Source organism: Rhinoderma darwinii, chromosome 11, assembly GCF_050947455.1.
Source record: "Rhinoderma darwinii isolate aRhiDar2 chromosome 11, aRhiDar2.hap1, whole genome shotgun sequence".
Classification (NCBI taxonomy): domain Eukaryota; kingdom Metazoa; phylum Chordata; class Amphibia; order Anura; family Rhinodermatidae; genus Rhinoderma; species Rhinoderma darwinii.
Window position 1 is genome coordinate 82,294,952 of NC_134697.1, and position 136,219 is coordinate 82,431,170.

The following is a 136,219-nucleotide window of genomic DNA, read 5'->3' on the forward strand; positions in this document are numbered from 1 at the left end:
TAAGAAACGAATTAGCATAAATCTAAAATTGTTCATAACTAAAAATTATCGATCTTCAAAATAAAAACCACTGTTGTTATCTACATTACAGCGCCAATCAGATTATGTAGGAGATGGGGCACTTATAATGTGGTGACAGCCTCTTTAAGTGATTGTGTCAACACAATGACACAAGCTAAGAGGAACAGATGTAAGCTTTCGAGATGGCTTAGATCTGTAATCTACTCAGGTCCCTGCTATGTGCATGAGCCCTTAAGCAGAACAATCTAATTTTATTACAGCTGCAACGTACATGACCATGCAGAAGCTTGTAACCCACCCCTGTCCCACCTCTTGGCTGCCTTCCACGGGGTCTTTATTTAGAGATTTGAATATATGTGGGACCCACCGCATACAACAGCATTACAAGTGTGTCAAGTAGGCACACAAAACATCTGTTTGGTAGCAGTAAAAAAGATTTCTATCCTTTTATTTTTTGGTGGTGTAGCTGCTGAAGACATAAGCAGACTCTCTCATTGCTCGGGAATTCAAGAAAGTCCGGAAACATATTTCTGCTTGGACTGCTTTTGTCTAGGCTGAAGAACATGGGACACAAGTCTTTATGAGGTGCCGTGGACCCGTGCCTAGTGAGGTAAGGTATTAAATCTAAATCTCCGTACGTTTTCGGTTTCCTATATCACCTATTCTATCCAACAACCCTAATCCCCTATTCAGTCACTGTTGTTTTATATACATACTGCATTGTTACATTTGCTCTATCCTATTATATATATTAATTATAGCAGGGGTTTTTCTCCTCCGCTCCCAGAGGTATGGTCAGCGGCAGACCATGAGATTCAGAGAGACTAAGAACCCAGTATAGCAAAGATTCAAAAATACTAGAACGTATGAATGTATAATATAATATCTTAAGCTAAACAGAGAGACGGCAAATTACATTATTTTGCTGACAGTCAATATGATGCTGCGATAAGGAAGTTGTGGGTGTCATAAGGAAGGTCCTCGCAGAGTTTCACAAAAAAAAAGTGCTAAATAAAACGTCTTTACTTCTTCTTTTTTTTGCATTCTGGGTTTAAGAGCTCTGGGAAATATCATGGGCACAAAAAACTGCTGGAAACCACTGGCCATCATCCCGATGTTTCTGAGTAAGTAAATATTGTTAGAGAATCAATCTCTGTATACATGATTATTACTATTTCATCTCATGCTGATTTATATATTTTTACATACCCTAACCCCACCTATAGTGAAGCTTCACAAACGCTGCACTGCATATCACCAGCATATAAGCGCCTGTTCACATCAGCGTTGCCCTTCCGTTGAGAGGTTCTGTTGGACCTTTCCAACGGGTTAACGCCTAAACGGAAAAGCAAACTGAAACGTTGCTAAAGTCGATTGCGCTATCGGTTACGTCAAAAACAACGGAACCCTGTCACAACGGTGACAAATGGAAACCTTTAGCAACGTTTCCGCCACCATTGATATTAATGGTGATGCAAACAGAAGCTTAGGTTCCCGCTTGAATTTCCATTGAAGAGTTAATCCGACAGAAAGCTCCGAATTTTGTATTGCAGTATATTAGTGCCTGTCTGTGTAAAATGGACAGGTATCTGCTAGGCCATGCCACTGCCTAGCAGGCATAACTAGTGGCAGACCTGGGGGCCTTTATTAGGCCACCCGGTTGCCATAGAAATCACCGACATCCTGCGATCATATCACAGGATGCTGGTGGGATCAGAGGGAGCTCCCTCCCTCTCTCCAAAACCACTCAGATGCAGCGCTCGCTATTGAGCGCCGCACCTGAGGGGTTAAATTGCCGAGATCGATACTGATATTGATCTCGCCCGTTCGAGCAGGGAGATTTAACGGCTCCCTGCTCTATTCCGATGCAGCGCCGTGAAAAGTGTATGCATCGGAATAAAGCCCATTAGTGGCTGCCATGAAAAGGCGTATTGGCGGTCACTAACGGGTTAAACACCAAGCATTATAACAAGGGTTAATAATAAAAATATTAAAATAAAAAAATAAAAATAATATATCATTTTCTGATGATGCATGCCCTTTATTATCAGAGAAGCTTTGAAAAAAAAATGTTATCAATCTTAAAATCTTCCCAAAAATCTAGTCTATATTCTGGTTTTGTTGTCCCTTACTTATTCGCACATAGGTCTCTTTCACATGTCGGTATTCTGGTCAGTATTTTGCTTCAGTATTTGTAAACTAAAACCAGGAGTGGGTCCAAAACTTGGAAGAGGTACAAATCTTTCCATTATACTTTCTCTTTGTTTAGGTTTCACTTCTGTTTTTTTGGCTTATGAATACTGACCAAAATACTGATGAAAATAATGCCGTGTGAAAGTGGCCTTACAGCAATGTGTTACTTAGTTACATAGTTACATAGTTAGTACGGTCAAAAAAAGACACGTCCATCATGTTCAACCAAGGGATGGGAAAAAGGGAAGGGATGAAACGAAATTTCTACACATTGAAATAGGAGTTGATATTTTTTCTTTCTAGGAAATTATCTTTGCCTTTTTTAAAGCCATCTCCTGTCCCTGCTGTGACGGCTCCTGCGGTGACTATTCCATAGATTCACAGTTCTCACAGTAAGGGCAGATTCAGACGAACGTTGCGTTTTTGCGCGCGCAAACAACGCAGCGTTTTGCGCGCGCAAAAAACATTTGACAGCTGCGTGTGTCATCCGTGTATGATGCGCGGCTGCGTGATTTTCGCGCAGCCGCCATCATAGAGATGAGGCTAGTCGACGCCCGTCACTGTCCAAGGTGCTGAAAGAGCTAACTGATCGGCAGTAACTCTTTCAGCACCCTTGACAGTGAATGCCGAACACAATATACAGCAACCTGTTAAAAAAAAAGAAAAAGTTCGTACTTACCGAGAACTTCCCTCCCGGCCGTTGCCTTGGTGACGCGTCCTTGGTGACACGCCTCTCTTGACATCGGGCCCCACCTCCCTGGATGACGTGGCAGTCCATGTGACCGCTGCAGCCTGTGCTTGGCCTGTGATTGGCTGGAGCTGTCACTTGGACTGAATTGTCATCCCGGGAGGTCAGACTGGAGGAAGAAGCCGGGAGTTATCGGTAAGTCAGAACTTCGTTTTTTTTTTACAGGTTCATGTATATTGGGATCGGAAGTCACTGTCCATGGTGCTGAAACAGTTTTTACCCTGACGTCGCGTACCGGAATTTTTTTTGCCGGGTTCGGCCAAAACGAGTTCGGCCGAACCCGGTGAAGTTCGGTTCGGTTGTCCGGGTTCGCTCATCTAAAAAGACACTCCGTTTGGATGTTTGGAAACAGAAAAGCACGTGGTGCTTTTCTGTTTACATTCATCCTTTTGACAGCTGGTGCGCTGTTTCAGTCGGTTCGCACGGAAGTGCTTCCGTGCGACCTGACTTCAATGGGTGCGTGATGCGCAAAATACGCGGAGATATTGAACATGTCGCATTTTTTGCGCAGCTGACAAACGCTGCGCAAAAAGCACGGACTGTCTGTACTGCCCCATAGACTTGTATTGGTCTGTGCGTGGCGCGTGAAAACCACGCGGCCCGCACGGACCGAATACAAGTTCGTGTGAATCCCCCCTAAAGAAGGCTTGTCACCTCTGCAGGTTGAACCTTTTTTTTTCTCCAGACGGAGGGAGTGCCCCCTTGTTTTTTGAGGGGGTTTTACATGGAACAGGATTTCACCATATTTTTTGTATGTGCCATTAATATATTTATGTAAGTTAATCATGTCCCCCCTTAGTCATCTTTTTTCAAGGCTAAATAGGTTTAATTCTTTTAATCTTTCCTCATAACTTAGATTCTCCATGCCCCTTATTAGCTTCGTTGCTCTTCTTTGTATATTTTTCTAACTCCAGGGCATCCTTTCTATGAACTGGAGCCCAGAACTGAACTGCATATTCTAGATGAGGCCTCACTAATGCTTTGTAAAGTGGTAATATTACATCCCTGTCCCGCGAGTCCATGCCTCTTTTAATACAAGACAATATCTTGAAGGCCTTTGAAGCAGCTGATTGACATTGTGCTCTTATTTAGTTTATGATTTACAAGTACACCCAGATCCTTCTCAACAAGTTACTCCCCCAGTGTAGCTCCCCCTAGGACATATGATGCATGCAGATTGTTGGTACCCAGATGCATAACTTTACATTCATCTACATTAAACCTCATTTGCCAAGTGGACGCCCAAACACTTAGTGTGTTCAAATCGGCTTGTAATTTATGAAAATCTTCCATAGACTGAACTATATTACATAGCTTGGTGTCATCTGCAAAAATAGAAATAGTGCTATTAATCCCATCCTCTATATCATTAATAAATAATTTGAGACCCCCACTAATCGCTATAACGAAGCAGCAGAAGCGCTTGTGTGAGCGCTCAGCCGCTTCGTGTCTGTTCGACTTTTTCAGAAATCAATGTATCGGAGTACGGGCTCAATAGAAAGTCTATGAGCCTGTACTCCGATACATTGGCTTACCGGAAAAATATGAACAGATACGAAGCAGCTGAGTGCTCACACGAGCGCTTCTGCTGCTTCGTTATAGCGATTGGTGGGGGTCTCAGTGCTCGGACCCCCACCAATCAAAGCTTCTGACATGTCACTATGACATGTCAGAAGTTTGTCAAACGTTTAGTTACCCTTTAAGAATCCCACATCTGCGTTGCACTGATGCCCATTGATCCTTTCTGTAAAACACTATTTCCATGTGTACTGTATATTCCACTAAACTGACATCTGGTGAATGGGAAGGTCACTTAGTCGCTTCATTAAAGGGGTTGTCCCAAGTGGATAAATGGAGCTATAAAGCTCCCCCATGTAAAAATAAGAATTCTAATTACCTGTCCGTCGTCCAGCGATGTCGTTTTCTTGATATCGTTGATTGAAGTTGCGGTCGGTCCCTCTTTGTATCCTGCTCGTTGCCTAGGTTCCCGGCCACCGCTATTTACCTTTAGCGGTGGCCGCGCATGCGTAATGACATCCTCTGCGTCCGGAGCAGAGAATGTAATTTACTCATGAACGCGCATCTCAGCGCATGCGCAGGAGATGCAAGGAGATGAAGTGGAAGGCACCCGTCGCGAGAAGTCTGCGCTCCGCTAAAGGTAAGTGTGTGTGTGTGTCTGTGTTTGTGTATATATGGGTGTGTTTGTGTATATGTGTTTGTGTATATGTGTTTGTGTATATGTTTGTGTATATGTGTGTGTGTGTTTATGTGTGAGTGTATATATGGGTGTATTTGTGTGTATATGTTTGTGTATATTTTTGTGTTTGTGTATATGTGTGTGTGTGTGTGTTTGTGTGTGTTTGTGTATATGTTTGTGTGTATATGTTTGTGTGTGTGTGTGTTTTTGTATATGTGTGGGTTTGTGTATGTGTTTGTGTATATATGGGTGTGTTTGTGTACATATGTTTGTGTGTATATGTGTATATGTTTGTGTGTATATGTGTGTGTGCTTTTTTGGTGTGTTTATGTGTGTGTGTGTATATATGGGTGTGTTTGTGTATATGTGTGTGTGTATATATGGGTGTGTTTGTGTATATATGGGTGTGTTTGTGTATATGTTTGTGTATATATGGGTTTGTTTGTGTACATGTGTTTGTGTGTATATGTGTGTTTGTGTATATGTTTGTGTGTGTGTTTGTGTGTTTATGTGTGTGTGTTTGTGTATATGTGGGTGTGTTTGTGCATATGTTTGTGTGTATATGTTTGTGTGTTTTTGTATATGTATGTGTGTGTATACGTGTGTGTTTGTGTATATATGGGTGTGTTTGTGCATATGTGTATAGGTTTGTGTGTATATGTTTGTGTGTGTTTTTGTATACGTGTGTGTTTGTGTATATGTATGTGTGTTTGTGTATATATGTGTGTGTGTTTGTGTATATATGTGTGTGTTTGTGTATATATGAGTGTGTTTGTGTATGTTTGTTTGTGTATATATGGGTGTGTTTGTGTACATGTGTTTGTGTATATGTTTGTGTGTATATGTGTGTATGTGTGTGTTTGTGTAATATATGGGTGTGTTTATATGTGTTTGTGTATAAGTTTGTGTGTGGTTGTTTGTGAGTGTGTAGGTGAGTATAAGTATCGGTATTGTTCACATTGATAACTTTTTTTTATGTTGTTGCAGATTTTGATGTACCAATTGGACTACATCTTCGATTCGTTGGATTACTGCGTAGATCTAAGTTTTTTGAAAATTTTAATAAAATGGTTAACAAGGGTTTTGTTGGGGATTTCTTATTTCAATAAAAAAAAATTGTCTTTGTGGTTTTTTTTCAAACTTTATTAGTGCCTAGATAATGGTAGTTGGCTGATTGACAGCGTCCATTATTAAGGCGGTACTTAGTGTTAGCTGGTGCAGAGGCTAGCACTAACCACCCATTATTACCCCAGTACCCACCACCACCAGGGGTGCCGGGAAGAGCTTGATACGATCCAGTACCCGACCATCTGTTGTGATGGTCGGGTACTGGGGCGGCCGTAGGCTGGTATTATGAGGCTGGGAAGGGCCAAAAACAGTGGACCTTCCCACCCTTGTAATGCTAGGCTGCTGCTGCTGTGTTGTATCGGGCTGGTTATAAAAATTTGGGGGACCCCCCACATCGTTTTTTTTTTTAAATTTAACAATAGACGTTGGGTCCCCCACATTTTTAATAACCAGCCATATACAAGGCCGCAGCAGCCTGGCATTACACGGGTGGGAGGGGCCACTGGTTTAGTACATTCCCAGGCTAATAACACTGTGTTGTTTGTGGCTGGTTATGATAAATTGGGTGGAACCCCATGTCTTTTTAATAAAAAAAATAAATAAATAATAAAAAAAAATGACGTGGGGTCCCCCCCATTTTTATAACCAGCCAGATACAACACAGCAGCAGCAGCCTAGCATTACAAGGGTGGGAAGGTCCACTGTTTTTGGCCCTTCCCAGCCTCATAATACCAGCCTGCGGCCACCCCAGAGCCCTACCATCACAACAGATGGTCGGGTACTGGATCTTACCCAGCTCTTCCCGGCACCCCTGGTGGTGGTGGGTACCGGGGTAATAATGGTGTTTAGTGTTAGCCTCTGTACCGGCTAACACTAAGCCTCCCCTTAGTAATGGACCTTGTCACTCAGACAGCGGCCATTACTAAAGTGGTAGTAATAAAACTTGAAAAGAAAAGACAAAGATATAGATAAAATATTTTATTGAAATAAAGCACCCCCAACACAACCCTCATTAACCATTTTATTGATGAAAAAAAAAGCGTCATCTAAGTAGTCCTCGAAACCGACGTAGTCCAAACACCAAACCTGTAAAAGAATCAAAAATATATAAAAAAAAAAGAAAGAAAACATGTCGTAGGCTTAGTTTCACTTTCATGTGTGATACTGACTGTTATACCATGTATAGAAGCCTGCGGCAAAGTTGGCTTAGATACAGGGCACCAGCAGACAGTATCATACATGGCCATACAGACATTTATACAAACAAACATACATACATACATGCAAACATACATGCACATATACACATACAAACATGACAACATACATACATGCAAACATACATACATGCAAACATACCTACATGAAAACACATACATGAAAACATACATGCAAACATACATGCACATATACACATACATGCACATATACACATACAAACATGACAACATACATACAAGCAAACATACATACAAGCAAACATACATACAAGCAAACATACATACATACATACATACATACATACATACATACATACATACATACATACATGCAAACATACATACATGCAAACATACATAAATGCAAACATACATGCATACATACATGCAAACATACATACATGCAAACATACATACATGAAAACATACATGCACATATACACATATATACACACATACAAACATGACAACATACATACATGAAAACATACATACAAACATACATGCACATATACACATACAAACATGACAACATACATACATGAAAACACATACATGAAAACATACACACATACACACATGGCAACATACATACAAGAAAACATACATACATGCAAACATACATACATGAAAACATACATACATACATGAAAACATACATACATGCAAACATACATGCACATATACACATACAAACATGACAACATACATACATGAAAACATACATACAAGCAAACATACATACATGCAAGCAAACATACATACAAGCAAACATACATACATGCAAACATACATACATGCATGCAAACATACATGCACATATACACATACAAACATGACAACATACATACAAGAAAACATACATACATGCAAACATACACACATGCAAACATACATGCAAACATACATGCAAACATACATACATACATGAAAACATACATACATGCAAACATACATACATGCAAACATACATGCACATATACACATACATGCACATATACACATACAAACATGCAAACATACATACATACATACATACATACATACAAGCAAACATACATACATACAAGCAAACATACATACAAGCAAACATACATACAAGCAAACATACATACAAGCAAACATACATATATGCAAACATACATACATGCAAACATACATACATACATACAAGCAAACATACATACAAGCAAACATACATACAAGCAAACATACATACAAGCAAACATACATATATGCAAACATACATACATGCAAACATACATACATGCAAACATACATAAATGCAAACATACATGCAAACATACATACATGCAAACATACATACATGAAAACATACATACATGCAAACATACATGCGCATATACACATACAAACATGACAACATACATACATGAAAACATACATACAAACATACATACATGCAAACATACCTACATGAAAACACATACATGAAAACATACAAACATGACAACATACATACATGAAAACACATACATGAAAACATACACACATACAAACATGACAACATACATACAAGAAAACATACATACATGCAAACATACATACATGAAAACATACATACATACATGAAAACATACATACATGCAAACATACATGCACATATACACATATAAACATGACAACATACATACATACATACATACATGAAAACATACATACAAGCAAACACATACATACATACATACAAGCAAACATACATACATGGAAACATACATACATGCAAACATACATGAAAACATACATGCACATATACACATACAAACATGACAACATACATACAAAAAAACATACATACATACATACATACATACATACATACATGACAACATACATACAAAAATAAACTCACCTAAGACGTTCCCACGAAGAGCTGAAAGGTCCCGTCACTTTTCTTCTCCCATTCACAATAACAGGTCGGTGGGCGCAGATGACGTAATCACGTGTGTCTGATATGATTACGTCATCTGCGCCACAACGCATTGTTACTATGAATGCGTGCGGCGCCAAGAAGAAGGAAGATGGCAAGTGACGGGACCGTTCAGAGCGCCGTTAGAACGTCTTAGGTGATTATTATTTTATTTTATATATTTTTAGTTGTTCGCCGGGTGCTGATGCAGCACCGATGCGGCGGGTACAAAAATGTAGTGACAGGGTGGGGGAGGGAAAAGTGGCTTGCCGAAACGGGGTGAATGTAATGTAATGTAGTGTAGTGTAGTGTAGTGTAGTGTACAGTACATTCACGGTAAGTTCGTCTCAATCGGGCTTACCATGCCCGCTTGAGACGAACATTCTCCCGATGTTGCTAGAACTACAGTATCTAGCAACATCGGGAGCGCGCACACTGCAGAGCGGAGCGGCTTGATTGACATCGAGCCGCTCACGCCCCTTTTTAGAAAAGATAACCAGCACTTGCTGAGTTATCAAGTGTAAAAAAAAGGCACTTAGGAAATGAATTTACATTTTTTTTTAACACCAAATGTTTTAAAATTCATTTCCTGCTTAGAATGTATAAAAAAAAAAAATTTGCGTCAACTTGGGACAACCCCTTTAAGCTGAATTTATTATCAGGTTCATTGAACAGTTTCATTCCATTACAGCAATATGCAACATTTGCAGAGAGAATTATCTTGCTAGAAAAATATTAATGTCTGATTACAGTTCTGCCATTAAGGGATACGCGTGTTTGGCAAATGGCCCATTTACAGTAGTGATGCCAAACTTCTGCGTCTACTATTCTGCTATGTGGCCTAAATTCCAAAGAAAGGCTACCACCCATGGAGTTCTTTTATGGGAGCCACATCCCAACCAATTCCTGTCCACATCATTACCACCACAGCCTCACCTGCAACTTCTTGCCATTCAAAATAGGCAGAGAGTAGTAGGGTTACTACTGTGTGCTGACAGGATTGCACACGAGCCAGATAGACCTGGGGGGGGGGGGGGGGGAAGAGAGTCTGGCCTGTTAGATTTTACCATGCCCAATCTAATGTTCCTCTAAGACATAACCTGCTGCCAGAGGTATTTAAAGGTTACTTATTCCCTTCTCCCTTTTGAATAACATTCGCACCCTGCCAATCTGGTTTTGAAGGAATACAGTAACTACGATATGATGTAACTAGTAACCACGGGGCACCACAAAAAAGCAAAATGGATCTCGAGGTCCAAAAGACAAAGTCGAAAAAAAATGTCTGAGCGAAATCAAAAGCAAAAGAGGTCCTCTGTCACACTCCACTAATACACCACAAAACGATCAACCTTAGGGACTGTCCTCCCTTCAACTCCTACTTGTAGTAAAGGTATAAGTGTTCTTACTCTAGCAGTGCAGAAATATGTTTTTCAGGCCAAACCTACTACCAGTGTTTGCTCCGTTCCGATAAAAAAACAACTGTTTTGCAGTGTATTAGTGCAGTGTGACCGGAGGACCTCTTTTGCTTTTGATGGTTTTGAAGGCATCAGGAGATATAACTGTTGACCGTACGAATGCACTTATGTGTGAGTCCAGCTAGACTCGTACCCTCTACATGCCATAACCCCCATTATAGTTTATGGGAGCTATGAAAACACCTCGCCAATGTACCACCAACACTGTTCAAGCCATTCTTTTCCTTCTCCCTCTGGTATGAACATGAAATCAGGTAACCCAAATATCATGATTGGTGGGATTCTCAGCAGTCATACCCCCAGTAATCAAAACATTATGGCATACGCCATCAATTTTAAATGGTCCGAAAACCCATTTAACAAACCTGTAACCTTTCCAGCCACTGCCTTTCCCGACTTTCTCCTGCACACTCAAATCCTCTCCCCTTCATCCACAGGGAATACTAACTGCCTATCCTCACCGAGGCTACTATAGGAGTGGAGATGGTCCCTTTCAGTTCCTAGGCCACATAATGGTTTCCATTACTACTACCCTGGGGTAAAACCATTGTACAGGGAAGTAAAATTAAAAAAGTGGCTTTTAGGACGCCTTTAGTGGTTGACCCTCTAATGGTCTAAATTTAGGAATATTTCGTTTGGACTTTGGGCCAAAAATAGTGAGCATCATGACAGAGCTTGCCAGAACATGTCTTCATAATGTGGTGATTTTCTATTCTCCCAAATGTACTTTTATTCTTTATTTTTTTTAATAAGAAGCAGGGTGAAGTTGCCAAATTTTTTATTTCTCTACTAATTCCCTGTAGTCAGAAACATATAAAAAGTCTTAGTAAAGTATATCACAAAACGAAAAGATTCCACAGCACTGGACTGCAAGTGGGTGCACGCCTCAATGAGACCTGGTCCGCGGTCCTGGATATCAAGCAGACAAAGAATGGACAGAGGCAGCACTTCCAAAAAGAGCAAGAGCTATTTATTCACCCATGCGACGTTTCAGTCCAACTGGACTTTTTTCAAGCTTGAAAAAAGTCCAGTTGGACTGAAACGTCGCATGGGTGAATAAATAGCTCTTGCTCTTTTTGGAAGTGCTGCCTCTGTCCATTCTATGTCTGCTTAGTAAAGTATATAACTTTTTCTTTTCTGTGTTTACAGACTTTGCTCATTGTAACGGAAAACTTGAGGAAGGATATGGTAAGTTCCCACCAAAAAGATCACTCATTAGCTGTGAAATTTGAATTTAATATTTTGTATAGTACAGGACATTACACAACACCTTGCCATATTTTACCTGATGTTGATGTTGTCTGCCCTTCCCATTAAAAAAAAACCTATCACCTGCCCAAAAAACTCCAGCTGACATTTCAGTTAATTTGCTGGCACCTCACAGATTCTGGCACTTTTTCTGTTTTTTCTTCTAGCCCCCGCCATTCCTGAGATATCGGTGCCGTTAGTTTTGGTGACTGATATGCAAATGAGGCCCTTGACTGTCAAGTGGATGTTGCCCCTTGGTAAGTGAGTAGTGTTAATCTCCCCCTTGACAGTCGAAAGCACAGATGGCATATTGGGCACAAAAACGAATGGCACCCATATCTCAGGAAGGTGGGTACTAGAAGAAAAAATAAAGCGATAGAATCTGTGAGGCGCCGGCAATTTGACTGCCAGCTGCAGTTTTTTGGGAAGGTGAAAGCTACTCTTTTTAAGCAGGACATTGGCTTTATGGTCCCCTCTGAAGAAACATAGCATGCATCATTCCTTTGGTCAGTGCTGACTTCTTTAAAGAGTAACTGTACTTTCTGAACACTTTTGATATCTCAAAGAAACTTATCAGAAGTTTTGATCAGTGCGGGTCCAGGTGCTGAGGCTCCCACCGTCGCTGAACTAAGATGCAGAAGCGCTCGGCTGAGCGTTTTGCATCTTGGACTGAAATCGGCACTCTTCGTAATCCTGAAGACGGTCTCACATAGAACATCTAAGAATCCATCTTCATGCAGACCAAGTACACCCCTCCATGACAACCGTATTCCCTAATGGCAGCGGCCTCTTTCAGCAGGATAATGCGCCCTGCCACACTGCAAAAATTGTTCAAGAATGGCTTGAGGAACATGACCGAGTTCAAGATATTGGCTGGGCCTTCAAATTCCCCAGATCTTAATCCGATGGAGCATTTGTGGGATGTGATGGAAAAACTAGTTCAATTCTTGGGTGCCCTTCCTCAGAACTTACAAGACTTAAAGGATCTGCTGATAACGACTTGTTGCCAGATACCAAAGGACACCTTCAAAGGTCTTGTGAAGTCCATGCTTCAATGGGTCACAACTGTTTTGGTGACACGAACGGGAATTCCACAATATTAGGCAGGTAGTTCTAATGCTATGGCTGAACGTAGTATGGTAATATTGTTTAGTTACTGTAGGGCCACAGGATTATACGAATACCTCCCAACAATTGAGTAACAATTACTCACCTCTCCAAGCTCCAGATATGTCCTGACGAAGAGGTGGCAAATAAAGTTTAATGTATGCACTTTTCAAAGGAAGAGCGACTTTACCCACTATACATCAAATAGTAAAACCTAAGCAAATTAGACATGGAAAAAGACTTGAGGGTATTAGTTGATGGCATTAACAAACGGTGGCCAATAACATTATGGGATGCATAAAAAGGCACATTAGAACATAGTTTTACTAATGTTTACATATTATATTCTACTCCCTGCTATTGGACTTTAAATAAAACGATAATGGTTAACAAAAAAAAATTACATGGTGTTGCAAGGAACGCTGCCTCTGGATCGGAGTATAATTAAGTCAGTGACAAAATTTTATGATGTATGTTTCCATTACCTGGGTGTTAAGGTCCTTCTACACTGGCCCATTTTGGCCATGACTTGAGCGGCGATCAACGAGACAGCTCGTTGATCGGCGCTCATTTGCTGCTTCCACAAAGAGATATGTATGGGGACGAGCACTCGTTACAAAAATCACTCATCCCCATACAGTTCCATCATGTCGGCAGCGGGTCTCCCTGTTTACACGCGGAGATATGCTAGAGACAACTATAATATTTTAGGTTGCGTAAACGATGCAATCAGCCGATGAACGAGGGCAATTATCAGGAATGAGCATTCTGTGAATGCTGGTTTGCCTGATAATTGGCCCGTGTAAAAGGGCCTTAACTGTGCTTTCTGTATCAATGATTTCATCTCTAAATTAAACCGTTCCCCTGATGTTTCTCTCACAAACCCAACCAGATCTGAAGATATTAGAGAAAAGAAGATCTTCAGATGCATGTTTAAAGCTTCGTTCACATCTGCGTCAGAACGGAGCCCCGACTGAAACCACGTTTGTTTCAGTCAGGGTCCCGTTCTGACAGGAAGCTCTGACGGAACGTCAGAATGGGACCCTGACGCAGATGTGAATGAAGCCTAACAATTTCAGCCTGTAGTTACTAGAGATCTGATTCCCTGCCTTCCTTATGTATACGTATAAGACATGTTTTTCCAGTGATTGCTTTGGAAAGCAGGACCTCTTACAAGGGGGACTGTAGTATTGAGCAGTCGTTTTTGTAATATTATATCAGTAGACTTATCCCAGACGACTCAGATCTCTCTTTAATAGGATGGAATGAAGTTCATGCCAAGTAAAAGGGTAATACAACACAGTCTGCTGTGTAAGTGTTAGGCCGGGTTCACACGACTTAATTTCAGACGTAATGGAGGCGTTTTACGCCTCGAATTACGTCTGAAAAAACGGCTCCAATACGTCTGCAAACATCTGCTCATTGCTTTCAATGATCTGTACAATGTACTGTGCCGACGACCTGACATTTTACGCGTCGCTGTCAAAGGACGGTGCGTAAAATTACAGCCTCGCCAAAAGAAGTGCAGGACACTTCTTGGGACGTAATTGGAGCCGTTTTTCATTGACTCCGATGAAGAACAGCTCCAAATTACGTCCGTAAAAGACGCCCTGCAAAACGCGAGTATATGCAATTACGTCTGAAATTCAGGAGCTGTTTTCTCCTGAAAACAACTCCGTAATTTCAGACGTAATTGCAGTTATCGTGTGCACATACCCTTAGGCTGGCTTCACACGAGCATGTTCGGTCCGTAAAGGACGGAACGTATTTCGGCCGCAAGTCCTGGACCGAACACACTGCAGGGAGCCGGGCTCCTAGCATCATAATTATGTACAACGCTAGTAGTCCCTGCCTCGCTGCGTGACAACTGTCCCGTACTGTAATCATGTTTTCAGTACGGGACAGTAGTTCCACGGAGAGGCAGGGACTCCTAGCGTCGTACATAAGTATGATGCTAGGAGCCCGGCTCCCTGCAGTGTGTTCGGTCCGGGACTTGCGGCCGAAATACGTTCCGTCCTTTACGGACGTAACATGCTCGTGTGAACCCAGCCTTAGTTTTGGGAGCTGCAGGTGCAGCACTTAAAAGAGTTTTCAGGGACTATAATATTGATGACCTTTTCTTAGGATACTCCATCGATATTATATCAGTGGGGGTTCGACTTCCAACAACACTACCGATTAGCTGACTCAAGGAGCCTGCGCCACTTCATCAAGCATGGCATCCGCTTTATTGTTTACCAGGCATAGCACTATACATTAAGTGGTTCCTGTGCCTGGTACTGCATCTCGGTTCCATTCAAGCTTCTATACCAGGCACGGCCATTACCAAATGTGTGGCGCTGTGCCTGGCAAACCATAAAGGGGATGCGGCCCTCGCATGGAGTGCCGTAGCTCTTCCAGTCAGCAATAGTTAGTAAAAGAACTTAAAAGTTAGCGGGATGAGTTCGGGAGATGAGTCCATCGGGAACATGCACATTGCGCGCATAAAGCCTAAATCGGTACATCCCGCTTGACTGCGCATGTGTAGTGTACTGTCTACGGCTATATTTGCACAATGTGCATGCGCCCGATGCTGCTGGACTCCTCTAATTAGTTTGCAAATTCCTTTAAAAACGATTGCCAAAACAGACGGTTTTGACGTGGACATGTTTGGTACGCTTAACACCAGGTGCAGAACGACATGCTGATTATTTTAATGGCTCCAAACCTAGTGACCTGTTCCCTTTTTGACTTTTTTTTTCCATAGGGATTAATTGAAGTTGCAATATGCTGCTGTGATTTCATGTGATGCTTGTTTGAGTTCTAGCCGCTATGCAATCTGAGCCTTGTTAAAAGTGACTAAGACATATGACCGCCTGATTCTGTGGGAGTTCTATGTCTATTAGACACCAATGATCTGTTTTGCATTTATAAAAAGTTTGTTGTAATTTTGTTTTGACAAATTAGTTTAGATGATACTCTTTAGTAGGGCTGTATTTCTAAACGGGAACCTAAGGGCAGGTGCCTACAGTGCCAGGACTGGAGTAATGCCACTTAATTTAACTAGCAGCAGCTGCGGGTCACTTAGCTGGCACTCTGGCGGCCATGTGAAAGAGTCTGGACAGGTGCACGTACAGGTTTTACAGCAAAAGCTGCTGTATTAAACATCAGCCGGGTCAAATCCATCAGTGGTGGCCATGGTGTGGGTTTCTAACTGCTCATGTAACAGCTTCAGGGCAGTACTGTGTGTGGTTGAAAGCATGTGTGTATGTATGCATGAATTATAGGCATCTTTGGTGCCGGATTATCAAATATATTGTTGAAGAAAAGTGTATAAAACTCACTTGTAAGGGATTACAGCCTTTGTGAAGTCCAAGATAAGATAATGATACAAAATCTGCTACCTTAGGGGAAGTATCGAATTGTCTAATTATCTCACTGTGCTTTGTCTTCTGCTTCTGGTCTTGTGAAATTTGACGTTATGCCAGGTATGTGCCAGTAAACAAGTATTTCACTATATACACTATATCAGTGGTTCCCAACCGGGGTGCCGCGAGAGCCCTCCAGGTCTGCCGCGACACTCCTCTGATCCACTGTAATGGGGAAAAAAAATACAAATTATATATATATATATATATATATATATATATACATATCTTCTGCTTGTAGCAGACATGACACACGCACGTCTGCTACATGCTCTGACCCCCAACGCTTACTTCGGCCATGCCTGTAGCACACAAGACACACGCACGTCAGCTACAAGTACCGGCAGCCACTTGCCGCCAGAAGAGCCTGCTGACTGAAGGAGAGGACTCTGAGCCAATAAACCTGCTCTATTCCTTCCCCCGCAGTAAGCACACTTTTTTTGTGCTGTTACAATTACATCTCTATGACGTGATTGTAGCAGCGTTCTAGTGTGCTCACTGTGGGGGAAGGAATCAACTTCTGTCTGATTGTCATTTTACCTGGGGCCAGGGGCGTAACTAGGAAAGACTGGGCCCCATAGCAAACTTTTGACTGGGGCCCCCCCTCCCCTGGGTGTCACACAACCCCCCCCTTGTAGATAGTGCCTTTTTTACAGCCCCCCCCTGTAGATAACGCCATACAGCGCCCCCCTCTGTAGATAGCGCCATACATCCCCCTGTAGAGAACGCCATACAGCCCCCCTGTAGATAACGCCATACAGCCCCCTGTAGATAACGCCATACAGCCCCCTGCAGAGAACGCCATACAGCCCCCCCTGTAGAGAACGCCATACAGCCCCCCCTATAGGGAACGCCATACAGCCCCCCCCTGTAGAGAACGCCATACAGCCCCCCCCTGTAGGGAACGCCATACAGCTCCCCCCTGTAGGGAATGCCATACAGCTCCCCCCCTGTAGGGAACGCCATACAGCGTCCCCCCTCCCAAAAAAATGCGACCTACAGTGTGTCCTACAAAATACATGTATCCCCTCTCCACAGGATAGGGGATACATGAGTGATCGCTGGCAGCGATAGGGAGAACGGGGGACTGAAAGTCCCCTGAGCTTCTCCATGACAAACCTCTGACTTCCGGCGTCTGCGCAGCTCAATAAAAATGAAAGGAGCGCTGGTCACGCATGCGCACAAGCACGACCGGCGCTCCATTCATTTCTACGGAGCTGCCGACACAGACCCCGGAAGTCCGAGGTTTGTGATGGAGAACTTCAGGGGACTTTCAGTCCCCCGTTCTCCCTATCAATGCCAGCGATCACACATGTATCCCCTGTCCTGTGGATTACTGCAAATCCACAGAGAAAAGAGGACCAAACGGCGCTGCTCGTGAAGAATGTCAGATGGAGTATAATAAATAATACATTTATTGAGAAGGTCCTGTGGAGAGGGGATACATGTCCTGTGGAGAGGGGATACATGTCCTGTGGATATCCTGTGGAGAGGGGATACATGTCCTGTGGAGAGGGGATACATGTCCTGTGGATATCCTGTGGAGAGGGGATACATGTCCTGTGGAGAGGGGATACATGTCCTGTGGAGAGGGGATACATGTCCTGTGGAGAGGGGATACATGTCCTGTGGAGAGGGGATACATGTCCTGTGGAGAGGGGATACATGTCCTGTGGAGAGGGGATACATGTCCTGGGGAGAGGGGATACATGTCCTGTGGAGATCCTGTGGAGAGGGGATACATGTCTTTTGCTCTCTTTTGCGCCTTCAGGACCAGACACCGTTTAGCCATTTTTAGCATGTGTTAGTTAAATGGCTATAACTTTTTTATTTGTTGGGCTAACGACGTGATTTTTGCTAAGTTTTTTCCGTAGACAATGCCGGTTTCATTTTTTATCGTTTTTATCCTGTGGAGAGGGGATACATGTCCTGTGGAGATCCTGTGGAGAGGGGATACATGTCCTGTGGAGATCCTGTGGAGAGGGGATACATGTCCTGTGGAGAGGGGATACATGTCCTGTGGAGATCCTGTGGAGAGGGGATACATGTCCTGTGGAGATCCTGTGGAGAGGGGATACATGTCCTGTGGAGAGGTGATACATGTCTTTTGCTCTATTTTGCGCCTTCAGGACCAGACACCGTTTAGCCATTTTTAGCACGTGTTAGTTAAATGGCTATAACTTTTTTATTTGTTGGGCTAACGACGTGATTTTTGCTAAGTTTTTTCCGTAGACAATGCCGGTTTCATTTTTTATCGTTTTTATCCTGTGGAGAGGGGATACATGTCCTGTGGAGATCCTGTGGAGAGGGGATACATGTCCTGTGGAGATCCTGTGGAGAGGGGATACATGTCCTGTGGAGAGGGGATACATGTCCTGTGGAGATCCTGTGGAGAGGGGATACATGTCCTGTGGAGATCCTGTGGAGAGGGGATACATGTCCTGTGGAGAGGTGATACATGTCTTTTGCTCTATTTTGCGCCTTCAGGACCAGACACCGTTTAGCCATTTTTAGCACGTGTTAGTTAAATGGCTATAACTTTTTTATTTGTTGGGCTAACGACGTGATTTTTGCTAAGTTTTTTCCGTAGACAATGCAGGTTTCATTTTTTATCGTTTTTATACACACCTTTTTTTGCTATTTTAGAATTTTTATTCATAAAGTTTGAAAATAATAGTAAAAAAAATAAGCTTTTTTACATTTCAGCTATTTTTTTGGGTAATAACATAGTTTATTTGTGACCGTCATTGTCTACCGTAAATTTTAATATATTACATGTCTATATTAGGGTAATTGGGTCAGCGCTAGCGTTACAACAATGATTGGCGGGGGGGGGGAACATTTTTTTTTGGGGGTGGGTATTTTATGTGTATTTATTTATTTCAATTTTTTTTGCACTTTACGTTACTATTTTTTTTATTACTATGGTCTGTCCCCCAAAGGTCAAAGAAGACCTTTTGGGAACTTTATATATATTTTTTCTTTCTTTTACACCATGTTTTTCCACTGTAACTGGAGCTGCACAGCAGCCCCAGTTACAGGGGAAATCAGCCCTCTCATAGTGACGATTGTCACTAACTGGGCTGTGCTGGGTCTGGTAAGACCCAGCAGCAGCCTGCCACTAACGGCAACCGGTGATCATGTGACCTGTCACATGATCACCGGGAGGAATAGAGACAGCGCCGCTGCTGCTGTCTCTATTCCTGTACACAGCGCGCATTCAGCGCTGTGTACAAGTGATCAGAGAAGACAGAAGCAGCGAAAGCCGGAGACCCGACATTCAGCTGCCCGATCGCGCGGGCATCAAGTTAAAACCCGAGCCGTAGAAAGTCTATGGCTCGGGTTTTAAGGACCCTGAAGGTCGGGAACCAGTTAATGGCAGAGCAGGGAAATACCTCCCTGCTCTGCCATAGTGTTCAGTGGCATCCCGCTGTAGCAGCCATAGTGGCTGCTAGCGGAGCCTCCAGCCATGGTGGGGGCCCGTGCCGGCGGGCGACACGGGCCCCCTCATGCCGCGGGCCCCGTAGCAGCCGCTACTGCTGCTACGGCGGTAGTTACGCCACTGCCTGGGGCGGATGATCACTTTACTACTGGGGGGACTGATGGTCATTTTACTGGGGGACTGATGGTCACTTTACTGGAGGGGGCTGATGGTCACTTTACTGTGGGGACTGATGGTCACTTTACTGGAGGGGGCTGATGGTCACTTTACTGGAGGGGAATGAGGCTGATGGTCACTTTACTGGTTGGAGGCTGATGGTCTTTTTTTTATTGAGTGGGGGCTGATTGCCGAAGTGTTTTTTTTTCCTCTGACGTTAATAGGAGGTCGAAAAAATCTGCAGCGCTCAATTGGAGTGCTTTTTTGCCTGCGGGAAAAAAAGCGTCATAACGCTGTCAAATCAAAATCTTCTTGCAGGAATTTCGAGACAGGTTTTTTCTGCTTTATATAAAAAAGGCAGTGTGAACCTATCCTAAAAGTGTAGTGCTTATTTTTAGCTGTGTTTTGTCTTTTGTTTTTTCTAAACAATTTTTGCTAGGGGTGCCCTGAGGATTTTATTTTTTTCCAAGGGTTCCTCAGTGTCCAAAAAGGTAGGGAAACCCTGCAATATATAGGCAAAAGTATTGGGCATTAATATGGAGTTGGTTCCCCTCTGCAGCTAAAACAATTTCCACTCTTCTGGGCAGACTTTCTACAAGATTTTGGAGTGTCGGAGGAAATTTTGGACCGTTTATCCAGAATAACCTTTGTGAGGTCAGAGACTGATGGTGAACGAGAGGGTCTGACTCAGTGGCGTAACTACCGCCGTAGCAGCAGTAGCGGCTGCTACGGGGCCCGCGGCATGAGGGGGCCTGTGTCGCCCGCCGGCACGAGCCCCCATCATGGCCGGAGGCTCCGCTAGCAGCCGTTATGGCTGCTACAGCGCGACACCATTGAACAGTACGGCAGAGCAGGGAGGTATCTCCCCGCTCTGCCATTAAGCAAAAGACATGTATCCCCTATCCACAGGATAGGGGATACATGTGTGATCGCTGGCAGCGATTGGGAGAACGGGGGACTGAAAGTCCCCTGAAGTTCTCCATCACAAACCTCGGACTTCCGGGGTCTGTGTCGGCAGCTCCGTAGAAATGAATGGAGCGCCGGTCCCGCTTGTGCGAATGCGTGACCAGCGCTCCATTCATTTCTAAAGAGCTGCGCAGACGCCGGAAGTCAGAGGTTAGTCATGGAGAACTTGGGGGGACTTTCAGTCCCCCGTTCTCCCTATCGCTGCCAGTGATCACACATGTATCCCCTGTCCTGTGGATAGGGGATACATGTCTTTTATTAGCACAGTGTAGGTCGCATTTTTTTGGGAGGGGGGACGCTGTATGGCGTTACCTACAGGGGGGGGGCTGTATGGCGTTCCCTACAGGGGGGACGACGCTGTATGGCGTTCCCTACAGGGGGGACGCTGTAGGGAGTTCCCTACAGGGGGGCAACGCTGTATGGCGTTCCCTACAGGGGGGGACGCTGTATGGCGTTCCCTACAGGGGGTGGGACACGTTGTATGGCGTTCCCTACAGGGGGATGCTGTATGGGAACGCCATACAGACTCCCTGTAGGTAACGCCATACAGTCCCCCCTGTAGATAACGGCAGACAGCCCCCTCTGTAGGGAACGCCATACAGCCCCCCCGTAGATAACGCCATACAGTCCCCCCTCTAGATAACACCATACAGCCCCCTCTGTAGATAGCGCCATACAGTTCCCCCTGTAGATAGCACCATACAGCCCCCTGTAGATAGCGCCATACAGTTCCCCCTGTAGATAGCGCCATACAGCCCCCCTGTAGATAGCGCCATACAGCCCCCCAGTAGATAGCGCCATACAGCCCCCCTGTAGATAGCGCCATACAGCCCCCCTGTAGATAGCGCCATACAGCCCCCCCTGTAGATAGCGCCATACAGCCCCCCCTGTAGATAGCGCCATACAGCCCCCCCTGTAGCGTTATCTACAGGGGGGCTGTATGGCATTATGAAAAGGGGGGGTTTGTAAAAAAGGCACTATCTACAAGGGGGGGGGTTGTGTGACACCCAGGGGAGGGGGGCCCCAGTCAAAAGTTTGCTATGGGGCCCAGTCTTTCCTAGTTACGCCCCTGGTCTGACTCGCAATCTCTATTCTAGCTCATCTCAAAGTTGTTCAATGAGGTTGAGGTCGGCTTTCTGTACGGGCCAGTTATGTTCTTCCACACCAAACTTGCCCAACCTTGTCTTTATGGACCTTGCTTTGTGCACTGGGGCACATTCATGCTGGGACAAAAAAGCACCTTCCCAAAACTGTTCCCGCAAAGTTGGAAACTACAATAGTCCAGCATTAGAATTTCCCTTCATTGGAACGAAGGGGCCTAGGTTAACCCCTGAAAAACAACCCCTTAGCATTATCCCTTCTCCACCAAACTTTACAGTTGGCACAATGCTGTCAGGCATATCACATTCTCCTGGCATTCACCAAACTTACACTCGTTTATCAAACTGCTAGATGGAGGAGTGTGATTCATCCATCACTCCACAGAACATGTTTTTACTGCTCCAGAGTCCAGTGGCGGCGGCTTTACACCACTCCATCCGACGCTTGGCATTGTGCTACCTGATGTAAGGCTGGCATGCAGCTGCTCGACCATGGAAATCCAAGCCATGAAGCTCTTGCTGCACAGTTTTTGTGTAAATGTTAATGCCAAAGGAGGTTTGGAGCTCTGCAGTAAGCAGAGCGTTGGCGACTTTTCACCCATTAGGGTGAGTAAATACTTACCTAGTAATTTGTAGTAAAAAGTTTTGTATAAAAATTGTGACGTAATTTCTATTAAGCGATGCACCCTAAAGTTTTCTATAGCATTCAAAAGTTTTATGTTACCAGCATCTCTATTCTTAAGGACCCACCATGTCCATACATTACATAGACAACCTATTGATTTCAATAGGCACAATGTAATATATCATTTCCCCTGTGGTAGTGCTTGCCGTCAGGTTCCTCGGCAGATTACAGCGAATCACTGGGGATCCCGGCACCAGGACACCAGGAGATTCTTCAAAAGGCCATTGACAACCACTTTAATCCCTTTCCACCCCAGGCAGTTTTTAGCTTGAATTTTTTAATCCTTACCAAACAAAAGCCATAACTTGTTTTTTCTTTTTTTTTTTCCATCGACATGGAGGGATTGTTTTTTAAAGGACAAGTTGTAGTTTTTAAAATTGGTGCACTGTGTTTTGAGGGGTGGAATGCAAAAAAGCCGCAATTCCGCCATAGTTTTCTTTGTTTCAATTTTACGGTGTTGAACGTGCCATACAAATATGTTATCTTAATTCTGCGGGTCAGTACAATTACGGCGATACCAAATTTATCTCGTGTTTTTTATTTCGTTTTACTACTTTTAGTAAAAATAAAAATTATTTGTTCAAAAAAATTTCACCATATCCTTAAACCCATAATTTTTTTAGATTTAATTGAAAAAATAAAATATATTTTTGAAAATATTTATTAAAATGTATTTTCTTCTTTGTTCCACTAGGGGAATTGACCATGCGAGTGCTTGAATAATATACTGCTATGCTTCTGTATTGCAGTGCATTGTCCCTTTAGCCTTATCCTATTAAGCCCTGCCTCTGACAGGGCTTAATAGGAGTATTAAGATGGCAGACATGGAGGCACTTATTCGGTCCGCGGCTGCCATGACAAACTCATTGGCACTCGCAGTCCCGTTATGGGGGATGATGTGATGACCAGAGGTGGTCCCCCTTCTGGCTAACGGCTTGGATACATCTACGAGGTTAAACGGCCAGGATCTGAGTTATCGCTGATCCCAGCCGTTAGATTAGGGTGTCAGCTGTAACATAAAGCTGACTCCTGCTGCTTATGAAGCTCCTGAGACCACTCCAAAGTTTCCCTTCAGAAGGGGATAAATAAAAGATTTGGAGTTCTGTGTCAGAAAAAAGTACCTGCACTCGTTCGTGTGTAACTGCACTTAACAGATGAGGCGTACTCTTTATCAGTGTTTATTCCATTTCATCTATGCAGCATTTCCTCTTGATCATATCTACTGGTTTATTACGTGTTTTGTGTGTTTCTTTCTTTTAAATATAAACTATGTTAAAAATGTCAAAAACGTGCAGCCACACGCGGCTAAAACCACACCCTCTTGCGGTTGCAAGAGGGTGTGGTTTTAGCCACGTATGGCGGCCGCTCCATGCATCCTCACCCTTAGGGTATACAGGGCGGATACACTGCTTAAAAGGACACCGCATATTCGCCCTGCACGCCACAGGGAATTCCGGCCGAAAAACCGCCCTAATTTGTGGTGCCGTTTTAAGGCCGAAATGTCCGCTGCGGAAAATAGCAGCTAAAAAAATAAATAAATCGTACTTACAAGTAGCCATGGCAAAGTGTCCCTCTGATGTCATCCCATCAGGATGCCTGTGATGCCCGCTGCAGGATGCCTGTGATTGGCTGCAGCAGTCACATGGGATGAAACGTCATCCCTGGAGGCTGGACTAGATGCAGGAGCAGATATTTCCTGGTAAGTATAAGATTTCTTTTTCCCGAGTTGCGATTTTTGCATCGGGAATCACGGCTTTTCAGATGCAAAAATCACAACGCCTGCTATTTGTTATGAGTTTTACTGAATTCAGTAGGGAGAACCCACAACAAAAAAGCAGCAATTCCTCAACATAAATTGACGTGCTGCGGATTAAATAAAAACAGCACCTCTAGTTAATTTATGAACGTTTTTTCTGCTGTTTTTTTACGCAGCATGTGGATGAGATGTGTTCAAATCTTATCCACTTTGCTGCTACTGTATTATGCTGCGGGTTTTTCGCAATGAAATCTGTTGCGGAAAATCTGCAGTTTTTATGGTACGTGTGAACTCATGCTTATTGTATTTGCTGATTTGGATCAACATTGCGCCTGACACAGGGATCAGTAGGGACAAGTTGTCGTCAGAATCTCTTATCCCCCATGCACACGACTGTATTTTTCATCCGTAATTACGGACCGCAATTACGGACCCATTCATTTCTATGGGCTACGGACACCTTTCCGTATTTTTACGGATGGGTGTCAGTGCCATAGAAATAATTGAACATGACCTTCTTTTGTCCGTAATTACGCCATGGACTCCCCATAGAAATCTATGGGCACTTCTGTAATTATGGACTATGGATGTGTAGCCGTCCGTAACTACGGAAGCATTGCTAGGCAACGCCAGGTTTGCAGATGTTGCATATCATTTGTGGTTTTCTTCTTCTTTTTGCGGATCTGAAAATACGGATGCATTACAGACTGTATTTACGGACACCGTTCGGTATATGCGGATGATTTACGGGTGACTATAAATCCGTATGTAAAAGACAGTATGTACGGATGGATGAAAAATACGGTTGTGTGCATGGGGCCTTAGGGTATTTTCACATGGTTCAAAATGGCGTTCTATTCCAACGGGGCGCTTTTTACACGGCCGTTTTGAAAAACAGCCACGAAAAAGTAGTGCATATCACTTCTTGAGACGTTTTTGGAGCCGTTTTTCATTGACTCGTAAAAAACGCCACGAAAAACACGAGTTTGCTTAAAAACCGGCTAAAAATCAGGAGCTGTTTTCCCTTGAAAACAGCTCCGTATTTTCAGACGTTTTTGATTTTGTGTGTGAACATAGCCTTACAAGTGCAGCTTCAGGCAATAATATTTTAACATAGAATTAAGCTATTTAGTAACACTTTTTTTAATGCACGATTAAAGGCCTTTTTTTATTTTCTTCCGGTAGAACTCGCACAACCCGGAAATTTGCCACATCACTTCTACACCACGAAAAAAAGCAGAAGTCAAATCTTGCACTATTTTTTGTGGTTTTTGCCGTATTCAGCAAATGCACTTTGATTGAATGGAATATGACTAAAACTTCTCCGATGCGTGCGAAAATTACATTGCAGTTCCTTATGTATAAATCGAGATTGCAGATTTCAGTGCTGCAGTTTTCCCCTTTAGGGTATGTTGACACGCGTTATTTTTAGACGATTTGGGCCGTAAACGTAAAAAAAAATGGCTGAAAAATCGGAAGCAGAACGCCTACAAACATCTGCCCATTGATTTCAATAGTAAATACGGCGTTCTGTTCCGACGGAGCATTTTTTTACAACTCATTTTCCAAAAACAGCGCGTAAAAAGACGCCCCGTAAAAAGAACTGCATGTCACTTCTTGAGCCGTTTTTGGAGCTGTTTTTCATTGACTCAATAGAACAACAGCTAGAAAAAGGCTGTAAAAAAAAAAAAGACGCGAAAAACGCTAGTTTGATTAAAAAACTTCTGAAAATCAGGAGCTGTTTTCCCTTAAAAACAGCTCCGTATTTTCAGCTGTATTTTGTTAACCATGTGAACATACCCTTAGTCCGGGTTCCCACAAAGTGTAAACGCTGCGGAACTTCCACAATGAAATTCTGTGTGAAAATTCCGCAGCATTTACAGTAGCAGCAAAGTGGGAAAAAGCGGGAAAAAACGCAGTATAAACGTTAATAAATTGACTTGCGGTGCGGAATTTAATATCCATTTATGCTGTGTTTTCTTTTCTGTTGCGGTTTTTCCTCATTGTATTCAATGGGGATGCAAAACCCGCAATAGAAAGCCATATGTTGCGACTTCTGCGACGGAAATGCAGCGATTCCACCGCAAAAAACGCAATTCAGAAAAAATTTTATAAAACGTACCCGGAACTCTCTTCTTCTTCCTGCAGTCCGGCCTCCTGGGAGGATGTTTTATCTCATGTGACCGCTGCAGCGGTTAGATGGCCTGCAACGTCATCTTAGGATTTCTTCCCCCAGCGTTCCTTTCTGCGGCTGAAATTCCTCCTGAAAAATCGCACCACAATGTGACTGAATGTACTGCGGGTTACTGGTCGGATACGCTGCATTATTTTTACGCAGCGTATCCGACCCGTGGGAACCCGGCCTTACCGTCAAAACCAACGCAAATTACAGGACCACAATGGATGGTGTGCATTGTTGAAAATGGTAAAAAGTTGCAAATTATTGCTCAAATATGTAATGTGACATAATTTGCACATTTTTAACGCCCCAAAACTCTAAGGGCTTGTCCACACGGATGGAAAATAGGCAGCAGAATACAGTAGCAGCAAAGTGGGTGAGATTTAACAAATCTCATCCACACACTGTGTAAAATTTCCAATCTTGACTTGTGCATTTTTTTTTGTACAGCATCATGTCAATTCCTGCTGCGGAAAGTGGACTGAATTGCGTTTTTCAGAGGAGATGTCCTCATCTCCCAACATTGAGAAAAGCGCAGCAAAATACGCAACATTTTCTGCAGTAAAAAAAGCAGGAAATCGTGCGGTTTTTCAGAAGCAGAATTTTCTGCAGCAATTATGTTACATATGGACAAGCCCTTAACTTAAGGGTGCAGTCACATGCAGCAGATTTTGCTGCTGACATCTCTGAAAATCAGCTCCACTCATCTGAAGGCCTTTATTAAAGGTATAACAAACCAAATATTACTTTATTGTAACAAAACAAATAACCAAAATTAAGATACTCCGCTAAGCCATAAGCTCAAGCCAATAAGTCCCCATATGTCCACTCATTTTCATGAACGACAAACCCCCCCTTCTAATAAAGAGCCTTGACAATACAAATACATAAGCATCGAGGGGGAGGACGGGGAAATTCTTCAACACTGCGATGAGGTCTGACCAAGAACTCCGCGCGCTTACACGTATAAAGCTCAGCCATCCTGTCAGTGGTTTATTGGCCAAACAAGTAAACAGCGGTCACCGTGCCCAGGGGAAAACCTTCCCCTACAACAGAGATAACATTGGTTTACACCTGGCCCAATGACAGCTGTCACTAGGTAGTTGTAAATTTTAGGTCGTGTGAACCCAGCCTAAAGGGAATTACAAAGTGTTCTAGCCCAAGAGTGTTCCCCAATCCTTACCTTCAGATTTCCCATAAAACCCAGCCTGTACTTAAGGGGGTTTTACACTGGGCGATCATCGGGCGGACAAGCGTTCATAGAACGGATGTTGCCGGTAATTGCCCTGTGTAAACATGACAGCGATCAGCAGATGAACAAGAAAATGCTCGATCATCTGCTGATCGTATTGTTTTAAAAAAAGTAAAATATCGTTGTCGGCAGCACATCTCCCTGTGTAAATAATGTATGGGGACAAGTGATCGGAGTAACTAGCGCTCGTCCCCATCCATAGCTCCGTGTGACAGGAGCAAACTAGCGCTGATCAACTATGTCTTGTTGATCGGCACTCGCTGCACCCGCCAAAATGGGCCAGTGTAATAGGGGCTTAACCTCTTGCAATTGGCTGGGACTGGTTTTCTCTCTACATCAGAGAAAAAATCTAACGTGCCCGCCACGACCAATAAAAAAAACGTAAAAGCAGTACCAGAGCCAATGAAATTTGGTACTATACTACCAAAATCCGTACACTTGGACACTTGGAGGGTTTGTTATCCCAATCAAATCACAATGGAATAGCATGAGAAAACGTACAGATAATACATACATAGAACTTCCTACGTAAACAAGCATGATACAAACACATTATATATCTATATGTTAGATATAAATTTGGTTTGAAATATTTTATATACCGTATATATCGGCGTACAAGACGACTTTTTACACCCTTAAAAAAATGTCAAAAGTGTGGGGTCGTCTTATATGCCGGATATTGTCTACATTAGGGATGCACGTTGCAGCCGCACAGCTCAGTATAGTGACACATGTATGTATGGGAGCGCGGCTGCGGCTGTGTAATTCAGCCACAGCCCCGCTCCTGAGTCATGATAAGTTCGCGGGGTCAGGATGATGCAATGCGGCCAGCGCTGCACTAATGAGCGGCGGCACTGGAGACAGAACATGGCGGGCGCGCTACAAAACACCCCCCATGTTCTGTCTTCAGTGCCTGAACTGCCGCTCATTAGTGCAGCGCCGGCCGCATCACCTCATGCTGACCGCGCGCGCACTTCCTGTCAGGAGCGGGGCAATGGCTGTATTACACAGCCGCAGCCCCGCTCTATAACGGCGGAGATCAGAGAAACCGCTCATCTCCGCCGTTATTCCCCTGAATGCTGCGATCACAGCTGACTGCAGCATTCAGGGGAAAGTGAGAAGGGGGGATGCCCCTGGATCGCGTCACAGGGAATTCCTGTGACGCGATCGAGGGCCATACCATATATGGGCAGACAGCCCAGGGTCTATTGACGGACCCCAGGGCTGTCTTACCATATTTCATGTTGTTAGGACATACCCAAGTATGTCCTAACAACTGCCTGTGTATTATCCGTCCACAGGTTAATGTACTGGCACATATCTGATATATGTCAGTACATTAAAGTTTAAAAATAAAGTAAAAACAAAGTATTGTTAAATTTTAAAAAAAATACACCTTCACCTTTTTTACAATAAACATTAAAATAAAAAAATGAAATAAACACGGCTTTCATTCACTTATTAATGTGAGGCATGAGGTGCGATGAATTTACCCTCCATGTTCCTCACATTAATAGTAATTAACCCCATCATGTACCTCGCACATTAACCCAATATGACTGAGAAACATGATGGGATTAATTACTATTAATGTGAGGCGCGTTCAAAATTCATCACACGTCGCGCCTCACATCAGAAAACGGAAGAATTTTTTTTTTATTACTGTTGGCAAAAGTATCGAAATTGGTATCGAAATCGCAATACTAAACGAAGTATCGGTATCGAAGTCCAAATTCTGGTATCGTGACATCCCTAGTCTACATATTGTCTACACACAGGTTGTGTGTTACCTTGTGAGCCTGCAGTCCGGTACACAGGCTCCCGGGATGCACGGAATCCGCCACGGATCTGAGGGAAGCCGGTATTAGCCGCCAGGGAACATCTCTGTAAGATGCTCTGGCCCGCCCTTTCCTCTCATTCCCTGCCTCTCAGATCTCGCGCGATGAAGCAGCCTATCTGCGCATGCGCGAGTTCAAAGAGACAGAGGGTCCTGAGTCCTGCCGCCGATGGCCATAGTGAAGCGCTCCTGCACGAAATGGTGAGTATATCTTAAATTCTATATTTTAAGGGTAAAAGTTGGGGGTCGTCTTATACGCCCAGTCGTCTTATACGCCGACATATACGGTACTAAAATTGGTCTCACGTGTTTTTCAGATATAGAGTATGTTATTATTGGAGTCTGTTTAGGCACAGTATTTGCAGTCGCCTTTATCGCTATTAAACTTTACATGATAAAGAAGCACATGTTGGATAACAGCTATTCAGGTGAGATCATCTTCAGGTAAATGTGTTTATACCAAATTGAAATGTTCAGAAACTTATAACTAGATTGCTTCTTTTACCCCTTAACTTCACAGAATCGGAATCTTTTCATCTCAAGATAAGGTAAGAATATATTTCCGAGGTGTAAGCTTTCCAGGTGACCTTGGTCCTTTGAAAGCTTCTCGACTAAAACTGGCTGATAGAAACTTAAATGTGAATACAACCTTACATAAGTGTTAATGCATAATGGTAACATTCGGTTTGCAATGCATAATGTGTATGGATCATGTGAACGCACAAACTGGAAAAACAGGACAAACTGGACTTTAGAAATTGGATCACTAGAGACAGGACACTTGCCATACCAAGCGATCACACGCTGGGCACTCACACATATTATAATTGTATGAAGACAGAGTTGTTTTAAATATATGCCTTAGATGTATGCAGGAGTGGGATTTAAATTCTTAACAGGTTCTCTGTGTTGCACAATGAAAAATTATTCTATTAATCAATTAAAGCAATATTCCAAATACACCATGTATTAAAGTGGACTCAAAATAAATATTTTTTTTAATGTATCGGTATTATCCTAGAAACTATCCAATCTCCCTGTCCACAATGTTTAACTGGATTGCCACACTATGTTTATAATTACATAAACATACACACCTACCCACCTAATATATTAAACTCAGCCATTACGTATAGACCTATATGTGCAAATTCAATATCTGAGGCTTGCTCAGCCCAAATCTCCTGGCTGATGCACAGATACGGTGCCAGAACCAAGATCCGTACATAAATACAGTACAAGAACCAAGCCCTGTACATAAATACAGCACCAGAGAGAAGCTTAGTACAAAAATACAATGCCAGAGCAAGCTTGGTGCATAAATGCAGCACCGGAGCAAAGCTTGGTACATAAATGCAGAACCGGAGCAAAGCTTGGTACATAAATGCAGCACCGGAGCCAAGCTTGGTACATAAATGCAGCACCGGAGAAAAGCTTGGTACATAAATGCAGCACCGGAGCAAAGCTTGGTACATAAATGCAGCACCGGAGCAGAGCTTGGTACATAAATGCAGCACCGGAGCAGAGCTTGGTACATAAATGCAGCACCGGAGCAGAGCTTGGTACATAAATGCAGCACCGGAGCAGAGCTTGGTACATAAGTGCAGCACCGGAGCAGAGCTTGGTACATATATGCAGCACCGGAGCAAAGCTTGGTACATAAATGCAGCACCGGAGCAAAGCTCCTAAGGATGCTGATATAATTGAGTGCAGGAGGAGCGTTTCTGGATCCCGCTTCTCCGCAACTCCCCATACTGGTTGTAATTTTAACAACCGATATGGAAGAACCAGGGAGAACCGGCCGGATTCAACCCCTTAGCTGATCAATCTGGCCAGCCGGCTAGACTACTGAGATGCCAGATCAATCAGCTTTTAGGTCTGGAATCCGCACATATTAGGCAGTGGCCTATATAATGCGCCTCCTCCTGGCCTCATGTGGCAGTTATTGTTTATTCTACCTGGTCCTACTACTACTGCTGCAACTCTGCTAAGTATCTCAGTGTTTAAAGTTCGATGTTGGGTTTTATTCTGAATATCCCTATTGTTTTTCCTGTGTGCAGACTGTGCTGGTTTTGGATTTCTCTATGATGTTCTTTGTGTTTGGACCCAGCAATAACATTTCACTATGTTTATCTATGATATTCAGTAATGGAATTATCTCTGCTTGTCAGTTTAGTTTCTTTGATTGAACCCGCTCTTGCAGGATTTGCTCCGTGCTTTCTGATTTACCTTTTACTTGTGCTGTTGGATTTTTTTACATACTTTTTTGTTACCCTTTTGGTGTTGTGCTGCTGGAGTTATTACATGCTTTCTAGTTTTCCTTTTTACTCTTCAACTACTTTTCTACTCGTACTGCCATTCAGCGTCTGTCCAGTGGTTGTCCACTACAGATGGTCGGGTACTGGATCGTACCTGTCTTTTTCCGGTACCGGGTTAATAATGGGGGGGGTTAGTGTTAACCTTTCCACCGGCTAACACTAAGCCGCGCCTTAGTAATGGACACGGTCAATAAGACCGTGACCATTACTAAGGCAATAGTAATAAAGTTTAAAAGAAAACCACCGAGAATAGAAAAAATATTCGCTTGTAATTAACCTCCCCCACACAACCCTACAGGGTTATAGTGGGCTATAGTGAAGTGTACCATATTTCTTAATTTAATTTCACCTTAATGTCAGTTCACATCTATCTATTCAGGCACTCTGTAGGTATATGTCAGGACTATTTTCCGACGTATGCCTCTGACAAAGCCTCGTGATCCCACTCCACCACCACCAATGGGCATTACCGTGAGCAGCCAATTAATGGTTTGGGGGTATGCTAAACCACAATAAGATCAGACACATGAACAGACAAGCCAAGTTAGTACTATGGAACCCAGGAGGTAGAGTGAATGTTTGCATCCCTCCTCAATTTACAATTCCAAAATCAGTGACTCTTGGAAAGGCATTCTGGGCCTGCTAATGTTGGGAGTGGTAGGTTGTATCAGGGGCGTAGCTAGGGGGGGGCAACTAAGAGGGTAGGTAGGGGGCGCCGGGGCTCTCTCTAGCAGCGCAATCCCCAGCCAGAGCGTTGCCGATGCTCTGGTCGGGGATTCCGCTCCTAGAGGTAGCCCCTGATGTCACTGTCCATATATGGGACAGTGTCAAATGCCAAATGCCAAAAACACTATATCCACACAGCGGCCCCTCTGTCTAGGCTTCTGCTTACCTCTTCATAAAAAGAAATCAGGTTGGTTTGACAACTTCTGTCCTTCGTAAAACCGTGCTGGCTGTCACTTATAATACAATTTTTGTGCTTCGATTCTGGCAATTGCGGCAGGAGCCAGGCTGTGTATAACAGCCGGTCTCCTGCCGCTGATCGCATGGGTACACTGGCAGTGCCCGCGCGATCAGAGGACGGATATATCCGTCCTTTTGCAGGAACTAGCTCCTGCACAGGATGGATATATCCGTCCTTCGTCGTAAAGGGGTTAAGCTTCCTATTGACATCAATGGGAAAATGCATTCGTAGTGCATACGATGCTTTTTTTTGTTTAAAAAACGCGTCGTGCAAACAAACATCGGGTCAATTCCTGGCGCGTAAAACACACCAAAAACGTGCCTAATTCCCATAGTCAATGGGAATCCTAATTACGCGTCCAGAAAATGCGTCAAAAACGCAGCAAAAAAGTGTCAAAAGCACCTGTACTTTAAAAACCGCTTTGCAAAAACACTAGAATTTTTTACACGTCTACAAGTCATTTTTTTTCTTTGTGCTGCGTAAACCAGGCTCAAATTCTGGCTGCCTGGAGCCGCCTCTGGAGTAGGTTTATAAGCTTACTGCATACTGTGTTATTAATGAGTTCAATGTATACATAGTATGCAGTAAGCTCCAAAGCTCCCTCTGGTGGTAGCTGCAGGCAGCCTGAATGTTATATTTAAAATATAGGTCTATAGAGGTGATTTGGAGCTCTGTATCAGAAAAGCAGAGTACTGACTTCTTTAATGATATATTAAGAAATGAAACATCACAGAAATGTAAAACTATTTAAATGAAAAAAAAAATGGTGGTCAAGGGTGGACATTTCCTTTAACCCCTTCCCGTCGTAAACAACTTTCATATTAAAATTTTCGTTTTTTCCTCCCCACCTTCCAAAAGCCATAACTTCTTTATTTTTCTGTCGATATAGTCCAATGAGGGCTTGATTTTTGTGGGACGAGTTGTAGTTTTTCGTAGCACCATTTATTGTGCCATATAATGTACTAGGAGATGGGAAAAAAATTATTTGTGGAGTAGAAAATAAAAAAAACAACGATTCCTGCATTGTTTTTTTGCGTGTCGTTTTTAAGGAATTCACTGTGCAATTAAAACAACATGTTAACTTTATTCTGTGGGTCAATACGATTACGGCGATACCAAATATATATAGTTTTTTCTATATTTTACTACTTTTACAAGTAAAAACCTAAGTGTAAAAAATAAAATCTATTTTGTCGCCAAATTCCGAGAGCCACAACTTTTTTTTATTTTTCCGTCGATTTAAGTGGTGTAAGGGCTTATTTTTTGCGGGACGAGCTGTCGTTTTTAATGATACCATTTTGCGGTACATGCGATGTTTTGATCACTTTTTATTTCATTTTTTGTAGGAGATGAGGTGACCAAAAAATAGAGATTCATTATTTTACGGCGTTCACCGTTCAGGTTAAATAATGATATATTGTAATAGACTTTTACGGACGCGGCGATACCAATTATGTTTATTTATTTTTTTACTATGCTGTAGGGGGGAAATGGGAAAAGGGTTTTTTTTTTTACTTTTAATTTTTTATTTTTTTTTTACATAAAAAAAACAACTTTATTTGACTAATTTTTACTTTTTTTATTAGTCCTCCTAGGGGACTTCAACCGGCGATCGTTAGATCGTTTGCACTATATACTGCAATACTAATACTATCGTCTTTCTGACAGGCCGGAGGCAGCGCTTAATAGGAGCACAAAGTTGGCGGACCTGGGGGCCTTCATTAGGCCCACAGGCAGCCATAGCATCCATCGCCCCCCCCCCCCCGCGCGATCGCATTGCGGTGGCGCGATGATCTGTTAGAAAGAGGGGGTCGCTCACCTTTTTCTAACGATTTAAATGCTGCGGTTGGTATTAACAAGTTAAACGAGCGGGATCACGCTCGAGCGCGATGTCGCTCGTTACTCGTAACATACAACCCACACCCGCATCGTATGGAGCGAGTTCACTCCGTGAGCCCGTTACATACTTCCCCTACCCGACTTTGGCGTATGGATATGTCAAATGTCGGGAAGGGGTTAATATACTAGACATAATTTGCAACAGTATTTACATGTATCTATATTGTAGTCCGGATGCAAATGCAATTTAGCTGGACACAAATAAGTTTTCTTAATTACCTTTTAGGATCTGGTCTATCACATTTAGCAATATATAGGTTATTTTATTACACAGTTTAAGCAATCGATAATCATATAAACGGGTATGTAGGTAAATGTTATTTCTTTAGACATTACTCTATACAGTATATACTTTCTATCTAGATACTAATCCTGTTTTTATGTTTTTATTGTCTTTAAGATATGGAGATGGAAATTCATCATGAGAAGAAAACAGCTGAAAGCCGAGTCCTGCTCAAGATTTTACTTATGGACATTAACGGCTACTGAATGCGCATTTACCACATGAATATTGTGTGTATAATTTCAACTGCATTTACTGCACTAGACTACGGCTTCAAACATACTATTAACTGAGAACTTTGCAATGGATTTTATAAGCAAATTCTTAACGTCAACAATTTTCAACCAACCACCGCTTTATGTTGTATAAAAATGCCAATGGTTTTAAGGCCTAGTTCACACGGCAGATTTTACGTGGCAGGTCCCGCGTCCAAATCCTCCCTCCCATTGACATCAATGGGAGGTTACATAGTAACATGGTTAGTACGGTTGAAAATAGACACATGTCCATCAAGTTCAACCAAGGGATGGGAAAAGGGAAGGGAAGAGAGGTTCAGGAGGAATCCGCCGGAAAATCGAGCAGGACGCTTATTTTTCCTGCTAGCTGAAATAATCAGCTAGTGGGAAGAAGAACCGTCCGACTCCTATTGAAATTAATAAGAGGCGGAATTTTGCGTCGAAATCCACGGCGGAAATCGCCGCAAATTTCCTTTGTGTGAACATACCTTTAATGTGGGTGTGTAGGGCTATTTGTATGTTAATATGGCGACATCTTTATTGAATTATACTTGGAAGTTTGTTGAACGTTTAGTTACCCTTTGACATGTCATAGTAACATGTCAGAAGTTTTGATCGCTGGGGGTCTGAGCACTGAGACCACCACCGATCACTAAAACGAAGCAACAGAAGCGCTCGTGTGAGCCGCTTGCTTTCTGTTTGGTTTTTCTCGGAAAGCCGAGCAGCTGGTGTTCAGACTCAATGGAAAGTCTATTGTCCCTGTAAACCGCTTTCCGAGAAAAGCCGAACAGAAACTAAGCTGCTCAGCGCTCACAAGAGCGCTTCTGCAGCTTCATTTTAGTGATTGGTGGGGGTCTCAGTGCTCAGACCCCCACCGATCAAATCTTTTGACATGTCACTATGACATGTCAGAAATTTGAACGTTTAGTTACCCTTTAAAAAGTTCCTTCCATAGGAAATGTTGATTCAAAATATATTACGTTCCTTTTTACGATCTATACTTCGAGTCATTTCGCCGGAGTGCGTTGAGATTCTCATGGATTCCTTGATTGGCTCTCCTCCATCTAAAGCCTCTTTATCACTTCTCAACAAAACGTTTAGGGACCGACAGGCGAAGTCTACCTCTTCATTAATGTCCAAGGCCTGGAATAGAGAGTTTCCAGCCCCGGATCTGACACAACAAATTCTAGAGGGGTGGATAAAAGCTCTAAAAGCGGTTGTAAATGAGTAATGGCGGGAAACATGTTTTACATTTTTACATGGTTTCCGTATATTACAAACTTTTTATTATGAGTTTGTTTTGTAATTCAATGTTTATGATCGGATTCATCTGTCTTTTCCGTTTGTCCAATGATGGCACTGAGCTGATATCCAAAAAGCTATTCATTTTCTAGCCAGGAATAAAGCTATCATTATGCCCTTCACCCCTGACTCCATATACATTTATTTTGGGTCTTAGGCCTCATGCACACGACCGTAGCCATGTGCACGGCCGTGATTTTTGGGTCGGCCGGCAGCGGAGTGTCACCCTCGGGCCGCCCGCAAATCGCGGGTCGTGCACATGGCCATGGCCATTATTTGCAATGAGCCCGGACCGCAGAACACGACCGTAATAAGGCTTGCCCGTTCTTTCTGCGGTCCGGGCTCCTGGGCCATGCACGGACTGTGGAAACTATCGTCGTGTGCATGGCCCCATAGGAATGAATGGAGCCGCAATTCTCCTGTGGATTTTCGGGGGAATTGCGGCCGCAAAAGCACGTTCGTGTGCATGGGGCCTAAGGGTATATCTACTTTGAATGCTTTACCGGAATCACACCTAGCCAGTATTTATGAAGCTTTGTGCATCGCCAGAGCAGATACATTAGGTCAACAACCAATCCCAAACTTCTTTTTGGGCATTTATTTGAATTCCTTCCTCCCATTTTAAAAAACTGCGTATAGAAAAACTGTGCAATTGTTTGTGTCACTCTTAAAGCTCCTGTAAATGGCATCATGTTGTATGTATATTCCAGGCTACTGATGAACTGCTTATTCACCCATATTGCGATTCCATTTATGATTACTTAAAAAATTTACATTACTCAAAAAGTTTTCGATAATGATTCCCTATTTTCAGTGTACTATTAATTACAAACTATTGTATGTAACTTTTTTTATTACTTTTAACCCCATAACGACTAGAGTTTTGGTCTTAAATGAACAGACCTTTGCTTAGCAATTGTACGTGTTGAGGTTTAACAGCACTACGTTTTTTCTTTGTTTGGCTACCAATAATTTTTTGAAGAAATTTTTTTCATGGCACAGTGGGCTGTTTTTTCATATGGTTTGCCAAGATCTTTTTCTCTTTTTCGTTTTATTAAGGGAAATAAAATAAAAAAAGTTACAGAGGTAAACCGCCCCTGTGGTGAAATTAGTCACATGCAAAGTAGATCTGTTTCTGCTAAAGAACAAGGGCTTTATACCTGCACCGTTTATTCACAATCGTTGGGGTTTAAAGTCCCGGACTTCATATATTTACAGTGTGTCGTGCGTAACATAAATCTGTCACTAGGTTTATGCTGCCCTATGAGATGAATCCAATGGCATCCTGCGCAGGCCCAGTGCTCAGATGAAGCCGGAACCATCTCAGGACTCTTCTCTGGTAAGGGCCAGTTCAGGCAGAGTTTTTTTGAGCTGATTTTGACGCAGAAACCACGTCTGAATCAGCGCCAAAAAGCAGCCGAAACTGCCTCACATTGATTTCAATGGGAGACGGAGTTGTTTTTTTTCGCTCCTTTTAGCCGCTCACAGGAAAAGAGGTGGCACGTTCTTTCTTGCCACGGTTTCGCCTCTGACGTCCCATTGAAATAAATGGGAGGCAGAGAGGGTGTTTTTTCAAGGAATTTTTTGCGCACAGCCCACATTAGCCGCGGGCAAAAAGACGCCACAAAAGCAGGCAGGTCATTCCTTGAAGGAATTTTGAGGCAGATTTTTTCTTCCTGTAAATTCCTCCATGTGAGCTAGGCCTGATTTATATACAGTGCACGCTGTATTATAACTTCTTTTTACACAAAATGCTGAAATGGGCAGATTAGAAAGGGGCATATTTAGGACGCTAAACCTTAGAAGTATAACAACATGCTGGTGGAATCCAGTGTCCGGTACCCTTTAAGTAGAGGTCTGCCTTTCTCTCTGTTTTTCCTCCTTTGTCCCATTAGTGACTTTTTCCATCGTCCTGCCTAAAAAACTCTTCCCTGAAGTGGTCTGAGGTCTAGAACTGTGGTAAAGCCTGAATTCCGGATACAGCAACACAGATTGGGTCGAGCAAAATAACAACTCTGTATGAAAGACGTCAGACTTCCTCTCACTGTACTGCTGCATCAATATTGTAGTGGAAGAGGACAAACCCAGTCTGAATTCTAAAATAAAAAAAGCGGGGACCTATGCTGTGCAGTAAGTTCATTCTATATCTAAAGAGAAAAATATGTGAGCTCGCTGATGGAGTGTCATTCAAAACCTTTACACAAACTTGCGTCTGAGGCGGGAAGTATAGAAACTGACGTTGCCTCTGTGGCTGATTGTAGAAGGAAATTATAGACTAGGATTTGAAAATAGCAATTTGACCTCGATTAGTGAAAGTTTTTGATATGTGCACGCAGGAAAAACAGTCCAATGAATAGGGTAATCCGTTCCTGAACCGTCGCTGTACACCGTGGAAGGAAAACAAGTTTGAGTGGAGGATAACTGTCATGGTCTAGCTACTGATATAAAAGAGTTACAAAAAATGTATAAAAAATTATTCTCGAATATGACGGTTCCCAGAAGGGACAGAGAAAAAAGACTGTGCTACATTTATTAAAGTTGGACTGCTTAGACGATTTTTGTTAATGACTCCAACCAAACGTACTGTGTTGAAAGAGAATATAGAGCGCCAACAAAAAATATCCGGGCTTAAACCCGTGTTCGATACTCTTCAAGATGGTTTATTCTAGGGATAGAGGGATTACTATTAGAAGATTAGGAGATTCCGTCAGTTTCTCATTTAGGCTGGGTTCACACGACCTATTTTCAGGCGTAAACGAGGTGTACATGCCTCGATTTCCGCCTGAAAATAGGGCTACAATAAGTCGGCAAACATCTGCCCATTCATTTGAATGGGTTTGCCGACGTACTGTGCCGATGACCAGTAATTTACACGTCGTCGTTTGACAGCTGTCAAACGACGACGCGTAAAATTACTGCCTCGTCAAAGAAGTGCAGGACACTTATATACATTATATGCAGGGCACTTATATACATTATATGCAGGACACTTCTTTGCAACGTAATTTGAGCCGTTTTTCATTGAAGTCAATGAAGAACAGCTCAAGATTACGGGCGTCAAAGACGCCACGCATAATGCGAGGAGGAGCTTTTACGTCTGAAACGACGCAGCTTTTCAGACGTAAAAGCCACTTATCGTGTGCACATACCCTTACTTGAGGCTTATTATTGATTTTTAAGGAACCTATTGGCAGCTCTTTCTGGTCTGAGGGGTTATTTTGGTTAAGGGGAAACCGCTTCAGTGGATAAAGGTTTTTAAGTATTTTTTGGAACAGGTTGCCAAAATAAAGTTAAAAAGATGGTGAGTTTTAATCTTATAATTAATTACAATCCCACTTTTGTGTGTCGGGCTGAAGTACATCTCACTAATGACAAATATGATGTGTGAGTTAGGGCTTATTCAGGCGAACGTTCAGACGGCCGTCACACGGCTGAATCTATTTCTATGGGGCTATTCACACAGCCGTTGTCTATGAGCGATCCGTAAAAACAGGCATGCGTGCCAATCAGACGTGATAAACAATAGTTTTTCACGTCTGATTTGGCACACGTTCGTCTGAATAAGCCCTAAAGCGTGGGTTGAGAAGGCTTTACATTCAGTGTATTTTTGTGTTTTTAGACATAAATAAAACTATTATAAAATAGATCAATATTGGACTACATTACCCCCTTACCCCACCTTTAAGTAATAATATGTCAATAACCTGGGGTAGTTTAGATACCCTGAGCTAATATTACATCTAGGTTATTGTAGGGATATGGACACTGTGCCCATGTGAGTTGCAGAACAGGTGCATAGGGAGATTTTCATGCATGAATTGCTTGTGTAAAGTCCTGATAGCCTGTCTAGTGAGTTCAACTTGGGTCATTGACTTGCCCCATCCAAAACTATAATGTTTTTCAGCTTTACCCTTAGGGTATGTGCACACGATAACGACCACTACGTCTGAAATTACGGAGCTGTTTTCAGGCGAAAACAGCTCCGTAATTTCAGACGTAATTGCTCGTACTCGCATTTTGCGAGGCGTCTTTGACGGCCGTAATTTGGAGCTGTTCTTCATTGGATTCAATGAAAAACGGCTCAAATTACGTCCAAAGAAATGTCCTGCACTTCTTTGACGAGGCAGTAATTTTACACGCCGTCTTTTGACAGCGATGCGTAAAATTACAGGTCATCTGCACAGTACGTCGGCAAACCCATTCAAGTGAATGGGCAGATGTTTGCCGACGTATTGGAGCCGTATTTTCAGGCGTAAATCGAGGCATAATACGCCTCGTTTATGCCTGAAAATAGGTTGTGTGAACCCAGCCTAAAATTATAGTCTTGCTTTTGCATAACCCATTCTTCAGCTTACAGACAGATGGTTAAATCTACCATTCTTACCAACCCTTTAAGGACCGACATTTTTTATTTTTCATTTTTGTTTTTCACTCCCCGCTTTCCAAGGGCCATAACTTTTTATTTTCCGTCAATAGTGGTGTGAGGGCTTATTTTTTGTGGGAGGAGTTGTGGATTCTAAATGCACCATTTAAATGACCATATAATGCACTGGGAAACTGAAAAAAAAATGATTTGCGGGCTGAGATTGGAAAAAATTGTGATTCCTACATTGTTTGTTGGTTTTCATTTTTATGGCTTTCACAGTGGGATAAAAACGACAACTAAACTTTATTCTGCGGCTCAATACGATTGCGGTGATACCAAATTTATATTGTTTTTTTATAGTTTACTACTTTTAAAAAAAAAAAAAATAGTTTTATTTAAAGAGGCTCTGTCACCACATTATAAGTGGCCTATCTTGTACATGATGTGATCGGCGCTGTAATGTAGATTACAGCAGTGTTTCTTATTTAGAAAAATGATCATTTTTGACAGAGTTATGACCTATTTTAGATTTATGCTAATGAGTTTCTTAATGGACAACTGGGCGTGTTTTACTTTTTGGGCAAGTGGGCGTTGTGGAGAGAAGTGAATGATGCTGACCAATCAGTGACCAATCAGTGTCATACACTTCTCCCCATTCATTTACACTGCACATGGCGATATAGCTATATAACTATGTGCAGCCACATACACACACTATAACATTACTGCAGTGTCCGGACTATGAATATAAATTACCTCCAGCCAGGACGTGACGTGTATTCAGAATCCTGACACTTCTGTAGTGTCTCTGAGATATTTACAGCAAGGCAAGCGTAATCTCGCGAGATTACGATGTAACCTGTCATTTCAAACGAGATTACGCTTGCTGTGCTGTAGAGTTGGGATTGTGTTAGCGAAGTGTCAGGATTCTGAATACGCATCAGTTTTTTACGGCGTTCACCGTACAAGTAAAATAATGGTATATTGTAATAGTTCGGAATTTCAGAATGCAGTGATACCAATTTTGTCTATTTTTTAATACTACTAATAACGTTATTTAAAAAAATTACACCTCTTATTAGCCCCCCTAGGGTACTTGAACCAGCGATCGTTAGATCGTACATACACTGCAATACTAACAGAGACAGACAAAAGGCAGACCTGGGGGCATTCATTAGGTCCCTGGGCTGCTATGACAACCATTGGCACCCCCAGATCATGTTGTGGGGGTACCGATGTGATGTCGGAGGGGGCCGCTCCCCTCTTTCAACGCCTCAGATGCTGCGGTCACGATTTGAGGGTCTAAACGGCCAGGAATAGCACAGTCGCTGTTCCTGGCCGTTGGTTCCAGGTGTCAGCTGTTATACACAGCTGACACCCGCTGAGTATGGAGCGTGCACAGCCCGTGAGCGCGCTCCATACTTCCTTATGACGCTTATTCAGTACATGTAAGTGATAATGCGTCATGGGGTAAGTATAAAATGTTATAACAGGAGGAGCCACAAGAAAAGGAAATGGAAAGGGAGGAGGAGATCTGTATGTGACAGGATTACGGTGTATTTACACGTGGCAGAATTGCTGCAGAAATTTCTGTGACTGTTCCATATATCTGAGTGGTGCTTGCAAAAATTCATGCAAACGCTGCAAAAATCACCCTATTCATATGTATGGAATGGATATTCAGTCCCAGAAACTTCTGCAACAAATCTGCCGTGTGTGAACATAAACTTATAGCTCTATAGCAGGGGCAAACATACCACATGTGCAACTTGTACCATTGCACAGGTACCTTGAAGATAAGGGGCCCACTGTCACCTTAAAATCAGCTTCCTACTGTATATTAAATTGCAAAGAGTATACGGAGATATAATTGGAAGTTGTTATTTTTGCCACACCGTGCAAGACTTAAAAACGAAATCCAAAAAAACTATGGAGGAATTGCAGTTTTTTCCATTTCCACCCCATAAAGAATATTTTTTTCAGTTTCCCAGTACATTATATGGTACTTTAAATAGTGCCAATAGTAACTACAACTCCTCCCGCAAAAAATAAGCCCTCATACCACTTCACTGATGAAAAAATATAAAAGGTATGGCTCTTGGAATGCGAGGAATGAAAAATTTAAAAAACGAGAAATGGCTTTGGCGCAAACCCCTTTGTGCCACAGCCATTTTTTAAAATATTTTTTTTCGATCTTCACTCCAAAGGTAAAGCATTGTGTCACATTGTATCCAATCAACTCGGCTCCTTTGAGCATGAGCAGTTTGTTTGTTTACAAACCGAGCATATTGATCGTTGGTATGTCCCCATTTCTAAATGGAATGCGCGGTTTTCTTGGGTATATCATTAATCGACCTATGTATGAAGGTTGGTTTGTGATATTGTAATATTTTATATGATATATTGCACTATATATACTTGTATATTTTAAAAGAATACAGAAACATTTTTTATGCACTGTTATAACACTTGTGTCTGGTTGATTATTCACACGAACGTTGACGGCCTTTAAAACGGACCTATGCAATTCAATGGGGCCATTCAGACATGCAGTGTCTTTCACGCAGCGTGTTTCCGTTGCCTGAACCTCACTGCATTTCCTATTCTTGTGCGTTTTTTGCGGATCACGCACCCATTGAAGTAAATGTGTGCATGAAAATCACAGACCGCACACAGACGCACAACCATTTCCTTGTAATGAAGAGATAAAAAAATAAAGAAATCTACACCAACACTGACAACAACTGATGTCGCACGGAACAACTACTGATAGCACACGAAAATGCAACTCATGAAAAATTTGTTTTTTTGTGGACGCAAAACGGAAACGCTCGTGTGAATCTAGCCTAAGTGTAACCATTGGCGGTCACTCACATAAATATGTGGAATTTTGACACTGACATTTGAGCTTGAAAAAGACCCAACCGCTGTAACGGGTCGAAACGTTGCTTCTATTATTGAAAAGGGATGCTGTTTTCTCAGAAATTTGTTGGGAGCGAAGACCATCCTATGTGAGTATATGCACCCTAACACCATATCAAGTCTGTTGCTGTCTCAATTGGAAGTTTATTTGCGGAACCCGGCCTAATAAAGCCGGATTCACACTAGCGTGTTCGGTCGGTGATATATGGACTGTATGCCGGCAGTATTTCCCGGGCCGAACAGACTTCAGGGAGTCGGGCTCTTATCGTCATAGTTATCTATGACGCCAGGAGTCCCTGCCTTGCTGCGGAAAACTGTCCCGTACTGAAAACAAGATTACAGTACGGGGCAGTATTCCCGAAGCGAGGCAGGGAAGCATCTTAGATAACTTTGACGATAAGAGCCCGGCTCCCTGAAGTGTGTTCGGTCCATAAAATACTGCCGACATATGGTGCGACCGAACACGTTTGTGTGAATCTAGTCGAGGAAATTCCTGCAAAGAAATATGCTGCTTATGACTACTCCCTAAAATACATGTATGCTGCATGTCCAATACATCCATAATATCCTAGTAAATGTTGATAAAATTAATCACAACTGGGAGAATCCTGTTTAAACTGCACAGTGTGAACTAGACGTAACATAAGTCGACCCTAGATATCAGAATTTCACATCTGCCTCACTTCTAGGCAGAGCTGGTGGGCAGTTCAGCTGCCAACACACAAGGAACAGAGGCAGCTTGCTTGCAGTTTCCCTCCTCTTTTGCCAATAATACCACACTGAGAAATCCTCTGCAGATTCTTTATGTCAGGAGTTAACCCTTTCACGCTCCCTCGAGGATTTGAGGGAAAGCTACGTAGGCATTCCACAAAAACCTTCCCAAAAAATAAAGACGGGAACTGCCAATAACTACTCCAATTTTATTTTTCTGCTGGTATATTTTGTGACTGTATCGAAGAAAACTGTGTGGGGTTTATTTTATGAATAAAATCGTGCTGCCTCTTTCCCAACTAAGAGCCACCCCTATTCATTCCCTCCCATCCTGTCTCTTTGTGTCTACAAGAAGTTTTTAGGGAGCCGAAGACATCACAATGGCCTTCTGTTTACTAACGTCGGCTTTTTTAAGCCAAGTTCTCATAGCACGTAAGTTTTACACAAATTTTATTTGTCCTATAAAACTGGGCATGTGTAATTGCAAACATACTTGGAATGTGCGAGTGTTTGTCTAGGCTTTTTAAGGCAGTCTGATGGAGAGATTTGTGTTTCCGAACTCATGTCACCCAGTTTGTGACAGTGTGAAAATATGCGTTCGACTTTGTAGACAAGTTCCCACATCACACTAATCTGCAGCAACTGACGTCGCTCCCTGATTCTTACGTATCTAGAAGGCCACACATATAGTCATTTCAAAATAGTAACTAAATAGCATAACTCCAATTTTTGGTGTGTGTGTGTGACTTTAAGTTGTATTTATATGAGTCGGTGGTGTGATGCGTGCCCAAAAACCGTGTAGCAAAAACCACACGCGAATGACTGCGTTTTTAATGCAGTTTTCGGCAGCGTGACTTATACACATGGTTTTAATGTGTTTTACCAGTATAAGCCGTATGGCCAAAAGCTGTGGTAAAACGGCGTGAAGTTTAGCAGCTTCAGGCTGCGTTGCAGACTCTAAGGCTTCGTTCACATCTGCGTATGGGTTACGTCAGAGCTTTCCATCAGGGGAACCCATGAACGGAACCCTGGCGGAAACAAACGGAAACTATAGGTTTCCGTTTGCATCATCATTGATTTCAATGGTGACGGATCCGCTGCAAGTGGTTTCCGTTTGCCTCTGTTGTGCAAGGGTTCCATGATTTTGATGGAATCAATACTGTAGTCGACTGCGCTATTCATTCCGTTACAATTACGGAACCCTCATACAACGGTGACCAACCATTTACACCAGATTCGTCACCATTTAAATCAATGGCGATGCAAACGGAAACCTATTGTTTCCGTTTGTTTGTCAGGGTTTCGTTAAATGGGTTCCCCTGACGGGAAGCTCAGACAGAGCGCTTGGACGGACCCGTGACGCAGATGTGAACATAGCCTAATGGATATAAATACGTTTATCACAAATGCAGGTGAACGTATTTGTGGGAGAATAACTTTTTTACGAGGTAAGATACCATTCTAGGAACATTTCTTAGAATGGATTATATGATTAAAAAAAAAACATACAACTGCAAATTGCGTCAAGCACAAGTGATTGTTGACGTGGATTTTGAAATGCAGTAGCGGTACATCGTACATACACGGCTTGATTTATGAAAGCAATGCAAGTAAAAAGTGGTGGAGAAGCTAATAGCAACCAATCAGGTTACAGATATTATTTTCGAACTGTACTAAACAGAAACTCTGCAATCGGATTGGTTGTATAACACATCTCCATTTTTCTTCCCCGTAAAAAACCGCCCGGTGTGGAATTAACAGTCTGTTAAACAATGAATAATAGAAGGTGCAAATGACCAAATATTTAATGTGTAAATAATACAATTAGCCCCTAATGGTTAACAAATAGTGTACCGTGAACGTGGGGTAGGGCGGAGCTCCTCCTACAGGAACTTTGATGTGTGATCAATGTCCTTGTGGCTGAGGAGTGATGATGGAACTGCTGATAACAGAGATTTCAGGCATAGGCGTGATTGAGAATGGAAGAGAAATCAGCAGTTCGGTTAAGCCTCATTCACATGGCAGTATTTTCCATCGGTAGATGTAAGTCAAAACCAGGAATGGATCCAAAACACAGAAGAGGTGCAAATCTTTCCATTATACTTTTCATCTGTGTAGGTTCCACTCCTGGTTTTGGCTTCCAAAAACTGATAAAAATACTGCAGTTTGAATGAGGACTAAGGTTAGGGACCTCCATCGCAGATCCGGCAGAGATTACCAGAGAAAATAGCGCTGTGCTATTGTCTCCAGTAGAACGACGGACACCCCGACAGAAAGCCGTCAGAACCCATTAAAGTCAATGGGTTCCGTCGGCCGCCGGTGGTATCCGTAGTGCAACGGGACCGTTGCCTCCGTTATTCCCTTGTTCTGCTCCTCTAAGGCTGGGTTCACACGACCATGTTACGTCCGTAATGGACGGAACGTATTTCGGCCGGAAGACCCGGACCGAAGACACTGCAGGGAGCTGGCCTCCTAGCATCATAGTTATGTACGACGCTAGGAGTCCCTGCCTCGCTGCGGGACAACTGTCCTGTACTGTAATCTAGTTTTCAGTACGGGACAGTAGTTCCATGGAGAGGCAGGGACTCCTAGCATCGTACATAACTATGATGCTAGGAGCCCGGCTCCCTGCAGTGTGTTCGGTCCGGGACTTCCGGCCGAAATACGTTCCGTCCATTACGGACGTAACATGGTCGTGCGAATCCAGCCTAATGGAGCAAAACAATGGAACACACCGATGCAGGAGTGAACGAAGCCTTAGCCTTATCCAGTAGTCCCTTTATAGTAATGTTCTATGTCCTATACTAAATAAATGATTGTTGACAGGGGCATGCCAATATATAGTACTTACACCTCTTGGGCCGCCCCCTATTCCCTTTATAGATTTTGAGATCAAGGCCCTCTATCCTCTCATTAAAATTGCTATCCGGTAAAATGTGAGTCATATTTGCAGATAGAAAAACATGCTATAGATAAACTTTTTATATATATGCCGTAAAATGCAATCTTTTGCTACTTTTTGCTGTAGTTCATTCTACGGAGGTGTAAAGCTTTTTCCATTCTACTTTTGACTAGAACAACTTTTATTTTTATTTTAAAGGTTAGTTCCATCTATGAGTGCAGTCGCATCTCCTACCAGAAGTTTAAAAAAACGGTGGGGGATGCAACTCGGAGGGTCGGGAGTTTGGTTGCCTAAGCAACCATATGATGCCAGAAATCACTCCTGCAAATGAACTTTGTAGCAGAGGCCTCCATCGTCGTATTGTTGTCTAGGCAACTTTAAACATACGTTTTTTAAGTTTTTTCCCCCACAGTTTTTCTGTAAGCCTCAACACTAAACCAGAGTGTGAATGGAGCCTTATGTGTACAGTAAATATTACTGGTGATTAGTAAACTATACACCAGTTTTACCGGAGTATAGAAAATATAATGTTGCATTACCAAAGGCAGACGGAGAACAGAGACATATTTTCGTGACTGCCTGACGCTACATTAACTCCTCTAAGTAGACTGAATAATTAAGTCACTGTTGCAGCACTGGGCAGGGTAGCGCTGACAAAAGGTGGAAAAGTTTTCAAGATGAAAAGCAATGGTTTATACAATGGCTCCTTTGTGCACAGGAACCCAGCAGGAGTCGTCATGTAGCCCAATTCCTATGGTTACACATAGTCAGTGGGTATATAATCTGTCAACTGTTAGCTGTTTGGTATACAGTAATTACACAGCAATGTACACTACTTTGCACAAATCGATAAAACCGACTGTATTCCACTGTACACAGGATCACGATATACAAATCACACCATCTGACTACATAGATATAGTACCCCTCGATCTGGGGGAAAAGGGAACTCCAGGGAGCTCTGTCTTGGACAGAGAGATAAATATTTCTCCCCCTCTTCCACAGGCTCAAAAGTAGAGGCCTCAAGTCACCAACCTCTCTTAATTTCTTAATTCCAGTGGGGTAACTAGAGTCCTATGGGCCCCAGGGCAAATTTTAGATAGGCCACCCCCATATAGTAGTTAGGTGGCCCTATATAGTAGTTAGGCCCCCAAATATAAGATAGATGCCCCCATATATTAGAAAGGTGTACTCAGGTACTCACCTAACCCCGCTCCTACGACGAGCTGTTGCGTCTTTGTCCTGCTGCCTAGCACGGGCAGTGCGATGCAGTGACATCATCACTCAACCTGCACCGGGATGTCGGGACTGATGTTCTCAGCGTTTTTATTAACCTCTAGTAGGCCACAGGATCACTGCTCCACCATAGTAAACTAAATGGTGCTCCCACGGGACCTAGGGCAGACGGGCCCCATTCTCGGGTCGTGGTCGCACTCCCTGAGACTGCGATTGTTGACTGATCGGGTGCTTGTATGTCAAAGACTGCCAATCAGAAGGGAAATGTAAAAGCTGACTGTGCTTTATATATATATATATATATATATATATATATATATATATAATTCCCCCAATGGCATTTTCGGGCTTTTGGCAGACAGACTGTGAATAGGAAAGAAAAAACAAATGCAAAAAAAATAAAGAATAAAGAATTGTTAAACACTAATCATTGCAATACTGCCTACATGACCTGATTACCCCAAATCAAAGATGTAATATAGAAAAATTAAAAATACAATTCAAAAAAAGGCTACGTTCACAGCAAATTTTTATTTTGAATTGCTGCTAATTTTCAAATCGGATTTGCGGCTGAAAATTTCCATGCAAAAATTGACCTGCGGTGCAGATTTATTAATCTGCAGCATGTCAATTTATTTTGCAGAATGGGTGCGTGTGTGTTGCGAATTTTTGACATTGAGTTCAATAGGGAAATAACGCTCCCTTAGCGTTCCCATAATGACACCTTACTGTTTCCCTGTGTGGACTCCATGCTGCCGGCTCAACACAGACCAGACGGGGAAATCAAACACGATTTGGTGCGGACTTTCGGCAGGAATTCCCTGCGGTATCTGGGCTAGAATGAACTAAAATCTATAAATAAAATTAACTTATAATGAGAATAATAATAATTAATAATAATAATAAATAATATAATAGCGCATTGAATGAGCACTGATATTTGTTAGGTTCTGTGTGAATCCAGAAGATGGCCAAAAATGCACCTGGCATAAAAAAGGCATAAAAATTATAACAAAACGTATCAGTATTTCTCATAGCAACAAATCAGATTAGAACTGGAATCTATTTGGTTGCTATGGGCAATACTTACACTTTTTGTTAGAACAATTTTTATGATTGAGAGACAATGTGTCCTCCCTATTGGCTGTATACAAAAACACCTAGAGGAGTGGACATATTGGGCAGAAATGGCGCATGAACTTTAGCAGAAGTGTGATTTTTTTTTTTTTTAGTCTACAAGTTGTTGGCATCCAGATAAGATTTTGAAAAAAAATTAACTGATTATTTATTTTCTTGTTAGTTCGTTATTGTTATTTTTGTTTTTCTTTAGTGGTAACCTAATATGCATATCTATATTTTTATCTCACCAGGTCTTTCGTACACTCTTAATGTAACCGTTTCACCGTCCCCATGGGCATTGCACCATACAGGAGAGAATGCTTCTATATGGTGTTCAGTATCCCAAAGAAGAAAGCAGAACAGCTTGTTGACAGTGCGTTGGGTCTATTCTCCGAGGCTGAAAAATGAACAGACCATTGGAAGGATCACAAAATATGGCGACATACAGATCTCAGGAAACTGGAGTCAAAAGGGAGATATAGAAAATGAACACACAGGCAGAGGTTATCGACTTATGTTGATTGATTTGCATCCATATGATCAAGGTATCTATATCTGCCGTGTTCAGGAGGTGGCCTGGCACAGGGGCCGCTGGAGTGCGGTTTCTAATGGCACAGCTAGCACCCATTTGAAAGGTGAGCAAATCCATTAAGTTTTTTTGTACTAATCACAAAACAGTAGTAATATTTAAAGGGGAATTCCATCTTTATGCCACATGTTGTAAAAACATACGTAACTCTAATTTTTGTATACTAATTTTACTACCCTCCTCCTCTGTAAACAATGCCATGCTCTGTTCTCAGTAGTACATCGGTCGACTCCTCTTCATTATATTGGGAGACGTTACTTTTTTTTAGATTTACAATTTATCAACAATTCAGCATTAAAGAGCTTTATGCAGGATCGATTGACTCCTAAATTGATGCTGTATCATATACCCAATGAGTATCTGTAATGTCCGTGACTGCGGGCTGTCAGCTCCAATCCCCTCCTGACAGCCGCAGCCACGAGTCCTTTTCCTTTCATTCCATACCAGCCTGGTCGAGCACTGTGCTGTGCCAATATCGTGTCATGCTGTATTCCACGTCTGACCTTCTTCACCTCGCCTGACATCTACCTGCTGCCTAGTCCTAGCCGAGCCTGCCCTGCTGCTGTCCAAGCTGCCACAGGTATCTATACGAACTATAGACATTCACCTGCGCCCTGTTGGCCAGCTGCCTTACCGCCAAGGCGGTACGGCCCAGTGGGTCCACAAACCCTTCGTGACAGTATCACATGACTGCTGCTAAAAGGGGAACCAGATTCTCAGAGGCAGCTCAACTATCTGGCCAAAAGTATAGACACCAGGCCATCACATCTATATAGGCTTCATGGACATCCCATTAGAAAACCATGGGCATTTGTTTATAAAAAGTTGGGCCTTCTTTTGTGGATATAAAAGCCTCCGCTTTTCTGGTTAGACATTTCACAAGATTTTGGAGTGTGCCTGTGGGAATTTGAGCCCATTCAACCATTTGTGCGGTCAAGCACGGATGTTGAATCAGAAGGTCTGACTTCCAATTCCCATGGGTGTTCGATGGGGTTGATGTCAGGGCTCTGTACAGGCCACTCAAGTTCCTCCATGCCAAACTCATCAATCCATGGACCTCACTTTGTGCACTGGGGCACAGCCATGTTGAAAACACGAAAGGGTCTTCCCTAAACTGTTGCCACAAAACTGGAAATATCTACTTGTGTATAATACTTGATATGAAAAAACAAAGAAAGAGAGAGATGGAGCTCCTCTAAGGTGATCACGTACTTTGTACAAGTGTATCTGTGTTGACTCACCTTATAGTGTTGTGCAAGATCATCGGCACAACTCAATGATGCGTATCGGGTGTATTCACCCTGGTATCGGCACACTGAGCAAGCCTGCGGAGCAGACCCTCGGTGTGTAGCTCCGGGATTGGAGTTTCTGCCGTGGTCAGGTAATTCTCAAATGAAGAACGTGGAAAAAATACTCCTTGTCTCGGGCGCTCGTGTGGATGGTTTAGTGAGTCCACAATTGGATTAGTATTAAAAACTATTTTTTCAGTGAACATGCAAAATACAAGTAATGCAACGCATTTTAACCTCGCACCGAAGTCTTCGTCAAGCATAATAATTGAGACACAAGAATCGCACTAATTTCCCTATGTCTTATTGTTGACGCCCAGGTCAGATAGTAAAGGTGAGGGTTCATTGTGGGAGTACACAGAAGGTAAGTATGTGTTGTATCATTTTGCATGTATCTTTATTATTGTATAAAATTGTATCTATATATACTTCTTTTTGTGGGATATACCTATTTATTTTTTTAAAGGGGCGGGGTCAACGTTATGTCATTATTTATCGTATTTTCACTTTCGTTTGTTTATTTTTTCTTTTCCTACGCCCTCGTTAAACTGGTATAGAGAGCTGATTGGTTGTTCGATTTTCCCACGCCTACAGCAGAAGTTTGTTGATCTCGGATTGGATATCCGTTTTTCCCACGCCTATGTCACTATAGAGATAGTTTCTGATTGGTAGTTCTTTCTCTCACGTTACTGGTTGACTCTTGTTTGTGATTGCTTGGTTACCAGACATCTACATGCGCTGGTTACCAGACATCTACATGCGCTGGAATTGTCCGAGGAAAAAAAGGAGGACCATTGGAACTATTTATAATAATCTGTTGTTTCCTTTGGGATTTTCTTTTTATTCCCTATATGCGACCTATACTACAAAGAGCTCTCTATTGATTTCCAAAAGATGTGAAATGATTTTTATTGAGCGAATTCTACTCGTGAGTAGTATTTTTGTTTTGATATGTTTTCAAAACTTCATACTAGTATGCTATGTTTTTTATGTTTTTACTTATTGTTTGTTTAGACGGATTCGAAATTCTCATTGAGCCCATTTGGGCTTAAGGTCTCGAATTTGAAAATCCAATAGGATTCACGTTTATTTAATGCTGACGATCTATAATATGTTTTAGGATCAATTTGTTCAATAGGGGAAATGTTAAGGTTTTTAAAATTAGATTGATGACTTTGCAGTAGATGTCTCGATAAGCTGTGTTTGAGAAACCCTTTTTTGGAATTGGAACGGTGGCCATTGAGCCCACTTCGTAGTGTTTGTGTTGTTCTCCCTATATATTGCAACCCACATTCACATTCAATCATGTATATCACATAGTCCGTACTACAGTTCATGAACGATTTAATCGTGAAAATTTCCTTAGTTACATTCGATATAACCTCCTTTTTCCCGCATTGATATATTGACAACAGGGGTTTTTTTTTTTGCCGCATCTGTAAATGCCCATTGATCTTGGGAATGGGTTAAAAATGGTGATAGTAGGTTTATCTCTTAGTTTGCTGGGTGTTAGTATATTTTTAATAGTTTTCCCTCGTCAAAAATGTGATACTAGGTTTTGGTGGAATAATTTTATTCAAGATCGGGTCGCTCTGAAGATTCCCCCAGTGTTTAACCCCTTAGTGACCACTAATACGCCTTTTCACGTCGGTCACTAATGGGCTTTAGGCTAGGCTGACGCCTTTTCACGTCAGCCTAGTCTAAGTCCTGCACGGGTCTCCCGTGCAGGCAGGAGCCGGGGCTCTGCTGTCTGATGACAGCTGAGCTCCTGCTCCAACGCCCGCGATCAAAGTTTACTTCGATCGCGGCCGTTTAACCCGTTAAATGGCGCCGTCAATAGCGACCGCGGCATTTAACTTTGTTTACAGAGGGAGTGCGCTCCCTCTGTCACCCATCGGCGGCCCGCGAATGAAATCGCGGGTCTCCGATGGGGTGCCATGGCAGCCGGGGGCTTGATAAAAGCCCCCAGGTCTGCCCTGGACATATTCCTGTTAGGACGCGCCGGAGGCACGTCCTAACAGATTGCCTGTCAGATTTACACTGACAGGCAATAATGCTCTGGTATACGAAGTATACCAGAGCATTATAGCAGCGATCGGAATATCGCACAGTAAAGTCCCCTAGTGGGACTAATAAAATCAGTTATCAAAGTGAAATAAATATTATTAATAAAAAGTACAGTAAAAAAATAAATCAATTTTTTTCCATAAAAAGTGGTTTTATTTAGTAAAAGTGTAAAAAAATAAAAAAAGTACACATATGTGGTATCGCCGCGACCGTAATGACTCCATTAATAAAGTTAATATGTAATTTAAACCGCAAAGTGAACACCGTAAAAAAAAAACGCAAAAAACCATGGCGAAATTGCAATTTTTTTCCATTGCCCCCCAAAAAAGTCATAATAAAAATGAATCAATAAGTCCCATGCACCCCAAAACAGTACCATTCAAAATTACGTCTTGTCCCGTAGAAAACAAGCCCAAAAAATCACTACATTGATGGAAAAATAAAAAAATTACGGCTCTTGGAAAGCGACGATGCAAAAGCAAATAATTTTAGTTCAAAAGTGTTTTTATTGTGCAAAAGTCGTAAAACATAAAAAAACCTCAACATATGTGGTATCGCCGTAATCGTACCGACCCATAGAATAAAGGTAACATGTTATTTACGTCACATAGTGAACGGCGTCAATTTAAAAACGCATAGAACAATGGCGGAATTTCAGGTTTTTTTTATAATCCCCCCCCAAAAAGGTTAATAAAAGTTAATATAAAAATTATATGTACCCAAAAATGGTGCCATTAAAAAGCACAACTAATCCCGCAAAAAACAAGTCCTCATACAGCTATGTAGACGAAAAAATAAGAACGTTATAGCTCTTTGAATGCGACTATAGAAAAACGAATAAAATAGCTTGGTCATTAAGGCCTAAAATGGGCTGGTCACTAAGGGGTTAATTAGTGAACCTCTGATAGTATTGTGATCAGTTAATTGTTGTCAGAAAATTACTGGAATAAGGATTATTGACTGGTCGATATATGTTTTTTCTGAGGAGCAGTTTTTCCTGATTCTCCTATATTGACTATGCGGGATATTTGTGGTCCATATCTTATAATGTGCACTATTAAAATTTAAAAAAGTTTTTATCCACATCTTTAAAATGGGTTTTGGTGGTAAACTTATCATAAAGATGGCCTATCTCCAAATCTAAAAATACAATGATTTGTTTCGAGATGTTGGAGATGCAATGTATTCCCCATTCATTTTTATTGAGGATATTCACAAAACGGACAAAAAAGAAGTCATCGATATATCTACGATAATATATTATATTCTTTTTATATGAATGATCATTGTCTATGTTTTGGGACTCGAAATGCCACATAAATAAATTTGCATAGCTGGGTGCTACTCTCGTCCCCATTGCTGTACCTCGTATTTGTTTGTAAAGTTTAGGGTTATATTTAAAAATATTGTGGGTAATAATTAATTTTACTTGTGTATAATGTCTTTGCATTCTGATGCATTAACATTACCTTTCAATAGAACCTAGCCCAAACCTGAACAGCCTCAGACCATTATTCCTCCTCCACCAAATTTTACTGTAGGCGCTATGTATTCCGATAGATAGTGTTCTCCTGGCATCCGCCAAAGCCATATTTATTTATCAGACTGCCAGATAGTGAAACATGATTCCTCACTTAATAGATCACATTTCCACTCCAGAGTCCAGTAGCGGCGAGCTTTACACCACTGCACAGGCGCTTGGCATTGCACATGGTGATCTTAAGTATGTGTGCAGCTGCTCAACCATGAAAATAGTGTTTGTCTATGGAGATTACATGGCTGTGTGCTTGATTTAATGTACCTGTTTGCAATTGGTGTGACTGAAACAGCTGAATATAACAATTACAAGAAGTGTCCACATACCATATTGTGTATGAATCTTCTAGATAAAATGGTTCTCTGGTGTTGAAAACTCATTTTATAAAAAACATATTAGGAAATTCTAAATTAATGGATGGGGATCCCCTATTTCTACCCTAATCTATTAGCTAGAGAGGAGAGCAGCTACAAAGAGCCTCTCTCATTCCGTAGGATCCAGTATCATGCATAAAGCCATTGATTTCAATGGGAACTTAGTAATGCTTCATTTCACCTGTATCGTGGCACTTCAGGGAAAAGAACAGTGGGACAGCATGTCATCAGCTTATTTTCGGAAACTCTTCTAACAAAAACGGATTGTCCAGAGCATAAACATAAATAATTATATGGGTCACTGAAAGGGTATGAGTTTTATTTAAAACACCACAGGGCTGAATGTGCACACAGGGGGGGGGGGGGGGCATATCTCAGGAACAAGGGACCCCAGGAGAAAAAAAAAGTGGTGCTTTAATCAGCGGAACAGTGGGTTTCTGTCTGACATTTTAAACTTCATGTATTCGTTGTTTGTGGCATTGTTTGTGTTTTTTATATGTAGTGTCATTTTGTACAAGAGTTTTTCCTGGTATTTTTTAAGTCAGATAGAGTAGCCCATGGAGGAAAAAAAAACTAGGAAACATACCATTTATAGAGCAAATTGCATTTTGCAAAAAATTCCATTGACCAAAAAAATGCAACAAAAATGCCCAAAATCACAATACAAAATCAAAAACTAAAACCTGGCCACAGCGTTTATGCCTCCCAAAAACATGCAAAAAACAAGCTGTGAAAACCGGCCAAAAGTGATCTCTCCCAAACAGAAAGTGTCAGCCTATTATAAAGGGCTTAGTGGCCAGTGTAAAACCTGCAATTTTTCCGGATTTTTTTTTTTTAAACTAGATAATATAATCTATGTAACATGGAGAATTAATAAAATAGATTTATTTATTTTTGTTGAAAATCTGTTTAACATAAGTAATTGGTCATTTTCTGCGAATAAATGAAATTAAAAGTGTAGCTGTCTGAGAGCTACCATTATTAGTCGAATTAGTTCATGAAGCTAATGTCTATGTCACCTTGTCAGTTATGGACACCCTGCTTGACTAAGGTCGAACTTGTAGACAGTCACAGTGATAGACCAGCTGTGAGCTGCACACAAATCTTCAGGAAATCCATGTGATGCTCTTTAGGATAAGCCATCAGTGGTGGTCCGAACCGCACAGATCAGTAGAATGAAGGGACCATGTCCCCTTTATTGTGTACATGAGCACAGCTCTCTACATGTCAGTGTGACCCTACACACTGTACAAGGTGACAGATTTACAGCAGTATGACTGCAGGATCAGACTACACAAGGTTGTTTGTAGTCTGTTACCATGGAGACACAGGTATGCATAAGAGCTGTAGACACAACATGATAGGAGACTTTTATTTAGACTATTTGCAAAGTTGCTTTTTTTATTTTAGATACATTGGAACAACAGAAAATTATTGCAAAATGTGTAAGTACTTTTAAAACCTTTTGGTTATGTTTAGGAAAGTGAAAAGGACTGTTGTCCAGCTCTCTTTGATTCTGCAACACATTATTCTACACAGTTGAGTCACATTATTATGACCAGAAGCTAATATCCAGAGTAACCGCCGTGTGCAGCACGGACAGTAGCAAGATGGGCCAGGAATGACTCAATAAGGTGCTGGTTGGTTGTCTCCGGTATCTGGAGCCATGCTGACTGCAGTACATCCCAAATTAGCTGGAGGGTGCGTGGGGGAGGATCCATAGAGCGAACAAGACGGTTGAAGTCCCACAGATGCTCAATTGGGTTCAAGTCTGGCGAATTAGGGGGCCATGGAAGTACTTGGAAATCTCGGTCGAGCTCTTCCAACCACTGTCGGACATTTCTAGCCGTGTCACATGTCGCATTGTCTTGCTGGAAGATTCCATCTGCCCCAGGAAAGACAAACAGCATGTATGGGTGGACGTGATCTGCAACGATGGATTTATACCCAAATCGGTTCAGAGCCGTACACATGGATGAGTGGGCCCAGAGAATGCCATTAAAAAAATTAGCCAGCTGCCGCCACCAGCTTGTGTCCTTCCAGCAATGGTTGCAGGGTGTTTGTTCTCTGATGTTTCTCGCCTGACACGCCAACGTCCATCTGTTCGATGAAGCAGAAAACGTGACTCATCGGAGAAGGCAACCCTGCCGTACAAATTGAAGCCTTTTTTCCGATGCACCTTTGTTAGCATAGGAGCAGAGACCATCCGTTTGCTTCGTAGCCCCATATACAATACAGTTCGCTGAACTGCTGTTTTAGACATACGTCTGGTAGGCCCCTGGTTGTTCGGCCCTCGCGCACCTTCGTAGCCGTCGTTCACCTCTCACATCAATGGCACGTGGTGCTTCGCAATTTCCACGCCGGTTATTCCCAATTTGTCAACTCACGATACACTTTCACTACAGCAGCAAGTAAACAGTTCACAAACTGCGCTGTTTTAGAAATGCTGCCACCCGTGGCCCGAGAGCCAATACTCATCCTTTCTGCAACTCTAATAAATTGCCCCTTTTACCCATAGCAACAACGAGTGATATGTGTTCAGACAGCCTATCGCACACCTTATATACCCACCAAGCCAGCCCACGACACATCACTTCCTTCATGGGCTACGCGCTGACAACGTCGAAAGTAGGTGGTGGTCATAATAATGGGACTCCACTGTGTATGTAAAATACAAATGCATTGTGTTTTTAATAAACAAAACTTTCAACAGAGATGGGAAATGTTCCAAACATTTCCCTTCTCCTTTGTTCTAGGATTTGTGCCCATTTTTGAGTAAAAAATACATATGAGAGAGACTGTGCAGTGTCAAGGCACCTAAGATATTACTACACATCTATCTTGAAAATCCATATTTCATAATCTGAAAAATTAGTTTTAATATAATGTTGAATTTTAAACATTTTTACCAGTTTTCCTACAGAATAGAATCCTATATGTTTTTCCTTACCTTTCTATCCAGTAAAATGTATTGTGCTTGGCACCATGATATTTGGTTTGGAGTTTAATAATGGAACACTGATTGAAGAAAACCAAGAAATGGTGAATCTGTTACAATATGGAGTATTTTCTTAATTTTCAACATGTCAAACTATATTTATCTGAGAAATTCATATTTGATAAAAATATTGTACAAATTTTACCTGTATGATTATAATTTGTGAATACATTTGAATATTTTTATTTATCACAGTTACTGCTTTTGCTGTATTTGAAGAAAAACAGATCTTCACATGGGCTTTATTCCAAGGTAATACTAAATGAAATAAATGCATTCAGAAACCTGCAGTTTAATGTTCTACTATGTGAGTGTGACAGTCTAGGTTCACCCTTGATACAGTTTCTAAAAAGAATTCAAATTCACCTGCATAAAAAGACTATGGAAACCTTTGAATGTTTTTTTTCTATTTAATAATTATTTTGTGATTTTTTTGAATTGACTTTTATAAAAAATATTTTTACTTTTTGTGACACAGCTGCAATGTATCCTGTATACATAGAAGCTGTATCGTTCTCTCTCAGTCAATTCCGTCAGTTCAACTGAACTGACAGCTTGGCTGAGAGCGGGTCCTGTGTGAGTCTAACACACAGAATCCACCTAATATCGATCACATCTAAGTTGAGTCACTGGATTTCACCTGTACTGTATAAACTTATTATTGTACTGTATTAACTTCTGCTGAGTGCCTGTGTAGAACTGGTATCTACCACTATATGGTTACAATATGGTGGCATTATTGGTCTTTGTTTTACTACACACGTCTTACAACACAATTAAGAGTGGTCTTGCATTATTTCTATATAACTGAAGTGTGGGCCCCAAGAATTATTTCTTCTATAGGGCCCAAGGTACTCCAGTCCGACACTGAGCATGCACAATGTGATCCAGATTTTGGATGTGGAATTTCTATTCCTAATCCACAGCATATTTTTCTAAAGGTTTCATGGCATTTTTGCTGTAAAATCTGCGACGGTGTTTGGTTTAACCCATATGTACAATTTTTTGGGGGAATGGTGGTTATTGTAATTTTATTTTATTTATCCAGGCTGTCTCCCAAAGGCCGAAGACCTTTGGTTGTCCAATTGCCCAGGCAACTGGCTAAAAGAGGACCTGTCACTAGGTCATCAAATTGAAACTGCATGTCTGACCTGAATCCCACTGTTCCGCTGATTAAAGCACCACTTTTTTTTTCTTCTGAGGTCCCTTGTTCCTGAGATATGCCCCCCCCTGTTGTTTTGGCACCCAATTATGTAAATTCACTGTAATTAACCAATAGGGTGGGAACTACACTGATTCTCCAAAGGTGGAACCAATTTCACAGCCTCCGACGCTGTCCAATCAGCACGAGGCAGCCTCAGACCGGCCAGGCCCAATATTATCTCGTGAGAACATTCTTTCCACAGTGGGTCCCAAACTGCCTCGCGTTGATTGGACAGCGTCAGAGGCTGAGGAGCTGGATCCACCTTGGGAGAATCACTGTAGCTCACACCCTGTTGACTAACGACAGTGAATTTGCATATTGAGCATTAAAACAACGGAGGGCCATATCTAAATGAACTGGGGGGCAAAAAAAGGCGCTGAAAAAACAGGATGACAGCGAGATTCAGGTCAGATGTGCAGTTTTGATTTTATGCCTTAGTGAAAGGTCCACTTTAAATTTGCATGTGAATGTGCCATTGCTTCAGTTAAAAAACCATGTCCTTAAGCAGTTAACATTTGCTGAGCAGCAATAGATTAGTGTAATATTTAATGTCTTTCTCATCTTTTGAAATGTAGGCCAATAAAAATGTGGTACTGTACCAGTAAAATGAGTAAATTTGGAGGGTCTGGATCCTTGTAATGATGTATGCTGCCAATAAAAAATTGTCTTAATGGTTAACTTGATGCTTAGGGGCTAACTGATGCCATTTGCCATCAGAAAGATCAATAGAGTCTAAGAAACTGTCGGAGTTTCCGGTTGGTCCGGTGGTGTGCCTGGGTGACTTTAATGCAGTACCGGATGCATTGCTAGATCATACGGGTGGGGTGGACCAGGCATCAGTTTCTCTTCATTTATGGTCCTCGGCACTTCATCTCACTGATGTGTGGCATTGGACGTTTCCGTCTGATAGAGCATACACGTATTATTCATCCACTCATAAATCTTTCTCTAGAATTGACCTTGCAAAGGCCTTGAAAGATTTTTTACCTGCAATAAATTCCATTACTATTACTCCTAGGGGTATATCTGATCTTCTCTTAACATTTTCAGCAGGTCCTCCCATTGCCTCTAGGGTCTGGAGGTTGTACCCAGCGTTGCTGGATAATAAAGAGGTAGTGGCGGAGGTTTCGGCCTCTCATGTGGTGTATTGGGAAAACAATGATGCTGCTATTCAATCCTTGCCTTCGGGTAAAACACCGGGACTTGATGGTTTGGGAGGTGAATGGTATAGGGCCAGTAGAGAGGTTTTGGTGCCGAGGCTTTGTGACGTTTATTCTAGTGCACTTGAGTTGGGTGGGTTGCCGGCATCTATGCGGGAGGCGTTTATTGTGGTGGTGTTGAAGCCAGGGAAGGACCCTACTTTACCGGATTCCTACCGTCCTATTTCGCTTATTAATTCTGATGTTAAAATACTAGCCAAAATCCTTGCTACCAGATTAAAGAAGATTACATTGTCTTTAATCCACCCTGATCAAACGGGCTTTATGCCAGGGAAGTGTACGGACATTAACATACATATATTATTTCTGAATATTGATGCGGGGGGGGGTGAGTCTCCTGGGTTCGTTCTCTCTCTAGATACATATAAGGCATTTGACTTTGTTGAGTGGCGATATATCTGGATGCTTCTTTCCAGGTTAAATTTTGGTCCTAGTTTTCTGGCACTTGTTCGTCTCCTATATGAAGGGCCGTGTGCTAGGGTGAGAATGAATCTAGATATATCGGACTCCTTTTTACTGGGACGTGGTACCCGTCAGGGCTGCCCACTTTCCCCGCTGCTATTTGCCCTGGCCATCGAACCCTTGGCAGTGGCTATCCGCCATTCCTCTGAGATACATGGTATAACGCGAGGCCGCATAATGAATTTTTTTTATTTATATGCAGATGACACTTTGGTGTACTTGGCTGATGATGATCCTTCCTTGGCTTCTCTCTTTGAGTTGATTGATACATTTGGTAGTTTTTCTGGTCTATCAGTAAATTGGGCCAAATCCGTTATGTTTCCACTTTCTCCTAGTTATTGCTCCAGCCAGGACCTCCCTGTCCCATTGCAGATAGTCTCCCAATTTACATATTTGGGGTTTGACATCTCCCTTAATTTAACAAAATATAGGGAACGGAATCTTGACCCTTTGGTGGCGGCCACTGAGAGGCAGTTGCATTCCTGGAGGACCCTTCCTCTGTCACTGTATGGATGGATTAATATATTTAAGATGATATACTTACCTAAATTTTTATATCTATTTCGTGCCTGTCCTGTTGTGTTACACAATTTTTGTTTAATAAGCTGGATAGCATACTGAGATCATTCTATTGTCAGGGTGGAGTTCCTCAGTTTAGCATGAGTCTGTTGCAGGCCCCTAAACGTCGGGGGGGGGGGGGGGGCATGGCAGCGCCAAATCTTCATTCCTATTATTTAGCTTCTCAACTGGTGATTGCTCGTTGGTGGGTAGATATAGATCTGAGTAATGCAGTGATTGCACTGGCTGGTGCGCTTATGACATCTTATGAAAGTCGAACAAATTTGCTCTATAGATTTAAATCCCCGGGCTGTGTACCAATCCCACTTCGGACGGTGGCTGTAGCCTGGAGGAAAGCGCATGCTCTGCTAAAGGTTACTATGGTCCCCTCATACTCACCTAGGACTCCACTATGGAGTAATCCTTGGTTGCCTCAGCTGGAATCATTGCCGGGAGCGGTGATGTGGTCAGGGGCAGGGGTCAAATTTCTGGGACAGATATGTAATGCAGATTCTGGCTTGGTATCCTTTTCTGAACTGCAGGAGAGATATAACATTTCAGGGACATGATTTTTAATTATCTCCAGCTATGACATGCCTGTTGTGCCCGATTTGTCTCTTCGTCGCCTTAGATGGGTTTCTCTGGATTAGAGGACCTGATCGGTGCTCCAGATCTCTCAGGGGTCCTCACTAAATTGTACACCCTCCTTACATCCATGGGAACTAGACCATTTGATAGGGCGTTTCTGCAATGGAGGGATGATGTCCCTACCTTGACAGAGGAGGACTGGCAGGAGGTGGAATCTTCCTTTTTTTGATTCAGTGGTGAGTGCAATGGATTTTCTAATACAGTCTCGGTTTTTGCATAGCATCTATTACACACCAGTTAGGCTTCAGCGGATGGGAGCATTAACTTCGGATAGTTATTTTCGCTACCAGTCAGATGTTGGTACCTTCTTACATTGTGTGTGGATGTGTCCTAGAGTTGCCCCCTTTTGGTCAGAGGTGGTGGAATTTCTTCATACCCATTATGAGCTGCCGCGGCTTCTTACCCCTCAGATGTGCCTCTTGGGCATTATGGATGACGTTATACACAACAAATATGATAAAATATTATTTTGCTTTCTCATGTTTTGTGCCAGGAAGATTGTAATTATAGCCTGGAAGAGCACAGAATGCCTGAGTTTGACACACTGGCTGCAACTAGTAAATAAGTATGTACCTATGTATAAGAAGCTCTACCTTAGTAGGAAATGGCCAGATAAATTCGGGAAAATTTGGTCGAGGTGGTTGTAGACTCTGGAGACTGCGGTTTAATTATCACTTGAAAATTTTGGGGGGGGGGGGGGTTTGAGCACAAGGATGAATGTGTGTGTGTATGGTTGTTGGATTCAGTTAGGCTCTTGGGAATGATAATCTCATTTATTTTGTATATGTTATGTTATGTAATGCATTTATTCTGGATTGTCACTTCTCTTTGATACTTGCCTTTCTGGATGTCCTTTGTTTTGTCTTGACTGTATATTGGTACGTGTTTTGTACAACAAAAGTTTTTGAAAATAAAGCCTTTAAAAAAAAAAAAAAAAAAAAGAAAGATCAATAGAGGCTTTGACAACGCTATTGTGTACAGAACCTGACACCAGAATGGTAAATCTATTTGGGTATACCGTGACATAGGTGTGGGCAATGTACTGCTGCATAACTTGGCAGATTTGGTAAACTACAGTAGATTACAATCCCTATGTTACATGTAATAACAACCATGTGTGTTGTCACTAAGCTTTAATACAAACAGAAAAACTAGGAAAGGCCAACAACTTGGCAGAATCGGAATTGTAAAGAACATGGCCGGCCTTAGATAGGATGGCGCCCTGTGCGGGACACTCTATTTCTGCCCTCCACAAACCAAAAATTAACACCATATATATATATAGACACACACATATATACTGTACATACATAAAGACACATATTTTGACATACATGCAAATATAAATACACACATGCAGATATACAGACACAGACACACAGGAGGCGCATGCACACACACACACACACACACACACACACACACACGTAGGGCCAACCTTAGGATAAATGGCGCCCTGTGCAAAATTTTCTTTTGGCGACCCACCCCCATTATAAAAAATAATGCCCCATAACAAAGTATAATCCCCCCCAGTATAATGCCCTTTTTAGTGCCCCCACACAGTATAATGTTCTTCATAGTGCCCCTACACAGTATAATGCCCCCTTTAGAGCCGCTCACACAGTATAATGTCCCCTAAGTGCCACACACAGTATATTGCCCCCTGTAGTGCCCCCACAGTATAATGTCCCCCCTCCTTGTGCCCCCTGTAGATTGTGCCATAAGCCCCCCTGTAGATTGTGCCATACAGCCCCTTGTAGATTCTGCCATACAGACCCCCTGTAGATTCTGCCATACAGCCCTCCCACCTCCCCCTTGTGAACAGTGCCATACAGCCCCCACCTCCCCTTTGTGGGCAGTGCCCTTAAACATATAAAACAAAAAAATTGTACTCACCTAGGCCCCGTTCCCGTGATGGACGGAGCTGCTCCACAACGCCAATGGGATCCTTGCACAGGCCAGCGTGATCCAGTGAGGTCATCACACCGGCCTGCGCAGGGATCCTGTAAATGGCAGAGCAGGGAGATACCTTGGGAAGGCCCGTCCCGGTGGGTGGCACCGACGCCCTCATGCCCGGTGGCGCCACTAGCAGCCGCTATGGCTGCTACAGTGGTAGTTACACCACTGAGCATGGAATGAGCACCCAGGCGTAAAGGCAGCTGCAGAGTCCCCGGCCTGGGGGCTTCACAAATACAAGCAGGGGAAGGGAGCCAGCGCAGTGCCCCCTTCCACCTGCTGGAGTGATGCGCCATGTGCGATGACACATGTCGCACACCCCAAAGACCGGCCCTACTGGTACTTACACAAATACAGAAATACACATATATACACAGAGACACATATACACATACAAACACAGAGATAGATATATATACACATACAGACCCATATACAGTCACACCACAGATACACCGTGTTCAAAATTATTATTCACATTGGATTTAAGTGTCATAAACATTTAATTATTAGTTTTTCAATGACACTCATGGATGGTATTGTGTCTTAGGGCTCTTTGGATCATTGTAATCAATCTCAGACACCTGTGATAATTAGTTTGCCAGGTGTGCCCCCAATCAAAGGAAAATTACTTAAAGAGGCTCTGTCACCAGATTTTGCAACCCCTATCTCCTATTGCAGCAGATCGTCGCTGCAATGTAGATAAGAGTAACGTTTTTTGTTTTTTTAAACGAGCATTTTTGGCCAAGTTATGACCATTTTTATATTTATGCAAATGAGGCTTTCTAAAGTACAACTGGGCGTGTTTAAAGTTAAAGTACAACTGGGCGTGTATTGTGTGTGTATATCTGGGCGTTTTTACTTCTTTTACTAGCTGGGCGTTGTGAATAGAAGTGTATGATGCTGACGAATCAGCATCATCCACTTCTCTTCGTTACCACCCAGCTTCTGGCAGTGCACAGATAGGAGATAGGGGTTGCAAAATCTGGTGACAGAGCCTCTTTAAGAAGGACGTTCCACATTATTAAGCAGGCCACAGGTTTCAAGCAATATGGGAAAGAAAAAGGATCTCTCTGCTGCCGAAAAGCGTGAAATAGTGCATTACCTTGGACAAGGTATGGAAACATTGGATATTTCAAGAAAACTTAGGTGTGATCATCGTACTGTGAAAAGATTTGTGGCTGACTCAGAGCACAGACGGGTTCGTTCAGATAAAGGCATAATGAGGAAGGTTTCTGCCAGACAAATTAATAGGAGAGCAGCTGCTAAAATGCCATTGCAAAGCAGCAAACAGGTATTTGAAGCCGCAGGTGCCTCTGGAGTCCCACAAACCTCAAGGTGTAGGATCCTCCAGAGGTTTGCAAGTGTGCATAAAGCTATTATTCGGCCACCCCTAAACAATTCTCACAAGCAGAAACGGTTGACGTGGGCTCAGAAATACATGAAGACTAATTTTCAAACCGTGTTGTTTACTGATGAGTGCCGTGCAACCCTGGATGGTTCAGATGTATGGAGTAGAAGATGGTTGGTGAATGGCCACCATATCCCAACAAGGCTGCGACGTCAGCAAGGAGGTGGCGGGGTCATGTTTTGGGCTGTCATCATGGGGAGAGAGCTGGTAGGCCCCCTTAGGGTCCCTGACGGTGTGAAAATGACCTCTGCAAAGTACGTAGAGTTTATGACTGACCACTTTCTTCCGTGGAACAAAAAGAAGAACCGTGTCTTCCGTAGCAAAATTATCTTCATGCATGACAATGCACCATCTCATGCTGCAAAGAATACCTCTGTGTCATTGGCTGCTATGGGCATAAAAGGAGAGAAACTCATGGTGTGGCCCCAATGTTCCCCTGATCTCAACCCTATTGAGAACCTTTGGAGCATCCTCAAGCAAAATATCTATGGAAGTTCACATCAAAACAGAAGCTCTGGGAGGCTATTCTGACATCCTGCAAAGATATTCAAGCAGAAACTGTCCAAATACTCACAAATTCAATGGATGCAAGAATTGTGAAGGTGATATCAAAGAAGGGGTCCTATGTTAACATGTAACTCGGCCTGTTACGTTTTTTTTGATTGAAAGAGCTTTTGATTTCTGTAAATATGACCTCCTGATGCTGCAAATTCAACAAATTACCATTTTAGTTCTCTTTACAACCTTTAAAATGTTTTGATCTCTGTTGTGCATAATAATTTGAAACAGTGCATTTTGAGTTTTTTTACTTCTAATAAAAATCTGTTATCATTAGGAGATTTGTTCAATAAAATTTGCATTATACTCCAACGGTTGATGGCTTGAAGATTATACTGACTGTCATTTGCATCGACTATTTAGGAAAATCAGCGAAAAATAACATTTGCATAATAATTTGGAACGCGGTGTATACACACACAGAGGTACACATAGGCATATATACACAGTACTATGCAAATGTTTTAGGCAGTGGAGGAAAAATGTTGCAAAGTAAGAATGCTTCAAAAAATAGAAGTGTTAACAGTTTATTTTTATAAATTAACAAAATACAAAGTGAATGAACAGGAGCGAAAATCTAAATCAAATCAATATTTGGTGTGACCACCATTTGCCTTCAAAACAGCATCAATTCTTCTAGGTACACTTGCACAAAGTCATGGATTTTGCAGGATTATGGTCAGGTGTATGAATAACTAATTATACCAAACAGGTGATAATGATCATCATTTTAATATGTAGGTTGAAACACTGTCATTAACTGTAACAGAAACAGCTGTGTAGGAGACTTAAAACTGGGTGAAGAATAGCCAAACTCTGCTACAAAGGTGAGGTTATGGAAGGTAGTTTCATGTCCCAAGTCCACCATGGCAAGACTGTGCACAGCAACAAGACTCAAGGTAGTTATACTGCATCAGCAAGGTCTCTACCAGGTAAAGATTTCAAAGCGGACTGGGGTTTTAAGATGTGATGTTCAAGCTCTTTTGAAGAAGCACAAAGAAATGGGCAAAGTTGAAGACCGTAGACGCACTGGTCAGCCAAGGAAACTTAGTGCTGCAGATCAAAGACACATCATGCTTACTTCCCTACGAAATCGGAAGATCTCCAGCAATGTCATCAGCTCAGAACTGTCAGAAACCATTGGCACCCAGGTACACCAATCTACTGTTCGGAGAAGTCTGGCCAGAAGAGGTCTTCATGAAAGAATTGCGGCCAAAAAGCCATACCTTCGATGTGGGAACAAGGACAAGCGACTCAACTATGCACGAAAACATAGGAACTGGGGTGCAGAAAAATGGCAGCAGGTGCTCTGGACTGATGAGTCAAAATGTGAAATATTTGGCTGTAACAGATGGCAGTATTTTTGCCGAAGGGCTGGAGATCGGTACAATAATGAGTGTCTGCAGGCAACAGTGAAGCATGGTGGAGGCTCCTTACAAGTTTGGGGCTGCAATTCAACAAATGGCATTTGATATTTGGTCAGGATTAATGCTGTCCTCAATGCTGAGAAATACAGACAAATACTTATCCATCATGAAATAGCATCAGGGTGGCGTCTGATTGGCTCCAAATTTATTCTGCAGCAGGACATGACTCCAAACATCCAGCCAATGTGATTAAGAACTATCCTCAGCGTAAAGAGGAAGTGATGATATGACCCCCTCAGAGCCCTGATTTTAAAATCATCGAGTCTATCTGGGATTACATGAAGAGAAAAGGATTTGAGGAAGCCAACAGCCATAGAAAATCTGTGCTTAGTTCTCCAAGATGTTTGGAACAACCTCCCTGCCTATATCCTTCAAAAACTGTGTGCAAGTGTATCTAGAAGAATTGATGCTGTTTTGAAGGCAAAGGGTGGTCACACCAAATATTGATGTGATTTAGATTTCTCTTCTGTTCATATAGACACTTATAGGCAGAAAGATTCACCAGTAAGCACTTACATCCACCCTTGCTTCACAGGCTTCTTGCAGGAGTGGGCTTTTTTCTTTCCTCTTGCTGCCTCTACCCCAGTCTCCTACATGTTTAACCAGGAACAGAGGATATAGAGCTCATCAAACGGCCTGCCAAGTAGCGCCATCTACATGCAGGGAGGGTGCAGCATCCCGTGCACCCGCACAGGTCGCATACCTCTATGGCCAACCCTTGTAAAGAACACACATTTAGACTTTGTTCACACAGTGTAGATTTTATGCAGAATTTGCAAGTGTTTTTTAAGCCAAAACCAGGAACGGAAAAAATATATAAAGGAAGACCTTTGGATCCAATTCTGGTTTTGGCTTAAAAAAATGCACGAAAAATCTGCATCAAATATGCATTGTGTGAATAAGGCCTTACTGGACATAGTTTTTAAATTAATTTCTAAAATGCCATATGCTTATATTATATAAAATAATAAAGAATCTATGGTAAGAACAATATTAAAATCTTACTAGAGCCTAAATTTGAAGAGGTGGATAATTATCATTTTTAGGTTGTCATTCTCTTTTTTGTTTTTTTTTCTTTTAGATCTTTACTTGTACGCAGTTCTGATCTGTTGTGTGGGCATCTTTAGTTTGCTCACATTCCTCCTCATTCTTCTGTGTCAGACCATCTTTAAAGGAACACACTCAAAAGGTGAGAAGCCTAATTCGACAAAAAAATAAAAAAAAATTAGGTTAATGGAATAAAATGTATTTAGTCTTGAGAAGAGATGTCTGAGGGAGGACAAGATAAATTTGTGCAGGTTTATGAATGGCAAAAACTGTTCAATGTAAAGTACAGGGGGGCTGTATGGCGCTATCTACAGGGGGCTGTATGGCACCATCTATAAGGGGGCGATGGGGGCACTATCTACATGGGGGCTGTATGGCACTATCTACAGGGGGCCTGTATAGCATTATCTACAGGGGAGACTGTATGACACTATCTACAAGGGGGAGGTGGGGTCGCTATCTAAGGGGGGGGCTGTATGGCACTATCTACAAGGGGCTGTATGGCACTAGCTACCTGGGGGGCTTTATGGCACTATCTACAAGGGGGAGGTGGGGGTGCTATCTACAAGAGGTGCTGTATGGCAAAATCTGGAGGGGGGCAGTCAAAAGTTTGCTTTGGAGCCCAGTCTTTAATAATTACACCCCTGATGATGCCTATTGGTCACTGTATATTGTACAAAAAACTCCTATAAAAACATGATTGACATTAGAATTTGTTCTAATTCTATTTTTTCTCTTTTCTCTGCAGTGAAATGGGAATGCTCTTATGAACGGTAAAGAGAAAGTTTTTTTTCTAATATATTATGGCAATCCAGTTAGTTACTATGTTATTGTGCTGATTCACAGAAATTTAGTAGAGCATGGTACTCTCATATGCCAATGAGAGCTACAGTGGCACAGTTGACAGTGATACTAAAAACCATGTATACAACATCACTTTATTTCTCCAAATGTGGGACCTCTTTTAATGAAACTATTCTGGGAAATGTATATATGTATGTGATGTATTCAAATGTCAAAAATTCCTATGCCCCAACATTGCACATCTTTCTGCTGCAAATAAATACTGCAATGGCAAAAATCAGATCAGGATCCATATGCCTTTCGTAGAGAATAAGTCCTGTATGCGGAGCTAATGGTATTCTAGGTAGCTATTCACATATCCATATTGATATTTTTACACACAGGTTAGCCATTTTGTCTCCATAGAAATCAATGGAGTCTTAAAAAAAATACTTCAGTATGATAGAAAATACGAAGACATTACAGAAGAAAATGCATATGAAAACATGGACATAGGATTCACTGGTGTGATATATGAGTAAAATATAACATTTATTTATAACTCTCTAAAAACAGGGGTACAATCACCACTGTGAAAAAGCCCCACCGTGTGTATAAAAACGTATTAAATAATAAACTCTGAGTTCTAATTCAATTGTGAACCTACTATAGCTCAGTGTTCAACAAGAATATCAATACGGAATCAGCATTTGAAAAATGGGCATAACAATAGTCTCGACCCTAATTCACACTAGAGTCCGTGATAACCGCACCGGAAGCTCCTAGTGTTGAGGTATACAAACAATGCTAGTGTTCCCAATGCTAAAAAATTCCTATTCACAACCGACCCAACGCGTTTCAATACTCATCATCAGGGGTCTGTAGCTTGGTCACTCTGGCCAGGGATGCCAGCGATATTTAGTTCGGCAGCAGGTATTCTGCTGTACTCCACGGAAGCATGCTCGCATAGATGTCAGCGGCATGCTTCATTCTGGGACTCTGAGTTATTTAAAGCATCTGACTCCTCCCCCTGTCCTCGGCACCGCCAATCGAAACAGCCAAACACACTCACCAATTGTCTCCATAGAAATCAATGGAGTCTTAAAAAAAATACTTCAGTATGATAGAAAATACGAAGACATTACAGAAGAAAATGCATATGAAAACATGGACATAACATGGGATTTAAACCCCCTTCACGTCACATTTATTGCAGTACGTTTGACATATACGCAGAGAAAAGCTCCCTACGTTTATGTTAAATGTAGGCAGTAACAAGTGCCCTAACAGTGGCATCTGTCACAGGCATCTGTCACCCATAAACTAATATGGCATCCATTTAACGTATACGTCATGAAAGCTAATAAAAAGCTCATGACTAATATATTCTTAAACGTATGCCTGAGACGTATGCAATACAGACTTTCACCAAGTTTCTGAATAACAGCACACATCTCCAACATGGTCCAAATGGTATTTATTAGCCAAAAATCGATAGCAAAAAAGAGACGTTTTGATCCATTGTAGTCGCAGGGTCTTTCTCAAGCCATACAGTGGCATATGTCAACCATAGGCTCCCATGTTAAAAAAAAAAAGTATGACACGCGGTATACACATTTTTGTTGCAGGATCCCACAGGATAGAATCGCGTATTCTACTCTACTATTCCATATCTAAAGAAAAAGGGCATACTGGTGTAGACCAGCTAATGGAGCTCTATTTACACGTTTAGCATGTACGCCAGGAGCTTTCCCAACACGCTCAACGTAGGAAACGAACGTTTAACCACAGACAACCCCTTTCATATTAAAGTCTGCACAGCAATCAGCTCCCAAATGGCTGATTTTGCCAAGGGAAGCTGCAACCAACAAGATATTTACCCTGCAGGGGAAATGTAATATTACATGGTGGCCATTTAGATGAATGGCTGTCCATGTAATACAAGTCCACCAGAGCAAGAGCCTCTCTGGCTCATAGAGGGGGCTCTTGAGCAGATACTATGTCTGTTACCCATCTCTACTCTTTAACATTATGTGTATTCAGCTATAACCTTTCTTTCTACACTTTTGTTAATAGATAACTCCATTATCCCTATGATATATATATATATATATATATATATATATATATATGGCAGACAAAAAATGGCGACAGCACCCTGCAACACTAATGCCACCTAAACCACTAAATATAAATAAATATGCACTAAAGCTAAATCTACTTACAAATAGGGAGGTTCTTAGTGCACATTTTGATCAAAAAGTGTTAGCCCACCTGCCACGACAAGGCGACCTCTGTAAGGTGGGTACCTACGCTGCACATACACCCAGAACTGGGACTAAGCCTACATATATACCTGGGGATGGTAGGATCCAGCATTGAACTGATTAAAATCACCCAGGGCAGAATGGGAGGAGTGCAAGAACAACAAGTGGAGGCAGTCACTAACCCCACATATATGGATCACATAAACAGAACAAAAAGTTGAACAGCACATTCCAACTAAATGATACAAAATGTATGCAGGTGCAAGAACACCTGTGACTGCAGAAATACAGCAGACAAAAAATGGCGACAGCACCCTGCAACACTAATGCCACCTAAACCACTAAATATAAATAAATATGCACTAAAGCTAAATCTACTTACAAATAGGGAGGTTCTTAGTGCACATTTTGATCAAAAAGTGTTAGCCCACCTGCCACGACAAGGCGACCTCTGTAAGGTGGGTACCTACGCTGCACATACACCCAGAACTGGGACTAAGCCTACATATATACCTGGGGATGGTAGGATCCAGCATTGAACTGATTAAAATCACCCAGGGCAGAATGGGAGGAGTGCAAGAACAACAAGTGGAGGCAGTCACTAACCCCACATATATGGATCACATAAACAGAACAAAAAGTTGAACAGCACATTCCAACTAAATGATACAAAATGTATGCAGGTGCAAGAACACCTGTGACTGCAGAAATACAGCAGACAAAAAATGGCGACAGCACCCTGCAACACTAATGCCACCTAAACCACTAAATATAAATAAATATGCACTAAAGCTAAATCTACTTACAAATAGGGAGGTTCTTAGTGCACATTTTGATCAAAAAGTGTTAGCCCACCTGCCACGACAAGGCGACCTCTGTAAGGTGGGTACCTACGCTGCACATACACCCAGAACTGGGACTAAGCCTACATATATACCTGGGGATGGTAGGATCCAGCATTGAACTGATTAAAATCACCCAGGGCAGAATGGGAGGAGTGCAAGAACAACAAGTGGAGGCAGTCACTAACCCCACATATATGGATCACATAAACAGAACAAAAAGTTGAACAGCACATTCCAACTAAATGATACAAAATGTATGCAGGTGCAAGAACACCTGTGACTGCAGAAATACAGCAGACAAAAAATGGCGACAGCACCCTGCAACACTTTAACGAACGTTTAACCACAGACAACCCCTTTCATATTAAAGTCTGCACAGCAATCAGCTCCCAAATGGCTGATTTTGCCAAGGGAAGCTGCAACCAACAAGATATTTACCCTGCAGGGGAAATGTAATATTACATGGTGGCCATTTAGATGAATGGCTGTCCATGTAATACAAGTCCACCAGAGCAAGAGCCTCTCTGGCTCATAGAGGGGGCTCTTGAGCAGATACTATGTCTGTTACCCATCTCTACTCTTTAACATTATGTGTATTCAGCTATAACCTTTCTTTCTACACTTTTGTTAATAGATAACTCCATTATCCCTATGATATATATATATATATATATATATATATATATATATATATATATATATGTGTGCATTACACGTTTTTTTAATCTATTCCCCAGGCTGTTTTATAACTGTGAATAAAATTCTTTAAAACCTCCCCAACATGCACTGTATATATATATATATATATATATATATATATATATATATATATTGTCACAATCTGTGGGTATGTGGACCCACTGGGCCATACCACTGTAGCAGGATAGCAGCTGGCCAACAGAGTATCGAGTTAATATATGAATAGTCCAAGCACAAGAGTACCTGTAGTGGTTCAGACAGTAGCAACGGCTAGGCACAGATGGGTCCTTGACAGCAGAGACCAGGCGTGGTGTAACACAGCAGGCGGAACCGGTGGCACAACATGACTCCAACAGGTTTAAGGCACAGGAAAAAATAGCACAGGGGAAAAAGGTAACAGGGCACGAGAACAACGGGAACAGGATAACACTGGGGGACCATTTGCAACACTAACATAGGAAAACACAATGCTCAGGCAATGAGCAAAGGGGCAGGGCCCTTCTTATAGTCCAGGGTGATCATGGGCTAATTAGTGATAATTTCCATGTGCACGTGCTAGCCCTTTAAGGCGGGCACGAGTGTGCGCACGCACCCTACGGGACACAGCGGACCAGAGCGGAAGTGAGCTATGGCGTCTCCTGGGGAGGAGATGTGGGCCAGCACTCACATATTCATGACTGCGGCCGCCGTGTGAGTAATCACGACAGTCCGTGGCAATGGACGCTACATATAGATATATATGGGGTGCAGTTTTTAAATTGGGGGGTTTATAGGGGGTTTCTGAAATATAGACCCCCTCAAATCCACCAAAAAAATGAACTGGTCCCCAAAAAAATAGGATTTGGAAATATTCTTGAAATGTGAGAAATTGCTGCTAAAGTATTATAAGCCTTGTAATGTCCCAGAAAAATAAAAGTACGTTCATAAAATGATACACACATAAAGTAGAAATATGGTAAATGTTAAATAGTTACTATTTTGTGTGGTATTACTATCTGTCTTACAAGCAGATGCATTTAAATTGAGAAAAATGCACATTTTTCCACATTTTCTCTAAATTTTAGTGTTTTTCACAAATAAACACTGAATGTATTGACCAAATTTTACCACTGACATAAAATACAATGTGTCACGAGAAAACACTCTGAGAATCGCTTGGATTATTAAAGGCATTCAAAAGTTAATGCCACATGAAGTGACACATGTCAGATTTGAAAAATGGGCTCCGAGCCCTAAGACCCAAACTGAGTTGCGTCAATTTTACTACTAACATAAAGTACAATGTGTCACAAGAAAACAATCTATGAATCGCTTGTATAGGTAAAAGCAAAATAAAAGTTATCAACACACTAAGGGCAGATTCACACGAGCGTTGCGTTTTTGCGCGCGCAAACAACGCAGCGTTTTGCGAGCGCAAAAACCATTTGACAGCTGCGTGTGTAATGCGTGTCTGATGCGCGGCTGCATGATTTTCGCGCAGCCGGCATCATAGAGATGAGACTTGTCGACGCCCGTCACTGTCCAAGGTGCTGAAAGAGCTAAATCTTTCAGCACCCTCGACAGTGAATGCCGAACACAACAGCGAAAAACCTGTAAAAAAAAAGATAAAGTTCCTACTTACCGAGAACTTCCCGGCCGTTGCCTTGGTGACGCGTCCTTGGTGACGCGTCCTTGGTGACGCGCCTCTCTTGACATCGGGCCCCACCTCCCTGGATGACGCGGCAGTCCAAGTGACCGCTGCAGCCTGTGATTGGCTGCAGCCTGTGCTTGGCCTGTGATTGGCTGGAGCTGTCACTTGAACTGAAGTGTCATCCCGGGAGGTCGGACTGCAGGAAGGAGACAGGAGTTATCGGTAAGTTAGAACTTCGTTTTTTTTTACAGGTTCATGTATTTTGGGATCGCAAGTCACTGTCCATGGTGCTGAAACAGTTTAACTCTTTCAGCACCATGCACAGTGAATGTCTCCCGACGTCGCGGACCGGAAATTTTTTGGCCGGGTTCGGCCAAAACGAGTTTGGCCGAACCCGGTGAAGTTAGCTTTGGTTGTCGGGGTTCGCTCCTCGCAAAGACACTCCGTTTGGATGCTTGGAAACAGAAAAGCACGTGGTGCTTTTCTGTTTCCATTCATCCTTTTGACAGCTCGTGCGCTGTTCGCACGGAAGTGCTTCCGTGCGACCTGCCTGGTTTTCACGCACCCATTGACTTCAATGGGTGCGTGATGCGTGAAATACGCAGAGTTATTGAACCTGTCGCGTATTTTGCGCAGCGAACAAATGCTGCGCAAAATACACGAACTGTGTGTACTGCCCCATAGACTTCTATAGGGCATTGCGTGCCGCGCGAAAACCACGCGCCCTACACGCTGCCAAATCACGCTCGTGTGAATCCCCCCTAAGTCCGATTTGAAAAATGAGGCTCTGTCAGCAAGGTCAAACCTGGCTGCAGCGGGAAGGGGTTAATTATGATGATAGTGACTGCAGACTGTAGGCTGACACAGGTCTCACAAGTCTTTGTTACTGCTTCCATAATCCGAATACTAGATTAAAAACATTATTTTGATGTGTTACAATGTGTTTCCTATATTTGTCAGTGCAATTGATGGAGATCCCTTTGCTTCTAACCTGCTGTCTTATGGACCTGCTAAAAAGAAAAGAAGGAAGAAAAAACAAGAGGAAGCTCCACCTGCTATCCCTGTTAAAGGTAAAGAACTTTGCTCTATGATGCATACATAGTTAGTATGGTCGAAAAAAGGACATATGTCCATCAAGTTCAACCAAGGGATGGGAGAAAGGGAAGGGATGAACATGCACATTCCTCTCCTCAAGACTAACTTACAGGTAATGAGGGGAAATAGGACCCCCATTCTTTTGATTGCTTGTGTCGCAGTGGTTAAACCCCCATAAATAAAACATTAATAATTAATTGACCAAAAATGTAAATGTAAATTTAAATTTACAGGTAGGTCATCAGTACATGATCTGTGGGGGTCCGACACCTGTGCCTCCGGGCACCGGACGTTTATGCCAGAAGCAGATAGTTCCGGTCATGGAATAGCGGCTGAGCTGCAGTACTGTATTCAAGTGAATAGGAGCAGAGCTGCAGTTTGGCAGCACGGCCGCTATGCAATGTACGGAGCCAACTGCTTCCGGCTCCGTACATTGCATACTGTGCCATAACATCCGATGCCTGCAGGCCACCGGAGCAGCTGATCGGTGCGGGGTCCAGGTGTCGGACCCGCACAAATTAAATACTGATGACCTTATCCGGTGGATAGGTCTTCAGTTGTCCGGTAGTAGACAACCCCTTTAAGTATGCGGCAGTTATTTGTATGGAGTCTGTACGGAGGCACACTGTTCTGTAAATACGCCATGTGTCTCCATTAGGCACCATATTAGGGAGGATTCCCTCCTAAGAAGCAAGGCTGTTTGCACTGCATGTGAGGGCCCTGACTTGTGGTGGTGAGGGAATAAATGCAAAATGTAGAAACGGTCAGCCGGTTGCTATCTGCATTGTGTTTGTGTGCGCCATTTGTGCATTTTTGGAGAAAACTTCTTAAAGCAACCCTCTGTTCCTGGGAAAAAAAATTAAATATGATGGTGCATATGGAGTAATATTATCTGATGCCCTCCATTTGTGTCCCTCTACCATGTATCCACTATTTTAGGGTCCCCCTGTACTGTCACAAAATGGCTGCAGCACTTCTTAGACTACGAGTCTGAGAAACTCCTACAGTTCTCGGATTGACTAGAGCTACTCACATTTCATGAACAGGGGGAGTGTCTTGGTCTGAGAAGCGCTGTGGCCATTTTGAGACAACAAAGAGGGGATCCTAAAACGGCGGCGCCACGGCAACTAGAGGGCACCAGGTAATATTACTCCATATAGGGTCACTTTAAGGAGTAATGCACTTTTTTTTTTTTTAAAAGATGAAGAAAAAAAGCACATGCCACTCATAGTGGCCACAACCTGAGGTGGCCTGACATGTATGAGGAGAAAAGTAAGTGGACACTGCTTCCCTGGTCAGGTAGTGCAAAGAAACAGGCACAGCACTGATGATGGCAATAGATGTTTGCATTGACTGAGGAGGCATCGCTAAACATACCCCCATTGGGCAGATACTATACATCAAAACTGGTGCAAAGAAAAAGTGAAGTAGTTGCCCATGGCAACTTAGCTGAAGGGAAGGACCTCCAAAGTAGTATTCTCAGGAATACTGCCTGTGCCATGCGCATCACAGGAAAGACAGCGGGAGATCAAGGAGTTAAATGCATGGCTGAAGTCCTGGTGTAGAGGGGAAGGCTTTGGGTTCCTAGAGCACTGGGCTGACTTTTCATTGGGGTACAAACTGTATTCTTCAGATGATTTGCACCTAAATGGAAGGGGGTCCGCTATGCTGGGGGAAAGAATTCTAGCTGGGGTGGCGGAGTATTTAAACTAGGGCAGAGAAGGGAGGTCAATGTAGAAAAAAAAAAGGGGTAGTCAGGTTAGAGAGGGGTCAGACTATATTGGTGCGGGGAGAAACAGATGGTGGGGAGAGGACTAGGCAACAGGATAAGGAGATCCTTTTGTTACAAAACAGCAATGAAAATAAAAATGCCCAAATAATGTCAAATAATCACATTTCTGATACCAAACGTGGCAATTTGAAAGGCAAGTTAAAGTGTATGTTCACAAATGCCAGAAGTCTAGCAAGCAAAATGGGGGAGCTGGAGGCCTTGGTACTGGAGGAACATATAGATATAGTTGGTGTTGCTGAAACATGGCTAGGCTCTTCTCATGACTGGGCTGTAAATCGACAGGGTTTTACACTTTTTCGGAAAGACAGGACAAATAGGAAAGGAGGTGGTGTATGTCTGTATGTGAGAAGTGATATGTAGGCGGTGGTGTATGTCTGTATGTGAGAAGTGATATGAAGGCGGTGGTGTATGTCTGTATGTGAGAAGTGATATGAAGGTGAGTGTGATAGAGACATTAGAGGGTGAAGATTGTGAGGAGGTTGTAATTCCACTCACAAGGTTTCAAAGGGAGGTAAATACTGAAAAAATTACTTTTGGAGTAATCTATAGACCCCCCCCCCCCAAATATAACTGAGGAGATGGAAGGTCAAATATATAAACAGATGGAGTGGGCTGCACAGGGGTCTACTGTAGTGATAATGGAAGATTTTAATTACCAGTATATTAATTGGCGTCATAGTTCAGCTTCAACTGCGAAGGGGAGAAATTTCCTCAACCTGTTGCAGGAAATTTTTATGGGCCAGTTTGTGGAAGACCCGACTAGAGGTGAAGCTCTGTTGGATCTGGTAATTTCTAATAATGCAGAGCTTGTTGGGAATGTCAATGTTTGTGAAAACCTCGGTAACAGTGATCACAATATAGTTATATTTTACCTATACTGGGAGGGGAAAAACACTTATTTTTAAGAAGGCCAATTTCCCCAGGATGAGGGCTGCAATTCAGGACATGGAATGGGAAGAACTAATGTCCAATTATGGTACAAATGATAAATGGGAAAATCCACTTTGTATAATATAGTGCAAAATGTATTCCCATAGGTAACAAGTATAAACGACTAAAATTAAACCCCACATGGCTTACACCTTCTGTAAAAAGGGCGATATATGACAAAAAAAAAGGGCATTTGAAAAATACAAATCTGAGGGTACAGCTGTAGCATTTATAAATTATAAAGAGCTTAATAAAATCAGCAAAAGTACAAAATGAAAGGCAGGTGGCCAAGGATAGTAAAACAAATCCCCAAAAATTCTTCAAGTAGATAAATGAAAAAAAGCCAAGGTCTGAACATGTAGGACCCCTAGATAATGGTAATGGGGAGTTGGTCACAGGGGATCAAGAGAAGGCAGAGTTACTAAATGGGTTCTTCAGCTCTGTATATACAACAGAAGAAAGAGCAGCTGATGTAGCCGCTGCCAGTGCTGTTAATATATCAGTTGATATACTGAATCGGCTGAATGTAGATATGGTGCAAGTGAAGTTAAATAAAAATTATGTGCTCAAGGCCCCGGGACCAGATGGGTTACACCCTGGAGTTCTTATAGAGCTTGTTCAGTTATTTCTGTCCCCCTCTTCATAATATTCAGAGATTCTCTAGTGACTGGTATAGTGCCAAGGGACTGGCGCAGGGCAAATTTGGTGCCTATTTTCAAAAAGATTTCTAGGTCTTCCCCGGGTAATTATAGACCAATTAGTAGGTCCCCAGATCTCAATCCCATTGAGAACCTGTGATCAATCCTCAAAAAGCGGGTGGACAAACAAAAACACCGAAATTGTGATAAACTCCAAGCACTGATTAGGTAAGAATGGGCCATCAGTCAGGATTTGTCCCAGAAGCTGATATCCAGCATGTCCAGTATCCGATCGCGCTGTTCCTGTTCATTCAACCCCTTGGATGCTGCGATCAATCACAATTGCAGCATCTAAGACGTTAGAAAGAAGGGGGCGTCCCCCTCTGAAAGCTCATCGCCCCCCCCCCCATGACACGATCGGGGGGTGCCAATGGTTGTCATGGCAGCCCAGGGGCCTAATGAAGGCCCCCGGGACTGCCTTTCTTCATCTCCCTTTAAACCCTGCCACTAACAGTGGTCTCTGATCATGTTTAACGATCAATAGCAACCACCCCATTTGAGTGGTTTTAGAGGCAGGGTGCTCCCTCTCTCATCCCATGGGCACACCGCGATGCGATCGCGGGGTGCTAATGGTTTTAATGGCAGCCAGGGGCCTAACAGAGGCCCCTAGGTCCGCCTTTAGTGAATGCCTGTTAGACCATGCCAGAGGCATGACCCAACAGATGCATGCTAGTTTTACACTGACAAGCAATAATACACTGCAATACAGAAGTATTGCAATGTATTATAAAAGCGATCAAAAGATTGCATAGCAAAGTCCCCTAGTGGAACTAAAAGAAAAGTTTAAAAAACTTTAATACGCTTGTAATAAATAAATAAAAGTCCCAAGTAAAAAAAAAAAAATTCAAAACCAAATTTTTCCCCTTACAAAAAACATAAAAAAAGTAAAAAGTTACACATATTTGGTATCGCCGCATCCGTAACGACACCAACTATAAAAACGATTACATCATTTAACCATTTCTGTAATACGCTGCAGATTTGCGGTTGAGCGCGTGCGCGCAAGCGGGCGGTGTTTCACGGCAGTGTTTGATGAGAGGGGGGCCCGCAGCTCACGGCGGTGTTTGACGAGAGGGGGGCCCGCAGCTCACGACATTGTTTTGGTGAAAAGAATAGGCCCCATTGCAGGGGCCTGTTTTTCCTACCAAAGGCAAGTTGCGGCAGTTGCCGGGCCCCCCTTTCAATTAAGTTTGGCCGGGCCCCCTACAGTAGTACCCCTAATACCCCCCTGATGGCGGCCCTGCCTCTCCCCACCGCAAACTCCACAATACAATACATTACAAACTGTGGGTCGCGACCTCCTGGGGGGGGGGTCGTGTGAAGACCTCCGGGGGGTCGCGAGTCACTTACTGAGCTGACAGCTCCTTTTTCCAGCATTCACTGTGCCCTCAGCAGCTTGACGCAGACAGGCGCGATGTAGTGACGTCATCGTATCAGTCTGCGCCGAGTCACTCATAGCACAGACCAAAGGAGAAGAAGGATCCTTCACCCGGCGTGAGAATGGGGATAGGTAAGTAATTTTATACATTTTCTAATATGCACGCTTGGCTGAATTATACTGTATGGGGGACTGATATGGCGTGGGGGGGGCATTATACTGTATGGGGCTGATATGGGGGGCATTATACTGTATGTGGGGCAGATATGGGGGGCTTTATACTATATTGGGGACTGATATGGGGGCATTATACTGTATGGGGGGAATTATACTGTATGGGGAGCTGATATGGGGCATTATATTGTATGGGGGCTGATATGGGGGGGCATTATACTGTATGGGGAGCTGATATGGGGTGCATTATACTGTATGGGCAGCTGATATGGGCGGCCTTATACTATGGGGTGCTGATATGGGGGGAATTATACTGTATGGGTAGCTGATATGGGGGGGCATTATAATATGGGTAGCTGATATGGGGGGCATTATACTATGGGGACCTGATATGGGGGCATTATACTGTATAGGGAGCTGATATGGGGGGCATTATACTGTATGGGTAGCTGATATGGGGGGCATTATACCGTGGGGGCTGATATGGGGAGCATTATACTGTGTGGGACAGCTATGGGTGGCATTATACTGTATGGGGGCTGATATGGGGGCATTATACTGTATGGGGGACAACTATGGGGTGGCATTATACTGTATGGGGGCAGCTATGGGGAGAACTATACTGTATGGGGGGCTGATATGGGGGGCATTTTACTGTATTGGGGGCTGATATTGGGGGCATTATGCTATATTGGGGGCTGATATTGGGGGCATTATGCTATATTGGGGCTGATTTTGGGGGGCATTATACTGTGTGGGGGCTGATATGAGGGGCATTATACTGTATGGGGGGCTGATATGGGGGCATTATACTGTATGGGGGCTGATATGGGGGCATTATACTGTATGTGGGGCTGATATGGGGGGCATTATACTGTATGGGGGCAAATATGAGGGCATTATACTGTATGGGGGCCTGATATGGGGGCATTATGCTGTATAGGGAGCTGATATGGAGGGGCATTATACTGCATGTGGAGCTGATATGGGGGGCATTATACTGTATGGGTATCTGATATGGGGGGAATTATACTATGGGGAGTTGATATGGGGGGCATTATACTGTATGGGGAGCTGATATGGGGGCATTATACTGTATGGGGAGCTGATATGGAGGGACATTATACTATATGGGTAGCTGATATGGGGGGGCATTATACTATGGGGAGCTGATATGGGGGCATTATACTGTATGTGGGGCAAATATGGGGGGCATTATACTATATTGGGGACTGATATGGGGGCATTATACTGTATGGGGGACATTATACTGTATGGGGGAACTATACTGTATGGGGAGCTGATATGGGGGACATTATACCGTGGGGGCAGCTATGGGGGCATTATACTGTATGGGGGCATTATACTGTGTGGGGGCAGCTATGGGGGGCATTATACTGTATGGGGGCAGCTATGGGGGGCTTTATACTGTTTGGGGCTGCTATGGGAAGCATTATACTGTATGGGGCATTATACTGTGTGGAAGCAGACATGGGACATTATTCTGTGTGGGGGCATTATACTGTGGAGGCAGCTATGGGGGGCATTATACTGTATGGGGGCAGCTATGGGGGCTTTATACCGTATGGGGGCCACTATGGGGAGCATTATACTGTATAGGGGAATTATATTGTGTGGAAGCAGCTATGGGGGAATTATACTGTATGGGAGCATTAGACTGTGTGGAGGGCAGCTATGGGAGCATTATACTGTGTGGGGTCAGCTATGGGGACATTATACTGTGTGGGGGCATTATACTGTGGAGGCAGCTATGGGGGGCATTATACTGTGGAAGCATCTATGGGGGCTGTTGGGCAAGGTGGCTGGGCATAGGCACGCGCAGGGATCTGGTGGTGTTGGGGAGGGGTAGGGGGGCCCAAGCTGAATTCTTGCACCAGGGCCCAAGAGCCTTTAGATACACCCCTGGTCTGGAGACTGCTACTACAGCCTGCTATTAGTGTTTTAGCTGTTTGTTTCAGTACTGCACCTTAACCTTTTCCTGCCACTAGTCAGCGTCTCTTGGGACGTTCCACGTGTTGGGGTGGAAGTGCCCTGAGTGTTCATCATTTTGTTTCATGTCTGCATTTAATGTCCAGACATAGTGCTCCACTGCCTCATTGAGCGCAGCTATATACTTATTTTTTTTCTTGGTATAAATGTCTAATTAATCTATTTTCTTAGATGTCTTCAGAAGGTTCTGGCGACAGATATTGGAGGTTGCTCCTCACCAGAAGCAGTTGCCTGCTGGAGAAGGAGCAATATACTCAAGACATATTGGAGCATGTCTGCTGTATAACAAGGGTCTGTGGTTTTTAAGAGAAAAACAACCTCCAATTGAATTCACTGAGCTGCATGAATTGTGATGCCTGCCGAGTTCAGGTCAAATCACTCAAGTGTCTGCTTTGAAGGACCTACTCTGCTGATCAGGCCAGTGGCGCCATTTATTACGCATCTGGCTACAAATCACAAGAATGCATCTTAGGATGGGGTTCAGCAACCTTTATTATCGAAACTGGATTGTTCAGATCCAAGTTGATATAGATGCAAGAGTTAAAGGTGATGATATCATCAGTTTGGCCCCCGACTTCCTGGGTGATACTATCCCAACAGATAAGGTTGTCAGACAAGACTAATGCCCTATCTACCACTGGTAGACATTCTCTCTGGCTTAAAATTTGAGTCGTAGTTAATGCTTCCAAGTACAACCTCCTTGAGATTAGAGTATGAGTCGTTTAGTAACAAGAAGGGGTAATCATTATCACCAGTCCTCTTGAGGTAGACATAGACCCTTCAAATGTAGAAAAACTACCTCTGATGTCAAAGAAGTCAATATCGAGGCAGACCAAGGTTCTCTAGAATTCTATAGAGCCCAGAGCCCTTAACAAAGTCAATCAGGATGACTGAGCAGTCTAGGGCTCTGCGTTAAGGTTACAGTTCCCACTGGAGGTGGTGATTCAGATTCCATTTCTGACACCAGAAAGCCCAAACTCTGACACCAGATCCTTCCTGTATGGGGCGCCTCCAACTTTCTTCTGAAGCTGGCAAACTACAACCTTTCCTAGGGTTCAAGATCATGCAGTCCGGCTAGTCATTCGCTTTCTCCGGGAAGATTTCTCGTACTGCTCCTTTATGTCAGGTCATCCTGGATGTCTCCTTTCTACAATTTCTAGAAAGTAAGATCCTAGAGGAGGTCCCTACTCCTGGGAGTGGAACTGGTGTGTATTCACCTGTAATTCTAGCTTAAGCCTGTGGGCAAGTGAAGGAAAGGATCGACCTCCGATTCTTCAGTAAGAAGAAATTCAAATAGGTGACATTCAGATCCATGAAACGGATTTCATAGTCTCCCTGGTCCAGAAGGGTGCATACCTTCGCATTCCCATTTTTCTATCTCTTATGAAAATATCTAAAAACAGCAGTGTAGATGAGAGGCAGTGTCAAGCACCCTGCAATTCACAGCTCTTCTGTTGAGGATCTCTTCGGCTCCTTACAACTTTTTTAAGGTGGTGACCGCTACAGCTGCCTGCAAGAACACAGGGGATATGTGTGGTTTCATACCTGGACGATTCATCTGATGCTCCATCTTCAAACTACTGTCTAGTAACTCCAATGGTGTTGGATAATAAATTGGGAAAGTGGTATTGCGATATTATACTTCTTGCCAGGTAAATATATCTAAAAGCCGCCCTTGGTTCAGCACTGTTCCCTTTTAGGGTAGTATTTTGGTAGTTTCTAGTGCTGCATGGCCAAAACCAACACTAGGTTGTTCATATAGAAAGTTCTTTAATGATAATGATACAGGCGACACGTTTCGGAGCCGGTACGGCTCCTTCCTCAGGCAGTATCACAGGGGTAAAAAATGTGGGGAAGATGCAAACATTCATACGGAAAAAAAACGAGAGAAAGGACTGACAGTGATTTAAGGTCAGAAGTCAGCTGTCAGTTCATGTTACATGAATGTTATACAAGAGCAAGGTAAGTGTAAAGAGTAAATAACACATGCAGGATTTAACATGCAACCCGGAGTGGTTGAAAAATAGGTGCACCCTGTCATTTCAAAATCCGTCATTTCAAAATCCCTGATCCAGAATCTGGATTGTGTTGACTACATATGCATCTCAACTAGGTTGGGAGTACAACTGGAGTGGTATAAAGTCCAGGTCTCAAGGAGTCCCCTCTAGAGATCTATATCCTTGATCCTAAAGGAACTCAAAGCTATATTATATACTCTACACAGACTGCTTTCCTCTGGACATGCAAAGTCAGACATCATAACATCAGGAAGGGTGGCACCTGATCAGAACCCTTTCTCAGGGAGGTGGGAAAGATCTTGATATGGACAGAGTTGAACCTACCTATATGTCTGCCGTACATATTCAAGGCTCCCTCAACATTATTGCCGACCGACTGAGTCCAAGTCTAGCAGTCCTGGGAGCAATGTCTCTGAATCTAGAGATCTTCAAGCAGATCACCAGGATGTGGGGAGTGCCAGAGATTGTTGTCATGGCGAACAGGTTCAGTGATAAATGGAAACATTACTCTCCCTTTATTAGGGAGACAATCCCTTGGCAGTGTATGCCCTGGCCATCCCTATGAGGTTCAGGCTGGCCTAAGATTTCCCTCCTGTTTCCTTGATACCCAGGGTATTGATAAAAATCAGGCAAGACCAGGCCATGGTAAGAACCATCATACCATTCTGGCCACAGAGGTCATGGTATTACCAACTCATTCAGATGAGTTGAGGGTGTTACTCGAGACTTCCCCCAGTCCAGAACTTGGTGTCTCAGAGCACTCAACTCTGCCAGGACCTGAAGAGTTTCATCCATCCTGACAGCCTGAAGGTTCACCAGCTTCTTTTATAATCTAAAGGGCTGTCCAATGAATTTATGAAGACCTGCTCACAGTCCCGGTCTGGATCTACCAAGGAGGCTTACACAATGGTCGAATGGATTTTTTCAGCTTCATATTTCACTCAAGGAGTGGATAGTTCCAAACCGCGGATTAACAACATACTACAGTTCCAGCAGGAAGGATTCGGAAAAGGATTGAGTCTATCGACCTGAAAGGTCCAAATCTTGTCCAGGCCTGCTTTTTGGGTAAGAGCCTTGTCATAAAAGCCCTTGGTGAAAAGGTTCCTGAAACTGTGTGCTAGAATGAGACCTACTATCCTCAGATCTATGGCAAAATGAGACTTTGCTTTAGTCCTAAACGGTTTATGCTCACCTACCTTTGAACCTCTGGAAGAGGTCCCACATAATTACCTATCCTAAAAGGTTATTTCCTCCTGGTCATAATCAAGGGTGGACACAGGCAGTGGAGAGCCCCGTGTACGGAGGGGTGTGTGGGCCCCCACGCACTCCAATAGTTTACCATGGCATGCTATGTTGTGTCTTTCCAACGATGCACCAGGAACTGTGAGCCACTGTCTGTCCCTAAGGCATCATTTACACGAGCGTAATATACGCACGTGCGTTGCGCGTGCTTTTCACACGTGTCGTACGCATATATATTAGGCTATGGGGCAGTGCCGACATGTCCTTTCTTTGTGCGCTGTCCGCGCATCACGCACCCATTGAAGTCAATAGGTGCGTGAAAACCACGCAGGTCGCACGAAAGCACTTCCGTGCGAACTGCGTGGTTCGCGCAACAGCTGTCAAACTCTGAATGTAAACAGAAAAGCACCACGTGCTTTCCTGTTTACAAACATTCAAACGGAGTGTCATAATGATGGCGGCTGCGCGAAAATCATGCAGCCGCGCATCATACACTGATGACACACGCAGCTGTTAAGTGCCTTTTGCGCACGCAAAACGCCACTTTTTTTGCGTGCGCAAAACGCACGCGCTCGTGTAAATCAGGCCTTACATGCAATGTACTGGGCTCCTGGACAGCTGCACGGTTTGCACATGTGGTGTGTCTGCCCCAGCCAGAACATCTGTCAAGAGAATAGGGGAGCTTCAAGCCTTGTCATAAATGGATCCATACATCATATTCCTCCATGACATGGTCTTGCTAAGGCTACTGCCAAACTTCACTCCAAAGCAACCTCATTTGTAACCTGAAATCAAGTCAACTCCCTTCCAGTGATCTGGCACGTGTCTTCCTCTCATGAGGAACATAATCTCCATTCCTAGATCTGTGCTGTTGTCTTGACATTTTTTTTTCCATCTGTGTATGTCTCGATTAACGACACATACTAAGATGCTATACAGCACATACAATGCCATAGAGAATGCGAACAGGAGCCGTTCCATTCTCCGAAGCTTGCGCCGTCTGTAAGTGAACTGCGCATGTTCTGTCATGCGCAGTTCACACCAGTAACACAAAGAAGCTTGTTCCTAGAGAGAAATCTGGCGCCATTTTCCTGTGAAACGGAACCCGCTGCCGGACAGAAAGATGACAACTTCCGGCGCCGGCTTCCAGCAATAGCTTCAACAAAGCAGAGGCGCAAGGAAGAGGAGCCGAGGCGCAAGGAACTTTGTAAGAAGAGCGGAGGCAGCGGCGGCAGCAGGTAATTTATGGTGGAGTCCGTTGAGTGTGTGTTTGGGGGATAAGCTTGGTGGTAAGCTTAGATACATGTAACATCTGACAGGATCAGACATAGGCCATGTATCTAAGAAGTTGCTCAGAAAATGGCGGTGCATAGTGTAGGTGGTTTGAAGACATTCAACCCCCTCCGCTGCCCGGCACTAGCCAGAAGAAGGTAGGGGGGATTGAGTGAGGACACTAGAGAAGAGTGCGTCCATCCCAAATTTGCAGCATAAGTCAATGAGGTTGCTTTACCAGAGTGACCATGCTGCAATTTTGCGAACTGCTCCCTCTAGTGGCCAGCACATAAAAATATTATAATTTCCAATCTAATATATAATAATATAATATTTTCTATAAAAAATATATATACGGCGCTGTCGGGAGGTGCTTCCCGCAAAGCGCCGTATATGTACGGCGCAGTGATGGTGCAGGCTCAGAAGCAGAGCCGGCACCATCACCGCGGGGTGACAGCTGTATTATACAGCTGGCACCCTCCTGTAACTGCCAGGACCGGAGCTATTCTCCGATCCGGCATATTAACCCCTCAGATGCTGCGCTTCATCCGAGTCTGCCTTGTACGGGAGCCGATGAGGACCCGCCTGCGGCGCGTCCTCATGGGCTTGCTGTCAGTGAATAACTGACAGCGCTAATACACTGCACTACGTATGTAGTGCAGTGTATTAGAGTAGCGATCGGGACATCAGGACAAGTAAAAAAATAAAAAAAAAGTTAATAAAAATGTGGTAAAACAATAAAAACACACACATTTCAAATAAAAATAAAGCTAAACTGACTTTTTTCCCATAGTAAGTCTTTTATTATGGAAAAAAACGTAAAAACGTAAAAATAAAAAAAACTATACATAATTGGTATCGCCGCATCCGTAACGACCCAAACTACAAAACTATTATGTAATTTATCCCGCACGGTGAACGCGGTAAAAAAAAACATGAAAAACAGCCCCAGAATCTATGTTTTTAGGTCACATCTCCTTCCAAAAAATGCTATAAAAAGTGATCAAAAAGTCACATTTACTCCAAAATAGTACTAATAAAAACGACAATTCGTCCCGCAAAAAATAATCCCTGACACCGCTTTGTGCATGCAAAAATAAAAAAGTTATGGCTCTTAGAATATGGCGACACAGAAAACAAATGATTTTATAAAAAAAGTGATTTTATTGTGCAAAAGCCGCAATACATAAAAAAAACTATACATAATTGGTATCGCCGCGTACGTAACGACCCAAACTACAAAACAATTATGTAATTTATCCCGCACGGTGAACGCCGTAAAAAAAAAAACATGAAAAACAACGCCACATCTCCTTCCAAAAAATGCTATAAAAAGTGATCAAAAAGTCACATTTACTCCAAAATAGTACTAATAAAAAACGACAATCCGTCCCGCAAAAAATAATCCCTGACACCGCTTTGTGCACGCAAAAATAAAAAAGTTATGGGTCTTACGGTAGTTTTTTAGAATATGTCGACACAGAAAACAAATGATTTTATAAAAAAAGTGATTTTATTGTGCAAAAGCTGCAATACATAAAAAAAACTATATAAATTTGGTATCGCCGTAATCGTATCGACCCGCAGAATAAATCTAACATGTAATTTAGGGCACACTGTAGATGCCGAAAAAAAAACCAATAAAAAACTATTCCAAAATTGCTTGTTTTTGGTAATTTCCTTTACCAAAAAATGAAATAAAAAGTGATCAAAAAGTCGTATGTGTTCTAAAATGGTACCAATAAAATCTACAGCCCATCTCGCAAAAAACAAGCCCGCACACCGCTCATTCAAATAAAAAACAAAAAAGTTACGGCACTAGGAATGCGGTGATGAAAAAACATCTCAATGCGCAGGCCGGAGGGGAACATTCCTTCAGTTTCAGGGCCCTAGTAGGAACTAGGAAAGGGAAGGGACACAGCACATCCGCTGGAAGCGAGGGCGCCCGTATTATACCAGTGCAAAACTTTCCCAGTAATATTTCCCAAACTACGAAGGAGAAAAATTCCCCAAAAGGTGCAGAGCGTTACAAAAGGGGGATAAGAAAGAAAACAGTTTATCAGTGTGACACCGGCCTGAGCATAACGGATCGCTTCACAGCGCAACACACATCTATGGATAATTGTATTATTTACCCCATTATTATACCCTCTTATTATGCCCTGATGTACTCCGCACAGATTACATATACCCTGATGTACTCCGCACAGATTACATATGCCCCCACATTATAAACGGAAATACCAGCAAAACCCCAAACAGAACTATTACCAAGCAAAATCCATGCTCAAAATGGTGGTCTTTCCCTTCTTAGCCCTACAGTGTGCCCAAACAATTTATGTCCACAAGTAAGGCATTACCATACCCGGGAGAACCCGCTTAAAAATTTATGGGGTAAGATTCTCTAGGGGCACAACATCTTGTGCGGTGAATGGGCACTTCAGTGGAGAAATTGCAATTTTCACTTTGCACAATCTACTGCGTATTAATTTCTGAAAAAACACCTGTGGAGTCTAAATTCTTACTACACCCCTTGATAAATGCCTTTAGGGGTGTTGTTTCTAAAACGGGGTCACTTTTGTTTGGTACATCAGGGGTTTTGCAAATGCAACATGGCATCCGCAAACCATTCCAGCAAAATCTAGGCTCCAAAAGATAAATACCGCTCCTTTTCTTCTGAATGCTCCCATATATGTAAACAGCTGATTATAACCACATATGGGGTGTTACCGTACTCGGGAGAAATTACTTTACAAATGTTGGGGTGCTTTTTCTTCTCTATTCCTTGTAAAAATGAAAAATGTTGGAAAAAAAATTATTTTTCATTTTCATGGCTTAATTCTAATTAATTCAGCAAAAAACCTTTGGGATCAAAATTTTCACTATACCCCTGGATGATTCCTTAGGGGGTGCAGTTTCCAAAATGGAGTCACTTTTGGGGTGTTTCCACTGTACTAGTACTACAGGGGCTCAGCAAATGTGACATGGCGCCCAGAAACCATTCCAAAATCCAAATGGTGCTAGTTCCATTCTGAGCCCTACCGTGTGTCCAAACAGATGTTTGTGACCACATGTGGGGTATTGTTTTACTTGGGAGAAGATGCCTTACAAATGTTATGGTGCTTTTTCTCCTTTAGTCCTTGTGGAAATTAAAAAAAATTAGCTAAACCTACATTTTATGTGAAAAAATTTAGATTTTCATTTTCACAGCCTACTTGCAAAAATTTCTGCAAAAAACCTGTGGGGTCAAAATGCTCACTATACCCCTAGATAATTTCCTCAAGGGGTATAGTTTCCAAAATGGGGTCACTTGTTGGGGGTTTCCACTGTTTTGTCACCTCAGGGGCTTTGCACATGCGACATGGCCTCCGCAAACCATTCCTACTAAATGTGATCTCCAAGAGCCAAATGGCGCTCTTTCCCTTCTAAGCCTTGCCGTGTGTCCAAACAACCGTTTATTACCACATGTGGGGTATTGTTTTACTCGGGAGAAATTGCTCTACAAATGTTGTGGTGCTTTTTCTACTTTAGTTCTTTTGGAAATGAAAAAAAATTAGCTAAACCTACATTTTATTTGAAAAAAATGTAGATTTTCATTTTCATGGCCTTGTTCCAAAAATTTTTGCAAAAAAACTGGCCGGTCAAAATGCTTGCTACACCCCTAGATAAATTCCTCGAGGGGTGTAGTTTCCCAAATGGGGTCACTTTTGGGGGGTTTCCACTGTTTTAGTTCCACTAGACCTGTTCAAATCTGACATGGTGCCTAAAATATATTCTAATAAAAAGGAGGCCCAAAATCCACTAGGTGCTCCTTTGCTTCTGAGGCCGGTGCTTCAGTCCAGTAGCACACTAAAGCCACATGTGGGATATTTCCTAAAACTGCAGAACCTGGGCAATAAATATTGAGTTGCATTTCTTGGGTTAAACATTCTGTGGTACAAAAAAAAATGGATTCAAAATGAATTTCTGGAAAAAAATAATGAACTTTGTAAATTTCACCTCTACTTTGCCTTAATTCCTGCGCAATGTCTAAAGGGTTAAGAAACTTTCCAAATGCTGTCTTGAATACTTTGAGGGGTGCAGTTTTTAAAATGGGGTGACTTATTGGGGGTTTCTAATATCAAAGGACCTCAAAACCACTTCACAACTGAACTGGCCCCTGTAAAAATAGCATTTTGAAATTTTCTTGAAAATGTGAGAAATTGCTGCTAAAGTTCTAAGCCTTGTAATGCCCTAGAAAAATAAAATGATGTTCAAAAACGATGCCAATCTAAAGTAGACATATGGGGGATGTTAGTTAGCAACATTTTTGTGTGGTATAACTGCCTGTCTTACAAGCAGATACATTTAAATTGAGAAAAATGCAAATTTCTGCAATTTTCTGCAAAATTTTGGTGTTTTTCACAATTAAATACTGAATGTATCGGGCAAATTTTGCCAGTAACATAAAGTCCAATGTCTCACGAGAAAACAATCTCAGAATCGCTTGGATAGGTAAAAGCATTCCGGAGTTATTACTACATAAAGTGAAACATGTCAGATTTGAAAAATGAGGCTCTGTCAGGAAGGTCAAAAGTGGCCAAAGAGGGAGGGGTTAAACAATGTGTAATTAGTTATATAAACATTGGTCAACTGAAAAAAAAAATTTAAAAAATTCTAGCAACACATTCCCTTTAAAATCCACCATACCTACCCTGGTAGATGAAGCTTAGAGGCCAGTAGACTGACTAAGGGCGGATTTACACGAACGTGTAACACGTCCGTGCAACGCACGTGATTTTCACGTGCGTCGCACGGACCTATGTTAGTCTATGGGGCCGTGCAGACAGTCCGTGATTTTCACGCAGCGTGTGTCCGCTGCATGAAACGCACGACATGTCCTATATTTGTGCGTTGTCCGGGGATCACGCACCCATTGAAGTCAATGGGTGCGTGAAAATCACGCGCACCACATGGAAGCACTTCCATGGAACGCGCGTGATTCGTGCAACAGCAGTAAAAAGTATGACTGAAAACAGAAAAGCACCACGTGCTTTTCTGTTTACAAACAGAGTGTCATATGGTGATGACACACGGAGCTGTTAAGTGCCTTTTGTGCGCTCAAAACGGCGCATTTTTTGCACGCGCAAAACGCACACGCTCGTGTAAACCCTGCCTTACATTGTTAGATCTCTGATTCACCTAATTTCTCTAGAACCTACTCTCCTCGAGTAGTGTTTACCTCTTGGGCTGGATAAAGTCTGATCCCACTGGATAAGATTTGCTGTGCCGCTTGGAGCAGAAAAAAAAAGTTATGGCTCTTTAAATATGGCAACACAAAAACAAATAATTTATAAAATAACTGTGGTTTTACTGTGTAAAAGTAGTAAAACATAAAAAAAAACTAGAAAAATTTGGTATCTCTGCAATCGTAACGACCCACTGAATAAAGTTATGTTATTTATACCACACAGTAAACGGTGTAAATTTAGGACACAAAAAAGATTGGCAAAATGTTATTATTTTTATCCCACCAAATAAGTTAATAAAAGTTAATCAATAAATGATATGTACCCCAAAATGGTGCTATTAAACAATACAACTTGTCCCACAAAAAACAAGTCCTTATACATCTATGTGGACGTAAAAATAAAAAAAGTTATATCTCTTTGAATGCGACAATGGAAAAACTTAAATAATTGCTTGGTCATTAAGGGTTAAAATACCTTTGGTATTAAGGGGTTAAAGGTGACAATGTTTTCCCAAAATTTTGTCAAGAAGCTGATGCTGAATCTCAACAGGGCAATGCATTTCTCCTTTAGGCTGGGTTCACACGAGCACATTAACGTCCGTAATGGAAGGACGTATTTCGGCCGGAAGTCCCGGACCGAACTCAGTGCCGGGAGCCCGGCTCCTAGCATCATAGTTATGTACGATGCTAGGAGTACCTGCCTCTCTGCAGGACAACTGTCCCGTACTGTAATCATGTTTTCAGTACGGGACAGTAGTTCCACGGAGAGGCAGGGACTCCTAGCATCGTACATAACTATGATGCTAGGAGCCCGGCTCCCTGCACTGAGTTCAGTCCGGGACTTCCGGCCGAAATACGTCCGTCCATTACGGACGTTAATGTGCTCGTGTGAACCCAGCCTTATAAGAATGCCTCACCTTGTGTACCTACATTGGTGAAAGTCTTTCAAGACTGGAGAAACAAGGAGGAGATCCTGGGGATAGAACCCTCATGTTCCTGACTGCTCTAATTTATCCTCAGAGAACTTTACCAGTGCGCTACCTCTGCTGTGGAGAGGCAGCAGAAAATTCTTCCACTGATGACATGTTCTTATTCCTGCTGGAAGTGACAATTACATTTGGTCTTATGGGGACAATAAGAAAGCCCAGAGTTCAGCCTGAGCTGGTGGTGTGGTGCTTAAGGAGTGTCTAAACAGTGGGAGTCTTCTGTGCAGACCCTGGTTCAAATCCTGGAGTGTGGTCTTGGCCAAAGGGATTCTTTCATTGGTGGTCCTGATTATAATAGTGTGGATGCAGTGCAATGAGTATGTTGCAGCATAAGAAAGTTACTTATGCAGCGGTCTCTTTTTCGAGACAGCTGTATTTATATAGTAGATTTTTGCAGATTTCAGCAATATACTCATCGCTCAAACAGGTATCATAATCCTTGGGAAAGGGAGGGAGCTGCCCAAGGTCACCAGGAGGCCAACATGGGGGTTAGAAGTGATTCCTGCGCTCAACTCGGATCACACAAGCTGTGAGCTAGCTGCACAGCAGCCTTACCAGAACACATTTTCACCTCTTTTAAATTTAAAATAAATAAATAAATAAATAAATAAAAACAGAAAGAAAGGGTTATCAGACTTTTAACAAGAGAAACTTTAGATAGCATTAAGGCATGGCAGTTTGGAGCTTATGTGCTGAGTTCAGAAACACTACAGAGTTAGCCTGTGTGTGTTCAAAGTGTTCAAAGAGTGCAGCTGGTGTAGTAGATGGCATTCTCCTTTCTTATACATTAGGTGACAATGGTTTTCCAACTATTTTGTCAAGCAGCTGAATCTCAATAGGTCAATGTATTTCTCCTTTAAAAGAATGCCTCACCTTGTGAACCTACATTGGTGGAAGTCTTTAAAGACTGGAGAAACAAGGAGGAGATCCTGGGGAAAGAACCCTCATGTTCCTGACTCCTCTAATTCATCAGCAGAGAATTTTACCAGTGCGCTACCTCTGCTGAGGAGAGCCAGCCACAAATTCTTCCACTGATGACATGTTCTTATTCCTGCTGGAAGAGACAATTACATTTGGTCTTATGGGGAAAATAAGAAAGCCAAGTGTTCAACCTGAACTGGTGGTGTGATGCTTAAGCAGGTTCTGAGCAGTGAGTGTCTTCTGTGCAGACCCTGGTTCAAGTCCTGATGTGTGTCCTTGTCCAAAAGGATTCTTTGCTAGGTGGTCCTGGGTGTGATGAGTATGTTGCTGTATAAGAAAGTTACTTATGCAGCTGTCTCTTTTTTGAGACAGCTGTATTTATAAAGTAGATTATTGCAGATTTCAGCAATATACTCATCACTCAAACCAGTATCATAATCCATCACCCCATAGGTGGTACAATGGGAAAGTGAGGGATCTGCCCAAGGTCACCAGGAAGCCAACATGGACATTAGAACACAAATTGTGTAGAAGTAATTCCTGCGCTCAACTCACACAAGCTGTGAGCTAGCTGCACACCAGCCTTACCAGAACATGTTTTTCACCTCTTTTAAACTTTAAAAAAAATAAAATAAAAAAAAACAGAAAGAAAGAGTTATCGGACTTTTAACAAGAGTAACTTTAGATCACATTAAAGTATGGCGGTGTGGTGGCTTGGGGCTTAAGTGCTGAGTTCAGGAACACTACAGAGTTAGTCTGTGTGTTCAAAGCATGCATCTGGTGTAGTAGATGGCATTCGCCTCACTTATACATTAGGGGACAATGTTTTTCCAACAATTTTGTCAAGGAACTGAATCTCAACATGGATATGCATTTCTCCTTTAAAAAGAATGCCTCGCACTGGTGAAATACTTTCAAGGCTGGAAAAACAAGGAGGAGATCCCTCATGTTTCTGACTCCTCTAATTTATCAGCCGAGAGCTTTACCAGTGCGCTACCTCTGCTGGGGAGAGTCCTTTGCAAATTCTTCCACTGATGACCTGCTCTTATTCCTGCTGGAAGTGACATTTACATTTGGTCTTATGGGGACAATAAGAAAGCCTAGATATTAACCTGAGCTGGTGGTCTGGGGCTTAAGTAGCATGTAAACATTGATTACCTGCTGTGCAGACCCTGGTTCTAATCCTGATGTGTGACCTTATCAAAAAGGTACATTGCTGGGTGGTGTTTATAGCAGTCTGGAGGCATAGCAGTAAGTACATAGCTGCATAAGGAAGTTAATTATATGAATAATGTTAGTTGTACAGCTGTCTCTTTTTTTGAGAAAGCTGTACTTAGCCGAAAATTTGAACAAACTTCTCATCACTCACACCGGTATCATAACCCATTACTCCATAGGTGGCAACTTGGGAAAGGGGGAAGCACCCCAAGGTCACCAGGAGGACAACATGGGGATTGGAACCCACATTGTATAGCAGTGATCCCTACACCCAACTCAGATCACAAAAGCTGTGAGCCAGCTGGACAGCAGATACACAACAACACATTTATCACCTCTTTAAGAAAGGGGTAATCGGACTTTCAACAAGAGAAACGTTAGATCACATTGGGGCTTGACAGCACTGTGACTGGAGTGGCTTGTGGCTTATGGCTTAAGGCTTAAGTGCTGAGTTTAAGAACACTAGAGTGTTACCCATGCACCTTGGTTCAAAGCTTGCTGCTTGTGTGGAAGATGTTGTTCTTCTTACTTATACAAGCTTGCTGCCTGTGCCAAAATTCCAAACATTTTGTCAAGTGCTTGACACTCAACAGGGTAAGGGATTTTTCTCTTAAGAGAATCCCTCACCTTGTGAACCTGCACTGGTGAAAGGCAGGAGACACAAGGAGAAGATCCTGTGGATTGAGCCTGCATGTTCCTGACTCCTCTAATTTATCAGCAGAGAACTTTACCAGCACGCTACCTCTGCTTTTGAGAGACAGTCACAAATTCTTCCACTGATGACATGTTCTTATTCCTGCTGGAAGTGACGATTACCTACGGTCTTATGGGGACAATAAGAAAGCTCTGTGTTCAACCTGAGCTGATGGTATAGAGATTAAAGAGTGTCTAAACAGTGTGTGTCTTCTATGCAGACCCTGGTTCAAATCCTGATATGTGGTCTTGGCCAAAGGGATTCTTTGCTTGGTGGTCCTCATTATAATGGTGTGGATGCAGTGCAATGAGTTTGTTGCTGCATAAAAAAGTTACTTATAGGAAGAAAGTTAGTTATGCAGTTGTCTCTTTTTCAAGACAGCTGTATTTATATAGTAGATTATTGCAAATTTCAGCACTACATAGGTGGCACTTTGGGAAAGGGGGAGCAGCCCAAGGTCACCAGGAGGCCAACATGGGTATTGGAACCCACATTGTACAGAAGTGATTCCTGTGCTAAACTCAGATCACATAAGCCGTGAGTCAGGACACATTATTTATTTTTATTATTTTTATTTTTTTCCCCCTATTTAAAAGGAGAAATGCATTGCCCTGTTGAGGTTCAGCATCTTGACAAAATGGTTGGAAAAACATTTTCACCTTCAAGCAAGTATAAGTAAAGAGAACACCATCAAACACACAAGTGGCATGCAGGATGCTTTGAACCCAGGAACATGGGATGACACGATAGTAAAACCCATTTGAAGCACTTAAGCCCCAAGCCACCACACCGTGATGTTGTTTGTGATCTAAAGTTTCTCTTGTTAAAAATTTGATTACTCCATTTTTTTTTTTTAAAGGACACCTCACCTTGTGAAAGGCTTTCAAGGCTGGAGACACAAAGAGGGGGTCCTGGGGATAGAACCTGCATGGTCCTGCATCCTCTAATTTATCAGCAGAGAACTTTACCAGTGCGCTACCTCTACTGTCGACAGCTAGGCGCAATTTCTTCCAAAGATGACATGTCTTATTCCTGATGGAGGTGACAATTACATTTGGTCTTATGGGGACAATAAGAAAGCCCAGAGACCAACCTAAGCTTGTGGAATGGTGTCTAAAAGGGGTGTCTTCTGTGCAGACCCTGGTTCTAATCCTACAAAGGGATTCCTTGCTGTGTGGAGGCAGGGTAATGAGAAGGTTGCTGCAAAAGGAAGTTACTTATGCAGGTGAACCGGTGTTCTTTTACAGATATCAGCAATATACTTATCACTCAAACAGGTATCACGTTTCGTCCCCGCGTAGGTGGTGCTCTAAGGGAAAGGGGGAAAGATCAATTTTGAGCACATACGCTGAGAGCTAGATGCTCAGTGTCCCAATGGCTCGACCGGAAAACAAATTTTTCACCTCATAGAAAAACGCGGTAATCTGACATTCAATAGAAGTCACTTTAGACCAAATCAGGGCACAAGTGTGCTGTGGCTGGGTGGCTTAGGTCTTAAAGGGGTTTTTCGAGTTAAGTTACAAGCATTAACACACACATTTTATGAATGTAAATACATCTGTAATGTACTTACATTTTTCAAATTGGCCCCGTTTCCAGATGCTGCCGTGGGGTACATGACGGGAGACGTCACTCTCTGGCCACTGTGTTGATCATCAACTTTCTTCCGGGTATACGACACGTCACTAGTGACGTGCCGTGTATGGGCTGTTCTGTTGTACAGCCAGTAATGTGCATGCGCGGTCCCGGCCATTCTCGAGGGCCGCGCATGCATGTTATACAGCTAGTAACGCGCATGCGTTACTAGCACGTCACTAGTGACTAGTGCCAATTTGGAAAATGTAAGTATATTACAAATGTATTTACATTCATAAGTTACAAGCATTAACACATACACATTTTAACTCGGAAAACCCCTTTAAGTGCTTAGGCCAGGAACACTACAGTGGTAGCTCATGTCCCTCTCTTGGGTGAGTTAGGATTGCTTCTATGTTTTAAGAATGTGAAATGTTAGAATACTACTAGAGATAATTATTTATTTCAGCCTCTTTCTTTCATTGCATTCCCAGTGGCACAGACGTTTACATACACCAAGTTGTTTTGGGGTTTTTTCAATTCTATTTTTAGTAACGTTTTTAACAACTGATAAAAAGACAAACAATCGATCAGAAAGCCAATTGCTGACCACGCAGGGCGGCTTATAAAACAAATGATATCCCAAAACCTGTTTGGGTAAGAAATCTTATGTACCAATAACAGTAGTTGAAAAAAATAAAAATAAAAAATTGTATAGACATATATTTTATATACATATAGACAAAAGAAGAACAGAGTCTGTAGCCAATATTATCAAAAAGTATCAATACAAAACTTTATTCAAATATGCAAAATGACAAACATTTAAAGGAATATATCAATTAGGAGAAACTCCAATAAAATGACATAGAGACAGAACAGGAAAGCCAAGATAAATGTAAAGAACCCTTGTAAAATATAGGTTTATAGCAAGACCATCACTAGTATGACATAACATAGTAACATCTCATCTCCTACTTTGACACTGTTTGAAAGGAGTAAGGGCGGGTTCACACATGGCGGATTTTCACTTAAATTCCGCTGCGGACACTCCGCAGCGTTAATCCGCAGCGGAGCCGTTTCTCCATTGACTTTCACTTTAATTTAGCAGTGTTCGTTTACACGATGCGTACAATTCCGCTGCGGAGCATAGGCTGCGGAGCGGAATTTGGTGTCCGCAGCATGCAAGGGATGTTGCGGAGCAGTGGCGGACTGGTTGCGGACTCATGGCGGAATTTCTCCATTGACTTCAATGGAGATTCTAAGTTCCGCAATGAAGTCCGCAGCTGTCATGCACATGTTATGTGTGGTGCGGAGCGTATTGGTTTTTTAACATGACATTTCTTCATTCTGGCTGGACCTATGTATTTCTAGGTCTACAGCCAGACTGAGGAAGTCAATGGGGCTCCCGTAATGACGGGAGCGTTGCTAGGAGACGTCAGTAAATAGTCACTGTCCAGGGTGCTGAAAGAGTTAAGCGATCGGCAGTAACTGTTTCTGCACCCGGGACAGTGACTACCGATCTCAATATACATGTATCTGTAAAAAAACATATAAGTTCCTACTTACCGAGAACTCCCTGTTTCTGTCTCCAGTCCGGCCTCCCAGGATGACGTTTCAGTGTAAGTGACGGCTGCAGCCAATCACAGGCCAAGCACAGGCTGCAGCGGTCACATGGACTGGCGCGTCATCCAGGGAGGTCGGGCTGGATGCCGAAGGAGGGACGCGTCATCAAGACAACGGGCGGTAAGTATGAATTTCTTTTACTATCACTAGGGAAAGTGCTGTCCCTTCTCTCTATCCTGCACTGATAGGGAGAAGGGAAGCACTTTTCCCGCAGTCCGCAGCGGCCAGTCCGCATCAATTTTCTGCACATTTTGTGCAGATCCGCAGCCGTAATCCGCAACCCGGATTAGGTGCGGCATTGATGCGGACAGTTGCGGAGGAATTCCGCCATGTGTGGTCATGCCCTAAGTGTTCCTGAAAACAAGCATCAGGTGATGTGGGTAACGGGTCTAAACCAGGCCCTAAATATAGAGATAACTATGATGATCTTACCCATAAGCGTTCTAGGCTAAGTCCCGATCGTCACTGTGTGCGCCCCGACGCGCGTTTCGCGAATGTCCGCTTCCTCAAGGGGGTGTAGTGTGTCTGACCAGGGGGCACCCTATATACCCTGTCTATCCAGGTGTATTCCATTACATTCTATTCCACTCAAAAGTGTATGGCGCGCACCCGACGGCGAAACCGGAAGTGTGGCGTGCCCCACTTCCGTCCTCCAGCGCTGCAGCGCACATCCGGTCTCTGGTCGCGTACCAGAAGATCCGGACATGCGCACCGCACTATTGGAGGTACGGGCGTGGCCTCACCCAGTCCCGGCCGCGGACGTCGGGAGCGCGCACCCGATTGGGCGGAGCAGAACGCAATAAGGTAAGTGAATTAAAGAATACAGTGACCCATTCAATGTTGCAGGATCTATAATTTTCACAGTTCAATGTAATCAAACCAACCAGGGAATACAAGTGTTTTACATCTGATTCATTATTTTACATTTAAAAGGGCAGTTATAATTTGTACCTGAAAAAATGGAAATCGAGAAAAACATTGCTCATATGACATAAAAGAAAAAAATTCAAAAAAGGAATGGAACATTTAATAATTAAAATGATGGATATTAACAAATATCCCAGTTGAGTTGGGTGCATGGATAATTAGTTATATATATTCCACTACAAAAGTGGTATATTCAATATACATCCACAGATCGAAACATTTAGTTTAATGTAACATTCATAAACATACCAATACCTCACATCTCATAATAAAAAACCTTCAACATTGTAGGTACATAAATCTCCAAAACACATAAAAAAATTCATAAAGAAGTGCGCAAAATTATTAATATATTAGAGACTGTTACCAAGAAGGACAGTCATGTAAGGTTGTCTATAGATAAACAGACAACTAAAGGGTGCTTAAGTGAACATAAAATAATTTATATAGTACAAAATACAAAATGTGGTCGAGACCAGACCGCTTAATAAAACATAATGAAAGAAAGGGAAGCAAAATAAAAAGTTGGAGAATTACCTCCAATCAAGGTATCGTCTGTTTTGGAAGATTATTAGAAGTATCAGGAAGGTAAATATGTAGTGGCGATAACCATAGAATTAGAATACCCAAGGTTTCAGGCCAAAGAGATATCATCATATGTCGCTATATGAGTAGGTGAGAAGAGCAGCATACAGGTTATAAAACAATCAGTCTAGATAGCGAGAGAAGGAGTATGAGAAGTCCCATTCTGTACATTTTAAACTTAATCTACCTGTCCCATGTGCGGAAGATCTTTGGTCTATTACCAGATTCCCACCCAAATAGTTCTTAGAAATTGTACAACTGATGGACCTTTTCCAGCCAATGTTGGATCAAAGGAGGTTCTGGGTCCCTCCAGTGTACGGAAATAAGCAGTTTAGCTGCTTGTACCAGCCAGGTGACCAAACAATGCTTGGACGGTTTGTAGTCCGGGGAGGGGACCCAGAGGAGGATCGTTTCAGGACAAAGATGAGATCTGTGATGTTAACTTTTCTCTATCTCCTTCTTAACTCCTTCCCAGAAAGGCACTATTCCAGGGCTTCTCAACTAAATGTGAGATAATATACCTGGTGCAGAAAAAGCCTAATCTTGTACAAAAATACCGGTGTTCTATACCAGCAAACTCTCTTGAACCTTAACACACCTCGAGAAACTGTGTAGAGTTAGACAGGATGCTTCTAAATTCAAGCTCTGTTAATTGCTTATGAAGCTCATTCTCCCAGTCCCTTATATCTTGTGGTTTTGGGCCAGAGTTCTGTAATAGTAATAGCGAGTAAGTATGGGACATAGAAAGTGAATTGGTTGGAGAAACTCCTTGATGATACTTCACCTGGAGCCAAATCTAAGTGGAGAAGGTATAAGACGCAGGAACATCCTAAAAGATTTTGTCTAAAAGATAAACCATGCAAAAACGTTAGTTCCATATTGTCACTTCAAGGTAACAAAGAAGAGATGTCTGGAAGAGAACCTTGGGAACAAATGTCTTTAATAGGGGAACTGAGAAGTTGTGACCAGGGAGCCTTGATGTCCACTAATTCATCCAAACACCAGGAGGGGATAATTCTAATTTGCATCAAAGGTGAGGGCATAGGGGGTTGGCCTGGTGATGGCGCCGAGCGGAAGTGCAGACTGAGAGCTCCGTTTTGGAGCGCACTCTGGCACAGCCAATAGCACTATTTCTTACCTAAAAATGGCACACTAATGGTCAGGAGAACACCCAAAATTTCTAGCACTCCCTCCTTACAATGACAGGACCCAACTACCGGTAGCATTCACGGTTATTTCGGCGACACAGTGAAGGGAACGCCAGACAAGAGGGCACGCAGTAGCGCTCAGAAGGGAGGGTGCGCCATCTGGATTTTGGAGCATGGATTTTGCTTGGTAGTAGTTCTGTTAGGAGCTTTACATATTTAAGGGATATGTAAGGGGCTTGGCAAATCAAAGCAAACCTATCTGCAGTGCGCCACTATTTATCCACAACATTGGGAAAGGATAGTGTACTGTATGTGGGCTGCTGGGGTTTGTGTGCCAGGGCTGCTTTTTAGTCTCAGTCTGGCCCTGGCTGGCGCTGCACATAGACCCTTTTAAAACAGCATTCCTCCAATCTCTGTCGCCAGCACCTGCTGAAGACATCTAAGAAATAGATTAATTAGAAATTTATATCAAGAAAGAAAAAAACACATATCTGGTTTCACAGAAAATAAGTATAAAGCCAAGTTGGATTGGAACGTTTTTTTCCCACAAAACATGGCAAAACAAGTTCAACAAACTTTTGGCCCATATTCTAAAACAGAATATTAGCTCCTTTGCTACATCTACAATTAGAATAGATACTGGAAAATGACTTCCATTTCTGCATCATGTATGGATGTACTAGATCAGTTGTGGCTTTTGAATGCAACAATGCATGTAAATGAAGTTAAAAAAAAAAACATCCACAAGCAGCAAAAAGAAAATGGCACAGATTTTAAAATCCACAGCCTACTCTCTTCTGCCATGGACTTCACCTGTTGAATAGCAAGGAGTGAGATCTACTGCAAAATCCCAGCAAAATCTGTATAATTATCTTGCACATTTTTTAAGCGGATTTATTGAGGATGGCTCCATAACAAATCTGAATGTCTGAACGTGGCCTTTTATTCTCACATATTAAGCCCCCCTCACATCATGTTTTTGTTTTCCATCAAAGGTATACGTTAGGAGAACGCCTGACGTATACCTCCAACGAAAGTTGCAACGAATCCCACTGTATAGGCATACATTGGGACGCATCACACAAACCCTTTCAGGCAGAGCTCTACCTAAATCGCTGTGCCCAAGGAAGCTCCTGATGTCACTATCAAAATATGGACAGTGATTTCAGGAGCAGTTCAGTGCCCCCCGACAGATTATCGGAAGCTCTCTGGCCATGGACTCCGGCCCTGGGGCAGCTCCTGACATCACTGTCCATATATGGACAGAGCGCTTCCGATGCTCTGTTCGGGGACTCCGGCATTGGGAGGCTCCTGACATCACTGTCCATATATTGACAGTAATGTCGAGAGCTTCCCGACGTATACATTTAATGTATAGCTATGACGGACCTCTGGCTGGGCACTAATGCCCTGGGAAAGCCCTTGACATCACTGCTCATGTATGGACAGTGATGTCAAGAGCTTTGCGATGTCGAAGCCCGTGCTGAAGTGTTGGAAGTGATCTAGGCAGGGACTCCGGTCCTGGAGAAGTCTGTGACGTCACTGTCCATATATGGCCAATGATGTCAGGAGCTTCCCCAGGAGCAAAGTTCTACGGGCAGAGCGCTCCGGATTCTCTGCCCTGGCACTCTGGCATTTGGAAGCTCCTGTGGACAGTGATGTCGGGAGCTTCCTGACGTATATATTTAACGTACTGTATATCTGTGACAGATGCCATACAGTAGTATACATCAACTATAGGCTGCCATGTCAAAAAAAGTATACCGCACAGTATACATTTTTTGCGAGATTTCTTAAAATGGAATAGCGTAGTCTATTCTATGCTTCACAAAAAGGTATACTGACATGTACCAGCCCGACGGAGACATAAAATGAAACTTTTTTTGTCTCTGTCTGGCTAATTTAGCCGTATGGATACGTTTATCGTGTACGTTGGGAGATTTCTAGACGTACACAATAACCGTAGGGTACAAACGTGATGGGAAGGGAGCATTAGGCTGTCTTCCATTCTGAGAGTTTTCTACAGTGCAGGTATGGACTCTCAGTTTACAGTCAAGGCTGTCTTTCTCCTCGAAATAGAAAGTATATTAGAAAGCTGCAATATATTTTATTATACTGTGAATTTACATAAATCTGAATAACCCCTTTAGGTTTATTAAACAAAATTGTATTTTCTTCTGTGCAAGTTTTCAAATATTTTTTGTGGTACCAACCTTCTTTGCTATTCTTATCTTAACATGTTTGCAATAAGTTACTGCACCATGTGTGTTTTTGTTTTTGCAGGACCTCTAATCAGCTTGGAAGGGAACTCTCGGAAGGACCTCTTGCTAGTGAGTATTTCCAATTGAATATAAAGGCTACAAAATGAGTCCTATGGTGAAGCTAAGAGAGATAATAAAATCCAGGTGCACTATATTTTATAAGCTCCAATTTCTTTTTATTTAATTCAATCCATAGATGGTGCTCCCAAAAATGTTTTGATGTTCATTCAGAAATACATTGATGAACTCATTTTGATCAATTTATCATCATTCAACAACTGATTTTCATTTTTACTGTAACAATAATCTTATCATGAGCATCTTAATATCTGTGTCAAAAACATTTAAATACATGAGATTTACTGAGTTTTGATCATTTTTAGTAACAAGGTCATTTGAACCCTTTCCATTTGTGAAGGTGTTTGTTGATAGGCATACATTAACATTTTCTACAGCATATTTTTATGCTGCGAAAATACAAGGCAAATATCCATGTCTGAGTGCACCTTAGTAGTAGTACAGCGGGCCTGGGCTCCTGTTCCGAGGCCAGCATTAGATATAGCTATTGGAAGAAAAAGTTAAGGCGCTTCATAGGGTAGGATGTTTAGGTATTAGATTGTTAGCTAGTGTTAAAGACAGGCGCTCACCTGGTTGCGTTGTACTCAGGGCAAATCGGTTTTGTGTGTGTTGAGTAATGGATGTTGCTGCCGATTTACCTTCCTAGTTCCACTGGCAGGAGGGCCAAATATTTTTATTGAGTATTTTAGGGGGAAAAAAAGGGAAAAATTGGTAGTGTGTGGCACTGCTTATCCAGAAGAATGAAGATTGAGATGAAATAATGTTTTGAAATTCTTCTGCATTATTTATTATTGTCAGTAGTGTCAACGTGTTCCGGGACTATGCTAGCCCCTTTTTAAAAACAAAAAACACCTTATGCATAAGTATAGAAATATCAGGTATTTAAAAGCAAAAAATTCACCACAGTGAGAGGGTAAGGGGGCAGCGACACATTTAGGGGTCAAAGTGTGATGGATACAGGGAATAAATACATCAATGCAAGAGTAGATTGAAAAATAACTAAATACAAGTTCAAAAAGGACATAAAATACAAGATTAAATCGTTTGATTTAAACTGTGCATTAGACGCATTGAGATGCATTAGCCCTGACGTGACATATTATTGGGTCAAAAGTTTTCTTGCCTTCCACAAGCTTCTCACTGTAATGACCAGAGGGTTGTGGACCCTCTGTGCTACTCCACTAGTTTGCCTTAGGGCCACTTCTAGGGGTGTTATCTAAAGAGCCTCCCCGATCCTCACCCTTTAACCCCATACGGTAATCTGGACTTCACTGCGAGGAGACTACAAGGTCACCACCTCTTGAGGTAGTCCCGGTGTGAGCAGCGAAAGGATACCATGGCACACTGAGGGTACAGGCACTGGCAGATGATACCTTGGTAAATGGATCCGGATCAGAAAACAGAGTTCGAAATAGGCAGGAAGCTTCAGGCTCATCTCAGGTAGTTGGATACAGACTAGCAGTAGACAGCGGGATGTAGACTGATGGCAGACAGCGGTATCCAAACTGGTATCAGGCAGCTGGACACAGGCTGCAATGGATAGCTGGATACAGGCTGGTAGCGGATAGTTGGATACAGGCAGCCAGATGACCAGTGCATGCGTCTAAGATTAAAGCAGCCGTGAGGACAGGCAGGGGGAAGATGCCGACGGCAATGCAGGAGAGAAGGCCACTGGCGAGGCAGGTGAGGGACATGCCAGTGCGGACCAACAGCAGGAGCAGCACCCTCTACCGGCATTACACTCACAATAGTTTACCGGACTGTTTTCCCATTCCTCCTGACAGAACTAATGTAAGTCAGTCAGGCTTGTGGGCCTCTTTGCTCGAACACATTTCTTTCAGTTTTGTCCACAAATTTTCTATGGGATTCTGGCCAGGGCTTTGAGCTGGCCACACTAACGCTTTCACTTTGTTGTCTTTAAGTCATTTTGTCAAAACTTTAGAAGAATAGTTTGGCTAATTTTCCTGCTTGAAGACCCAGTTACGACCAAGTTTCAACTTTCCAGCTGATGCCTTGATGTGTTACTTCAGTATTCCTTCCAAATTATAGGCTGCTCAGCTAAAATTATCTAAAATGTCTTGAAGTGGCAACCAAAACCTGAAAGACGCGGAATGAAGCGGGGAACTAGTGTGCGAATGGATCGAAGAACAGCCAAAATGGCAAAGGCTCAGCCACTGATCACCTCCAGAAAGATCATAGAAGATCTGAAGTTACCAGTGAGTTCTGCTACAATCAGAAGACGATTAAGTGAAGTCAAGTTACCAGCAAGAACTCCCCGTAAATCCCGTTGTTAAAAAAAAGACAGTCCTGAATAGGTTAAAATTTGCCAAGGAACACATGGACTGGCCCAAAGAGAAATGGCGCAACATTTTGTGGACTTTTGAAAGCAAAATTGTTATTTTGGGGTCTAGTGGTCGCAGACAGAATGTCAGACGACCCCCGAGCACTAAATCCAAACCACAGGAGACTGTGAAGACAGTAAAGCAAGGTGCTGCAAAAATCATTATATGGAGATGTTTCTTATACCGTGGTGTTGGGCCTATTTATCGCATACAAGGGATCATAAATATATCAAAATATTGAGGAGATCGTGTTGCCCTATGCCGAAGAAAAAATACCCTTGAAATGGGTGTTTCGACACGACAATGACGCAAAACGCACAAGTAAGCGAACAACATCTCTGTTACAGACAAACAGGATTGAGGTAATGGAGTGGCCAGACAATCCCCCGACCTCAATCCCAGAGAGAACTTGTGGGGTGAAATAAAAAATGTGGTTTATGATGCAAAACCCAAAAATGCAGAAGAATTGTGGAATGTCGTCCAATCTTCCTGGACTGGAATAAATACCTGTTCAGAGGGGCCAGAAGTTGGTCGACTCCATGCAACACAGATGTCAAGCAGTTCTCAGAAACCAATATTAGTTCTGCAAAGTGAAATCTAAAGTATTTAACACAAACTGGATAAAAGTGGTTATTGTTTCGATTTGGAATTGAATGTGTAGTATTTCCAGTGCATTAGCATTTAGGCAAATAAAAGTTATCATAATGATTTTGCGCTTTATTTGCTTTTTCACACTCACTGCTATTATTTTTATAGTTGCTGTGTGTATATATATATATATAAACATACATATACTGTATATTACTATATAATATTATATAATTCACTACAATTTCTCTGTCTTTTTATTTCTCCCACAATTTCTCAGCCAAGGCTAGTGGAAGAAGGTTTAACATATGCCGAATTGGAGCTGATCAAACCTATACCACCTGTAAAAGAATCCTCATCAAGCACAGTGTATGCACAAATACTGTTTGAAAAACAAGAGAAGTGCCTGACCAGACAGAATCCGAGTTTACAGGTCAACCAAGTCTTAGAAAGAAATAATCCTAAAACCTGAAAACTGGAATTTTGACAAAGGAAATATAATCATAAACTTTCTTTCTAATTTAACATATACTCTATACTGTAGCTATTATCAAGATTTTAGATTTGGTGATACTAACAGAGAGTTTGCTTGATCAGCAAATAAAAAAAGTTGGAAGAGGTGCACCAATGCAAGAATAATCAGAAGAAAACCCAAGCTGCGATCTGTTGTGATTGCGGGTTGTGTGGTGCCTGTAGCGTAGGAAATATTGTGCAGATAGAGGGAAGAGTGGACTCTACTAAATGACTATTTTTTTTTATATATATATACTAAAGTCTGCGAAGAAGCAGAAGCTGAAAAGATTTCTACTAGTACAACAAAATAGGGAGAAACACTTTAAATGAACCTGGCACTTTGTAAAGAAACATAAGATTAAGATTTTGGAATGGCCTTCCTGATCCTTAGACTAAAATATTATTTAAACTCTTTTGGTTGATCTTAAACACGTTGTGAATGCAAGATGAATAAAGAATATTTCCAAACTACAAGGAAGAGTGGAGAGAAAAATCCTAAAGTAAGAATACAAAGCCTGAAGAAACAAAGAAACAAATGTTTGGAGGATGTGGTTTTTGCCAGTCTTTTTTTTGCATATGCCAAATGCCGTTTCATATTTTGGACTCTGATGAATATAGAAAATAAACACTGCCTTTCAAAAAACTTTGCCTAAATCAATAGCACAAGTTCAGGGGGTGCACTTATCCTTTCTGCTGCCTCAGGCGAATAGTGGAACACCGCCACCACATGCCCTGTAGATAATGCCACACACTGCCCCTGTAGATCGTGCTAGTCACACTGCCCCCTGTAATAAGTGCCCCAGATGGAGCCCCCTGTGGATAGTGCCACACACCCCTGTAGACAATGCCACACCACCCGGTAGATAGCGCCACACAAACCCCTGTAGCTAGTACCATACACTGCCCCCTGTAGATATTGTCACATCCCCCTGTAAATAGTGCCACACACCCTGTAGATAAAGATGTAGCCATCTTTATCTTGATTCTATTAACTTGCTGCAGCGTGATATCACACAACAAAAGCCATTGAAAAGTTATTGAAAAAGTCAAGATGAGAGATCTAGCCATTGTTTATTTAATGCGTTAAAAGTCAAGATAAAGATGGCTACATCTATAGTAACACTCACTGCCTTCTGTAGATAGTGCCGCCCCCTTTTAAATAGTGCCACACCCCCCCCCATTAAATATTGTCACACACACACACCCACCCCCGTAGATAGTTCCACCTCCCTGTAGAGTGCCAAACACCCCCTTGTAGATTGTGCCACGCAGCCCCCTGTAAATAGTGCCACACAGCTCCATGTAGATAGTGCCATACATCCCCATGTAGATAGTGCCACACTACTCCCTATAAATAGTGCCACACTGCTCCCTATAAATAGTGCCACACAGCCCCCTGTAAATAGTGTCACACTGCCTCCTGTAAATAGTGCCACACCCCTGTAGATAGTGATACTTACTGCCCTCTGTACATAGTGCCACGCCCATTTCAAATAGTGCCACACAACCCCCTTTTAAATAGTGTCCCACATGCATCGCTGTAGATAGTGCCACCTCCCTGTAGAACGTCCCACACACCCCTTGTAGATAGTGGCACTCAGCCCCCTGTAAATACTACCACATAGCCCCGTGTAGATAGTGCCATAGAGCCTCGTGTAGATAGTGCCACACAGCCCCCTGTAGATAGTGCCACACAGCCCCCTGTAAATAGTGACACTCACTATTGTATGTGTGATAGAGATAGGGGAGCAGGATTCTTCTCTTCTCTATGTGTGCAGTGTATAGAAGACATGATAGCAGTTAGGCTCTGTCCACTAGCTCAGTGAAAACTGAGAATTAGAGATACAGCCCGCAGAGGAGAAAACTGCTAAATAATGCCATATACAAGTCATATAATGGCCCGAAATAGTGTTATTCCTCATGTGTACACATATGCATGCCTACTTATTATGAATTTGTAGAAACATAACATATATATTATGTACCTGTCATTACCGTTTTTCTTATTTTTATTTTTATTTTTTGCATAAATGATTAGTACATGTAAATATATGAAAATTATATATGTTTTTAGGGTAAAGTAACATCTTCCTCACCTGCAGTAGGCTGTATTCCGTATTCTCTGCCAGCATCTCTGTAAATGTTCAAAAATGTCTTGAGTCATTAAAAAGCTGGTTTTCAATAGTACAGCAAAGACATAAAGCAGGTGGGAAGGACTGGGATCATTTTACTCTCTTCCTCAGTGTCTGTTTGATAGGCTGAATTCTGTGAGAGGGGAGAAGGAGCAGCAGGACAGGGAGATGTCTGATCGCTCATTACAATTTTTGTTCTTAGGTACTTTGTTTCCTAATGATTTACTTAATGATTGATGATTAAAGTGGTTGTCCATCACCGATAAATAAAATGACATGTTTGTGGACGCGAGTGAAGCAACTTTCTCATATGACTGTATTTTCAATTGCGCCTCTGGCGACCTTTTTCTCCCATAATCGGAAGGGTGCAGTTACCTGCTTCAGCATGATGTCCCGTCTGCCGATCACATGAATTTTCCGCTGACAGAACGTCGTTTGTGACGTAGCAGTAAAAATGATGCACATGACATCCGGTCCCCATTTAGCCATTACAGGTGTTGCCTGTGCATTTGATATGCGCACTGCGTTCTGTCACATTGGGGAAGGGGCTGACGTAGGGGGAAAAGGACCTATGGAGGATATGTCAACAATGCACAACATTATATAGTGCTAAAGGATCTGTCAGCGGTCACGTTGGGGATGCAGTGCCAGCCCTCGCCTTTAACCAGGAAGTGCCAGGGTGCACGTCTCGGCCATAGGATAGACAAAGGACGAGGTAGGTAAGTATTTAAAAAAAAACAAAAAACAACAACAACATTCAGTCAAATTATTTTTTCTGGGATCATCTCACCACTTATTAATTATTTAAAAAACACATATTCGTTGAGACAACCCATTTAATTGTGAATTATCTCCCTGAAATAAAGCGGACTATGTACATTACAAATATTATCGCGCAAACACGCTGTATGGGGGCACCCCACCTGTCCTGTTTTTTTCTGTCATGGAAAAGATCAATTTGATCACGTTGATTTCATGTTGATGAGCATTAGCAAACATGTCTGACAGTGTCTTATTCCTCTCTCCTTTTGGAAATAAAAATGCAAGCTTAGCCAAGTATGTATATTTATGTGGGAGTGGGCTGACAAGTCAAGTGTATGGCTAGCTAGTTTGTAGAAGTACTATACAAGAATTATTACGGATATTCTTTTCATGTGAATATTAACCCCTTCCTCCCCTATGACATACATTTATGGAATAGGATCTGCACAGCTCCTAGGAAATGACGTAAATGTACGTCATAATGATGGCGCGGCCATAGAAGCTGTACCTGCGATATCATTTGCGGGTGCCGGCTGCATTACACAGCCATCGCCTCGCTCTAATGGCTGGGATAGGAGATAACGCCAATCTCAGTCATTTAACCCCTTGGATGCCTGGGTCAATGCTGACCGCTGCATCTTAGTGGTTTACAGAGGAAGGGGAGCTCGTGGTGGACACCGACGTGTAAATATTTTTTTTTTTTGCCATCTTAAAATCTATTTTATTTACAGCCAATGTTAAAAAAACATATAAAATATTTTTTTTAATTTAATTTTATTAAAAATATTTAGTTGCATCATTTTAAACTCCACTGATAAAACTGGTGCTACTGCACAGACTCCATCAGCTCAACATTACAAAAAAAATGTATTGGTCTTTTCCCAATGTATCCTAATGTGAGGCTGTTTATCTGTTCTGTCAACGATATCCCCTCAATGAACAGATCTATATGATCATTGCAGGTAATGAACTTGAAGCTCCCATTTTATATTAACCCTTTCTTTAGTATTAACATAGCATTCATTTTTTTTTTCTATGTTTTCTGTTTTTCACGGTTGCAAAGCTCGATATCTCAAACTTCTGACAGGCTTCTTGAATGATACGGTTCAGCGCGCCTTTCATTTTTTCTACACTGACCTGTAGTACATAAAACCAGGGTTGCTCCCTCTGCGGGTCCTGTGTTGCAGCGGCACTGGTTGACATGAGATACTGCACTTGAGTAGGGAACCACTTAAAAGAGGTCGCCGTGAAGCGGCAAGTGGCTTATACAGTTTGATCAAAATGTAAACTAAGAACCTCATGTTCATACATTTTTACATTTTGCTGAGCCGCAATAGAGCAAGTGGATGTGCAATCCAGGTTTTCTTCTCTCCCTTTGTGAGTACATAGTTACATACAGTAGTTACATAGGTTGAAAAAAGACAGAGGTCCATCAAGTTCAACCTTTCTCATAAATTAGCCCCTTCCCGACATTTGTCGTATGGACACGACATGGAAAGCTAGTGCTTCCCGCATTTTGCCGTTTCCAAACGACAAATGCATGGCACCAGCTCAGCAGCTGAGTCGGTGCCATCATCGCCGGATGTCAGCGGTGTATTACAGCTGACATCCTGCTGTAATGGTGGGGACCAAAGTTAGCTTCGATCCCCGCCATTAACCCCTTAAATGCAACCGTGAAAAGCGATCGCTGCATTTAAGTTGTTTTCAGCTCATCGGCACCCCAGCAATGAAATTGTCGGGGTTCAGGTGGCTGCAATAGCAGCTGGAGGCCTAATACTGGCCTCCCGGTCTGCCTAGCATGGAAGCCTTCCGGATCCTGAAAGGCTTCTGTGGCCGACAGCAAGATGGCGCCGTCTCAGGAGCTGAGCCGGCGTCATAAGTGGTGGATGTCAGCTGTACGTTACACCTGTAATGGCAGGAACCAGAGCTAGCTCCGATCCCTGCCATTAACCCCTTAGATGCAGCGATCGAACGCAATCGCTGCATCTTAGCGTTTGCTTACAGATCGGCAGCCCTTCCATGCGATCAGGTCTGCCGACTGCTGCTATGGCAACATGAGGCCTAACAATGACCCCCTGCTCTGCTATTACGGAAGCCGATTAGGCCCCGACGGGAGGCGAAGCCTAATCGGCTTGCTGTCAGTGAATGACTGACATATCTAATATTTTGCACTACAAAGGTAGTGCAATGTATTAGAAAAAAATAAAAATCAGACAGTTGGACCTTCAAGTCCCCTAGTGGGACTTGAAAAAAAGTGTAAAAAAAAGTATCAAAACATATAATAATAAAAGTTTCAAGTAATAAAATAAAACACAATCGCCCTTTTTAACTTATCAAGTCCTTTATAATTGAAAAAAATAAATAAAGCACAGCCGCAATCATAACGGCCTGAACTATAAAAATATTATGTTATTTATTCCACGCGGTGAACAGCGTAAAAAAAAACGTAAAAAACGATACCAGAATTTCAGTTTTTTGGTCACTTTGCCCTACAGATATTTGAATAAAAAGTGATCAAAAAGTTGCACGTATCCAAAAATGGTACCTATAAAAACTATAGCTCATCTCGCAAAAAACAAGCCCTCACACAGTTCCATCGATGAAAATATTAAACCGTTATGGTTCTCACAACTTGGCGGTAGAAAAAAACATTATTTTTACAAAAGTAATTTTATTGTGCAAAAAGTTGTAAAACATAAAAAAGTCCTATAAATTAGGTATCGCCGGAATCTGACTTACCCGTAGAATAAAGTTAATATGTAGTTTATAATGCATGGTGAACACTGTATAAAAAATGGTAAATAAACTATGCCAGAATTGCAGTTTTTTGGTCACCTTGCCTCTCAAAAAATAGCATGAAAAGTGATCAAAAAGTCGCATATACCCCAAAATGGTACCAATAATAACTACAGCTTGTCCCGCAAAAAAAAAAAACAGCCCTCATACCACTACATCTATGAATAAATAAAATTAGTTGAGACTTCCATAAGTCAAGAAATAAAATAAATGTCCAGTTGTGCAGCCCAAGGGGAACATTTTTTCTGTTTCAAGAGGCGATTTATCAAGGCCTTAAAATTAGGGAACCAGGAAGGGGAGGGCCCAAACATATCTGCTAGAAGCGAAGGCGCCCGTATTATACCAGGACAACACTTTCCCGGCAAAATTCCCCAAACTGCAAAGGTGCGGAGTGTGGAACAAAAGAGGCATAAGAAAGGACATTTATCAGTGTGACACCGGCCTGTGCAGAAAGGACTGTGTCACAGCGTTACACACATCTATGGATTATTTTACAGTTTTTTAATAACCCAATTATTATACCACCTGACTATGCCCGTGATGTATTCTGCCCAGCTCACATATGCCCCACATTATAAACGGAAACACCAGCAATACTCAAACAAAACTACTACCAAGCAAATCCACGCTTCAAAAGCCAAACGGCGCTCCCTCCCTTCTGAACCCTACAGCGTGCCCAAACAGAAGTTTTTCTTCCACGTATATGGCACTGCCATACTTGGGAGAGCCCTTTTAACAATTTTTGGGGCGTGTGTCTCCAGTGGCACAAGCTGGGCATGACATATTTGCCACTGAAATATATAAGCATATCTAGGGAAAAATCAAAATTTTTACTTTGCACCATCCACAGCGCAATCATTTAGGGAAAAGACCTTTGGGGTGAAAATGCTCACTACACCCCTTTATAAGTGCCTTGAGGGGTGCTGTTTGCAAAATGGGGTGACTTGTCAGGGGTTTCTTTTATTATTTCACATCAGAGCCTCTGCAATTGTGAACCAATACTTTGTAAATCACCAAATTAGGCCTCAATTTTACATGGTACGCTTTCACTCCTGAGCCCTGTCGAATGTCCAGGCAATAGATACGGGCCACATGTAGTATGTTTCTAAAACCGGGAAAAACAGCATAATAATTAGAGAGTTGTCTAGTTACGGTGGCACAAGCTGGGCACCACATATTGGCATATCTATGGAAAAAATCAAATTTTCACTCTGCAACATCAAGTGCACACTAATTGCTGCAAAACACCTGTGGGGTTAACATGCTTGCTACACGCCTAGGTGAATACCTTGAGGGGTGTAGTTTCCAAAATGGCATAACTTCTTGGGGGTTTCCACTGTTTTGGTCCCACAGGGGCTTTGCAAATGCGACAGAGCGACCAGAAACCAATCCAGCAAAATCTGCACTCCAAAAGACAAATGACGCTCCTTCCCTTCTGAGCCCTGCCACATACCCAAACAGCAGTTTATGACCACATATCGGGTACTGCCATACTCGGGAGAAATTGCTTTACAAATGTTGGTGTTATTTTTTTCCTTTATTTGTCGTGAAAATGAAAAATTTTGAGCTAAAATTACGTCTTATTGAAGAAAAGGGATTGTTTTTATTTTCACTGCCCAATTCTAATAAATTCTATGAAACATCTGTGGGGTCAAAATGCTCATTACACCCCTAGATGAATTCCTCAAGAGGTGTAGTTTCCTAAATGGAGTCACTTTTTGGGCATTTTCATTGTTTTCTCCCCTCAGGGGCTTTGCAAATGCGACATGGCCTCCGCAAACCAGTCCTACTAAATGTGATCTCCAAAAGCCAAATAGCACTCTTTCCCTTCTAAGCCCTGCCGTGTTTCCAAACAGCCGTTTATGACCAAACGTGGGGTATTGTTTTACTCGGGAGAAATTGCTTTACAAATTTTGCAGTGTTTTTCCCCTTTAGTCCTTGTGGAAATGAAAGAAATATAGCTAAACCTACATTTTCTTAATAATTTCTGAAAAAAAACTGTGCAGTAAAAATGCTCACTATACCACTAGATAATTTCCTCAATGGGTGTAGTTTCCAAAATGGGGTCACTTGTGGGGGGTTTCCACTGTTTTGTCCCCTCAGGGGCTTTGCAAATGTGACATGGCCTCCGCAAACCATTCCTGCTACATTTGAGCACCAAAAGCCAAATAGCGCTCCTTCCCTTCTAAGCCATGCCGTTTCTCCAAACAGACGTTTATGACCACATGTGGGGTATTGTTTTACTCGGGCAAAATTGCTTTTTCCCCTTTAGTCCTTGTGGAAATGAAAAAAAAAAAAACATTTGCTAAACCTACATTTTCCTTGAAAAAATTTAGATTTAAATTTTTACGGCCTACTTAAAATGCTCACTATACCCCTAGATAATTTCTTTGAGGTGTATAGTTTCCCAAATGGGATCACTTTTGGGGGATTTCCACTGTTTTGGCACCGCAAGACCTCTTCAATTTCTCATTTCAAAAAATGATGCCAACATAAAGTAGACATATGGGGGATGTTAAATAGCAACAATTTTGTGTGGTATAACTGCCTTTCTTAGAAGCAGATACATTTACATTTAGAAATATGCTTTCTTGCAATTTTTCGCTAAATTTTGGTGTTTTCCACAATTAAATAATGAATGTATCAAGCAAATTTTGCCAGTAACAAAGTCAAATGTGTCACGAGAAAATAATTTTCAGAACCGCTTGGATAGGTAAAAGCATTCCCAAGTTACTACCATATAAAGTGAACCATGTCAGATTTGAAAAATGAGGCTCTGTCAGGAAGGTCAAAAGTGGCCAAAGAGGGAAGGGGTTAAACCGTCATTCATTGCTTGATTAATTATAACACTAAATGCTGATATAGTATCTGCCAGTACTAACTCTTGACATAGGGCATTCCATAGTTTGACTACTGTAACTGTAAAGAACCCTTTCTTATATTGATGTCCGAAACGTCTTTCTTCCACAAGCAATGAATGTCTCCTGATCTTTTAAAGAGTTCTTGGAAAGAACAGATCATGTGCTAGTTCTCTGTATTGATTACACATATATTCAGACATGTTAATAAGATCACCTCTAAGGCGTATTTTTTCCAAGTCGAACAAGCCCAATTTCTCTAACCTTTCATTATAAGCGACACTTCTTATTCCATTTCATATTCTAGTTGCCTTCCTTTGAACTCTCTCCAGTTCTCCTATATCCTTTTTACAATGTGGAGCCCAGAACAGAATTCCATATTATAAATCCCTGGCCTTACAAGGGATTTATAGAGGGGTAATATTACATTTGAATCATGGGTTTTTATCTCTCTTTTTATAAACCCTAAAATCCTATTTGCTTTTGCAGCTGCTGCCTGACATTGAGCGCTGCTTAGCTTATTTGTTACCAGAATACCCAGGTCCTTCTCCTGTTCCATTATCACCAGTTTTATTCCATTTAATGTATATGAATTAACACTATTATTGCGTCGTAAGTGCATTACTTTATACTTATCAACATTAAATTTCATCTGCCATGTTTTTGCCCATGCTGCCAGCTTATCTGGGTGTTTCTGTAATATTTTATAGTCAAGCTGAGTTTTAAAACTGACACCTTGCTATCAATCCCATCCAGAAGGTCATTTATAAAGATAATACGAGAATGTCACCCCAGTCATTAATAAAGATTAAAAAGAACTAGCTTTTATACCCGGCGTTGCTCGGGAGGTTGACTTACGGTATAGATAGAGTAAAAGCTCACTATTTAAATACCCAATTATGTGTTGTAAGGCCCCATACAAACGACTATATAACTACTATAATACTGCCCCCCTATATACAATAATATAACTACTATAATACTGCTCCTATATACAAGAATATAACTACTATAATACTGCCCCAGTATACAAGAATATAACTAATGTATTACGGCCCCCTATATACAAGAATATAACTACTATAATACTGTTTCCTATATACAATAATATAACTACTATAATACTGCCCCCTATATACAAGAATATAATTACTATAATACTGCCCCCTATATACAAGAATATAACTACTATAATACTGCACTCTATATACAAGAATATAACTACTATAATACTGCTCCTATATACAAGAATATAACTACTATAATACTGCTCCTATATACAAGAATATAAGTACTATAATACTGCCCCTATATACAAGAATATAACTACTATAATACTGCCCCCTATATACAAGAATATAACTACTATAGTGCTGCTCTTATATACAAGAATATAACTACTATAATACTGCCCCCTATCTAGAAGAATATAACAACTATAATAGTGCCTCCAATATACAAGAATATAACTACTATAATACTGCCCCTATATACAAGAATATAACTACTATAATACTGCCCCCTATGTATAAGAATATAACTACTGCTATGTCCAAGAACAAAACTACTACTGTTTTCGCATGTGCAACAAAATAATTCTAATTTTGGCACAACTGTAATGTTGATTTATATAGAACTATAACTACTACTCCACTCCATGTTATAACCTAAGAGTAGGAAAAAACAATGTAATCATCAATGTATATGTGTAAAAAAATTTAAGAAAATATCCTTTTTTTGGGCTATTTCCTTTTAGGACAACATCTAGCAAAGGGGAGTCTGAAGTCCCTGCTGAAGTGGTCCCAGAGGAGCGCACTAACGCTTGCCACTCTATCACTCTTTCCCTCATACCTCAATACAGGAAACGGAGGGTCCCCTACCAGAATCCTCTCCTTACGTATTATCTCCCCAAGCAGCAATATCTGCTTCCCAGAGGGAGTTAGTACAGGTGAAGGGGCTGCTGGTAAGAGATGTCCAAGGGAATATGAGGCTCTCGCAAGGTACACACACAATGCCTTGCTGAGATTGGATGAGTAAATTACTCGTTATAAGACGACATTTTAAGTCATATTCGACACCTGTTTCAACTAATAATCAGTTCCTCTGTACTCTAGTCCCTTGGATGCACCAATTGACGCATGAAAAGACATTTGAGTGCTGGATGAAACTCACTCAAACGGTCTGGCAAATCCTACACCACCCCCTATCACATCCCTATCCCCCCAGCCCACTCCTATCCACCTGTGCAGTCCTTTCCACCTGCCTAATCCTTTCCAACTGGCCATTAATATCCACCTCTCTGCCTGGCCAGTCCTATCCTTCTGTGCAGACTATTCCACCTGGCCAATCTTTTTCACTTGCTCAGTCCTAGCCACCTGTCCATTCCACTTGCCCCCTCATATACACCTGTCCACTCTCAATCTATTGCTCCATTTCACGCTCTTCTTCTCGGGCTTCTTCGCCTTCTTCTCATTTTCCTCTGCCTTCCTCCATCCCAACCCCTTCCACACCCAGAACACAACACTATCCTTGCTTTTCTTAATACTACCCTTTCCACACTCCACGACGTCCCATTCCTGCAGGATTAGCCAGATCAGGAGAGTCATTGCCCAGTACTATTCCTGAGCAGAGACAAAAAGATAGAGGGAACAGGTCAAGACAACACCACATTTCCGCTACTCATAACCCAGAATATAGACAATTGCCATAAGTATTTTTAAATATAAGTTATATCTTTATATTTGTGTATAAATGTGTTCTTAAAGTGTAGCTAAACGTTTGACAAACTTCTGACATGCCATAGTGACATGTGGAGAGCCCAACCAATCGCTAGAACGAAGCAGCTAAAGTGCTCCTGTGAGCGCTCAGCCGCTTCATCTCTGTTCGGCTTTTTCCAGAAATAAATGTATCGTGTATAGACTCAATAGAAAGTCTATGAGCCCGTACTCTGATACATCGGCTTTCCGGAAAAAGCCGAACAGACACGATGTAGCTGAGTGCTTACCCGAGCACTTCAGCTGCTTCGTTCTAGAGGTTGGTGGGGATCTCAGTGCTCGGACCCAGGGCCGCCATCAGGAATTTCAGGGCCCCCTACAGCTAAATTTTCTGGGCCCCCCTACCGTGGCACCGCCTGTTAACAGTACTCCGTCCAGCACTATATCATGGTACCCAGGGCCGCCATCAGGGGGGGTATTATGGGTACTGATGTGAGAGGCCCGGCCAAACCTAATTGAAAGGGGGGCCCGGCAACTGCCGCGACTTGCCTTTGGTAGAAAAAAAACAGGCCCCTGCAATGGGGCTTGTTTTTTTCACCAAAAGAATGTCGTGAGCTGCGGGCCCCCCTTTCAATTAGGTTTGGCCGGGCCTCTCACATCAGTACCCATAATACCCCCCCTGATGGCGGCCCTGGGTAGCATGGGGGTCGTCAAACACTGCCGCCCGTGCGACCGATCGCGCACACCCGCAAACTCCCGCGCATGCGCACCCGCCTGGAACCGCGCACCAAATTTTGAGGCAGATTTTGACCTGCCCACACTATATTGCCACGTTTTTTGCCCGCGGCGATTGATGACAGCAGACAAAAAACGCAGCGAAAAATGCATTTTGTGCCTCCCATTGATTTAGATGGGAGGTCAGAGGCGGAACCGCGGCAAGAAAGGACGTGCTGCTTTTTCTTTTTTCCGCGACTGGTTACCGTTGATTTCAGATTAAATCAATGGGAGGCGGTTTTGGAAGTTGTTTGGTGCTGATTCTGACGCAGTGTCCGAGTCAATATCAAGGCCCAAAAACTCTGTGAACTGGGCCTTATTGTTAGGGCTTATTCAGACGAACGTGTAATACATCCGTGCAATGTGCGTGATTTTCACGCGCCTCGCACGGACCTATATTACTCTATGGGGCCGTTCAGACTGTCAGTGATTTTCACGCAGCGTGTGTCCGTGTGTCCGCTGCGTAAAACTCACGACATGTCCTATATTTGTGCATTGTTCGCACATCACGCACCCATTGGAGTCAATGGGTGCGTGAAAATCACGCCCAGCACTTCCGCAGCAGTATAAACTATGAATGAAAACAGAAAAGCACCACGTGCTACAAACATACAAACAGAGTGTCATAATGATGGCGGCTGTGCGAAAATCACGCAGCCGCGCATCATACGCTGCTGACACACGGAGCTGTTATGGACCTTTTGCATGCGCACGCAAAAAGCACACGCTTGTGTGAATCCGGCCTTAGGGTAGGAACACACTAGGCATGAACACTGCGGATTTTATGCAACACATTTTATTGTGGATAATCCGCAGCGTATGCGTATTACAGTCGCTAAATAAATTAGAAAAAGGAACACGGCGCCACACAGGACAATTCAGGATCTGATATAATAGTGAAAAAAGGGGGGCGATGCGACAATTGCGCTCACCTCGGGTGGTGGACACCAAAGGGTGTCAACAAAGCTTGGGAAGCTGCAGCCAGGTCCACATCACAGCCAAACGGAGTTTGCTGTCGGTTTGTAGTACGATTGAAGGTAGGAAAATCGGGACCACCGGCGCTGCTTGATCAGAGATAATACACAACCATCGTGATGGGTAAGGTGTATAGGGTTTTATTGTTAACAGGCTACGCGTTTCGACGTCGAACTGACGTCTTCCTCAGGCCAATACAGACTGTGCGGTTTCCTGCCTTATTTATACATCAGGGCAAGGAAAAAGACCGCCAGACACAATGGGTCAAAGGTCACATAAAGAACAAAATAAAGAAACAGTATTATGAATTAAAAGGACACATACGCATATGGTGATTCACTTTAAAAGAACAGAATTAGCAAAATGTTTAAAAGATATTTTACGTTTTAGAGATATATACACTGCTTGTGTTAAAATGACAGGTCGATACAGGGTTTCACAAGAGATTTTTTATGAACAAAGTGTTAACTTCTGTATGCGTGTAGGATTGTAGATAGATAAACAATCATATACTTAGTTATGTATACGTTTTTTTGTGTTTTTGACTATTGTTAATGAACTGCTGAGTCAGAGCGTCCTTGGTTACCAAAAGTCAGAAGTTACGGAGGCCGTGGGGGACCAAAAAACTTTCAATGGACCGCATGTTGAACCGCATGGGGACGCGGATCTCGGCGGTGAGAAGTCAGAAGGGAACCACGGCACCGGAACGGGTGAGTGGCAAAGAACCGTAATAAAGAAACATTTGGTTATTTACAAATTAATAAAGACCTCATTCTAAATGAGGATGTGAATAAAAACGATCTATAAGATACATATCACAATAGATAGATGACCTTTTAACATTGCTTAAAACGAACTGACATCATAATTATATACAATTATAAAAGGACCGAAAATGTGAATATAGTACAACACCTTATGTTAAAGGGAACCTTATATATGGGGAAGGGAACATTGGTTACAGCCCTTAAATTTTGATGGATAAGGATATCCTGATTGATATTACCATCAAGAACGTCAAGGGGCAAAAAGGCTGAGGATACTTATATTTATCATTTTATTTTCTATATTTTATTTTATTGTTTTTACTATTATTCTAAAGATGATTCCGTAAGGTCATTTAGACCATTTGGATGTAGGGTTTCCAATTTAAAAATCCAAAAATTCTCCCTCTGCTTAAAGAGGCTCTGTCACCAGATTTTGCAACCCCTATCTGCTATTGCATCAGATAGGCGCTGCAATGTAGATTACAGTAACGTTTTTATTTTTTAAAAACGAGCATTTTTGGCCAAGTTATGACCATTTTCGTATTTATGCAAATGAGGCTTGCAAAAGTACAACTGGGCGTGTTGAAAAGTAAAAGTACAACTGGGCGTGTATTATGTGCGTACATCGGGGTGTGTTTACTACTTTTACTAGCTGGGCGTTGTGTATAGAAGTGTCATCCACTTCTCTTCACAACGCCCAGCTTCTGGCAGGGCAGCACTGTGACGTCACTCGCAGGTCCTGCATCGTGTCGGCACCAGAGGCTACAGATGATTCTGCAGCAGCATCGGCGTTTGCAGGTAAGTCGATGTAGCTACTTACCTGCAAATGCTGATGCTGCTGCAGAATCAAGTGTAGCCTCTGGTGCCGACACGATGCAGGACCTGTGAGTGACGTCACAGTGCTGCACTGCCAGAAGCTGGGCGTTGTGAAGAGAAGTGGATGATACTTCTATACACAACGCCCAGCTAGTAAAAGTAGTAAACACACCCCGATGTACGCACATAATACACGCCCAGTTGTACTTTTACTTTTCAACACGCCCAGTTGTACTTTTACTTTTCAACACGCCCAGTTGTACTTTTGCAAGCCTCATTTGCATAAATACAAAAATGGTCATAACTTGGCCAAAAATGCTCGTTTTTTAAAAATAAAAACGTTACTGTAATCTACATTGCAGCGCCGATCTGCTGCATTAGCAGATAGGGGCTGCAAAATCTGGTGACAGAGCCTCTTTAAGTCTAATGAATCTATCGGGTAAGTCCGCTGGTATCTGTTCGATTGGGGTAACCTTAATGTCAGAAAAATTACAATTGTGTTTATACATACAGTGACGGGATACACTTTGTTTTAAAAATCCCTTTGTGACATTAAACCTGTGGTTATTGATTCGGTTCCTTAAAGTTTGTGTGGTCCGACCCACATATTGGAGGTTACAAGTACACTGGAGTAAATAAATAACATAGGAGCTCCCGCAATTTAAAAAATCTTTTATCATGAATTTTTCTCCTGTTTTTATGGAGTGATATTCCCTGCATTTGTTTGAAATATTGTTACAGCATAGGCACCTGTTTTGGCCACATCTAAAGGAACCTTTCAAATCTGAAAGTAGGCTATGGTTTATTGTTTTGATATTGCGCAATTTGCTAGGGGCTATTAAATTCTTTATTGTTTTCGCCCGTCTGTATGTAATATTCGGTTTGGCTGGTATCAGGGGTTTTAAGAAAGGGTCGCTTGTCAAAATGTGCCAGTGTTTTTTGAGAATGGTGGCTATAGAATTACTCCCTTTATTGAATGAAGTTATAAAATTGGTTTTAACCCTCTCACAGCTTGATTTTTCCTTGGTGTTTATAGGTTTCACTTTGATACATTCATTTTGTGTCAGACTTCTGGCTTTTGACTCTGCACCTTTGATAAGACTTTTTGGAAAACCTTTTTCTTGGAATCTCTGGTTTAAAATCCCACATTCATGGTCAAAGGCTAAATCATCTGAGCAATTCTTCCTAATTCTTCGGTATTGTCCGAACGGAATATTTCTAAGCCATGGGGGATAGTGAGCGCTTTTAAAATCGAGATAGCTATTTACGTCAACCATTTTGAAGTGAGTCTTAGTTGTAAAAAGGCAGTTTCTCTTTCCAATCGTTAGATCTAGAAAATCAATGTTTGTGTCTGAAAAGTTATGAGTAAAAGAGAGGCCAAAAGTGTTGTTATTTAAAACCTCTATAAAATCACTAGCAGTGTCAGAGTCACCCTTCCATATAAAAAACAGGTCATCTATAAAACGTCTATAAAACAGAATTCTATTTCTAAAAGCATGCTCACTGAGTATGAGGGCTTCCTCAAAGGCCCCCATATATAAATTTGCATATGAGGGTGCAAATCGTGTCCCCATTGCACATCCTTTTATTTGTTTGTAAAATTTTCCTTCTGAATTAAAAACATTGTGAGTTAGAATAAAATCTACACATTCCATAATAAAATTAATTTGTGTGTTTGGATACCGTAAGTCTGTTGCAAGGTAATCTAAGGTAGCCTGTTAACAATAAAACCCTATACACCTTACCCATCACGATGGTTGTGTATTATCTCTGATCAAGCAGCGCCGGTGGTCACGATTTTCCCACCTTCAATCGTATTACAGTCGCAGCAGAGTGGATGAGATTTGAACAAATCTCATTCACACGCTGCAAAAATAATGGACCTGCAGTGTGGCTTTTGGCTTTTTAAGCCGCAACATGTCAATGTATTCTGTGGGATCGCCGCTCCTCTGTTGCGGAAATGCTGCGGTTCTGCTGCAAAAATCACACATGAGAAAAAAAAGGCACTTTTTTAAATTTATAAAAAAGGCACTTTTTTAAATTTATAAAAAAGTTTAGACTTGCCCCGGCCGTAGTCCTGGTGACGCGATCCTCTATTCCGGGCTGCGCTAATAATAGAGGATCGCGTCACCAGGACTACGGCCGGGGCAAGTCTAAACTTTTTTATAAATGTAAAAAAGTACCTTTTTTTTCTCATTTGTTATTTTTGCGGCAGAACCGCAGCATTTCCGCAACAGAGGAGCAGCGATTCCACAGAATACATTGACATGCTGCGGCTTAAAAAGCCAAAAGCCACACTGCAGGTCCATTTTTTTTGCAGCGTGTGAATGAGATTTGTTCAAATCCCATCCACTCTGCTGCGACTGTAATACGCTGCGGATTATCCACAATAAAATGTTACATAAAATCCGCAGTGTTCATGCCTAGTGTGTTCCTACCCTAAGGCCGGATTTACACAAGCGTGTGCTTTTTGCGTGGGCAAAAACGTGGCATTCTGCGCATGCAAAAGGTCCATAACAGCTCCGTGTGTCAGCAGCGTATTATGCGCGGTTGCGTGATTTTCGCGCAGCCGCCATCATTATGACACTCTGTTTGTATGTTTGTAGCACGTGGTGCTTTTCTGTTTTCATTCATAGTTTATACTGCTGCGGAAGTGCTGGGCGTGATTTTCACGCACCCATTGACTTCAATGGGTGCGTGATGCGCGAACAATGCACAAATATCGGACATGTCGTGAGTTTTACGCAGCGGACACACGGACACACGCTGCGTGAAAATCACTGACAGTCTGCACGGCCCCATAGAGTAACATAGGTCCGTGCGAGGCGTGTGAAAATCACGCACGTTGCACGGACGTATTACACGTTCGTCTGAATAAGCCCTAACAATAAGGCCCAGTTCACAGAGTTTTTGGGCCTTGATATTGACTCGGACACTGCGTCAGAATCAGCACCAAAAAACTTCCAAAACCGCCTCCCATTGATTTAATCTGAAATCAATGGGAGCCAGTCGCGGAAAAAGAAAAAGCAGCACGTCCTTTCTTGCCGCGGTTCCGCCTCTGACCTCCCATCTAAATAAATGGGAGGCAGAAAATGCATTTTTCGCTGAGTTTTTTGTCTGCTGTCCTCAATCACAGCGGGCAAAAAACGCAGCAAAAAACGCAGCAAGATAGTGTGGGCAGGTCAAAATCTGCCTCAAAATTCTTTAAGGAATATTGAGGCAGATTTTTTCGGCCTGCAAAATACTCTGTGTGAACAGGGCCATACTTAAACAGCACTTTGACACACTTTACTCACCGTGTCAGAAGAGCTGCTCCCACTCCAGTCCTCTTCAGGCGATGTCTTCGGTCCAGACGTCGTCCTTCACCTCCAGGCTCCAGAAAATGGCGGGGATCGTAGAACTGCCGCCGCGCAAGAACTAGACTCCTCCCCCTCTCCTTACGCAGCTACGCTCTGGAGAAGGAGGAGGACGAGGAGGCGGACGAGGAGGAGGACGAGGAGGCGGAGGCGGAGGAGGACAAGGAGGACGAGGAGGACAAGGAGGACGAGGAGGCGGAGGAGGACAAGGAGGAGGCGGAGTCGGAGGCGGGCCAGCAGGTAAGTAACCGTGCGCCGCTGTCCCTGTGTGGCTGTCCTTCCCCGTCGATGTTCCTTGTGTTGCTCCCTCTCGGCGGCGCGCCTGGTCGTTCGCACGCGGGTGCGCGCTTGCGATCGTGCGCGCTTGCGGTCGTGCTCGCTCGTACGCGCGCAAGCGGTGGTGTTTCGCGGCGCGGCGGCGGTGATGAGAGGGGGGCCCGCAGCTCGGGGGCCCGCAGCAGCTCACGACATTGTTTTGGTGAAAAGAACAGGCCCCATTGCAGGGGCTTGTTTTTTTTTCTACCAAAAGCAAGTCGCGGCAGTTGCCGGGCCCCCCTTTCAATTAAGTTTGGCCGGGCCCCCTACAGTACTACCCCTAATACCCCCCTGATGGCGGCCCTGCTCGGACCCCCACCAATCCAAACTTCTGACATGTCTCTATGACATGTCAGAAGTTTGTCAAACGTTTAGCTGCACTTTAAGAAGAATTGAACTGCCTTCTTGTTTTTATTGACATTAAATGCATTCATTGTCAATTTCTATTCTCTTATGGGATGATCGTGAAATTCAAAGATGCCTTGGTCTTTGCACACACGTTCAACTTGAGACTCCGGGATCGGCGTAGAAGAGACAAAGATCAAACAGGGCCATAGGCAATCATCAAAACAAAGCACAATGTTGGTATGTTCCTCTGCTGCCCTGAGGCAGTGTCACGAAGGGTCTGTGGACCCACTGGGCCGTACCGCCTTGGCGGTAAGGCAGCTGGCCAACAGGGCGAAGGTGAATGTATATAGTTCGTATAGGTACCTGTGGAAGCTCAGACAGCAGCAAGGCATGCTCCGCTGGGACTAGGCAGCAGGTAGACGTCAGGCGAGGTGAAGCAGGTCAGACGTGGATACAGCACGACACGACTTTGGCACAGCACAGTGCTCGACCAGGATGGTATGGAATGCTAGGAACAGGAACTGGTACAGGAACAGGTAACACACTAGGACGCCATCACATAGACAAACTAGGGAACAACAACAACGCTCAGGCATTGAAGCAGGGGGCTTGATCCCTCTTATAGTCCAGGGTACTCACAGGTCAAAGTTTGTCAAAAGGTCTGGCTGAGGTGAGTGGATGCGAGCACTGGCATCTTCTGAGGAGGAGGCTGGGGCCAGCACTTGCCGACTCGTGGCTGCGGCTGTCAGGAGGGGACCGGAGCTGACAGCCCGCAACCACGGACATTACAGCATCCCCCCCTCTTACGTCCCCCCATCTTGGGACCAGAGCGAGAGAGAAACTTCTTCAGAAGAGCAAGAGCATTGAGGTTCTCCTCTGGCTCCCAGGACCTTTCTTCAGGACCAAACCCCCTCCAATCCACCAAATAAAGTTCTTTCCTCTCACTTTTTTGGTGTCCAGGATCTCTTGAACCTCAAAGGTGTCTGAAGGGCTGCTGGAGGCAACCACAGGGCTAGGAGTCTTGGTGTAGTGGTTCAGGACCACCGGCTTCAGGAGGGAGACATGGAAGGAGTTGGGGATCTTGAGGGTAGGAGGCTGCCGAAGCTTATAGGCGATAGGGTTGATCTGCTGTAGGATCTTGAAGGGTCCGAGGAACCTGGGAGCAAATTTGCATGATGGCACCCTTAGTCGGATATTCCTGGAAGACAGCCAGACCCTCGTGCCAGGAAGAAACTGAGGAGGTTCTCTTCTCCTTGTGTCAGCCTTCCGTTTCATGCAGTCGACTGCCATCAGGATGGAGGATCGAGTTTGCTGCCAGATTTGTAGGAAGTCTCTAAAGGTGGAGTCAGCCGCTGGAACCTCGGAAGTATCGGGCACTGGGAGAGGAATTCGTGGGTGCTGGCCGTAGACAATGAAGAACGGTGTATTCCTTGTAGACTCGCTGGTGTGATTATTGTAGGAGAATTCTGCCCATGGGAGCAACTGCACCCAGTCATCATGCTGCTTGGAAATGAAGTGGCGTAAGTAGTTCTCCAAGATCTGATTGATCCTCTCGACCTGACCATTGGACTGAGGCTGATGAAAAGTCCAATTTCACACCGAGGAGTGTGCAGAGGGCTCTCCAGAAATTCGAGGTAAACTGAACCCCCCGATCAGACACAATATGCTGCGGCAAGCCGTGCAGGCGGAAGATGTGCTGGATGAACAGCTTGGCCAGCTGAGGAGCAGAAGGAAGACCGGTCAGAGGAACGAAGTGGGCCACCTTCGAAGATCAGTCCACCACCACCCAGACAGCAATGCATCCAGCAGAGAGAGGCAGATCCGTAATAAAGTCCATAACTATATGCTGCCAGGGAGCTTTGTGCACAGGCAATTGCTGGAGCAGACCAGCAGGTCTGGAGTGAGTGGCCTTGTTGACCTCACATACAGATCAGGAAGAGACAAAGTCCATAATGTCCTTGGGCAGCATTGGCCACCAGAAATAACGAGCAATCAGATCCCGGGTCTTACGGACCCCCGCGTGACCTGCCAGTCTAGAGGAGTATTCCCAGCGAAGGATTCTTCCACGATCAGCCAGGGGCACAAAAGTCCTCCCTGGAGGAATGTCCGCAACTTGCAGAGGATTGACAGAGACAATGCAAGATGGATAAATAATATTCTGTGGACTCTATATGGTGTCTCCCGTTTTGAAAGACCTAGATTCGAGACGATATAGCCCAGGAAGGGTAGAGCATATTTCTCAAACACGCACTTCTCCAGCTTGGCGTACAGACGATTCTCCCTTAACCGTAGCAGAAATTGGCGGGCAAGTCTCTGGTGCGTTATAGGATCTGGAGAAAAAATCAAGATGTCATCAGGGTAGACTACTACACAAACATGGAGGAGGTCACGGAAAATGTCATTCACAAACTCCTGGAAGACCGCGGGAGCATTATACAGGCCGAAGGGCATTACTAGATACTCATAGTGTCCATCACGAGTGTTAAATGCAGTCTTCCATTCATCACCCTGGCAAATGCGGACTAGGTTGTAAGCCCCACGCAGGTCTAGTTTAGAAAAACTCCTGGCATTGATTAAGAAATCCACGACAGGTACTTGCTTCTCCATCATAGTGGTCAGGAAGTGACAAAGAATCATGCGGGTTAACACTGCCAAGAGGTGTAGTAGGAGGAACAGCAGCTTGTGCCTCCTGCCGACGTGCAAGGATGTTCAACGCCTGTAGTAGTTCGTCCTGTCGAGACCGGAGGTCCAGCATATCCGCTCGCATCTCCTGTGACGTCGTCATGGTCTTGAATCGACCTGCGGGGTCCATGGCCTGAGCGTACTCTCACGAAGGGTCTGTGGACCCACTGGGCCATACCGCCTTGGCGGTAAGGCAGCTGGCCAATAGGGCGCAGGTGAATGTCTATAGTTCGTATAGGTACCTGTTGCAGCTCAGACAGCAGAAAGGCAGGCTCGGCTGGGACTAGGCTAATCCAAATGAATTGCCATTTTTGCCAAACTAAACATTTTGTATAAATTAAATGATTATGTAGATATACAAACAATGGCACCTACATAAAGTGCAACTCAACCCGCAAGAAACAAAGTCCCATAGATCTACATCAAACAAAAAATAACAAAGTTATGAGCAAAGAGGAAAAAAAATTAAAAAAATGATTCCGTCCTCAAGGACAAACTTGGCTGTGTCATTAAGGCTATGTTCACACGGAGTATTTTGCAGGAGGGATATCTGCCTCAAAATTCCGTTTTTAAGTTTGAGGCAGATTTTCCTCTCCCTGCACGCCGATTTTCGCGGAGTTTTTCGCGGCGTTTTTTGCCCGCGGCCGTTGAGCGCCGCGGGCATAAAACACCGTGAAATACGCTTTCTCTGCCTCCCATTGAAGTCAATGGGAGGTCAGAGGTGGAAACGCCCGAAGATAGGGCATGTCGCTTCTATTTCCCGCGAGGCAGTTTTACTGCTTGCGGGAAAAAGACGCCGACGCCTCCCATTGAAATCAATGGGAGGCATTTTCGGGCCGTTTTTGACGAGTTTTGTGACGCGGTTTCCGCGTCAAAAAACTCGGCAAAATACTCCGTGTGAACATAGCCTAAGGGTGTAAAGTGTAATTCCAAGAACATGAATGATAAATGTAAACATACCATTACATAAAAAACATAGAAAAAGCAATATACCACACAATATTAACACACAATATGGCCAATTATATTTCATACTCTCATATCTGAAATGAATAGGAAATTACTTAAAGGGTTAATGGCAAATAGAATATTTAAAAAACAAAAATGAAAAAAAAATAAATGGGATTCAAAATAGAAAGTTGAGTGCCATTCCACTGATTTTTAAACTAAACTAAAATAAGAAAAATAATATTGTACTTACCTTAGGGTGACTAGTAGCCTTTCAGCTGGTGGCACACTCCTCCGGAAGTAAGTATTTTGCCTCTGAATGCAGTGTGAAAGAAGGTCATCGAAACTCGCACCGTCATGCCCACGTAGTCAGAGAACTTATTAGGGTGCTCACGCAGCTCCAAGTCCAGTGTTGAGTACACTCCATGGATCATTCTGGCAGAAGTAATGGGGTGGACCTAATATCTGTGCCGACATCACTTCCTGGCCAGCCTTCTCCTCCTCATCCTCATGATCAGATGATCGAAGATATAAATGAGATGTGCAGGCAGCATTTCAGAAAGAACTGCAGAAAATAGTATAAAATTCTGGAGCACCGATGAAATTATCCTCTCCTTTGCAAGATCCGCATCCAGAATGATTTCTCAACATTCCTTCTTCCTGGTTTTGCATCATTTCCTTCATCCAATAAAGGAGGGGTTACAAAAATATATATATATTTAAAGATGAAACTGATCCGTTATAAACTGTGTATAACGGATGCAAACAGAAATAAACGGAAGTCAAAGTTTCCGTTATTTTAACAAATACGTTAAGAAGGATCTGTCAAAAATATGCACATTTGCCTTTCCGTTTGTTTCCGTTTAAAACTACGTGTACGTTTCCGTCTAATTTGACAGATCCATTAAAAACGGAAAGACCAACGCAGATGTGAATAGGCCCTTATACTGACAGGTATATAATACTCCGCAATACAGAAGTCTTGGAGTGTATTATATAATTGATCAAAAGATCACAGTGTGTAGTCCCCAGTGGGACTACAAAATAAGAAAAGTACAAACACGTTAAATAAAATGTTTAAAAAAATGTATATACATATATAAAAGAAAATAAATAAACAAACAAACACAAAACCCTCTATGCCCGATTAAAAAGGCTTTATTATGTAAAAAAAAGAAAATGTTATTTTTTTAATCTACAGTATATATATATATAACACACACACAGAATTAGTATGGCCGTCTACTTGATGACCCGTGCTTTAATATTATGCCGTTAATTAACCCGCATGGGGAACGGCGTAAAAAAAAAACCTGAAAAAAAACTTAATTTTTGTTTATACCGCCTTACTGAAAACGGAATAAAAAGTGATCAAAAAGTCAGATATACACCAAAATGAGCAAATGAAAACATTAACTTGTCCTGCAAAAAATAAGCCATTACATAGCTCCATCGACAGAAAAATAAAAAGGTTATGGCCCTCAGAGTGAGGTGACTCAAAAACTATATATTTTTTTTTTTTAAATTATAACAATTTCCATTGTGCAAAAGCAGTAAAACATAAAAAAACTAGATAAATTTGGTATCGCCGTAACCGTACTGACGCGCAGAATAAAATTAAGATGTATTTTACTGTAAACTACACGGTGTACGCTGTAAAAACAAAACCCGAAAAACAATGGAGGAATTGCTCTTTTTTTTCACCCCCTAAAACATCATTTAAAAAGTTATAGAAAACATTAAATGTACCCCAAAATGGTAAGATTAAAAAATACAACTCATTCCTCAAAAGAGAGGCTCTCACACAGCTACGTAGACGGAAAAATAAAAATGTTATGGGTCCCTGGAATGCCACAACACAAAAACATGATTATTTTTTTTTAAATGTGTTTTATTATGCAATAGTAGTAAAACATGGAAAAAAATATATAAATTTGGTATCGCCGTAAATGTATTGATTCATGGAATAAAGTTGACATGTCATTTATACCACTCGGTGAACGTGGTGAAAACAAAACCCAAAAACAGTGGTGAAATTTATGTTTCTCCTACCACCCCAAATTTTTTTTTTTATAAATGTTATATAGTACATCATATGTACCCCAAAATGGTGGGATTAAAAAACACAGCTCATCCCACAAAAATCATGCCCTCATAAATCAATGGAAAAATATAAAAGTTATAGCATTTGAAATGCGCATTAAAAAAAGCTAGAAAATAAATCGCCTTGTCCTGAAGGCCAAAATAGGCCGCGTCCCTAAAGGGGTTTTCTGGTGAGATAAGATTGATGGCCTATTCTCAGGATAGGCCATCAATATCCAATATCTGATCAGTAGTGGTCCGACTCTTGGCATCCTTGCCCTTGAGCAACCACCTCTCTCCGATCACTCTCTCAATATTCCCTCCTTGGGTATATTCACACTGATGATCAGAATTATTTATTAACATTCAAAACAGCCTTACAAAGATCTCCAATTTTACTATTTTATAAATTTGACAGCTCTAGTAGGACAATTTTCACACTTAACATTTATGAATAAAACTTGAATTAGAAAATAATAAAAAAAACATCCTGAACATTGAAAAAAAAAAATGCTCCCAAGCGCCTTAAACTCCCACTACAATGCATAAAATCACAAGGTCACTATTTGTATTTTCTGACTGAAGCTGCAGGTCCACCCCTGTGTGCGTGTAGGCGAATGTAAAAATTGTGCCCATATGAGATAACATGGGGAAAAAGAAGATGTGGTTACTGTAGGGGTAGGGAAAAAGGCGCCCTGGAAGTAAAGCAGAGCATGTTCATCACATCACCGTGAGAAAGACATAGGGTGTGAACAGCACTATTGTAAGTAAGGTACGCGCTATGCATGTCGCTATTATAAAAGCAATAAACCCGGCAGTGTAAATGTTTAATAAGTGCTAGGCCTCGTAGTAAAAGTGTACAAATGCACTATGTCTGGTAGTATAAATGTGCTATATCTGGTAGTATAAATGTGCTATGTCTGGTAGTATAAATGTGCTATATCTGGTAGTATAAATGTGCTATGTCTGGTAGTATAAATGTGCTATGTCTGGTAGTATAAATGTGCTATGTCTGGTAGTATAAATGTGCTATGTCTGGTAGTATAAATGTGCTATATCTGGTAGTATAAATGTGCTATATCTGGTAGTATAAATGTGCTATGTCTGGTAGTATAAATGTGCTATGTCTGGTAGTATAAATGTGCTATGTCTGGTAGTATAAATGTGCTATGTCTGGTAGTATAAATGTGCTATGTCTGGTAGTATAAATGTGCTATATCTGGTAGTATAAATGTGCTATATCTGGTAGTATAAATGTGCTATGTCTGGTAGTATAAATGTGCTATGTCTGGTAGTATAAATGTGCTATGTCTGGTAGTATAAATGTGCTATATCTGGTAGTATAAATGTGCTATGTCTGGTAGTATAAATGTGCTATGTCTGGTAGTATAAATGTGCTATATCTGGTAGTATAAATGTGCTATGTCTGGTAGTATAAATGTGCTATGTCTGGTAGTATAAATGTGCTATGTCTGGTAGTATAAATGTGCTATGTCTGGTAGTATAAATGTGCTATATCTGGTAGTATAAATGTGCTATGTCTGGTAGTATAAATGTGCTATGTCTGGTAGTATAAATGTGCTATGACTGGTAGTATGAATGTGCTATATCTGGTAGTATAAATGTGCTATGTCTGGTAGTATAAATGTGCTATGTCTGGTAGTATAAATGTGCTATGTCTGGTAGTATAAATGTGCTATATCTGGTAGTATAAATGTGCTATGTCTGGTAGTATAAATGTGCTATATCTGGTAGTATAAATGTGCTATGTCTGGTAGTATAAATGTGCTATGTCTGGTAGTATAAATGTGCTATGTCTGGTAGTATAAATGTGCTATGTCTGGTAGTATAAATGTGCTATGTCTGGTAGTATAAATGTGCTATATCTGGTAGTATAAATGTGCTATATCTGGTAGTATAAATGTGCTATGTCTGGTAGTATAAATGTGCTATGTCTGGTAGTATAAATGTGCTATGTCTGGTAGTATAAATGTGCTATGTCTGGTAGTATAAATGTGCTATATCTGGTAGTATAAATGTGCTATGTCTGGTAGTATAAATGTGCTATGTCTGGTAGTATAAATGTGCTATATCTGGTAGTATAAATGTGCTATGTCTGGTAGTATAAATGTGCTATATCTGGTAGTATAAATGTGCTATGTCTGGTAGTATAAATGTGCTATGTCTGGTAGTATAAATGTGCTATGTCTGGTAGTATAAATGTGCTATATCTGGTAGTATAAATGTGCTATGTCTGGTAGTATAAATGTGCTATGTCTGGTAGTATAAATGTGCTATGTCTGGTAGTATAAATGTGCTATATCTGGTAGTATAAATGTGCTATGTCTGGTAGTATAAATGTGCTATGTCTGGTAGTATAAATGTGCTATGACTGGTAGTATGAATGTGCTATATCTGGTAGTATAAATGTGCTATGTCTGGTAGTATAAATGTGCTATGTCTGGTAGTATAAATGTGCTATGTCTGGTAGTATAAATGTGCTATGTCTGGTAGTATGAATGTGTTTAAACTGTGGCTGATTCTATTGTTTTCACACTTGAACAATGCGGACACTGTATGGCGCTATAATTTCATATATTATTAGGATATATTCCTTTGATATATATTTTCCCATTTAGAAAAGAAGACACAGGTACAAACGTTATTCATTAGCCTACACCATATTTTACACCTGGTGTGCGCCATGTTAGTTGATTTGGTGCAAATTATTACTGGGGCAATGTACAAATTTAACTAAAGGTATGTAGTGGAGGAG

The 136,219-nt window shown here is 42.4% G+C and overlaps 2 protein-coding genes across 2 annotated transcripts; both read left to right on the forward strand.

The window, feature by feature from the left end:
• Nucleotides 1-1,080: 1,080 nt before the first annotated feature.
• On the forward strand, nucleotides 1,081-36,267 carry TMEM273 (transmembrane protein 273). Its single transcript, XM_075842841.1, has 5 exons — nucleotides 1,081-1,145; nucleotides 12,002-12,040; nucleotides 30,308-30,418; nucleotides 30,511-30,538; nucleotides 35,572-36,267. The coding sequence occupies exons 1-5, from the start codon at nucleotides 1,094-1,096 to the stop codon at nucleotides 35,594-35,596; spliced, it is 255 nt and encodes an 84-aa protein (XP_075698956.1). The 5' UTR covers nucleotides 1,081-1,093; the 3' UTR covers nucleotides 35,597-36,267.
• A 9,072-nt stretch (nucleotides 36,268-45,339) lies between these two features.
• On the forward strand, nucleotides 45,340-111,520 carry VSTM4 (V-set and transmembrane domain containing 4). The gene is made up of 8 exons (XM_075842842.1): nucleotides 45,340-45,423; nucleotides 50,500-50,883; nucleotides 59,298-59,354; nucleotides 69,628-69,735; nucleotides 70,342-70,366; nucleotides 76,778-76,887; nucleotides 105,620-105,666; nucleotides 108,886-111,520. Exons 1-8 carry the CDS (start codon nucleotides 45,372-45,374, stop codon nucleotides 109,075-109,077), a joined length of 975 nt encoding a protein of 324 aa, XP_075698957.1. The 5' UTR covers nucleotides 45,340-45,371; the 3' UTR covers nucleotides 109,078-111,520.
• Nucleotides 111,521-136,219: the final 24,699 nt, after the last annotated feature.

What these genes read in the sequence shown, in the direction of transcription:
- TMEM273 (XM_075842841.1), top strand. Translation starts at nt 1,094, where the DNA reads ATGGGCACAAAAAACTGCTGGAAACCACTGGCCATCATCCCGATGTTT. An exon ending in AAAACTTGAGGAAGGATATG is followed by an intron (nt 12,041 to 30,307) that starts GTAAGTTCCCAC and finishes CGTGTTTTTCAG; the next exon opens with ATATAGAGTATGTTATTATT. An exon ending in GTTGGATAACAGCTATTCAG is followed by an intron (nt 30,419 to 30,510) that starts GTGAGATCATCT and finishes TTAACTTCACAG; the next exon opens with AATCGGAATCTTTTCATCTC.
- VSTM4 (XM_075842842.1), top strand. Translation starts at nt 45,372, where the DNA reads ATGGCCTTCTGTTTACTAACGTCGGCTTTTTTAAGCCAAGTTCTCATA. An exon ending in CACATGGGCTTTATTCCAAG is followed by an intron (nt 59,355 to 69,627) that starts GTAATACTAAAT and finishes TTTTTCTTTTAG; the next exon opens with ATCTTTACTTGTACGCAGTT. An exon ending in TGGGAATGCTCTTATGAACG is followed by an intron (nt 70,367 to 76,777) that starts GTAAAGAGAAAG and finishes TATATTTGTCAG; the next exon opens with TGCAATTGATGGAGATCCCT.